Source organism: Orbicella franksi, chromosome 7 (genome assembly GCF_964199315.1).
Source record: "Orbicella franksi chromosome 7, jaOrbFran1.1, whole genome shotgun sequence".
NCBI classification, from domain to species: domain Eukaryota; kingdom Metazoa; phylum Cnidaria; class Anthozoa; order Scleractinia; family Merulinidae; genus Orbicella; species Orbicella franksi.
Genome location: NC_138151.1, coordinates 15,963,242 through 16,102,018, shown reverse-complemented (window position 1 = coordinate 16,102,018; position 138,777 = coordinate 15,963,242). Strand labels below are relative to the sequence as shown.

Below are 138,777 nucleotides of genomic sequence, written 5' to 3'. Positions count from 1 at the left end.
CTGAGAAACTTTGTGGTAGTCATTTATTGCAAATATGCACTAAATAAATGAAGACCTTAAATTATTCTCAACTGGAACTTAACTATTAGCAATAAGAAAATTTAAGGTATTCAAATGAGATACTTATTATATTTCATCAGAACAGTACAGAATTTACATAATAAAGCTATAAGGAGTAATCTTGGTATAAACAGTTAACTAAAATGCTACATACCATAACTGTGATTTTTTGTTAAAGAATCTTTGTCAATTTATTGTAAAGATAAATATTAATTTAAAACATTTCTTGAAATAAAACAGTTGAGCTAATAAAATATACTATTTTTTAGTCAACTAAAATAAACTATAAAGTCTTTGAAAATGATAAAAACTCAGTTGTAACCTTTAACTCATTGATGCTTTTATGTAAAGAGATGTGCGTAGTCTACAACCAAGTCATAAACTTCTGTTAAAGGTACTTTGTACTTTTAAATTTTTCTTCTTATTTCTAAGGACTGAATTTTTTTTGTTGTGAAATAGTGAATTTAATTTTTTTTTGTTTTGTAGAAATAATTAAAACAAATTTATTTAAATTAATACTAACTTAAAAGTCAGTTGCAAATTAGTTTAAAAAAAAAATAGTCTGATGAAATGTGTTTTTGAAGAAAGAAATGAAGGATTCTTTTTCCAGTATGTTATCACTGTGCCAAAGCAATGTGTAATTTTCTAATATACAGAATAGTAACAATCATCAGTTAATATTAGTGTTTAAATATTTATTGCTTCGTAATTATAGTTTATTTGTAGAACTTATTATTAATTGATTTATAAATAAAGATTATATATTCTTTCTTTCACAGAACCAGTTGTTTGGCAAAGGCAAGGACACAATATATGACGCAGGGGCACGTATTAAGGGAGCAGGGGTAAGAATAAAGAGGGCATTGTCACCTGGACGAAACATGGACCTTGCAGATGACGTGTCTCCATCTTGCTCCCCATCATCGTCGCCCAAAGTTCCTCGCCTATCTCTGGACCCAGAGATTAGCGATGATGAAGATGACGAGATTGATGACAATTATGTTAGTGGTCAAAAAGTTAATCTGGCAGTTTAATGAAGCAGAGACAACTCAGTTTGCCATTTGATGTTATAATGAAATCCAAATGATAAATAATATATTTTATTAATACCTGAAGACAAAGTTATCAGTCGTCTGCAAAATGAGAGGAAAAGGTTGTTTCATTGTTGGGTTATGATTGACAGCAGGTTGTTAATGTACATTATGATAATCAGATAGCGAGAAAGGTTAGCAAACAAGGGTGTGAAATAATTGGGACTGACAAAATAATGATTATTTATTACAGACAGAAAATTGGAGGGGAATTTTAGTTTAGGTAATACAATTTATTTTTTGCTTGTCAGACCTTCAAGCAGCTAATTTCAATTATATTTGAAACTAAAAAAAGACAAAAATATGTAAAATTTCCTTTGGTGAAATGTTAATTAACTTGTAGTACAAATTGTCTTTTAAATGTGCAGATGAAGCTCAGTATATGACAAACCAAAAAAGAGAAAGTGTGTATAACGTTAACATGACACAAACTGTATTTGACAGAAATAATTTTGACATATTTGTTATTACAAATTGTACACATTTGTACAAAAGATAGGTTGAAATTATTTATTTATAAGACTTGACAACATCATTGTAATTAAAAAGTACAACACTTAAAAAATTGAATCTACCATCATTTAAAAGTGTAGACACATTGATGCCAAAATTTGGCAGAAGAACCTGTAGCTTAAAATAATCACAATTTCTACGTTTTCCATTAACTTCTGAATCAATATTAAATCAACTGTCTTATTGTTTTTTTGCAATGGAATATTAAACTTATTAATTACAAATGTGGGAATTCATTTTCTTATTAAGTGTACTTTTGGGAAAAATATTGTAATATATCAGTGAAATGTATGCTTTGTTTTGTGGATATTGTAAGAAACTGATAAAAATTAATAGTAATATTGTTAAATCAATTAATTTTCTATTGTCGTTCCTGTGAAAAGGACTAGAAATAAAAGATTATTGATATTTTCTATTTATGATTTTATGTGAATTCTGCAAATGCTCCATGTTTGTAACCTCACTAAAAGTCACATAACCTGTCGTGAGAAATTTACAAGTGAACCTGCTGATCAGTTCAAGAAACCTGATAAGTTCCTCTGGCACGTTTACTACACTTTGGTTTCAATATAACTTTGTAATATCGGTAAGTATAATTTGTTAAGCATGCAACAGGGCTCAAAACAAACTTGAATTGGAGCTTGCCCTTTGGACAAGCAGCTCTTACATTTTATTTGCCATTGGCAAGTCTTAATTTACTGTTTTTTTATTATTGTTATTTAGTTTAAAGACAACTTGCTGGGGCCTGTGCCCATTGAACAGGCAAGAATGGAAAGTCAATTGCCCAGCAGGAAAATTTGCTTGTCCTGGACAATCAGACAGCACTTTCTTTGAGCCTTGATGCAATTTAGAGGGAGAATCAAAGTGAAGTGTGAAATGTCGATGGACCTGATAACACATGCAACAAATCTTAGTATTTAATATATCAGATACCTCTGCTAATGACCGCTAATGATCAACATAATGTTGGAAATGTTCTATCATGATTTAAAATTCAAATTTAATTTACTGCTTTCTAGAAAACAAATATGATAAATTATAATGACTTAATTTCCTACAGTATATGTTACTTTATATGTAAATTGATCCATAGCATAACATGACAAAATTATTTTATGTAATTAATTGCAATTGATTACAATGTTTTTAATGTAGCAAGATGAACTTTGGGGTTCATGTGATATTAGTTAAAAACATTTAACTATGATGAAACCTATGATCAAGAGTAATAAAACAAGCACAAACAAGGTGCCATAATGCATCAATGGTGTGATTGGAACAGCATGCACAATGTTTTTAGCCCTGTTCCACTTGTGTGGACCTTGTAACCTCCACTGAGCTGCACCACATGAGCTTACAATCAAATGCCAAGCTAAAGATGGGTGCTTCCACAGTTGTGGTTTCGCACCAAAATAAGATGCAATTTCATCGTTGTAATTCAAAGGATCTTGTTGAATGGTGTGTCTAGCTGACGCAAAGTAGGTGCTCTCATTTTTTTGCTGGTCTTGTTTAATTTCTTGCTGCATTTTTTCCACCAATGGGAGTTTGATCACACCTTTACAAAGCTCAGAGAACCATCTCGCCTGGATTTCAGAAACTGAAAGTAATCCACCCGATGTTGGCTGGACAAAACCTATAAATGCCAAAGAGGCTCCGATTTCTGGAACAAAGACATGTTTGAATAGCTTAATTTTGTTAGAATTTTCTTCTACAACCAGATCTTTTAAACTACTATCTAAAAATGGTAAATCAATTTTATACCCAGTACAACAGACTATTGCGTCTGTGGTAGTTTTAGTGCCATCGGTAAAGACAACTTTGTTCCCTTCCACTGCTGCAATGTTAGGTTTTACCATCACATTTCTTCTCTGAATATGATGCACTAATGTGGGGCTAACAGTGGGCTGGGTTTGACGAGCACGCATTTTGGGATTCAAATTCAACTGCCATGGGCTCCCTGACACACTCTTAATTACAAATTCAAAGATAAAATTTGACAAACCCCAGGGAAGCCATAAGAAAAGGCGGCAAGCATAATGATCAGCTGGGAAACCCAGGATATAATTGGGTATAATCCATGCACCAGACCTTGTAGCAATACTTACAGGCTTTTTACCACCTAATTCTACAACATTTACGGCTACATCGACAGCACTGTTACCGATTCCTACTACAACAACTTTCTTTCCCACAAGACCATTACTTGTGGCATTTTTGTATTCTACACTGTGAAAAATTCTCCCAGGAAATGTTTCCTGGCCATCAAAATGTGGCATGCTTGGCTTGGCATGATGCCCAGTTGCTATGGCAACAAACTTGACAAATGTTTCCTTGTAGTTGTGTTGATCTTTTCCTTCATTGTCAACTTTGACAGATGTTATTTTCCACCCCTCAGAGACTTTTTCAACTCTAACCACTTTGGTACTGAAACTAATATGATCCTTGATACCAAAGTGTTCAGCATAGCTGTTGATATACTCTGCCATGTGGGTGTGGTGTGGGTAATCAGGCACATCATCAGGAAATGGGAAGTCGGAGAAGCAGTAGTTATGCTTGGAGACATTGCTGTACAAGGAAGAAAACAAAGTGTTTGATAAATCTGTGTTCTCAAATTAAGCCATTCTTTCTGGGTAGATCAGAGACAGAAATCCCCAAGGGAATTGGGATCATGTGTATCTAATACATTCACGGTCAAGTGTTGATTGAAAGTATAAGCAAACGTAATAAAAAAACTTTATTATAAAAAAAAAGTGTTGATTGATACCCTAGATCGACCCGTTATCGACACTCAATCAACATCTCGAATGATACTTGGTTGATAATAGATTAACACTAGATCAACATCTTGATATACACCAGATTGACATCTTGATTGACACTTGATCGACTGTTGGTCGATAGTTGGCAGAGCGTTGACTGACTCATGTATCAATCGACACTTGATGACGTGTCTGTGAAAATTAGTCGACTGTCAACTGAGATGTTGATCGAGATGTTGATCGAGTGTTGATCGAGTGTCAATTGTCTATCAAGGGTATCAATGGACACTCAACAGCAGATGCCTTTAGTACACATGATCTGGGAATACTCTTCTTAAACCCATGGCTTTCCCTTCTAGTAAAATTCGTTCTTTTGTTTCAGACATTCATTGATGTCTTTTCTGACTACCCTCCCTCCCACCCTAAGTATTTGCCCCCATCTTGCAGTCCCTCTGCTGAGTCCCAATAGATAAGAGTCTCCCTGCATGTTAACTGTCATTGGACCTTCAGGGGCAGAGTAGGGGGTAATAGTAGGTTTTTAGTCTGGGTGAAAATGTGGAAAAACTTCAACAGAGAGGCCCTGAGGGTAATTAAGAAAAGTTACCATGGGGTACTTGATAAAGAAGGAGGGGCTTGCTAATTTGAAAGGGAAGGGGGCAGCTAAGAGAGGATTCGCAGTAGTTCTTGACCACCTCTGGCACAGGGGCATAGCCAAGATTTTTCAAAGGGGGGGTCACACTATGTCAAAGTGAGGGTGCTCACCAGATCGTCATGGTCGTCACTTGTTGAAGGTTGTTTGCTTAGAAAAGGCTTACAAAAGGGGGGTCACAGGAACCCCAGGACCCCTCCTCCCCCGCACCCTAGCAATGCCCTTGTTAGCGTTTTATCCATCAAGGAATCCTTGATTACACATACATGTGGGTAAAGCTCATGACTCCGTATCCATCGTCTGTAAACTGCCACAGGCCTCCAATGTGCCCAGTCTTCTCATAAACAATGATCTTGAATTTGTCATCCAGAAGACATTTTGCTGTTACAATTCCAGAAATCCCAGCGCCAATGACTGCAACATCATACTTTGTATCACTGCTCATCTTCCACTCATCAGTTACACTAGAAATCACAATGGCCAATTGATTTAAGTAAGAATACAATGTTCGGGCTCGTTTACTTAGTTTGCCTACAAGCCAGTGTTTTATACACCTGTCAATGGTTTCACCCAGGGGGAGGGAGTATAGGGCATACCCACGGGGTTTGACATTTCTCCTTCAAATTTTGGTCAATTTTTTCACCCTGGGGCAAACATTTCCATACAAAGTCCCCCACCCTAGGGAAATTCCGAAAAATATCAAAACAACTCAATTAAAAAAAATCATATCAGTATCGTCAAACGTCAGCTTGTTCAATGATGAAAGTAACTGTTGTCGAGTTTAAATGTCAGAGAACTAAACACAGAGAAGAAAGAAAACAGAAAATCAGATTGCATTGAGATGAGCTTACATAAGCTTCCACACCAAGCAAAATTGGCAAATTTTACACGGTTTAAATCACATCCAAATTACTTTACTTAACACCAGCAGGCAAAAAATCGATCTATCAGCTGATAGTGCAAAGAAGAATAGTTGTTAATCATAACATCAAAGATCAGAGAAATATGGTAAATATAAACTCATCACTCAGATCACCTTTTGAACGTCTACGATCATGTACGCGCCAAAATGTCAGGCTTGGAGATAGGTCTCAGGTCGTGTATGGTACTTCTACTGTCCTCATCAACCCAATGTTAACAATCTTCTTGGTCCTTGGGCAACACAGACTTGTCAAACTCCCAACCCAGGGGAGACAATTTCATTCAGTAGGAATGAACAAAAAAGCCCATAAGATGCGTGACACTGTTGATAAATTAGATATAAAAGTGCCAAATATTCGCTAGTAATCTAAACGTTTCGGGCTTAGTCCTTCTTCAATTTTATGTCTAGCCCCGTGGGTATGCCTGATCTCCCCCGCTGGGGGAAACCATTGACAGGTGTATTAGAGCTGATTGAAATATTTACCGGAAATCAATTACTTTAATTTTCTTTTAAATTAACTTACCTTTCACACCTTTTGGGAGGAGAAAGGTCCCACAAGTCCAGATCTAGCGAGATCTAGAGATCGCCAAATAAAAAAATGTAGCGTTACAACTCTTGACCCAAAATCCCTACCCTACCAACCTGGAACAGAATTTTTCCTATGGTCTCCATATATGGAATAAGACCATTCCATCTCTCTTTCGCGCCATTTTCAACAAGTCATTTCAAGATGGCGCCAACTTCCACGGGAGACGATGCGACAGCTACTAACCAAGATGGTATAATCTTGCCGCATACTGATATTTTTCTTGTTTGAAAACAAAACTGATTCAATTTTCGACTAATGTGTTCTCTTCATGTTGCAGATTCTCAATCATCCAGGCGATCAAAAAGATCAGTAAAACGCAATGCTGGAGCAACCTCTGCACTCGACAAAATAAGGTTCTTCGATTAAACTCCTTTTCGATGTGCTGATTTTTATTAATTTTTTAAAGATCGCACAATTTGCTAATACACTTTTTATGATTCCACTAGAAAATTCCGTCAGACTGGGGAGAGATCGAAGTTTGAAGTAAGACATTTATGTAGTCTGAAACAATTTACAAATAGCGCTGTTTTAGTTTTAAAAAATCTTGAATAATGTACAATTTAACTACTTTTGAATAAGGTTAATCAAAGTAATGTGATGTTGAGACAAATCTTCTGCAATATTTTGTAAACTAATTTGGTTAAAGTTTGGCGATTCGGCTTTACTCATCGGAAGAATTCAAACCGTACACTAAGATTGTAAAATCCTCAATAACGTGATGATCTTCTAGAATCAATTTCTCATTACTTTAGTTTTGCTTTGTTATGAGAATTTGTTGGTAAATCGAGACAGTTTATCCCTTCATTTCATCATTCTTATCACCACAGACTGTTGCAATGTATTGATGGTTGTAAGGTGAAAATGGACATGGATCAGTCTGGAAAAATTGCATTCCCCTGATAATGACTTAGATTCTCCTTACTAGGTTGGTCAATTGGAGGATGTTTATCAGGTGGTTAATGAAGATGAGTACTCCGACATTGTTAGAAAACGTCAGGAAGAAGATTGGGTTATTGACGACGGTATGGAAACTCCTCTATCAGCTTATAGCCTAGGAATCGGGTGATTTGTGGGCTTCTTGGTGCAGTCATGGTTAAAAGAGGGGAATGGTTATGAAGTCCAGCGAATATCGAAGGAGCAAAGAAAGGTGGCAAGATTTTGTGTGAGAAGGTCCACAACCGTGCACAATCTTTTATTTCTCGCTTATACATTAGCCATGATGGCACAACCAAAACATTTCTGTTGGTTAGTTCCTCAGTCAGAAGTAAACAGCTATTGTGTTTTGTGCATGGTCAAGGCCAAAAAAGTGAACAAAAGAATAGGACAAAGAACTCCGTGGCGTTTCATAACCATTCCCCTCTATTGACTATGGTGCAGTGTGAGGCAGGCAAAAAGAGAGCTGGGGCGGATAGAGGATTTTAGAGTAGGAGTTCAAGATATGGCCGCCAAAGACAGTCCCCTGTAGGGGGCTCCAGGCCTGGACTCAGGGGCACTCCCATATAAAAATGATGGGGTTGCTCATTGTACGTTTTAGGGGTTAAAACACAGTTTTGGTTCCTCTTAGGGTGTTAAGCCTCAGAAGGTCCACAGTGGCAGCTTTTGTGATACCTTTTAGGGTATTGAGCTGAAAAAATATGACAGGAGGTAATGTGTTGTGTAGGAATTGGTACCTCTTGGGGGATATAAAAAGTTTAAGCCCCGCCTACAAAACAGGATCTTGGTAGCTCTTAGGGGTTCTTTTCAAAATGTCCGACAGGCAGCCCCATCTTTTTTATATAGGAGTCCACCCCCCGGGGCTCCAGGGGCATCCTCCCTTGGAAAGCGTTTAAGACTGAGGTCCTTTGAAATGGGATTTCCAGCATTTTGAGGCCAAGTCAGGGTTTTATAATATCTCATTTGTTTTAATATAGGGGTTCAACAGAACCCCCCTAGATCTGCCCCAGGAGAGAGTCATAACTCTCCCACTGCACTTGACTTGGGTGGCCTCTCAATCATCCTTATACTCCACCAAAATTCCTGTTTACCACAAGAAGCACCCATTACTTTAGCTATCTTTCATTGTTTATCCATATGTCACCATTATAGAATTTCTAGGTTCAAATCTCTGGCATGTCTTAAGTGGGAGAAAATTTGAGCATGTGAAAACAGACATTCTGGGCTCAGTTGAACAAAGGATGGATACTGCTATCCACCAGATAATTCGCTATCCATTAGTGGATAAGTGTTGACAATAAACTGTCCACTTGATATTAATTTATCTGGTGGATACTGTTTTTGGATCATGAGTACTAAAGGCATCTGTCATCAATTGTCCATCAATGCCCTCAATCAACATCTCGATCGGTACTTGACTGACATTCTGATCGATAATTGGTCAACATTCAAACGACACTTTATCAACACTTAGTCAATAGTTGGCTAAGTATCAACTGACTCATACACATTGAATGAAAATTAATTGACTGTCGACCCAGATGTCGGTGGAATGTTGATTGAGTATCAGCTAAGGTGTTGATGAAGTGTCAATCGAGTATCAACTATTGAACAACTGAGGCCTGCTTAAAGGGTTTAAAATTTAAAATAGTCCTTACTTTTCAGACGGGACTGGATATGTGGACGATGGAAGAGAAATATTTGATGACGATCTTGAAGATGGACCATCAACCGGTCAGTTAATCAATTTCATTTAGTTATTTGGCAGGTGCATGATATAAATGGTTAGTGCGCTGAACTGTCATCTGGGTTCAAGCACAGGCTGGGGTCACAATGTTGTGTTTTTTGTTTCTCTTTAATCTCACAGTCTCTCTCCACCCAGGAGTATTAACTACAAGAGTTTTATTTTGCTTTCATTTGACTTACAGGGAAGAATGTTCCTAAATTCAAGCCTAAGAAACCGGTAAGTAGAAAATAGTGCTTGAAATATTCTAGGACATTATTTAGACATATATTTCTTTATTGTTATGGGTATTTATTTATTTCCTCTTTTGTAGAACGTTAAGAAGCCAACCGTCAAGCCAAAGTCAATAAATAAAATGTTGTTAGCTGCAAGTGCAAAAGCAAAGAAACCAAAGGTAGAGGTCTTAACCTGCAGTCACAATAACAGTAATTTATTGCATATAACAGTATGCCTTTGGTTGCAGGAGCTCTATACTCATAGAAGGTTGGTTTTCAGATGACTTGCCATAATAGCAATGTCTCATTGGCTTTTGGTTAGTGTTGATCAAAAAATTATAGCTCACTAAAATAGTCGTCCAGGAAATGAAAAGAAGAGGCCAACTTGCAAGTAACAAAAAGGATGTTGAAACCAGAATTCTAATTTGTTATCACTTTTGCAGAATGAGGTGACATCTCTTGGTGAAGACAACTTTTTAAATGATCTCCTAAAAGAAGTTGAGGTATGACAGTCTAAAATTGGACCCACAAATCTTTTGAACCATATGTGCTGATGGCATCCACGGTCGGGTGTCGATCGATACCCTCGATCAACACTCTATCAACACCTTGGGTGACACTCGATTGACACTCCATCAACATCTCGGTCGATGGTCGACTAATTTTTGATTGATGCACATGAGTCAGTCGACACTTGGCTGACTATCAACTGACTGTTGATCAAGTGTCGATCGAGTGTCGACCACATATCGATTGGGATGTCCATCAAGTACCAGTCAGATGTTGATTGAGGGCATTGATCGACACTCTACTGCCAATGCCTTTAGTACACATGATCCAATCTTTCTTCAAGCATCAGAAATCTCTCTGAGAGGACAAGGCTGTATTTTTTCAAGTGCCTGTAAAACTTTATGAGTACTTAGCAATAGAACAAAAACTATTCATTGGATTATGGAATTGTCTTTTATGAAGCTGACAAATTGTTTTGTGTTGTGCCAATATGTACTGGTACAAACTGTCTGACCAAATGTGATTGATCAGAAATTGAAACAGAGAATGGCAATGGTCACGAACTTATGGTAACTTGAGTGTGAATTGGTGAATATGATGAGCTATAGGGAAATAAGTAATAAAAAATCGAATTTATGGTATCTCTAACACTTCAGTTTGTTTGTTATTGATTAAATTTTTCTTTTCAATAACAAAGCACCCAAAGCCAGCTCCAGTGAAAATGTCAAAGGGCAAGGCTCCAGTTTTGAGGTAATTCTGATAAAACTGATCGATATGTGTTTTCTCATCACCACTTTAGTACAAAAGCAATGGAACTAATATTAAATATGTTTATATGGCTATATGATCAGTAAGGAGAAAGAATATTTTACGCCTGTAAATTGAAGTTTTGTTTACACTGATATATGATTGATATGCTGACCCTGTTTATTTTTGCTCCAGAACCCCAACAGCAGTCTCTTCAAGTCATGTCACACCAAGACGACTCCAGGTAATTTTTTATCTTTGTACATTCATTTCCCACTGCACTGCACTTTTTTTTGTACTTTGCTCTGCCTTTGTGGTTTGGCACATAAAAAGGGACTTAAACAAAGTTGGATTGTGTTTACCATTAGTAGGTAGTGTCAGTGACCGATATATTGACTGACACTATCAATATGTAGGCCAAGTGTCAGGCGACACTTGTCCAATACACGGCTGATATATTGACTGATAGTTGGTCAAGTGTCAGTTGAGAATCGGTCAAGTATTGGTCAAATGTTGATTGAGTATCAGTCAACAAGGTGGCCTTTGCTTGACCAACACTCGACTGACACTCGCATTGGCCGACGTATCAATGGATATTCAACTGATACTAAGCTGACACTCAACCAATACTCAACTGACTTTTGGCCAATATATTGGCCATGTATCAGTCAACACTCGGCCATAACAAGGCCAAGCCTCGGCCAACTTATCAACCAAGTGTCGGTTGATATATTGGTCAATAGTGTCGACCAACACTACCTACAGTAAACATGATCTGCGTAGTTCACAGTATTGAGATGTTACTCACTAGCCCCAACTCTTTTTTCAAATGTTCATCCCGTGAGAACATATTAGTGCAATAAATTTCTGCTATGTAACTTGTTTCTGACCTTGGATTTTCTTTTAAAATTGACAGGAATCATCCTACCGAAGACAGAATATTTTTAAAGTTGAACCTAAATCTCCACCTGAATATAGCCACACTACAAGCCTGCCTGGGAAGAGGAGGGCAGTTGTCAAAACTGAGCCATTTGAAGTAAGGGAGGGGAGGTACAGTGGCATGGTAGGAGACCCTGAGGGGGAAGGACAGGAGGAAGGATATGGAGCAGCAATGGACACAGATTCGGGAATGGATGGTAAAGTCAAAAAATCACAATAGAGAGACTGATCTTGTAAACTAAATCCTAAAATGTAATTTAAGACAAAAATTACATTACACTTATAATTGAGTTTCTTGTAAAACTTATGTCAGATGTTCCTGCTGTAAATGACATGGAAGAGGTTGATGCAGGGTGTGACGACTTTGGTGATGATGACGATCTTGGTGATGCGGAAGCAATTCAGGCCTTGACAAATGCCGAGAATAGTCATGATGAGAAACCCCACGTACAAATCAAGGTATCACAGAAGGAAGGGTGATCAATATCTCGTTTGCAGCAAACATTTCAGGCTGTAATCATAAGAGAATTAAAATGTTTATTACTTTGCCATCATAGGTTGAGGCAAGCGAGAGACAGAGTGAGAGAAAATGTGCTTTGCCAAGAAAGTATGTACAGTTATTTTAGATTGCTTTGATTAAAAATAAATATGTCAAAAAAAAATTGTATGGTTATATATGTTGCATTTTTTCTTTTACAAAATTTTTGAATTTGTTTTCAAAGTACTTTATTGAAAACAAACTTATCTGTGCACTGTTTCATGAAATTTTTGTATCTCTACCTTGATTTGTCACGATATAAAAATAATTATTGAATTGAGTGTGTATTTATCCAGAACAACAGAAATTCCTGGTGATTCTGCTTGGGAAACAATCTTGGGAAATGAGGAATCACATCAGCAAGAGGTAAAAAGATTGAAATGAGACTGCAGTCTGTGGAACCCACCTTATGGTCACCCTGTTAATACGGCCACCTCATTATTACAGCCACTTTATTCTGGCCCAAACAAAACCTCAGTCAGTCATTTTCTTATTTAACGAACCCCTTAAATATGGCCAGCCTGTTAATACTACCAGATTTTTGTGGCCAATTGGTGACCTGATCAATGGGGTTCTACTGTACCTGAAATATTTAACAATTATTCCAGGGGCATGCATTGGATATGAAATGGTAGATAGCCAACAAGGCACATAGTGCCTAGTTGGCTAAACTCACCTCATATCCACAAGTGCGAGTGGAGTAATTGTTTTATTGAAAATGTTCCCAAAATATAGAAACCTAAACTAAAATAAAAATAAAAATGCCAAAAAAAATCACAAGTATGCTTACCATATTCATAGAGCATGGTGTAATGGCTCATAACCCAATGAAAACTCTCAAATTGCATTATCCAAATCCAGTTTGTAATAGTTTTGTTATGATCTACATGTTTGTATGGCATATTACATTTTTTGTAGTTTGTTACATATAGCATGTTTTATTTTTTTGTAGTTTAGATTTGTTTGTTTGTTTTTTGATTTCGTATTGTTAATGTTTAATTGTCCCATCTTTTGATTTTAAGGTTCTGACGGATGTCAATGTAGATTCTTCTTCCCTGCCACTTCAGGAAATCGATGGTTAGTTTAGTTTCACAGTCCATTACAGCTGGTCTTGTTTCAGTTTGGATTGTCTGTGTTCATCTCTAAGAGGACTTTCTGGTAGTTCTTACGTGCAATGTTTTGTCGAAGACACACTGAACCAATTTTTTGTGTACAAGATCCAAGGTTCTAGGTTTGAACCTTGGCTAGCAGTATATCTTTATGGTCCATTCTTGAGAGAGACATGAACTCTCAGTGCCTCTGTCCACCTAAGAGAACATGGGTACAAGTGAATTGTTTTGTGCAGAATCCTGGGAGGGGGAAGTTAACCTGCAATGGACCAACATCTAATTCAGGGGGTTGGGGATGGGGATGGGGGCTTAAGTACTCTTAGTTGCTTTATACTATAAAAATCACAGTTAAACACTAGCAATATGAGCAATGTACATGTAGTCTATCATTTTTGCATCAAATTTTCAATGGATTTTTAATATGACCAGTTTGTAGGTGACTGTCTCCTTTTGTGTTATTCCAGAAAATATCCATACCCTATCCATGGAAGTTTTTTTGGTTTGAGCCCCCCTCCCCTCCAGAAACTCTAGTTTCACACCATGCTTTCTTTTCAAATTTTTGGCTTTTGAGACCTTCCCACGTCTCAGGATTTCCAATGACTTTTCATAGGGATGGGTGTGGATGTTTTCTGGAACTTCATAATGTGAAGCAATTCCTTTAGAGCATAGTGTTTAGAGGGAGTTTTAAGGATTGTAATTTTCTGTCTTGACATTTCAGGAGAAAAAGTCCTCAAGTTTTTCTGGTTTGATGCTTATGAGGATAGATTCAAACAACCAGGTATTTAGATGTTGTCGTGCAGGTCTTTAGGCAACAGTCTGATAGTTGAGGGGATCAGTGAAATGAAGGCAAGTGGACAACCAAGGAACAGCACCTTGATAATCAAATGCAACTATATTTCAATATGATGATCCGATCATACAGTACTTTCCATGTGACTTGCCTGCGCATACATTTATGACATGACCGCATGGCAGGCAAAGTTATAATAATAACAAAGTTCAAACGTTAAGTTCAGTCCATTCGACAGATGTGTTTATTACTCCATTTACTGCTAATGGCATGAAATCAACATATCTAGATATAATGTACTAAGTTCATTGTGTTGTTTTTTCAGGTACTGTCTACCTGTTTGGCAAAGTTTGGATTGAATCAGCTAAAGTATATGTCAGGTATAGCATCAATTTTATTTGCAAATTATATTAATAAAACAAAATCATGCTAATAATCAGGAAAAAAGAAGAATGTTGCAACTTGCAACTAATGCTTTTTAATCTTTACTTTCAGTTGTTCAGTGGCAGTCAAGAACATCGAGAGACAAATATTCATTCTTCCAAGAGAAAAGGTTTGATACTAGTGGCTGTTTTTTGACACTTATTCACAACTGGCCCTGAGTCCCTGATTCTCAAGGGCAGTTTCTTTAGGTTCTCCATAAAGTTTGCTATTCTCCAGAAACAACATATATTAGGGTTTGCAGATCATGTGTACTAAAGACGTCTGGTCGAGTGTAGATCAATAGCTTAGATCGATACCTTTGATCAACACTTGATTGATACTCCATTTACACCTTGTTGACACTCAGTAGGCACTCAATCAACATCTCGGTTGACAGGCAGTCAAGAGTAACAACTAATTTTCTATCAATGCATGTGAGTTGGTTGACACTCAGCCAACTATCGACCGACTGTTGATTGAGTGTCGATCGAGTGTCAATCGAGATGTTGCTCAATTGTCAATTGAGTATCAATCGGGACACCGATCATGTGTCAATTGAGCTGCCAATCAAAGGTATCAATCAACACTCACCTGCAGATGCCTGTAGTACACACATGATGTGGGTTTGCTTTTCTTACTGATTTAAATTAAAAGCTGTGTTCTTCCAGCCAGTGGGAACAAAATAAATGTCAGTGTTTTGCTGAAAGGTTATATTAGCATTGCTTTCAGCTTCCTAACTGTACTTGTTTACTTAACAAACAGAAGCGTGACGTTGATGGCTCTGAGACAAATGAACCCGTTGGATTTATTGATGTTTACCAGGTGAATAAATGTTTCTTTTGTAATGCCTTTACTTGCTTTCTTTTTTCTTTTAATACACTCTACTACATCTAAAACTGACAGGGAGTCATGCCTTAATTAGCACAATCTTTTGGTTTAAAATGACACTTACGTTAACTTATTTTCTCGTAGGAATTCAATGAGAAGATTGCGACAAAACATAAAATCATGAAGTTCATCTCCAGGGTAACATATAGCGTATTTAATTCTTAGGATTTTAACTTTCAGGATTTAGGATTTTAGATTTTTAAAGGATTAGGATTTTAATATTAGGATTTTAATATTAGGATTTTAAACTTAGGATTTTGATTTTAAAGTATTGTAAAGTGCCATGGACAATTAGTGGAAGATGGCACTACATAAATGTATATTTATTTATTTATTTATTTATTTATTTATTTATTACTTTTGACTAGAATTTGTGCAAAATTTTTTAAATGTATGCTTGTATTACTTCTTGAGCCTTGAGGAATTGTATCATGTGTACTAAAGGCATCCAAGGTCGAATGTCAATTGAAACGGGCGATCGAACCTCAATTGATACTCAATTGATACTCCTCAGTTGACACTTGATCAACACTTGATTGACAACTCGGTTGACAGTCGGTCAAGAGTCAACTAATTTCAATTGATGCATATGAGTTGGTCGACACTAAGTGTCAATCAGGATGTCGATCAAGATGTTGATCATGGGTCAATCGAGGGTATAAATCATCACTCAACTGCGGATGCCTTTAGTACACATGATTCGTGGAAATTGTTCTTGAGGGATACATGTTTAAATTGTATCAGTCAGTACTCGCAAGAACCTGGGGTGTCTGGAAAACCTGAATAGCGAATAGCGAATAGTCGCAAATAGCGAACAGCGCATAGTCCCGAATTGCGAATAGCGAATAGTACGAATAGAGCGAATAGTGGTGAACAGTCTCAAATAGTGATGAATAGTGGCAAATAGTAACAAATACGGTACCCAGTATCTCACAGTTAACCTCGTGGCAACTTAGGATGGGATTTTTCCACTAAAAAGCACAGATGCTTATCAGGACAAAAGGTGTTTCTAAAGGTAATTTCTTCTGTTTTAACCGCTGCAAAAGCGTAAATACGTCTTTATTAGGTTATCCTTGTGTTTTCTGTTTTCTTAATGTCAGTGATGGACAGCCTACTAGTCTGAGTCTGGAGAAGAAAAGATAATAAATTCACTGAAATTCTGTTGCTTATTTGGATGATTAATTAACGCTGGATATTAGATTTAAAGCAGTGACTATTGACGACTATTCGTCACTATTCGTCACTTTTCGCAACTGTTCGCCACTATTCGCACTATTCGAGACTATTCGCACTATTTGGGATTATTCGCTATTCGCTATGCGGGTTTTCCAGACACCCCAAGAACCTGTTGATTGATATGTTTGAGCTTTGTTTTTCCACATTTTTTTTCTGTGGTCCTGAAATGTGGTTCCACTATATTCATATTTTAAATATCTTTTTTTTTCATTCATTTGGTCTCTCACCTTTTATTTTAACACACATGTGCTTAATCTTTAAGTGGTTTTCTATATTATTTGTCATTTTAGAAAGTTCAAAAGGCTTATGCTTTTGAGATTCAAGATGTTCCTGTCATGTCTGAGTACCTGGAAGTCAGATATTCAGTAAGTCATAAACATTTTAATATTGATTGACTTTCCGCTATATATAACCACATAAATAAACAACAGAAGCCTGATGGCCTGCAATTACATTTGGACCCTGCTAATTTGAACTCGCCTATTCCAAATTCCCCAGTATTTCAAAGTCAAAACCATTTTCCTCGGATTTGCCCTTCAGTCATTTGCTATTGGTTATTGCGAACTCCCACTATTTTGAACTATATTTTGTTTCTTTCTAGAGTTGAAAATAGCAGGGTTCAACTGTTCATAATCAACTTACATTTACACTGTAAGGTCTGTAAGCATCAACCCTTTATAGATTGTCTCATTTTTCGTTATCATTCTCACTATCTCTTGGCAGGCGGATTCTCCCCAGTTACCATCTGACTTGTCTGGAGAGACTTTCAGCCATGTGTTTGGCACTAACACATCTAGGTAAGAATCTCAGCCTCTGATTTGAAAGAAAAGGCCTTCCAGCTTAAAAGGAAAATTTGAAATGTTCTTCTTTTTGGTTGTAGTCTTGAGCTCCTTCTCCTTAGTCGTAAGATGAAAGGTCCTTGTTGGCTCACTATCAAGTTTCCTCGTGAGTATGATGATTTTCTTTATTCTCGTAACCAGTCTACTTGAGAATGTACTGTCAATGTTAGGAGAAGTAAGATGTTGATCTTAGCAAATGAAATATTTACTCCAAGCATTAATTTCATTTTAATGTCTTTTTTTCTCTCAAGAACTTCCTCAACATCCAGTCAGTTGGTGTAAAGTAGAGGTTAGTGTTCTTCTTTTGTACAGTTTGGCAAACATATCTGTGCTAAATTTTTAAAGTGTCAAGCATTTTCCTGCAGGCTGTTGTCTCAAAACCTGATCACCTTGAAGTGGCAAGTGAACAAGATCCTCCACCACCCATGGTAAGTGTAGTAATCACTTCACATTCCTGCATCTTTTTTTTTTTTCAGATTTTGTATGTTGTGAATGCCAAGTCTGTTCTAGTTATAGAGGGCAGAGAAAATTGTCAAGTTATCACAAGCAGGCCATTTCTACTGTATGTTTTTCTTAGGAGTTTTTGTATTTCCCTTAGCCTGCCTGTGGAATGACAGGCTGCCTTGACAATTTGTAATTTATAGTCCTGGGTCGAGAGAAGCACTAACATTTTTGCGTTACTCAACACAGGTACAGTGGTTAGCATCTAAGGATGTCTTTTACATCCAGTGTAATAACCTTTTAAGGCAGGTTTTCGTTAGCAACAGATTTGTAGTTAGAGTCATAATCAAAAGTGTAGAGTGATACAAACTAGTGAAAATCAAACCAACGGAGTCAGGTGCCGAACGCCCATTCTGTTTACGTCTCAGTCGCTTATGATCCAGTGAAGACTAGATTGTTGGAGTCAGAAGCAGAAGCGGAAGAATATACCAGTCACAATGTTCAATTCCGGGCCTTGTGAATGGTTGGTTCTTCTGCTTCTGCTTCCGACTCTAAAAATCTAGTTTTCGCTGGATTATAAGCGACAGAGGCATAAACAAATTGCAAGAAATTAAGATTTTCTGATTCTTCTGACTCCAATTCTGGCGAGCTCATGACTCTGCTTACAACTCCAATTTTTAATTTTCACTTCGTTGTGACCTCTCTTATGACTCCAACTATGATTATGACTTCAACTTCGTCACTAGTGAACACCAGCTCATCCATCCTCTCTACAGTTATTGTTTGTTTTTTCTCTTTCTTTAGGTTGTCATGAGCCTCAGTTTTAGGACAATGTTGAACACAAAGACTCACACTCATGAGGTATGTATTTCTGCAACTTTTCCATGCTTGCCACCACAGGTAACCCAGTTGTGGATATCTGTTTACCCTGTAATACCACCAGTAACATGCAGTTAGTTGGTCAGTCCGTCCCTGCATGTGGTATGATCACAATATTACTTATGTCTGCATTTAAGACTAAATTAAGTAGCAATATATCAAATAAAATTTCTCCTCTCTTATTTCAGTAGTAATTCTCTCATGTGTACTGATTTTTTTTCATGGTTTAGATCTTGGCTGTGTCAGCTCTGGTACATCATGAAGTGTCACTAGACAAAGCAGCACCGAAACAGAAGTTCCAATATCATTTTTGTGGTAAGTTCAAGGTGTAGTCCCAGAAAATATCCATACCTCCCCAAAGAGGAGATTTTGTCTAAGATTCCCCCCTCCCCACCCTTTTGGAATTTCCAACAAAGCTTCATACATTTCTTTGAGTTCTTTGTTCTTAGAGAACCCCCACCCACTAGGAAAATTCCAATCCCTTCTGTTGGGAGGGTATGGATATTTTTGGAACTGCACAATAGGCAATTCCTTCTGTCAAAACATGCAGGGTTAAGGATTTTATTGTACTTTTATTATATGAAGCAAAGTGACAAGGATACACATTTTTTGATTTTTCTCTTGGCCCTTACAATTCAAAGCTAAATTTCAAATTCTCCATACTGATTGCAGTAATTTATCTTACCATCAGTTCTGAGAATTCAGTGTTTCATCAAGGCAATGCCCTCAAATTGTATTCTAGGCAGTGTCTTCATATAAAGGGGAAATTGGTTGTTGAAAAGGATTGAGATGCATGTATGGTTTACAAGTGCCTCACCCACACAATCAACCACAAATAAAGAAGTGGTAACAACTGTACTTTTCTTTTGCAGCTGTAAGCAAACCGAATGATCAGATGTACCCTTACGACTTCAAAGATGCTCTCAGGAAAAGGGTAATGAATTATAATACATATTGCATACATTATAATACATCATGAATAAATTATGCAAAAGCAGGTAGTAATACATAATGAACTGATTTGGTGGTAAGTTGAATTTTCAACAGTAATCTGTGGAATTCCCAATTCGTATTTCTTTAGCAAATTAAAATGGAGATCACGACATCAGAGAGAGCTCTTCTTGGATTATTTATGGCCAAAATTCACAGAATTGATCCAGACGTTATTGTGGTATGTTTATTCATGTTTTTGGTTATAATACTGTCTTGTTATGTATGGTAAACTCCTCTGTCAAAAGCTAATGAACTGGACTGGTGCAGGGCCGTCATTAAGGGCTGTAACCCGTAGAACCTGTTACGGCTGAGTATGCTTTATTTTCCATTGATGTTACAGGTGAAATTGCCTGTTGTTGATAGAATTTACCCATGAAGTAACAAATTTGCTACGGGTGTGGAGAATAAGGTTACAGGTGACTAAAAACTACGTGACAGCCCTGCAATGTAATAGTGGTGAGATCAAAGTGTTCCCCACCTATCTTTACTACCCACTCTATTTAAACTGAAGGGAATATTTGCCTTGTGATAATTTCATCTCTGGGATAACTGCAAGTGATGATATTGTGAAATTAAGGGATTTCCAGAAGTTTCATTAACATTTTTGGCAGGAGGGTAACTGATTTTCACAGGCGGACAAAACCTTTTTCATCGAACTTCTTTATGAAGGCTGCTGCACACTAGCTGATTTTCCGTTGTAGAACTGCAGATTTTTTGTTGGGGTCAAATCAGGTTAAAATTTGTCGGGCCATCAGCTTGCCACACACTAGCCGATTTTTTGTCACGACTAACCGCGTTGAGGCTTGGGGCCAAGTCATCCAAAATCAAGATGGCGCCTATTTCCTAATTGGTTGAGGCGCATGAGCACCAACAAACTGTCTTGGTCCACCGCACACTAGCCGACAAGGCCCAACAAGACGTTTTGAGATGTAACACTGTCAGATATTGCCGGACAGGCCCCGATCTTGTCGCAGACTTGTCTAAATTCACCGCCTACTAGGCGACAAGTGAAGATTTTTTGTCGGCGACAAAAAATCAGCTAGATGGTCAAACCAGGCGGGCAAAATCGTCCTCAAAGCCAGTCAATTTGCTCAGTGTTGGGCCCTTAATAAAAGCCCTGGATCTCTAGCGAAGTTGTTTTAATAGAGTGATTTGTTAAAAGAATTCTACTCGTTGGAATTTTGACTTGCAACCTTTTAGATACAGGCAAGGGGCTAATGTCTTGATGACAAACTTCTTGTGTTCTGATGGCTAAATAACCTCTTCACTGAATCTAACTTCATGTTTTTAGGGACATGATATCTACGGATTTGATCTTGATCTTTTGTTGCATAGGATAAATGCTTGCAAGGTTAGTACATGTATCTATTCTGTGAACACAGTTAGATGTTCCCCTACTGTGTCACACTGCTAAAATTACTTTGTTATAAGTATATTTTATTTCTCTAAGTGTGCTTGTGTGACCTTTTTTCACTTTTTCCCCCTTCCTTTGCTTGTACTACTTTTTATCCTAAATTATAATCATTTTGTGTATCGATGACAGCAGTTTTATTCTGTTGTTAATTCTTAAGTATCTGTAAGGTAGTTCTTTACATAAGCCTTATTGGCTTTCCTGGGCTTCCTTTCCTTATGTGACGATATGTTGTAAATATATTGTTAAATGGCAAAAATAAAACAAGAACAAGAACAATACTTTGCCGTAGGCGCAGTGATACAACAGAAGGAAATTTGTCGTTTTGTAAGTTTTGACTATCCAAGAATACATGAATACAGGAATACGTCTAATGTAAAATATCAAATACGAAAGACCGTGTTTGACCACATTTCCAAACATCGAGAAGACAGTTGAAAATACGACGTGTCGCGGAGTATTTTTGAAGAACTTCGAGGTGTTTGGAACTGCGTTCAAACACTGCCTTGAGTGTTTGATATATCTTCTCAATGGAATCTTAATCTGAGGAGAAAAAAATAGTAAAAATCTATGCTAATTAAGATCAGATATCCAAACATGGTCACGGTCATGATTTTCGTCGTTTAAACTTGATGAATTATTAATAAGTTTGAGAACTTGTCTTACAATATTAAGGGCCCATTAACCGATTTATGCGCGCGCTCGCGCACGTTGCTAAGGAGGTGAAATTTCACTTCCGGTTACTTACGTCAGCCTGAGCGCGGAAAATAAAAACAACTATATAACTTCCAAATTCGCTTACATTTTAGATGTTTTTCTTTGTGTTTCACAAAATGCAAAATAAAAAAAGTACAAGCAAAGACAAAATAAGAAAAAGACAGAAAAACAAGAGCAATGGAAAGAGAAAAATAAACTCCGTGTGGCTTTGTTTGATCTTACCGAAGTGAGCTGGAAGTGTAAATTGCGCACGCGCTGATAGGGTAACTAACTTCCAATATATATCGGGCCCACTTCCGGTTTCTTCAGTTAAATGCTAAAGGAAACGCGGTTTTTCATTAAATCCAGCCTTTTTCGACTGATTTCGATCAAAGGCAACCTTGGAAATATAGCTATGCATTCCTTTTTCAAACTCATACTTTTTTCAGAAAATTACGAATTTTTTAATATTTTGAAATTCTCTCAAAATCTGACCTTTTAGAAATGAAACAAAATCTATGTATAGCGTAGTGAGGATTTAAATTAAAATATTAAAATCAATGAAAAAAATCTCGATAAAGTAATTTGCCTGGGTGCCTTTGCGTTTTTTCAGTATTAGTCACATGAACATGGGCGTGGCTTGATGACGTCATCACTAGTGTTGCTAATCATGAAAAAGTTAAAACACATGAAATGACTCTGAACTAACTAAAAATGATGAAGTTATATGAGTATAAATTTTCCTTAGCAACGGCTCTAAAAGATCGGTTAATGGGCCCTTAACACATTGTTCGGAAAACAGATAATTAGAATAAAAGATATTGACAGGTACTTAAGGAGTATTGCCTTGATATACTACCAAATTCTCGGAACTAGCATTCAAAGAAATTTATGGGAAGCCATGAAGAGATTTTGTATTTTGAGATTTAAGTTTATTTTCTTTTTAGATTCCTCACTGGTCTCGTCTTGGACGGCTTAAAAGAACCGTCATGCCAAAGTTGTCTGTAAGTACTTCATTTGTTGAAGCATTTTGCTGCTTGATTTTTTTTTTCAGAAACCTAGGCGTATCAAGTTCGTCGTTTGTAATCCGTATTAATCTATTCCATCCTTAATCATCCTTGTTCCTTTGTGGTTTATTATTATCTTTTTAGTGTTTTTTTTTTTTTTCATCCTAGTAAACTAGTATTTTCAGGTTTCCTTCAATTGAAAGGTAATTCTGTATACGGCTAAAATAACTCAAAATACCGTGACTGAGCTCCTTTAAGTGTTAGCAAGGTTTTTGAGTGATCAAAACTTTATACACAGCTTGAAATTACTGCAGTCAACAATCATTACAGCAGCAGCAACTGGCTAAAACTGTTGGTTTTGAACTCCGACTCAAGTCTAGTATAATTAAAGGAGCGCAGTAACGGTTTTTTGAGTTATTTTGGCCACCTAAAAAATCACCTTTAAATTGAAGGAAACCTGAGAATAGTAGTTGTGTAAAATAGAAAAAACACTAAAGAAATAATAATAAACCATAAAGGAACAAGGATGGTTAAGGATGGAGAAGATTAATACGGATTACAAACGACAAACTTGAAACATTTCGGCTAAACTTTTCAACATGTAGCTCCTTTTACAGGCCTATTTTGATTGGTAATGGTTTGTGCCAATTGTTGTTGTGTTTCATGTTTCTCACAGAGCGGTGGACCTGGTAAAGGTGGTAGTCTTCTCGATCGCTCCATCACTTGTGGTCGGATGGTGTGTGATGTGAAGATATCTTCAAAGGAGCTTATAAGATGCAAGAGCTACGATTTGACAGGTTTGTCTTCACGAAACTTACCTTAAGGGCTCATTAACCGATTTATACGCGCGCTCGCGCGCGTTGCTAAGGAGGTGAAATTTTACTTCCGGTTTCTTACGTCAGTCTGAGCGCGGAAAACAAAAACAACTCAGTAGCTTTCAAATTCGCTTACATTCTAGATGTTTTTCCTTGTGTTTCACAAAATGCAAAGCAAAAAAAGTACAAGCAAAGACAAAATAAGAGAAAGACAGAAAAACAAGAGCAATAGAAAGAGAAAAACTAACTCCGTGTGGCTTTGTTTCATCTTGCCGAAGTGCGCTGGCAGTGTAAATTGCGCACGCGCTAATAGGGTAACTTCCAATATATATCGGGCGCACTTCCGGTTTCTATAAATGCTAAAGGAAACGCGGTTTTTCATTAAATCCAGCCTTTTTCGACGGATTTCGATTAAAGCCAACGTTGGAAACATAGCTATGCATTCCTTTTTCGAAATCATGCTTTTTGCGAAAAATTAAGAATTTTTTAATATTTTGAAATTCTCTCAAAATCTGACCTTTTAAAAATGAAACAAAATCTTTGCATAGCGTAGTGAGGATTTAAATTAAAATATTAAATCAATGAAAAAAATCCCGATAAAGTAATTTGCCCGGGAGCCTTTGCGTTTTTTCAGTATTAGTCACATGACCATGGGCGTGGCCTGATGACGTCATCACTAGTGTTGCTGATCATGAAAAAGTTAAAGCACATGAAATAACTCTGAACTAACTAAAAATGATGAGGCTATATGAAAATAAATTTCCTTAGCAACGGCTCAAAAAAATCGGTTAATGGGCCCTTAAGTAAACGTTAACAGTCATTTCAGTTCACGACTTACCGACACGTTACCGACTAGTTACCGACAGATTGTCAACAGTTCGCCGACTGTTGGCCGACCGTTGGCCGACCGTTGGCCAAACTTAAGTCCGAAAAATAACGAAAACTGTCGGCCGTTATTCTACCAACAGTCGGCCGACAAACGGCCGAAAGTCGACTGACAGGTGGCCGACAGACGACCGACAATATCTTTTGGGAACTGTTTTTCACCTTTACCAACCTGCCACAACTGACCAACGACTGTTGGCGAACTATTGAGTCCGCGAGTCTTACAGCCAATTCCATTGCGGCTAAACTAAGAATCAGTTACAAGGGACCAGACTTTTTCATTTTTCCCTGACTTTGAAGATGACCTCCGCTCAAGTGGTCGAAACATCAGTCACCAACAACAGTTCTTTTCAGGGCTACACTCGCCCAGATTATCACACTGCACGAACTAGTTAGTTAAATCTGACAACAATATTAATTTCAAAACCTTCATTCTTCGAAGAAATTTTATTCCTTGATCCATTTTTCAGCGTTATCATGGGCCGTTCTTCAGTCCAGAAGGGAAGAGATTGACCAAGATGAAATACCCAACAAGTTTAAGTAAGTAATAAATGATCGTAGCGTGTTCTGAATGCTGTTCGTTGATTGTCAAACCAGCGTGCACCCATTTTGCTCGTCAAAAACCGGTAAATACTATTCTCTGGGACGCTGAAGTTTTTCATATTCGATTTGACCTCTTGCGTTGTAGATTTTCGATTATAAATTCATGAGTATTCGTTGACCGTAATATTTTTTCTTGCCTGCTCTTTCAGTTCGTCGCGTGAACTCCTTCACATGTTTGAGCTCACCTCGGTAGGTAAAGTTTTTGTTTGCAGCTCAAGTTAACTCCACTTCAGTCACGGACTTACGTTGGGCGCGAATTATTCTTTTCAACTTCACCTATCCTCTTCATTCAAAGCGGCCCATGAAATCCCTACACCCTGCTGCCAACTAGCTCTGTTGGCGGCTACCATTTACCCCTCGCTCCAGACCCTGCATCCAGCTCCTACTTTCTCCTCTGCTGTCTGAATTCTTTGCGAACGGAGATCATTTCTTTACTCTTGTCTAATTTTGCCGAAATATGCTTGTTTCTTTCTGCAGATGGATGCTCTACTGACCTTGCGGATCATGTATGATCTCAACGTACGTTATTCTTTACAAATCTATTTGATCAAACAGTACTGAGAGAAAAACGGATTGCTATATTTAACAGTTCTCATGGTAACGTTTCTCTCCACCTCCAAACCAGTTTGTTTCTCTCGGTACTAGGGCCGGGCTGATCGAAAGACGGTTAACGCTAAACCACGGTTAAAATTTAACCGAAGTATAAATTTTTCTTCTATAAAACTGTTTTTCACTGATTATTTTTTGTGTAGTTTGAAATCATTGAAACTCAAAACTGAAGGGCAAACAATATAAAGAGAAAACCGCTCCGAAAAGTTGCAAAACTCAATCAAAATTCTCGCAAATCCTGGGTAACCCAGGATTTGGTTAGGGTTAGCTTAATTGGGCTTTGAAGAACCCGGTCCCTGTTTCAAGTTCTTTTTATTTGCTTTTTCTCTAGGTTCTGCCACTGGCTTTACAGATAACAACAATCGCTGGAAACGTTATGGTGAGTTGATTTAGGAAATTTCGCTCCGTTTGCAATTTTTTGTTTCTGTAAATGTAATGATGAATCTATGATTGAAACAGAAATTTCACCGGTTAATAAGGCGTTAATCAAGATGTATAACGCACGTGCAGAGGCAATGTACGGTCCACTCCGTTCTTACGTTTATCGACTTCTTCGTTGTCGTTGTCCGAAAGAGCCTGTGCGCTGGCAATATTGTGCGCTCCCGGCGCGCGCGCTACTTGAAATCGAGGTTTGTATCCATAGAGACGTTATTGTGATGTCACTGTACTTTATTCAAGTTTTTTCTGTTTCAACGGATCCGTGCACAAAATTCTGAATCAAATTAATTGAATTCAACACGCTTGCGAGGTTGCCTTACTACTATTGGTCTTTAGAGCCGTTTATGTAGGCGCTAGCACTCTGCTATTTCTCCATTTTAAACGACAATTTTTGCTTTTTTTATTCTGTTTTCAGGCTAGAACACTACTTGGCGGTCGATCAGAAAGGAACGAATTTCTTTTGCTTCACGCTTTCAACGAAAAGTAAGAGATTTCTCCATAGCTTCCTTGTTTAACTTTTTAAACTCTGCTACATGTTTTCCGAAAGTTTTTTCTTTCTTACTCAAACGCGATCTTTTAAGCGTGGTAAGTTTATCTTGCACCTACCAGGAAAAATTTCCTAGGGCTTGTTTTTGACCAGTTGTTAGTGAAAAAACTTTGTCTTCCTGTATCTCTTGATTTCTGGTGGGTTGCTTATTTTGGAACCTCAGCGTGTAATGTTTATCCTTTACAACGGCATTTTTTGCTTGCTTCATAGGAATTTCATTTGCCCTGACAAAAGCTACGGCAAGAAGCAAGTGGTAAGAATTGAGTTAAGTAGCCCATCCCTGTACTTAATGACCGCTGCCTTTACTTTTTTTGGAGAAACTCTCTCTCAGAGGATGGACTTGGCGTTCGATTTCCTTCAAAGAGTAAAAGGTAAAATGTCCTTATGTTTTAAACTTGTAACGAGTTTTACTCAACGTTTTTCTTAGGCCGAGGTTGAGAATGATGACGAAGAACAACCCAAGAGTTCAAAGAAAGGAAGAAGAAAGCCAGCTTATGCTGGAGGACTGGTGCTGGAACCTAAGAAAGGTATGTTTTGTTTAGGGATTGTCTATTATTTTTTTGACGGGGGGTGGGGTGGGTAATTTTCTGGGACACGAAATGTTTCTTCTTGCACTATTTTGTTTTCAACAGTTTTTGCTGTGTAGGAATTTTTTTCCGCAATTGCCCAGCCTTCCCCCCACCCCTCCACAAAAATAATGGTTCGTTCCTTAGGATTAGCTTGTGAATCTCTCGTTAGACGACGACGGATGGAATAAATTATCAAAAATCCTTCCGTACGTGACTTTTTTCCCCTTGATGTCGTTTGGTTCAGGTTTCAAGGCTAACTATCTTTACTATCGTTGAAAAATGATGGGCTAGACCTTGTTTTCTCTTTGGATTGTTTTTGATTTTCCCTTCATAAGGTCTTCTTTTTCTACATATTCTTGAATTGTGCAAAAGACCTGTGTATTGGAGATTCGTTGTTTACAATATTTGCCTCATTAGCAAAAGCGATACAGTTTCTGATGGAGCTACAAAAACATTAGTTCTGGATGCTAAAATGGCACAGGACGATTAATTATCCTAAAGAATTTGAGACCTATGTATTGAATACTTTTTGTGCGACTCAAAATTTTACAAAGAATGTATGAACTCATTAGCGCTTTTGCCAGCCAGACATTTTGCAGTTTTTGAAAGCCAATTTCCCTCATATATTACACCCAACGAGCCAAACGTTTCACCAAATACTAAATTTAACAATCTCTTCAAATGTTTGTAGTTAATTCGTGTGTAGCGTGATGCCTTCGAAGCACAAAGTCGTATGTTAATGAGAAAAAATATAGACAATGACGTCAGCAAAGATTCTGCTTTTTAGTAAGCGCCGTTTTTTTTTTCTTTTCCAGGTTTTTACGACAAACACATTTTGCTGCTGGATTTCAACAGTTTGTACCCGTCAATTATCCAGGAATACAACATTTGTTTCACCACAATCAGCAGGGCAAGCTTCCCAGCCAACGGAGTGAGTGTCACTGCTTGTTTGATCAGCATCCTGTTTCTCCTTACAGTTTCAATACGCTGTCAAGTAGACAGATGATGAGAATAAAGCAACTCATCAACAAATGAGGGATGTTTTGATGTAACACTAAATTCTCAGCGCTAATATGCAAAGAAATGTACGGCAGTCAGTAACGAGAATTAAAATTTCGATCATGGTACATTTTCAATTAATTGTGGACACCCATACGACCAAAGTGGAAACGCTCTATACTTCGAAATCAGTCCTACGATAATAACCAAACGACAGTTTGCCGGAAGAAGCAGCGCGCCTTTGAGAAGTTTTCAATAAACGTGGCATTGAAATTCTCGATTGCTCTTTTCTTTATAAGCCCGCTGACGAGGAGGAAGTGGTGGAATTACCCGATCCTGACTTAGAGCCCGGCATCCTGCCGACCGAGATCAGAAAACTTGTCGAACGACGAAAGCAGGTTTGTTCTTGTGATATTTACCCACTTAATACAACCTGAGAGATTCTGTTAATGGGATCAGTCCTCTGGGCTGATCTGCACGACTCGTGCAAATAGTGAAACATCTGGTGAAGTGCATCTGATTAAAAACACTTAGTACAATATCTTCAGAGACAGAAGAAGCCTAGTTTGAAATTACGACGCAACCGAGAAAATGCCCTTCCTCTCCTCGAGTTTTTCCGTAGCTCAGCGTTGGTTGGTATTTAGCATGTCATGGGTTCAGATCCCGTGGGGACTCAAATTTTGAGTAGTGACTTGTTGGTTTATCGAGCCTTCCGTGCGACCCGAACAGTTAGAGGGACACAGACTTGCAGATCGTACAGATAGTGAAGGGCATTTCAGTCATTGATTAGACAACACATTCTCACGCCCACTCTTTCCCAATGATTAGTAGTTTAGCAAGCTGGGCCGAGTTTTTCAAAGCCCGCTTCTCTGTGAGGTTTTCCTGTTTACATTATTTGTCCTTCTGTTTTGAAATTGAGTAAGTTTAAACTACACAAAACATAAGTAGCGGAAAACATTTCTATACCAGAAATAGTAATACTTTAGTTAACTTTTAATCCTGGGTTAGCGTGAACCGGCTTTCGAACAACCCGGCCCTGTTTGGTAAATCACTGTTTCAAGGGCCGTCAGCTGAATTGAAAGAGTATTTGAGTTTTGTCCGTCATGTTTGTAACTTATCAGTAGTTTTTTACTTGACAAAGCCGGAGTGTTACTAGACTTCACACACATAAATGGACTTTTTTTCCTTTTATTTCTTTAATCTTGAATTTCTTATCTTATAACTTTGCTTTAATAGGTGAAAGCTTTGATGAAGAACCATGGTCGTGAGTCAGATCAATATCTGCAGGTGAGTGAGTATAAAGTCTCCTTATTATATGGCTCTGTCTCACAAGGACTGGGAACTACCAAATTCACGAATTTGATTGGCTGAAATCGATATTGTAAGCGGTCTAGATTGTCCCATCTAGACCGGCGTCTAGACCGGTAATGTTTTGCAATGAAAAAGTTGCAAACTGAAATAAAAAAATCATTGACTATTTTCATTTAACAATATTTATTTATGGAAGTGCCAAAAAGTCTGATGATAAAAAAGTATAGAGGACGAGCAAACTTTGGCAGAATTAAATTCAGCTCAAATAGCGGTGATAAACATATTAAACTTACGCATTTTAATAACTTGACGTTTCGTATGCTACGCAACATACATTTTCAAAAGTGGAATAAAGACCGTTACAATTTTTGAAAACTATATATGAAATGTAAATAAGGGGTCTGGAAACGAGATTAAGAAACATCTGTTTCTTAACAGTAAAACAATAAAAGCCTAAGCTTATTAATAAAGTATCAGCTTCTCACTGCTGACGTTTACATTAAGAGCCGGCTTAAGTTCTTGGATGAGCAAAGTTTCTTTAATTTTACAATGATAATCTGTTTTACCAGAAGCTAGAATATCAAAATGATCCCACTTGATGTTGTGACCTGTGGCTTTTATATGGTCGGCAATGGCTGATGTGGGGTCATTCTTAGTGAGAGCCTTGAAATGTTCCGTTTTCCTATCATGAAGCCGTCGTTTTGTTTTGCCTATGTAAAAGTCACTGCAGTCCCAGCAAGCAGCTTTATAAATGACCTTAGATTTCTGTGAACGATTTAGACGGTCCTTGTATTGAAAGGAAGATTTGATTCGGCGAGTGCTTTGAAAAATTATCTTAAGATTGACAAATGAACAGAAATTGTATACACATGATTTCAGACGCTTAGAGACTTGGTCACTTTGTACACCTAAGGAAAGACGAAAAGAGCGAAGTTGTTGCTTCGATAGTTTAAGATTAGAATCAGCGTGGTTCTTGTCCTTTGGAGAACGTTTCTCTAATCGTGTTTGTTTTTGTTTCAGTATGACATCAGACAGAAGGCCTTGAAGTTGACAGCTAACAGGTATGCATTTTTTTCCTTACTCCATTATCATTGAGGAAAGTAGATAAGGAAAATGTTTTGTCGTCAGTTCTCTTCTGTTCCTTCACTTCTTGGCGCTTTTTTGCCAACTGCTAGTCTTTTCAAGTTACTAAGGCCAGGACATACTGTTAACTGGCAAGTATCCGCCGTTTAGTTTCCAGGAAGTAAAACCGTCTTCATAAGTTGGATGTGAATCACGTGGTTTTGCGCGCGTCACGCGCTACTCACGCGTCGCGTCATTTCCGTGCGTGACTCGGGTTTCGTAGGTTACTTATCACGCTTCATACGTTGGATGTAAATGACGTAGTTTCGCGAAAATCACGCTCTAATCACGCGGTGTGTCATTTCCGCACGTGGCTCTTGTTTCGCAGGTTACTCATTCAAGTTTTTTTTGAATTCCAGTATGTACGGCTGCCTGGGATTCTCGCATTCACGGTTCTATGCCAAGCCACTCGCTGCTCTGGTCACAAGCAAAGGACGCGAGGTAAGCTGGGGACCAACCTCGTTCCCAGGGTCCTCTCTCTTCTCGAGGAAGAGAGGGGACCCTGGGAGCGAGGTTGAACCTGGACAGAATCGATAGCTTGACGTAGAAAGTCACGTGTCAGAATGGTAAAATTTCCATTTCTTTTTTGTGTAAGACGTCAGAGAAAATGTCATGGAAAATGTCTTTGGAAATGTTTTGTTTCTTGGCGTAGTGATAAAAAGTTAGAAGCTGAGTCTCCGAGCACTCAGGAGGTGTGCGAACGTTGCTGACGTCACCATGACGTCATCTTATTGTTCAGCAAGTTCATCAAAAAAAAAACCGCGGGCTCAGAAATCAAGCGAACTTCTTTTCCAGGCATCAGGTGCTTCATGTTTAGCATCACTGAAACAGACATTCGATTGCATTTCGGACACAATCGGAAACTTTGAACTATCGGCTTTCATCGTCAGACAAGTAAAGGTTGAAGTAATGATTGTTTGATGATAGCTTGGCACTCAACGTCACACAAAATCTCGCTGTGTTTGCGATAGTTACAAACTTGCAGTCCGGGTGCTCCTGTTGTGTATCTCGGTGGGTGTAAAACAACTTCTATTATTCCTCAGGAAATAATATTATTTGAATCACAGGAAATCTTAAAAGGGTTCTAAAAAAGTGAAGCCGAAAAGGCAACTTATAATTCAATGCTATTTTTTAAAAGAAGAACAGACATCTTAGATTGTTTTGGTGTTTTTAAGAGCCCCGTGACCGCAAATTTTAGGTCAAATGTTCGTTGTTTGTCAAACACATTGTTTATCATAATTTATTAATCAGTTTCGTATGGCATTTCTGTGAATTTCACAACAGGTGGTTTAAGTTCATTAACAAGGTGTTCTAGTGAAATATTGAGCTGCAACAGAAGATATAGGCCTACCAGCAATGGACAAGTCTCCATAGACAACTGTAGAACACTGTTTGTCATATTAACCCACTCTTAGCACCAATTTTGACGGACTTGGCATAATAGAAAATTGCTATACTTTGTGAAATTTGTCGAGGAAAACCACCTTTTTAAGCTTTCAAAACATCACCAGGCGATATTTTTAGTGCGCCTTCTAAGGTTTGAGTGATATATTTCGGATGTTACTAAAAGAACTTCAATTTCTGTCGAATTTAAATAACATTACTTGTTATACATTTGGCTTGTTTTTTTATTATAGACATAATCCATAAGTCTATTTACCAATATTGCTCTCTAGTATGTAGTTATTAATGATTAATCTATCTTTGTAATCTTTCCATTATCTTACGGAATCGTTCGAGCTGTTTTTCGGCTTAATGCAACTATAAAGAACTTCACAGAGTTTCGAAGAATAAATAAACTTTTCTGTGTTAATACCCATCATTAATAAAGGCTTCCCGTTTTTGCCTATACCTGTTATTCGTTTAATAAACATTTCTAGAACCTTGCTCGTTACGGACGAAATGCTAAATAAAATCTGACTCGCTAAAAATTTGAATAAACTCGTCAAAATCAACTCTTTCGTCTCCCTTCGTGTCAGCCATTTTGATCATTAAATCGATGTCGGACTCGGTATGTTCGATGTTTAGTCTGCGAAGAACTCTTTTTATTCCTTGTGCTTCGATATAACCCTTTTTCTCCACGTCGAATTCTTGAAAGACCCTTTTCAACCGACGCTCTCGTTTCGTTTCACGAAGGATTTGTTTTGAAAGCCGTTGGAAGCTCTCAAAAGGTACCATTGTGTTGGGGCGATGATTCAAACCTAAAACAAGAAAAGAGAATTGAAAACGCTGAATAAATAACAAACTGTTTTAAGATTCTTATTTTGGAGGAATGCCGTTCGTTCGCCGAAGGGTTTTAAACAAGAGCTGTAATCTATAATTCTAATATAAGTATTCTTTGTTCAGAATTAGATCGATATCATCAATTAGGTTACTGTATTTCCACTATCTGCTTCAAAATAAAACGTTTTGAAGGCTAAACTTTACGTGAAAATAATTTGCAAACAACTGCTTTACAAATTTATCAGAAAGAATATTTCAAAGTTGTGTTTTCTATTTACACGTCACTTTTGAGTTATGCAAAACCAATAGGACGCATCTACCATGTTTTTCGTACTACACTGAAGAATTGTTATCGAGATAATACGAGCTTGAAGTGTAAAGATGTTCAAAGGTTTCGAAGTTGCAGCAATTTTCACATAAATTTTTCATACCTGTGTTTCGAAGATGCTCTCTCAGTTCTTCTTCGCTGATTTCTTCGCCAAGTTCTTTGAAGACATTAATGAGGTCTTTTACACTTATAAATCCATCTGTATCTTTGTCATATTTGCGAAAAATTGCCCTGGTGTTGACTTGCCTTTGGTTGGAAGATCCTGCCATTTTTGCAAATCCCCACGTTGAATAAAACAGCCGAGTTATTTTGTTAGCGCCGTGTTATGTTGTCGCTCACATATCAAAGTCCCATCTTTTCGATTCTTTCAAGTTCAAGGCTGGTTTAGCAAGCAAGACGATGTTTTATGCTTTTAACGATGTGAACATTGTCTTGAAGACAGATCCCATTGTCGCAGTGACAAAGAGCGAACCAGTTGAACTTATTTACATGCTAACTTATTAAAAGCAGTTAATTACCCCAAGCTCAAAGGAGAGCTAAGCACAACGATTTCGTCTTTGATCATTAAGTCTCCTTTGTCTAGGAACTCATAAAAATTAAATCATTGCTTAGAAACTGAAAAGCTGATGACAAAATAAGGATAATAAAGTGACAAGACGTCACGTAGCCAATATCTTGGGAAAAGGTTCAGGATTTTAGCGACATAGAAACCAGAAAATATCGAGGTCAAAATTTTTATTCTGTGACACGAGATTTGAGTGTTCGTCAGTTTTAAGTATCTGAGATGATCACGTAAGATTTCGGTCGTTTTTCATCAATTTCCCGAGATTTAAGCGGCACTTACTGAAATCCCTCACAAGTGATTTGATTTTACTTTGTATACATTCCAGTCTTATATAGCTAGTGTGTATAAAACGAAAAGTCAAATCACTACCGTCGGCTAGATACTAGGGGATTTAAGAAAACCACGACGGCAACGGCAACGGCAACGTCGCTAAACAAAAGGTTTAATGAGCAGAACAATGGCTGTGCACGTGCGTTTTAAATCTTGGTGCATTTCTTTGCCGTCCTCTGCAAAACAACAACGCGAAATGACCAAATTCTGCGTTGTGTGGAGAACGTGAACAACGACGGCCAATTTTTTTTACATTTCCATTTCAAATTTATCGCTGGGTTTCAGATTTAGTTCAGTTCGTGCTAGTTCTGACAGTGAGAAACAAAACAAATGACTTAAGATTATCTCAAGATTCGTAGATAAAATATAAATTCATTTTTTAATCGACGTTGTCCTCGGCATCGCCGTCGTGGTTTCTTAAACTACTTTGAAACTGAGACATGCTGGTGGGGCGTAAAGCGAGAAGCGTTTCATTTTGGCGGGAAAACCTCGGAATGCCACACGTGATAGTATACCGCTTAAAGTTCAAATGATTTCGAGCATTTCCATTGGCTGTGACCTCATTTGCATTGAAAGACGTCATTAAATTTTTCAGTAAAAGTCCAACCTTGATCCTAGGCTCTCTCTGTCTCTCCTTTGCGTCCTCAACGACAAGGGAGGCTAGGGAGAGAGCGTGGCATCGAGGTTGGCTTTCAAATGTGGAAGGAGTTTTCTGTTAGAGTGGGCTGGGTAGGCCCTTCCACAAATACCCGGATATTTTTGGGATAATTTATTTTCCGAGATATTTAGAAAATGTAAAGATATTTAGAAAATTTAGGAATATTTATAGCATTTTTGCCTGTGTTTTCCAGTTCTATGCCAGAAACAAACCATTTCAGCGATTCTCCCCTTGAAAAAATGTATTCAATATCACTAACAGCGCTAAAGCCGCAATTTTCCAAAATGGCGGATGCTGGTAACATCGAATCGCCTGACGCTTCCTCCTACTACTGCAAGAAATTTTGGCCTCAGTGATTCAAAATCGATTTATTTTTAAAACAAAATAAGAGCTATTTCGATGGTTTTTCGAGACATTTAGGAACATTTTTGAGAATTTTCGGAAACATTTAGGCGATTTTACTTGATATTTTTTCGAAGGACGTTGTTACGAATACTTCACGGCGATCTTGTGGTGCTAGTCAGACAGAACTAATATGACAGTGTTTGTATGGGATATTTAATCTAAGACATATTCAAGATCTTGTTTTGCTAAGGAGGCTATTTTTCAAACTAAGATTGAGTCATAAAAATTCCCATGTTTTGAAAATTGAGCCTAGCCTGCGACTGATTTCTTGCAGTACTGTTTGCTGATGAAAACAAGGAATTCTAGTGCCTGCTTCGCTCGACTATCATACATTTCTTACCATTCTAGTTTTGAGAATCTCAAACTACATCAAAACGTCTCAGTCTGATAAACTTCAACTTTCTCATCACGTTTTTGCTTGACGCTATATCGAACTTGTAAGGAGAAATTAACGGTGAACCCAATCTATTCAAACGTTCATCATCTTCATAAAATCGTCGTAGCCCACGAGTCCATCACCATCGGCGTCAGCGGCTTTTATCATAGCCTCGATCTCGTAATCTTTAAATTCTTGGCCGAGCAGCTTGAAGACTCGGTCGAGTTCGGAGACTCCTATAAAACCACTGCCATCTCTGTCGAAAACTTTGAACGATTCCTGTAAAATTTCTTCAGGATCACAATCTTCCAAGTTTTTTGTCATCAGTGCAAGGAATTCGGGAAAATCGATGGCACCATTACCGTCAGAATCTAAAAATGTAAAGAAAACTAATGTTCATTTTGTTACAAGCTTATCAGTAAACGAAGGTTACTCACCTATCAGCAACACCGATTTGCTTTTATGAAACTTTGTACAGAAAAAATCCTTTTCTGTGAAATAGAAAACTATTTTTCTGTAATGTTCTGCGGATACTTAGTTGAATTTCTATTCAGTTAGCTTGCAAATCTTTCGCGTTCCTGCCTGGAATGGATGTTTGTAAGGTTGAGAAAGAGTTATTGGAGAAACAATTTATTGAACTACACTCTTTGTTTTATAAGGATATTGTTTTTCCGGCCGAGGCTCAATATTCTTATTTTTCTGCCCATTTTAGGCTGAAAATATTGTTGTGAATTTTCTTAGATTATACCGTACGACATTTCTGTTTTCGAACGCACTCGTTGTCTGGATGGTGTTAAAGTAATTTTGGAGCCAGTCTGCAGTCATTAGAGCCTGATATGACGCACATAACGTCTTCGAGAAATGTTATTAGCATCGGCTAGTGCTGTTTTGTTGCTTTTTGGCTAGTTTTACCGTTTAGAGAAAAGAAGAAATTTATACGGTTTGGTTAAAAACATAAAACTGTCTTGTATTTACAAATTTTTAACACACAAAATTGTATTTTTTTTTTTTCAAAATCTCAGCTTCGTGTTTATTTTCGCAAATTTCAGCCTCGATGTTCTTATAATATAATCTTATAAAAAAAATTGAAACCTGTTCCGTGTGGAAAAATTGTCTTAGTATTGTAAAAAACATTCGAACAGGATGTCCCCATTACGGAACTGAGGCCAAATAACATCACATCCATCTTAAGGGAGGTGCCTCGTTTGCTTGTCGCCATAGCAACATGCAACTTTGCTTAGCAAACTCCGCTGAAAAGACCGTGGGCTCAATAATACTCACCAATCTGATTCATCATGTCCATAAGTTCAGCCTCTGTTATGTTGTATCCCAGTGACGTGACCAATTTTTTCAGCTCTGTGGCTGTAATACAACCGTCGCCATTGTTGTCAAACACGTGAAAAGCTTCCTTGATTTCACGAATTTGATCCGGTGTCAGTTTTGAGTTTTTCAGCATTTCCTCTTCTTGTTTAGACGTGGCCTGAATATTATTATTGTTGTTGTTTTGTTTATTTGCGGAACGCCTGTCTTTGTCGACAGTCTTGCTGTCTTCCTCGTCCGCCGAGATATCATCGTCATCTGATATCGAAAACCGATCGCTTCCCGATTCGTCTTCGGTCAAAGCCGAAGTCGACAGTCGGGCGTTCTTGGGTGATAAGAGTCGGCTTGATGACTCACTATTGTCTGTTTTACTACTTCTCTCGTCCGTCGTCCCTTTAGAAGTTGAAGGTGGAGCTTTCCCTGGAAAAATAATGAAACTAGATTAAGGAAAAGAAGAGAAGAGTTAAGCATTTTGTTTGTCTCTTCTTAGCAGTTTAGAAATTACTTCTTAAACTTTCCTGCGGATACGTGAAATAATTCCTTTACAACTGATTGTGTAGTTTGCGAAAAGTCCACCATTCCCTCTACTTCACTTTAAAGCTTCCAAATTCTAATTTATGAACAGTCACTGATCCAGAAAAAAAAAAACATACAAAAGAACTGACGACTTGTCGATAATGATATTGAGTGGAATTTTTTCGTGTACTTACGACCCGCGATGTGTAATTACTGACTGCAAATAACTGCTTCGTGGTTTAATTGCCTGAAAATCTTTTAGTACCCGGCGGATGAAACGAACGTTGAAACACAATCCAAAACACCAGGTTTCAAGCAGTTATTGGCAAGACGACTTGTTTTAGGGCAATGTTTCGCAATGTCCGCTCGTGAACTTTAAGATGTCAAGGTTGCACTGGAAATTGTTTGAAAATGGCCCGTTATAAGGAATACATTTTCGTCTTCAGCTGTTATATTGACGTAATATTCCTCGAATTTATCAAACGAAGAAAATCTGGAATAGAGATCGCGAAATACGATCGCGATAGCACGACAGCGAGTAAATTATTAAACAAACTTGATCAACCGAAGTCACATTTCTATTTCTCCATTATTCAAAGCAAATAAAAAGCCCTCGTGCTTCGTAGCATTGTGGTCCTTTTCGTTCAATATTCCTGTTGTTCTGTAAAGTTTGGCTTCTGTACGTTCCTGAGAGGTGAAAATTCAACTCTACCAAGCTGAGTGTTTGTGGAGATCATAAAACTTTCCGGAGCGCTCGCCATCGCTTTGCCAAAGCGAGAGTTGACAACGGCTAAAGAAGTAATGCTCGAGTTATCATATCAGATCGCTAGTGAATGGAGCAATTAATCTCCCACTGTGATAAGAAGCAAAAAGCTTTACACAAGTAAGAAACATTCCAGCGTTATCTAACAAGCTTTCATAAGTAGCAGGATGAGATTTTGGGAAAGTGAAAATCATCTCTTCTTGCTTGAATACCGTATGTTCTGCTTGGCGGCTTAACCGGCAACCATAATTACGAATTGAGTTAGTGTTTGTTTACTTGTTTTGCTCGTCGTGACAAAATTTGTCTTACCACTGATCTTGCCTCCTGCTGTTCGGGTTTCACTCTCGGATTCTTCAGCTATGGACGTACAACTTCGCTGTAGCATAGTAACTTCACAGTATGTCGCCGTCGAGACGAGATTCCCGTTCTGTTTTGAAAACTTAGAAGTCGACTTATACCTTCCTTTAGTCAAATATTTTGTTTGCACAAATGCCTTCTTCAACACTTCGCTTTCAAAACTCAATGACTTCTCAACATTGCCCTTGGTAACGATTTGGGAAATTAATCATTCCGTCTTTAGTTTAATCATTAATCCCGGTTTTATTAACTCGTAAATCTCGACCAATGTTCGTCCTCCGACTTAATTAAAGTTTAATTACAGTTCAAAGAACTTTGCTAAATTCCATTATTGTCACGTTAAGTAAGGCACCGCTGTAAAGAATTCTATAATTGTTTTGAATTGACTACACAAAAAGGTACAAATCTCCCCTTTTTTTCAGTTTCTCAAATGTGTTAATTGCTGCAACGGATCGCTCATTTTTTGGTAATTAATGCCTGTGACACACTTGGAACTCGCCGTTGTATTTCTTCGTTCTAGCATGTCCTGTTTACATGTAAATGAAGACATGGGAGACCTGGCTAATTGTAAACAACGGCGCAAAACCTTTGTTTGGTAAAACCACAATTTTTTTTTATAATTTGACTCTACTTAAGACGTCTGTGGCTCAATGCCTGCTAGGGTAGGGAGCACAGTTTTGGCGCGAAAAAGGTGGTGTTGTCGGTTTACCGATGACTATCCGACGAAGATAGCCGAGCGCTCTGCGCGTCAGCGACAGTTTCTTTTAAGGCCAGGGGCGAGGAAGCATCTTGTTACGTAGCGAATGTGCTGACCTTTAAACGAAAGCTTCCATGCGTAATTTCCATTTCTGTTCTTTTTCTTCCAGATTTTGCTGAAAACAAAGGAACTGGTTCAAAACGTAAGACATCCAACCTTTGTTTGAGGCATTCTTTCTCGTGTGTCTGTGTTATGCAGGTATCCTTGCTATTGATTTGTCTGTATTATCGTGAGTGTCCCTGCTGCAGAGGTGTCCATTGTTTAGAGTTTTCATCAAAGAACTGTCTATGGTGAAAAGCTTCCGGATTACAAAAACTCTGCCATACCATGAAGCGTTCCTATTTGTTGTGGCGTCCAGATGAATTTTACTGTCCGTGATATCGAGGAGTCCGTTGAAGCTTATACGGTATCTTGAACTGTCCTTTGTTTCCTCTCTTTTTCTAGTTGGGCCTTGATGTGATTTATGGAGACACAGATTCCATCATGATTAACACAAACACCACTGACCTGACAGAAGTCCGCAAGATCGGAAACAAGGTTTGTCAAGTCAGGATCTTGTAGCAAACTTTTAACGGATTCAAAGTTATAGATGCCGCATTTTGAGAAATTTTGTCTAAATGTTTGAAACCTGTTGTTAATCCCGTGCCAATCTTCTCCAATGAAGATACACTGAGGGAAATGTAGTTGTAGTTTAGAAAGAATTTTTTGATGCTGTAGAGATGAGTCAATAGTCAGTGCTGGGACAGGGTTGGGGGGGGGGGGCGTTTACAGCTGGGATGTGATCAGATTCTCCTGAGGAATTCTTAAGAAATTATACAGAAAAGTGAGGAGAATTTGACTTCTGAAATAAGCACTCACAGGAACAAAGTATTAAAGCTCTTTTTCTAGCAGTAACTTGCTATGAAAACTTTACGAAACTGACTTTTGATCGCTCTTCTTTAAGGTGAAAAACGAGGTTAACAAACTTTACCGATTGCTGGAGATCGATATCGATGGCATTTTCAAGTCCATGCTTTTGCTGAAGAAGAAAAAGTGAGTTTCTCTATATCACATCATCTTTTGATAAATCGACCTTTAAAGTCTATTACTGATCGTCTAACTCAGTTAACGTGACCATATATTTGTATTTTCTTTTAAGGTACGCTGCTATCAGTATTTCCGAGAATGAAGACGGTAAGAAATGGCAGTGATGGTCGATTTTCGTGTCTCCAATAAAATATTTCTGAGCATATGAAACAGACATTCGTTTGGGTCAAAGTCCTTTGTGTGAAAACGTTGCGGGATTGCCTTGTGTCATAGTGGTTTTGTAATGACTCTTAATTTCTGGTAACACAGACAAACCAACAAAATATCCGTTCACTTTGCAGGAACACTCAATGAAGTGAAGGAAATGAAGGGCTTGGACATTGTGAGAAGGGACTGGTGCGACCTCGCAAAGGATTCTGGGAAGTACGTATTCGACCCATTGCGTGAACGGATAAACGTGCGAACTTATCAACAAACGATCGAAAAATAGTGAGCTGTAACATGATCTTTTTCAATTTTCCTTTGTAGTTACGTTCTGGCTCAAATCTTGTCTTCACAAGCCCGCGAAACGATTGTGGAGAATATTCATGACTACCTTATATCAGGTACTGTATGACAGTACAATAGTTGCAAAAACTTTCGGACGACTTTGATTTGGGACAAAAACATTGTCCGAAAATTAAACCGCTCGAAATTTTTATGCGTCCGAAATATTTGCAGTGCAATATAAAATTTAAAGTACCTCCAAAGCTCTTAGTTTCCCTTTAAGGAGCAAACTCTAATTGAGACACTGCTTGAGATAAGTAACGGCTTGATAGAATTTGCGTTTTCTCGTCAGTGTATCTCTATAACCTTGAGGGTGCAGTAAATATATCATTTTCACAGATGTTGTTTCAGTCTAATTCGTGTTCTGTAGGTGTAAATTTAATTTAGCCATGTTTCATCGCAGTGTCCGAAATTGTTGTCCGAATTTTATCAGAAATGAGATAAAAAAATGTCCGAAATTTTTCGCAAGTAATGTAAGGCTAGAGACCTTCAGTATCTCTACAACCACTGTCGTAACTCTTACAGCTGCTATAATAGTTCTGAAAGTCTTTTTTTTTCTTTTTTCAGTTGGAGAAAACGTTGCGGAGGGAAAGGTTGACATTCAGAAGTTCGTTATCAATAAGGTATGAGGTTCCTCTGTCATCTGGGAGAATGGTTAGTGCGCTCATCTCCGGATCGAGCGGTCCGGGCTCGAGTCTTGGCTGGGGACATTGTGTTGTGTTCTCGGGTAAGACACTTTACTCTCACAGCGCCTCTCTCCACCCAGGTGTATAAATGGGTACTGGAAAATGTAATGCTGGGGGCAACCCTGCAATGGACTAGCATCCCATCCAGGGGGGAGTAGAAATACTCCTAGTCGCTTCATGCTACAGAAACCAGGGTTTAGCGCTGAGAGCTTTGAGCTAGTTGTGCTTAACCCTTAAAGTCCGTTGTTCAAAATGTTATTTTGTTTTTACTGATAGCCATACAGCTCTTTTAATGTCAATTCTGAGAATTTCGTGGTACATCACAGACGATATCAGTAACTTGATGATTTTCTTTATTCTCCTCACCTGTTTGCTCGATAATGTATTGGTATTGAAATGAGAAATTACATTTTAACTACTCCTGGGAATTTTAAAAAGGGCTAAAAGGCTTTACTTTTGTTTCCTCTGCTTAACAGTGGTTCCTGAGACTGCTTTGTCTGACCTTGAAACATATATATTATTTTGGTGTCACTTATTTTCTTGTAGCAATTGACCAAATCACCCCATGACTACCCCGACAAGAAGTCTTTAGCTCACGTCAACGTGGCTCTGCGCATGCTCAGTAAAGGAAGGAAAGTCAACGCCGGAGATACTATACCATACGTCATTTGTGACGTAAGTACAAAGACTAGCTGTTTTCCACTTGGTGTAATTTTACGTGCGTCGACAAGCGCGAGTGTAATTGGCTCATCTGTAAACGATGTCCATGAGCTGTGTGTATGAGGACGACACTTCACTCTCACAGTGCCTTTTCCCAGCCAGGTCTATAAATGGGTATTGTCAAATTTAATGCTGGGGGTAACGCTGCGATGAACTAGCATCTTATCAAGCGGGGCGGGGGGGGGGGGGAAGGGGGGTTAATAATACTCCTAGAGATAATGAGCGAACTGTTTGGCCATTTGCTGAAGAACGTGAGCTTAAAAGCTTTGGACGGAAGGGATAAAAGTTAGCTGGAAAGAGCGACCTACTCATAACACTTGCACTCTATTAGAAGTCGAAAGCATTTTTTCTTTGCTTTACCTTTTACCTTTAGGATGGTTCTACACTGGCGGCCACTCAACGCGCCTATCATCCGGATGAGTTTTGCAAATCTGACACACTGAAGATCGGTATCCTTTGAAATGACGAGAACTCAAACAAAACAACGTAATTCTCCTCTAAATTCAACTAATTATAAGCCCAGTAGAATTTAGTACGAGTTTTCCTAACTCGCGCACCACGTAAACCGAGAGGCCGAGAAAGATGACTGTTGATAACCGTAAATTTTTGCGAACTTCTAATGGTATCATGCATGGCACGTGTTGCAACGTCTACCATGATATAGTATTGCAATTTCATTTTCAAGTTTGGCTGATTAGATCTCCTGTGAGATCCAAAGTTCATTTAAGCAGGATCTTCGTTCGCGGCTTTGCAGTTTATTTAATTCATACTACAATCACTTTGAATCCATATTTTGCCTATAGACTTTCTCCTTAATGCGGTAAACATCACAGATGTGAAATATTACCTGGCCAATCAGGTTCATCCGGTTGTTTCTCGTTTGTGTGATCCTATTGACGGAACGGACGCGGCGCACATAGCACAGTGCCTGGGTGAGTAAGTGATCTTTTGTGATTTGTACACGGAGCTCGGTTATAACGTTTCTTCGTCTGCGCAGGTCTGGACCCGTCTGGTTACCGTGGTAACTCCGCTGTGCATGATGACGAAAATGACGCACTGCTTGGTGGCCAGGCCCAGATGACCGACGAAGAGAGATTTAAGGTGCGCTTAAAATGAAAATAGAATTGTGAAGTTATAATCTTAATTATTTCACCCAAGGACAGCAAGACATTACCGGATATTTTTGCTTTTTTCAGTTAATAGGACGGGTCAAACATCATTTATGTAAACCTTAAGTGCAGTTCTGGATTTTAGCAACTGGCAAAGGCCTCTTTTTTTCTCTGTCCACTAACGTAACTGAGCTATAGAAAAACTGTTCAGAGATGTCTGGTTCCAAGCTGATGTTCAGCTTGTTTAGCTTTAAAATCTCGTTACATAGTTAATTAAGGGAAACGGTTATGAAACCTGGCAAAGTTCTTTGTTATATGTTTTTGTTGGCATTTTAGGGGGTTGACCCTGCACAAAACCTGGCAAAATACAAAAGGTGGTTATGTGTGCTCATACAACTAACCAATAGAAGCCTTGCGATTATGTAATTCGTGCATGGTCAATGAACATAAAACAAAAGATGCGCAGGGTCAGGGATCTTCCAACATAAATCTTAACCTGTTTGTTTCCTTCTTTGATGTTCACAACTATCCTGGAAAGAAAGAAATGTTGCAAGAAGGATGATTTGACACGAGGCGACTTGCTGAGAAAAGTTTCACAAATCATAACCTAAAGTAACAGTACAATGAAATACCGAAACTCGCTCAAGTAGTGCGTTTTTTTGTTGTTGTTTTTTTAATTTTTTTTTTTTTTTTTTGTCTCCTTCCTTCAGGACTGTGAGCGATTTGTAGTCAAATGCAAACGTCCAAGTTGTGGCCAAGAAACGACTGTTGAAGTCCTGTTTAGAAACACTGTAAGTACACGACATCATTTGAGCTTGATTTTTAAATTTTAAAACCATTATTCCACGAGCGTGGATATGAGACGGTAGATAGCCAACAACGCACGTAGTGTCAAGTTGGCTATAATCATCTCATATCTAACAAGTGCCAGTGGAGCAATTGTTTTATTAAAAACGCCCCCAAAATATTGAAAACTAAAATAAAATAGAAATAAAAATGCCCCCAAAAACATCAGGCGTACGCTTACCATATTTGTAGGGCATGGTATAAATAAACAATAGTCTCCATTTGGCCCGAAAATATGCTCGGACATTTGTCCGCGGGCATTATCTGTTCCGAGAAGCGAACAGTTTTCCGAGAGCTTATTTCGAGGAAAACTGACATCACGCTACATACATCACGCTAAATGGAGGCTATTGTGTTTATTATCCTTCAAATCTTTCCGCAACTCGCGCAGTTTCGAAAATTGGGGAATATCACTCGGATATTCCCCAGTTTTAGCTGGGGTGTATTCAGTCACGTGACGCGTTTAAACCAATCACGCAAGAGGGAAAATTTCGATGGATTATAATGGCTTATATAACATGATGGCTAAGCCAATGAAAACACTTCAATTGCATTATCCAATGATTCAGTTTTTAATAAACGTTTTTATACTGTTAGCCATTCCATGTGCGTAGTGTCTTACAAACTAATTCTCTTTGTACCATGATATGTGTTCTCTATTTTTTAGCATTCACAGCCGTCTTATTTTGCATTGTTTTGCAGTCGCATCAATTTGGCCTTAATGACACATGTCCCGGATGTAAAAACCAGTACAGCGCTGGCGCTGTTTCAAACCAGCTGACTGTTGTCATGCGCAAACACATTAAACGATATTACATGGTAAGAAAAACATGGTAGAAAGCTACTCTAAGAGTACAATAAAAACACGCGTGTAAGAACTTACATTTTTTGAAGTGTCGCAAAATTGGAAAATGAATGGAATGAGCGAATAAATAAACAAACAGCTGTCTTAGTGTTCAAAGAGCTAGTGGAGGCCTGTAACCCACGTACATATTATAACCTGCTTGATCTAACTTGCCTAAACAGGTTCTTATAATTTTGGGTATTTAAATGGCAAATTTCTGCCAGCAGGTTCTAAAATTACTAGGTTCTTACACGCGGCTTTTACTGTACTCGAGATTTCATTGTGTGCTAGCTTCAGCGTTTACACAATTAAAACGATTGCCGACCTTGTGACACTTTTTATCTTCATTTCCACAGGGTTGGCAGAAATGCGATGACCCATCCTGTGGTTACACCACTCGTCAGGTGCCCTTGACACACCAGCGGGGCGCCCCCAGGTGCACAACATGCTTTAGGGCCCACCTGCATCCTGTGGTAAGACCAACAATAAAAACATTATGTTACACCATTTGACGTTCTTGTTCTAGTATTTTTAGCGAGGTTTCCATCACGGGACAGCCAATGATACTACGTTGATTTTTTTAAGACAATACTTAGAAAATGACAGGCAGCCATCAGAAAGAAAGGCTGTCTAACTGAACGATTGTGAGGATGGAATTGCATTACGGAAAGGAGAAGCTTAAAGACACGAGACTCACGTTTTGAAGTTTTTTCGAATTCCTCGGTGAAATTTCGCAGCAACCCTGTGTTAACGCGTGTTTTACTAAAGAACATAGTGCTCTCTCGTTAAGATGAAGTTTAAAAAGAAAAGAATAGTTGTGCTAAAAGACCTGTTGTCTCCATAGACCTTATCAAGGTTTCAGACGCCACTTTGCTTGGGGACAAACACAGCAAATACATGAGAAAATTTAAAACCCCGATGTCCACTAAGTTGAGAGTGATTGGCGTTCTGAGTATTTTATGGTCAAGTTTGAGAACATAGATTCGCTGTGAGGCAAGGAATTGCACTTTTAATTTTTCATGCAAATGTCTCTAACTTTTCTCGCGAATTGCGACTCGGTTTTGATGTTTGCCGTGTTTGCACCCTAAGCAAGATGGCGTCAGAAACCGTGAAAAGGTCTATTCACGCGCTGACTTCCTCTATATCCTTGTTGTAGTATTCAGACACAGCATTGTACACTCAGCTGCTGTACTACTCTCGTCTGTTTGACTATGATTACGCTCTCAAGAACTCTAAGGAAGACGCCAGGAAACGTGAGTTTTTGTTAGCCTTTCACTCATTTTTTTTAGTTTACTATTAGCCTGCGAATAAAACCAGTTGCAAGAGCCGTAACTGGCGCGTATCCATAGTTACGAGGTTATCTCTAACGGCTCTGACGTCGAACAAACAAGCGCTCTCCACAGACGTTTGCGTTGCGTTATTTGTTACACAAGTGACAAGTCACGCAAGGTTCCTAGTTCTTTGATTGTTCTTGCAAGTAAATGTAAATAAACTATATTCAAAGTGTGTTGGTATCAATAACTCTGAAATTTCGTATAGTAACATTTTGACCGACAAAAAAAAAACCAGAAAATTACAATACCGACCGTATGTTTATCTCTTTTTACTTTTCAGTTCCGTACGACTTGCGCAAGACTCCGCCATTTTACACTGCTGTGCACTCGACCGTTTCCAAAGTTCTGAATTCCAACGGCTATTCTGAAGTGAATCTTTCAAAATTGTTCAGTGCTTTCTTTGTTTAATGTTTAGAAAATCGATGCCAGTGGCTTTTCACTAAACAAGGTGAAGCGTCGAAGATTGCACGGTTTCTCATATGATTGTCGAAAGTAATTCAGCTGCGGTCTGTGATTGGTTGAAATAGAACAACACGTGTAGCTCCTTTAACCAATCATTGCGATGTCTTGTTTCAGCCAATCAGACGCAAAATTCTAACCAATCTAGATTTTGGTTTGCGAGAATGTTCCCGCACTATGATTCCATTTTTTCCCGCGCTTACGTTTAACATAAAACGCTTTTGAGGCGAAGACTTGCCAAGTAAAGATTTCACCCCTGCCTTAAATCAACGAAAAAGAAATCTCGAAAGTGTAGTTAACAATAAAGTCGTAAAGGCTTGCATTACTTTTGTATATAAATATTTTTTTGCTCAAAATCAAAGTCTTCGTGTTCCTGTGTTGGTAAATTCTTCCATGCATGACTAACATTGTGTAATAAATGTCCATATTTTTTTACTTGTATTATTGTACATGGGACGTGTTGAGAAAATCAGAGTTTTTCGTCTACTTTGCAACCTTGTAGTGAGAGATTGAATAAAATATATATTCACGTTTCTGCGTATTTGAGATTTTGCAGTCTGGAAAGAAGCACACACTTTTCCGACGGAAAAACAAAACAAATATGAATAAGAATTTCTTAATTACCAAACTCAAAAAGTGTGTTACACAAGCTAATAACCGAAAGATTCTTACGCATAGTTTAGGTACGGTAAAAGATAAGTTTTCCACAAACCGTGGATGAAAACAAACCTTGTTAACATGTTCACAATTTGGCAAATAAGTGAGGGATTAAAGGGGGATCCGGATGCCCCCGATCCCTCCCGTGAGGCCCGGGGGAACAAAAATGGTACGGCTCCCTTCCTTGTGTTAAACAGGTAAGACCCATTTCTCCTCCCCCATCACTCCTTCCCCTAGGAGAATTTGGTGGTCGCTAGCTAAGAAGGAATATTTAGGTTTCGTGCTTTTTTTTTTTTCAAAGCGAAGGGCTCCACCCTTGCATTTTACTTCTAAGGTTAATTTAATGCAACAATTTCGTTCTTTGTTTTTCTTAGCGGTACTAAACAAATATGGATATTCTTACCTGGGCTCACGAGTGAAGGTTGCAAGTGGTGACAGATCCGCTATTAAGAAAACTTAGTTACACCTAGACTTTGTAAAAGTTCTTTCCAATAATGCATCCATGGCCTGTTTGCCCTCTCGCTTCACTCGAAGGAGATGAATTAGACTTGTAGTAAGTCTAAGATACACCTTGAATTACCTACACTTAAGTCAACAGATCTTTTCTCTCCGCTCGGACATCAGCGAAGAAAATGTGACGTTTAAATGGCTAGCTTGCACGTCACAAGAAAGCGTTAAGATTCGAACGCGCGAGTGAGAGGGAAAGAACACGCGCGAGAACAATATAAAGCACGCGAGAGGGAAACAACACATGAGAGTTCTACATACAGCTCTTATAGTGCTAGCTAGGAAAATTTGATGATGTGCTAACTCTTGTAGTTCTAATATCAACATACAAATTGTCCTTCCATGAATTTCTACACCATGCGCATCTTGCAACAGAATGGCCAAAGGTACGTGGCATATTGCTCGCACACGCGTGTTTGGCCTAGCGCGCGCATACGAGTCCTATTACCCATATTACGAATGTACATCGCGGGCACCATATCTTATTTGCGCCCAAATTGGCCCTGCTGGTAACCAAACAGGCTCTAGAATTTTGATATACATTTCATCAAGGAAGTAATCAGGCACAGCTTCAGACTTATTCTTATTTCTGATTCTCGCTCATTTTCCCGTTCGTTACCTTTTGCTCTGCTAATTTACTGGAACATCAAGAAAATATCTCTTAATTGACGAACGTCAATTCGTGAATTAAGCCCTATTTCTTGATTCGCTTTTTTTTCCTATTTCTTTTTTTGTTGTTATTGACAAGTGTTCCTCTACGAGGTAAAACACGAAGACAACAAAAACAACTCTTTCTTTTATCCCCTCTATTTATTTTTATTTGCGTAAATGACAAGAAACTCTTCACGTTTACATGTAGGTCTCTTAAAGTCTACAATATTGCCATACAATCAATGAATTTAAACAGAAGTCTGTAAATAACTGGACTCTGGTCAAAACAATTTCTTTTTCTCTTTTTCTTGTGTTGTTTTGTTTTTCTTTGCTTTTGGTTTATTTTTATAACTTTTTTTGTCTTTTTTTTTTTTTTTTTTTCAGTTTTCTAAATCTGAAATAGACCCTTTCTTGTCCTCCTACAAATAAGCAAGGGCAGTGAATTTTCACTTTTCTTTTTTTCTATTCCCTGATCAAGCTACGTACAGCAAAATCCCGAAAACTAAGCGTCCTATTAATTAAAGCCCTTAATTGTTTAAGAAATCCAGCGACGATAAACCGATATCCAAAAATCTGCCAGGAGCTTGGAGTTGGATTTTCAGACGTAGAGACCGTACACATCACAGTAGGCTCTGCGTCCATTTTCTCCCTCGCTCTGATTCAACAAATCTTCAGCGTACCACAAGCGTAACCGTTGGCCCGAGTGCACGCTGGTACGTTGAAAGAAAGACGACAAGATAAGCTCTGGAGACAGCGAATTGTACCCGGGAATTTTGGGCCACTTGTAAAATGCTGTGGTAAACTGACTTGGGGGCAAAATGATGTGATTGGCTGAGGTTGTTATTTTAACATTGACCATATCTTTGATCCCAGCATATGGATTGTCGCCGCATCCCCAATAAGACCAATACGAAGTTTGTCGAGTGTCACAGGATACATAACCGTACAGGTAGACCAATTTTACGGCAGCCATGTTTCCACCATGTGGGACGTTAAATGTGCCAAACTGGTCATTCCTCGTGCCAAAACACACTGGAGAGTGATTCAGTTTGACCCAGCGATCTGGAAGTGGAAAAAAAATTATTAAAACGGAAATAAATGATAATTTTATTTTATCACTTCAATTTTTCAGGGCAGAGAACTTTCGCATTCGCGAATTTTTCATTGAAGGTCTGAAATTCTGCTCGTCCAGGGGGAGGAATTAATCAAGCACAGCTTCAGACTTATTCTTCTTTGGGGGGTTAACCCAGAATTCTGAGAAAAAATTCGAAGTTTTGTTTTTATCGGAATTTGAGTCTTAAGGTATTGAAGTTTCATTTTGAGAATTTCTGTTACTGTAAGTTCAAAGTTCGTTTTCTCAAAACAAGTTATTTTTACCTTTGAGAAAAGATATTTTGAGAAGGATTTGTTGAATTGAGCTGAAATTTTCAGGATTTGTTGTTCTGAGTAAGTTTTGTGTTTCAAGCAGAGAACGTTTCCATCCAGTGCATTTTGTCGACGTTTTGCATTGAAACGTTAGCTGGATTTTCTGTATCAGATTTAACTGTTCACCTTTTCATTTGTTTTTAACTTTTCAAAAATCTCTCCGCTTAAAACAGTAAGCTATTTGTCTTTTTTTAAAACATCTAAAAATTATTCATTTTGATTAGTTCTTGTAGGAGTTATCTTTTTTCAAGTAAGCCCTGACATTCTCCAGTAGGTGGCAGATTTAATCACCCGGTGTCAGATTACAATACAGTTATGGGGTACAAAAATATTTTTTTCACAATCTTTGGCCTTTAAGCTTTCTAAAAATGCATACTTTGCCATGGTTTGGAATTAAATCTTACCACGGGAAAAGTTTGAAAAAATGAACCCCCACCTTAAAGGATGTTCGCGCTAATTGTTTCTGCGCATCCTTACTGCGCACGCAAATTCACACGCCACGTCATGCATCGATCCCATCGAGCGCCCGCTAAGAAACAAAATGAACAATGATAGGGCGATGGTCGTTCCTATAGCTTTGCCTGGATTTAACGATCTTGGACGTTCGGTGACCCCTATTATTCTTTTAATGGATCATTTTCTCTACCGATTTTCCGCGTTTAGCGAAAAAATTAAGAAAATCTATCGATTAGAAGTTTGAATTTTTTTGCAAAATGCAGCATCGAATTCCGTTCTTGTTAACACTTCGTTTTTCTATGCGGCGGTTTGAAATACCTCTTGAAGGATTAAATTCTGTGAAAACGTTGGCAATATATGGAATTATTAACGCAACGGATTCACTTATACAAAATATTACTAGGATAGTTTGTCCCTGTTGATTCATCTTTGATATTTTAAGCTAAAAACCCTGGAGACCATGCTGATTTTCGCGCGCCAATTTTTTTTCAAAAATCAGACTAGTTTTCCACAAGACTCACACGCTTTATGTCTGAAACGAAGTCCGTGACCCCCATTTTTTTGTTAATTTTCAATTTCTGAAACAAGCAATTCATTATCTGTCCGCAGTAGAAGTTTGAAGGAAATTTATCAAGTAGAACATTTTCGCGTGAACATCCTTATCTCAGACCTAGACCTTGGCGTATTGATCGAAAGAAATACTGCACTGGCATCGCAGAGGTCATGGGTTCGAATCCAGCTTGATTGTTTTTTTAGGCTTTAATTTCGCACCCGCTTAATAAAAATAATAATAATAATAATAATAATAATAAAATTTATATAGCGCTAATTATATAAAATATTCATAAGCGCTTTACATTTTAAAATATAAAATATACATATTTATAAAAATTTAAATATGAAAAGTAGCATTACAAATAAAAAAATCGATAAAAGTAATAAAATTTATCACTGAATGTTATAGGCTTCTCTAAACAAATATGCTTTTAGCTGTTTTTTAAAAGAGTAAATGTCTGACGCCATCTGAATGGGCTTTGGAAGCTTGTTCCACATTGATGGCCCAGCATAGGCAAATGCCCGATCAACCAATGTCTTGCATTTCGTTCGAGGCATAACTAACAACGTGAGATCGTTAGATCGCAGAGCGCTTCGAGATGACTTTTTCCTAATAAGATCTGAGATATAACGAGGAACCATACCGTTTAACGCCTTGAACACAAATATTAAAACCTTAAACTTTATCCGCAACTCAACAGGTAGCCAATGAAGGTCAATTAAGTAGGGAGTGATATGACCAAATTTAGGCACTAGGCATACAAGTCTTGCTGCAGCATTAAGAATTTTTTGTAGGCGGTTCAGTTGATATTGTGGCACTCCAGAGAGCAGTGAGTTACAGAAATCTAGGTGCGACGTCACAAAGGCGTGAACTAAAATCAACTGCGATGAGCAATCATGTCTTCGTATCTTTCTCCGCAGTTCAAATATATGATCTTTCATATATTCACTTAAAAAGAAATGCTGTTGAATATGAACTTAGGCCGGTAATCTTTGTCTTGGAAGCTGACAGAATATTCTTTTCACGGTTCTGAAGGTTTGGATACCAATCTGCAACGCAACACTGAACGTGCTTTCAGCATTTTGGGAAATGGCTATAAATTTGCCGTTTTTCAAAAAAACCGTAAGCATCATTTTGCGAAGCAGAACAGCAAGTGATAATACGAGGCAAAAATCGCTTTGTTTTGAATTTTTAGCAGTAGAAACTGAAGTAGCAAACCTGAGGTATGTTCAGTTGCAATTTCTCTCTTCCTGATCAGACAAGCCTCGTGCTGTGAGGACGAAGGATCAACGCTTTGTTTCTTAAAGCGATTCTTCGTTCACGTCGGGCATCCCGCCTTCGTCCACATTCTTTGGAATTTTGACAGCCAGCAGCGAACCATGTTTGAAAACGGAGAGGCAAACCAAGATGGAATTCATCATGAACAACAAGACTTATGGTCTGTGGTCCGACAGGGGTGGTTGGTTTCTACTAAGTCTGTAGTAATTGTGCTAACTTAGTAAGTGTGATGTCATACTGACTTCTTCTCTGATTACTCAATAGTAAATATTTATGCACGAACTGATTATCGTCAACAACCAGTATTTACAAGAACACTCAGTCAACTCTTGGTGTCAAAAAACTAATTTATCCAAAGTTATAATTCGGGTGATTAGAACACGGGATTAAGCAAACTGGATAAAAGCGGAGGCTTGCCTTGGAGAGAGAATAATTACAGGAATGGACTTTTAAGCCTCTCAAGGACTTTTATAAAATAACTAAGCTATTAAGCGCGTTGTTATTGGTCAGTAGGTGTGTTTAGACGAGAGCTTGTAAACAGGGTTGTGACGTTTTAGGTTTGCGCGTATTTTTGAGAATTATTTTATAAAAGCAAAAGAGCAATTTTTCCTTGTTTACAAAGCCTCATCTAAGCACTCGAAGGGTTCGGAGACTTCTCTAAAGTTATGCAAACTTATGCAAACCCTCGACTACGTTTCAGGTTTGCATAACACAGCTTAAAATAAGTGATGGAAAGATAATATCCGGTATAAAGTAAATAAATAAAGAAATTTAGGAGTACTACAAATCATTTCCAACTTCTAAAGTTCCACCAGAGGTTCACCAAAGCTCAAATGAATCGCTCAGTTCTTTTATTGAGGACTTGGAAACTGACCCAAAATTAACTTAGTATGAACAGCAAAAACTAAAAAATGATCTCACAAAAGAAGAACTGCTAAAGAAAATTAAACTCAAGGAGAAGATTGTTTCACTGAAGAGTTCTTCGATTGTATAGGTGACCATCTCCTGGACTCCGATAATGAAGCCTTTGACAAAGGAAAAATGTCAATCTCTCAGAGACGAGTTATTATCTCACTAATACCAAAAGGCGAAAGCTACCTAGTCGAATTAACAAACTGGCATCCAACTACACTTCCAAATGTTGACTATAAAATACTGGCAAGAGCAATTGCGAAACAAATTGAACTCAAATTACTCAAATTAATACACTCAGATCAAACCGGACTCGTAAAAGGAAGGTTTATCGGTCAAAACGTGAGACTGCTCAATGACGTTATAGAATATACTAAACTAAACAAAATTCCAGGAATTATGGTACTTATAGATTCCGAGAAAGCATTTGATACGTTAGAATGGCAATTCCTTCATAATAAGTTAAAATATCTAAATTTCGGTCCACACCTTAGGAACTGGGTCTCTGCGACGAACTCGGATGTAGAAAGCGGAATACTAAATGACGGTTACGTCACAAATTACTTTAAGGTATCCTGATCGAGGAGTCCCAGGCAAGAATTTTCCTTAAGCCCTATTCTCTTTATACTATCCGCAGAACTACTGGCGCAAACGATATGTCACAGTAGCTAGAGTAAGGGGATAAAGCTCACAAATAATGCAGAAGTCAATTTAAACCAATTTGCTGAAGATACGACCTTTATCTGTAAGGATATTGAATCACTATAAAAAATAATGCTTATAAACAAATTTGGTCAAATCTCAGGTCTTAAATGGAACAAAAAGAAGACCAAGGCTATCTGCACTGGATCGTAGAGAAAGAACAAAGCTAAACCCTTAGCAATACTCATAACTTATGAACCTATACCAAGACACTGGGAATCTATATTTCGTATAATCATAATAAGAATAACGACCAAAACGTCTTAATGAAAATTCAAAAAATGGAAACAAACTAAATGTTTGGTTATCTCGGGACCTCACCCTTACGGGACGAACTTTATTGGTAAAAGCATTAGGGATTTCTAAAATAGTGTACTTAGCCTCAATGCTATGTGTTCCAGAGGAAGTTATTAAACGAGTGCAGGAAAAGCTCTTCAGCTTTCTTTGGCGAAACAAAAAGGACAGAATAAAAAGAAACGTACTATGTCAAAGACCGTGTGGAGGAGGTCTAAAATTTCCAAATGTTAGAGAAACTGTTAAGGCACTTCGATCAAGTTGGATAGGCAGGTTACTATGTGAATCCAGTGATGTTTGGAAAGTAATTCCCAATGCTTACTTCAATAGATACGGAGGATTACCGTTTCTCTTGAAATGCAACTATTACACAAAAAAAATTAGCCAACCGTCAATATTTCCCCCTTTTACTTAGAACTTTTTGATTACTTAAGTGAATTCCGAGACCAATATAGGGATGACTGCTTCAAAGGCGACTTCATTATATGGAACAACAAAGATATCACCATCGAAGGAAAATCTTTGTATTAGAAAACCTGGAGCGAGCGAAGGGTATATTTTGTACAAGAACTTCTTAAGAATACTGGCAAATATCTATCTTATGAAGAATTCAAGACCAAATACAACATTGAAGTCAGTTCCATTTATTATTGCCAAATTCTCTGTGCAATTCCCAAAAGTCTTAAATTAAAAGCTATGACTATTACAAAACCTCTAGAAGCAATCAGAGAAGAAACTGATGTATACCAGCTTGCCGAATGAAAAACTATCCGTTTGACCACAATACGGTACAAGGGTTATTACTCTCTCTTCCAAGCGAAATGGGAAAAAGAACCAACATCAGTTCAATCATGGCCAAACATTATACTCCCTTCGCCAAGAAATAAAATAACTTATTTAAGAACAGCTCAAAGATGGCGGCAGACAATAAATTAAGACAATTGTCTTTTCAGCTACTTCATAGGATATTAGTAACCAAAAAGGAACTTAAAAGATACAAAATTATACTCGATGATGAAGGTTTTTTTTTCTTGCAAAGGTCCAGCCGATTCCCTCGAACACACATTCCTGGCTTGCCGTGCACTGTCGCCGAGGACTTTTACCACGAAATGAAGATATGGTTCAACAACGAACAAAAATTCCAATTTAATATAACTACACGTAGGATTACAACGTCTACTGAGGTGGAAATTTTCATAATACTAATGAAGAAGTATATCTACGACTGTAAAATGATGGCAAAATTCCCACTTGTTAGTCAATTCAAACAAAAACTAAAAATTCAATGGAAAATCGAAAATAGTGGAAGTTCAATAGCTATATAACCAGCAACCAGCACTGCGTAACCCTATAAACAAATGTAATTATAATCAACCAGCGGAAAACAGCTTATGTAAATATTGCATGTCAATGTAAGCCAAAGCCGTAAATTTATAAACGAAAAATGACATTTGTAAAAATGTACAAAAGTCAACGTTTTGTATGATGTAAAATAAACATCCCGTATAGAAGATATTAATAACTAAGGTTTTATCAAGAGGCGACATCGTTGTTTGTCTATTTTTTGTTGTTGTTGTTCCTGACCTTGCGCAAAAACATCCTGCTTGGCCTATAGCTAGGGAGAGATGAATTAATTTTTCAGAAATATTCACGCTCTTATTCTTCGTTAAATATGTTAATAAGTCAAATTTTCCCATTTTTCTTTAACTCACAAATGTTTGAAACTTGCTATAAGGATCTAGCCCAGTACACCGTTAATTGCTCTGAAAAAATTTCCTCGCTCATTTGATAGGTACTTGATGCAGATCAACGCAGCGTCTAGTTTCAGTAGAAGTCGTAGAATTGCCAGCCTCCGTTAAATACCAGAAGCATTAACGTCAACTATATTTTTATTGGCTGATCACCGGCTTATACCATTGTCTCTTTTCAATTCGCACGTTCAGATTAAATAAATTTGTCATTAATATAATGAAGTTTGTTTCACTTGGGGCCTTGTTCATCGAAAGAAAGTAAAGGGATAAGGAAAGTGGCGTGGTGACGAGTCCTGCATCCGGGTTATCGAAAAATCTGTCCGCCATATTTGAAAAAAATTGAAATACTCATTACCTCACGAAACAGTAAAAACACCTTTTTCAGTAGTTTTTGAACATGTCGGAGATATTTGGTGTTGGTTCTGAGGATTTAGACTGGACGAGTGATTTAGGGGTGAGTCTTCTTAGCTTTTTTTGTACTTACAAACCCTCCAGTGAAGATACTTACGGCTTGAACATTGACGGCAAAAATTTTAGACGTGTGTAAACCGATTTCCCCAGTTCTCAATTTGGAATGATAAGGCCTTCTTCAATTCTAAAGGAATATGAAGGTGAAAGAAATGAACTTGGAGAGAGACATGGCACGGGGAGAGCTGTCCTTCCGAATGGCGACATTTATGAAGGGAAATATGCCCACGGGCAGAGACACGGAAAGGTAAGCTTTAATAATTAAGAACGAATCCACCAAGTTTGACTAATAACCGGACAAAAACTTTGAAACAAGATTAACTTATCTGCATCATAGTGCAAACTTCTGTGCGACTGTCTTAATATCTTCTCAAAAGAAATCATGTCTAACAACACCAAATGTCGAAAACAAATTTTGAAGTTCATATGAAATGAAATGACACTGATGATGAAATTTTATCTGTTTGCACAATTTCTCTGAACTTTGAAATTCATTTTCTCGAGCTCCTATCGGAAATTGTTTCTGGTGTTACTTAAGGCAATTATTTATAGCTTTAGCTTTTAGAAAATGTAAGGCCCAGTTCAGACGTCGTGCTTTTGCCGTGCCGAACTAAATTCAGGAATTAAGTTCGACAAAAGCACGGCAGAAGCACGGCGTCTGAGTCAAACTTTTGAATTAAGTTCGGCAAGCTATTAAGTTCGACAAGCTCTGCCGTGCTACACGACTCCGGCACGGCAGTGATTCAAACGTCGTGCTTCTGCCGCGCTTAACAAAATTCATAAATTATATGAATGTATTTTGGAGAGATTGCGTTCCCACGGAGAGTTAGGAGGAGAATTGTTACGAGGCACCAGTATATCGACTCTGGCACGACGTCTGAATCAGAGTTGTTTTCCTGCCGTGCTACAGTCGAACCTAATTGCAATTTAGTTCGGCACGGCAGAAGCACGACGTCTGAACTGGGCCTAAAAAGGACTATTATATACTTAACTTCATTCTGGCACAGGGGTTTTGTCCACCAAAAACGGAAATTGCTCGAAATCCTATCGGATGTCGTCTTACTTGTAAATTTCAACGATATGTATTTTGAGGAAAGTGCCGTTTGTGGTTCAAATTTTTCACTTGATTACTTTTTTTTGCTTGATTTTAAAATGAGATCTTCTCACGGGTTTTCGGGATTCCGGGTCATTTTAAGGTAAGCTTAAATGTTAACGCGATACAGAATATTTTGGGAAAAATTAATGGATTGTGGGATATTTAAAACAAATGTCCCGGATATCGGGTAGGAATGTTGCTAATTTTTGAAACTGGAATTAATGGAATACAGAATATTTAGGCCAAAGATGTACGTGAGATGGATTTAACACTAATTATTTCTCAGAACTTGCATTAAAAGAAATGTCTGCATGGCAGTAAAGGAAAGTAACACAAATCTGAGCTTAGAACTGTAAGCTTATTCACCAAAAACGAACATAACCTACGATTTATTTCTTTTCCCAGGGTGTGTACATGTTCCGAAATGGAGCCAAATATGAGGGATTTTATGATCGAGGCAAAAAAAGTGGTTCTGGTGTATTTGAGTATCCTGATGGTTCTAGATATGAAGGTATGGTTTTCTACAAAATTAGAATAAAATAGCCATAACTATTAATACAAGCACTGAAATGTTTCGATAATTTTTAGCTGAGTGAGTACAATTAAAATTGTTGTTGTTGTTTATATGCAGTGCAACATTCAGGTAAGGAATAATGCCTGGGCTGGATGTGTAAAGCAAATTTCAGCTAATTCATAGTGAGAGGGAATTTTAATTTCAGTTTTTTAACTTTTCAGCTAAGTGTTTTGCTTACATTTTCTATCCTTCAGTTTTGAAAATGACTAATTTGGAACTCCACAAAAAAAATTGGTCACGAGAGAGCAAAACCTTGATTGTGTCCTTATACTAGACAGAAACATATTATTATAACCCCCTTAATGCCTCTGTACTGGATCAGTTGGGTTAATCATCTTTTTAACTATGCAGCCCTGTTTCTTGGTTTGTTTAATGCAACAAGCCAGGAGTACAAGGGGAGCAAGGGGTGGTAGAGGTAGAAACAACAACGACATCAACAACAATCCTTTATTTTACCCTTCTTCTTACAAATTGATTACAATTAGTTAAAAGTTATAATTGAATAGGGGTATTGCCAACCAGAAATAACCAGTGGGTTAAAAATGCCAAATTGCCAGTTTACAAGCTGACTATGCATAGTAGTTTGATTTATGCCAAATAGTGATAATGAAGGCATTCTACCACGGTTTTTCATAAATACCTCTTACTAACCGACTTCAAGGCCCGTACTGTAAGTTATGGAACAATTAGTTTTTTCCCCTTTGATTTATGGCCCAAGCACGAAGCGCGTGGGGCATAAATCGAGGGGGGAAAATGAGGATCCCTAACTTACATTACAGACCGAGAAGAGGAGGTTAGTAAGATATTTATTATATCTCCACTGTGTGCCTGACAGGTTCGGGAACCATTTCTATTCATGCAGAATGGCTTCAAATTTCTGACCCACCTCGAAAGCAAAACAAGTCAATTTGAAATCGTTTTTAAGTTGTATGTTGCACGCTTTAATACACAATTTAATGTAAAAGGAAGTTTTAAATTTTTACCCGCCATAAAAGTTAAAAACACTTGGCGATAAATCACGAAACAGTTTGGCAACAAAAACAACTTTAAATTTAAGCAGGCCACACAGGAGAATACAGCCTGCTAAACTGATCAATATAACAGCATGGTTTTACTAACTGAGAGATATAATAATTATGCATGCTTATGTGCCAGTTAGTGATATAAATCTAATAAACTTAATCCTTGTAGAGTTGCAGCAAATAAAATAACTTGTCTTTTAAAATTTATACTTGAATGACCGTTACATGTTGGTTTCACACACACACCCGCGCATACATTATGCCCTGCTGATATAACTCTGAACCAATTCCTAATATGTGATTGGTCACGACACTACATTCCTGTTGAAATCAGGTCATTTAAACAAATGCATCTAATCTTCTGTTTCTTGGTCCATAAGCATTAATGTTATTCGTACAATTTTAATTATATTTTTTAGTGATTTTAAATGCACATTATTTCTAAAGGTTGGTGGGAAAATGATGATCGCAGTGGCAAGGGCACTTATCAATATGCCAATGGTGATGTGTACGAAGGAGACTGGAAAGATAACAAAAGACATGGAAAAGGAATCTACCAATGCTCTGCAACGAAACTCAAAGTTTGTTATCCACTAATTAAAAAACAAATTGACCATGACTATGCTTTTGAGGTGATCAGAAATTAAGCTATTGAGCAGTTCTTTCATGTCTTACATTCTGTTTGTTTTTCGTTCAACATACAATGTATCTTTAAAATAAAGTTTTTACTGGTCATTCCTTTTAAACTTGGACAGCTTTTAAATACCATAATGACAGCTTTCCTTACCCTTTTCTGTACTTCAGTTTGTGAAATCTTTACCTTTTAACATACCTCCAGCCTGAAAAAGCTATCTCTTATGGACAGAGCCTTCCTGTAAAGCCCACCATAGGGAACAACATCCCTACCCCCCCCCCCCCCTCCAAGGTGCCTGAATTACTTTGTTGTTATCCATACCGATACAAATTCTTTTCTTTTCGTTTAAAAGTATGATGGAAACTGGATAAATGGAAAACTTAATGGACCAGGAAATATGGTTCTACCAAGTCATGTTTACCTGGGATCCTTTTACGAAAATGTGGTGAGTAGTTTGTTTTTCCATCTTTTTCTAAAGAAACAGGCAAATAACCCAGACACATAGCTAGCTAAAATCATGAATTGGATGGTGATTTTCACTGGCAGCTGGCTATTGTTGACATTACTCTGCATTCAAGTCATACTTGTTGTTGACCTGTGGCTGTTGTTCAGGGGACAGGAACGGGAACAAATGAAGTATTTCTTTTAGCCAAAATAGAAGATGGGTCTCCAGCGACCCATTTTTCAAAGGGAAAGCCAGAGCAAAATCTGAAACCTTATTATTACGGAGCTGTTCTTTTCACATATTCTTAGTATAAACAGAGGTTCCACTCCATACAAGAAGTTTCAGGCGTGTACACCTCTCTGTCTTTAAATACTGATTAATTAAAAATGGCTTTTTGGGCCCGAAAACTTTGCGGGGCTTTCGAGAAACAGGCCCCAGGTGTCCTGTGGACAGTCGCTTTCTAAAGAAAATTGTTTTATTTTCATATGTTGCCTTGTAAATTGCTCATTTGAACAGACCCTATTGGACAGCCACTTTTCTTTCCCCTTAAAAGCCTGACTGAAAGCCGTCTTGTTTTGTGCAACTCTGAGAGTAGACTGGTAAAGATGATGGGAAAAATGACTAATTCTTTCTGCAGGATATTTTATAACTTCCAATAAAAATGTCGAGTTGTAATTTTTTCTTGGTAGCCCTATGGCCCTGGACGATATGTCTTTGACTTTGGTGTTGAGCAACATGGGGAGTACACCATCAAAGAGAAGGTATTTTTGGATGTAATTTAATCAAAATCAAACAGGATGTAGACAATTAGCCTGCATAGCTGGCAGTTTGGGTGGGAGAAATTTATTTTTTACAGACTTTACAGTCAAGACAAGAAAGCATCCCTACCTATAACAAAGTAATGAATTTATTAATGGGAATTTGATTTCATTCTTTGCTTCAATATTCCATTGTAGAAATGAATGATTCAACATTCAAACTGCATTTCAATTCATAAGTCATGTGTTGAGTTGAATAGTGTCTGGCCTCACCTGACAGGAGCAATGATAATAATAATTTTATATATTGCTTGTTTGTAGAGAACTGTTACAAGAGATGAGGTGCAAATTATAGAGGTTCCAGTGTGGACATGCCAACCAGATTTACAGCCCCTTGGTTCGTAGGGGTGAACTAAAACATAGTAGTTGAACAGAAACACTCCATGACAACACAATGTTAGTTTTGTGTCATATTTGTTTAATCATTCCAGTGCAAGGGAGTTTAAATGACTTGTAAATGACTTCCATTACTCCAGACCAGTCCTAGGAAGGCTTAGTCCTGGTAAATAATTGTGAAATATAAAGGATTTTTATTAAAGACGTACACCTACTGTGGGGCAATCAATTTTTTGTGCACTTTACTGATTTTAGTCTACTATTTTTTGACTACACTGGAGTGCTGTAATGTTTTATGGCCTTTGTAAACAAATTGGGCCCAAAGTGCACAATAAATTTATTACATACACTCAAGTGTAGTCAAATTTAAAACATCAGTTACAGTAGCTATCAGTCCATGGCATGCCTTTCATAAATCATGGTTCTGAGCCAGTTAGCTTGTTAAAACTGATGGTGGAAGGATGTGAAATAACCAGAAAATGCCTGCGGGATGCCTTTTATAAACCATGGTTCTGAGCCAATTAGCAACAAAACTTTAATGTGCAGAAAATGCCTAGAGTGACAGTGCTAAAATTTGATAAATGATAAATAAATCATGGACAAAAATTCCACTTAGCAACACATTTAGAAGTTTCAAGTCCATAAATTCTTAGTTAATTCATAGACCAATTAGTGACCAAACTGTAACATCACTGCTATTTTTATCTAGCACAGGTGATGAGTGACTATTTGAAAACTAGGACTTAGGCTTCATTGAAGTTATATATAAAATATAGCCTCCATTTGGTGCAACATCTGCTCACATATTTGTCCACAGACATCATCTGTTCTGAGCAGAAGTGAGCAGTTTTCTGAAAGCATAACTCGAGGAAACTGTGAGCTCTGAGGAACAGATAACTTCTAAGGACAAATATCCAAGCACATTTTTGGAGTCAAATGGAGGGCTATTGTGTTTATTATCCTTCAACTATGTTATAAAACACGTGCAGTTTTGAAAATTATTGAATATCACTCAGATATTCCCCAGTTTTAGCTGGGGCATATTCAGTCATGATGCATTTAAACCAATAATATTGTACATGAGCAAAAGCATTTGATGGATTGTAATTAATGTTATTAATAAAAATTTGTTAAAAAAATTACTATAAATTATTATTTGTGAGAAATCCTATATCTTATTCTGCAATTTGCTGCAAATGAAACCACTGCCTTAGTACAGAAAAAGAGAGCTGCATATTCAAATGGCAAACTGTAAACAACCACAATAATAAATTACATATAAAACTGTGGTGAATCTTCTCAGAGTGCTAAAAAAATTCCTGTGTAGTTCCAGAAAATATTCATATCCCCCACCAGAAGAGTTATTGAAATTCTAAGTGGTAGGGGGGTTTTTAAACCAAAATTTCAATGGAAAGTATGAACTGAAACTGGAATTTTCAGAGACAGACCTGGGGGGAGGGGTCAAACCAAAATACCCTCCATGGCAGGGCTATGAATATTTCCTGGAACAACACTTTTAATATTTGATGCGAACCTTGATAACAAAATTTTGAACAACTTCAAGCTATTTCTCTTACTAGGAGCTTGCATATTCTCTCTATAACAAAACAATTTGTAATAATTATAATACAACTGAGCAGTACTTACTAAAATAATGATATTATTTATAATCCCACCCTGAATGTAAGTAATAGTAGCATATATAGAACTATTTATACATTCATTTAATATATTACAAACGTGTTTCAATATGTAGCACACTGTAGTTTCACAGTCTAATCAGTTATAATCATAATAAATTAAATGATTCTCCTGTAAAATTTATTCTTGTTTAGAACTAGCCATTGCATGACAAGTGAGCATGTAAAGAGCATTCATTTGCTTACATGGAGGATGTTGTGGTTCAGTACTACCCTAAGTACAATTTGTTATTTTCCTTTACTTCATACACATTATTATTTATATTTCCATGCTCCAGGACAAAGCAAAAAACAAATTGTACCAAGGGTAATATTGATCGACTAGAGGGGTGTTCTGTTTTTGCAAAGTTTTACTGACCATAGCATAATTAATCTGTTTGTGGCTAATGGACACACGTGGGGAATGAACAGCCAGGCCAGAAGAAGTTTATATTGGAACTTCTTGTTTAGCATGCCACTACTTGAACTGGGCCACTTGGAAAAAAGTTAGGTCAAATGAATTGGCGCTAAGGAAACTTGCTTACACAGTTCTGTTTGTCATAAATGGAAGGCATAAAGCTGAGCTCCGAAATGCGACAGAGTTTCTGTTGCCTTTATTTTTAGCAAAAACTTCAAGCTTCATGCATGACTGGTCACACCACTCAATTTTGAGCCAAAAAATATATGCATCAGGTTTGGCACATGAGAAGAACGCCGTTGTTTACCGCTCCAAACCTAACCTGCCAAACCAAACTGATTTAAACGCAGCTCTTCTGCCGTACTTAAATTACCAGTTAAGTTTGGCGCATGAGTAAAGCAGCATTTGAAACAGAGGTTAACCAATCAGAACGTTACTTGAGAACAAATGATAGCAATCTTTTTCTCAAATAAACCAATAACATTGAAGAATACGAATAATAGATCTTAAGTTAACAAAATTGAAAACCCAACAAAGTGCAAAGTATTGAAAGCCTTTTTGTTGATTGGTTAATTGCGATCCTAAAATTTTGCACGCTTCTCAATGGTTTGAGCTTAGTTGTTGCTAGATGAGTTTTGAAGCTAAATTTTTCAAGCGAGATTTATAATAATGACACTTCACCATCAAGGACTGAATCTTCAAGAGTGTATATCATGCAGAGGAGTTGATAGTGTTTATGTTTTCATGTCAAACAGACCGTTACTTGATGTCAGGAGAAGCTACCATACATTATTCTCAGTTCGCGATTTGATTGGTTAGTTTTCTTCTTGGTGGCCTACTTCAAGTAGTTACACTGTAAAATATTAGAGATACCATCGTAAAAAAGGTCACTACCATTAAGCAAGTGACTGGAGTAGGTCCCTATCAATAGGACCCCTGAAGCAGAAAGTATTTCGTACTGGCTCCAAGGGAGTCTTATTTTCAAGAAAGTCTCGGTAATGCATACACAACCTATGTTACTTTACTTTTCCTAAAGAACCTTTTCCTTGCAAATCGTAGAATATAAAATACCCAGACCCAACTAATCAGATACAAACCAGCTCCACCCAACTTGACAAAAAGTTTTGGCTTAGGAGATGACAGTGCTCGATAACAAAGTAATGATCCTGGTCCAAGACGCCACCCAATGAACATTGACATGAAAATGGCATCATTCAGTTTTGCCGCAAGTGTTTGATACTGTCCAGTTTCTCGCATGAACCATCGGATTTGTAAGAATGGATTAGAGATCTCAGTCCCCAGTATCACTGCAACAAGGTCAGGACCTGAATTGCCGTCAAAGAGAATAAAAACTAAAGAACAGACGGAGACCATGTGGTGTAACAGCATATCGATCCCTTCTGTGCCCATGTAGAAGCACCACAGAAAGTCAAACATGAAGTATCCGAGAGTGAAAGTGGCTATGAAAGTGTGGAAAGGACTGTTCACATCGCCCATCGCAACCAGTGGCCAGGGGCCAGTGATAAACGCAGACCAATAACACAGCAATGATGTTAACGATCCATGAAATATTGTCAATAATCGGCAGTTCCATTCATAACTTCGATGGGGATTGATGGTACATAATAGAAAATAGAAGCTTGTCCAGATGAAGAACATTGACACACAAGGTATTGCCAGGGCAGTGAAGCTCATTATGTTTCTTAACCCAAAGAGCTTGCTAGGATCAAAATCAAACAATTTACATGTTTGTAACCACACTCTTTTCCATTAACTAAAGACACATATAGAATATTATTTGGCTTTGGTATTATGAGCGGCATTAACAGATATTTGTGGCAGCCTATCACACAGATCAGTACATGTTGTTGGCAGCCTTGAGTATGGTGGCACTTAACTGACTCCCCACAGCCACTGTTTTCCGATAATGATGTCGGAAACAGAACTCGCTGTATTCTTCGACGCCAGTCATTGTGCTAATTGGTTCCTATTGTAACACAACACCGCTCGATCGAGCAATACCCTCCACCTAGAGTCACCCGTTGAAGAATCATCTTTATAGCAAGGAACGTTTGAACAGAAATGAACAAAACTGAATTTACCGCGTGGTTTATCGCCGAATTTTGTTTGGCATGCATACATGATAGGTCTCTAACTATACAGTTTAGATTTAACCAATAAATCGAATTTTTCGAACTACATACATGTGCTTGATTGGTACCTAAGTGTGCATAAGATGCGAACGTTTCCACTTTCGTTTGATTAATACAACATCGTACACGGTGAAGAACGCTCAAACGCTTCTCAAAGTCGGTCTGAATTTGGCACTTCACCTGCACAATTTGATAAACAACACAACATCTTCGAGTTTCGCATCAGGTTGAGCGAGTGATCTACCACAGAGAGATAAAAACAATGTACCTTGTAACGCATCAGACTTGGCCATCTGTTATCCCTTCTGTAAATGTATTCAGTTATTTTTTCCTTCCTTTAAAAATTCTGCCCGCCTCACGATCGAGCCCAGATTTGATCACGTGAAAGACCGGAAGTGATTTTACAGAAAAGGATGGCGCGAAAATGGGCAAGGAAGATTATTATGCAGCGCAGAGAAAAGATTCTGACACTGATAAAACAGAGACCAAAAGGTATGTCCCTTGCACAGTTTATTCTACCGATGCCCGTCTTCAATAAGCTTACTTATATTACATTCAGGTCTCCAAAATGTAGCCCTTCTTTCAGTTGCAAGGAACAAAGATCTGTTCTGGGACATTTTAAGTATGTTAGTGCGATGCAATGCAACACATACTCATTGTTTATGAGGACGTCTGATGATTGAGCAGACTTGGCAATGAAAGAAAACTTGAAGCTTGTAGCTTTCGAGAAGGGAGTTTAACTTTTCTCATATACACTGGCCAAATGTTACTTTCATCAATGTATATGACCATATATTGATGGTTACAAGTGTCTTGGGCTTAGATTTTGGATCAGACTGTTCCGTTACTGTTTGATTCAGCTGTTGTCTGGGTGCCTCTAGCTGGCCTCGGTTTTTGTACTGTCTCTCCCCTCTTCTGATAATCCCTTCCCGCCTCCCTCTGGGGGAGTTTCTCCCTTTCCCTCTCCTGACTGATCGTCTGACGCGTCCTTAGCTTTCTCTTCCATCGTTACAGCATCAGAATCAGTTTGTACTTCTTCCACCTTCTGATCATCAGAGGTGGCGGCGGATTCCATCACAGCCACCACCTCTTGCTCATTGCTGTCCTCCTTGGCAGCTGCACTTTCGCTCTCCGTCACCTCGTCCCGAGTGACATTCTCGTCTTGAGGTACCTCTTGCGTTGTGCCATCTTCCAGAGAGTCACCTTCCTGTGTCGCATTGCTGCCACCTCCTCCAGTCTCCACTTCCTGTTTACTGCTTCCTTCAAATTCCTCTCTCTCAGTGTTACTCACCTGAGCTGCAACTTCTCCTTTGGAAGCACCATCTTCCTGAGTGCGCTCTCGACCTACCAGAGCCGCAGCACCTCCCTCATTGTCCTCCTTATGTTCACTACTCTCTTCTGCTCCATCTTTCTGATCAACACCATCTACCTCAGTAACTTCTTCAGCACCCCTATCTGCCTCAGCTTCCTTCTCCTGAGCACCACTATCTGCGTCAGACACCTCCTGTGCATCACTGTCTGCCTCAGCCACCTTTTCCTGTGCACCACTTTCTGCCTCAGCTACCTTCTCCGACCTACTACCGTTTGTCTCAGCTATTTCTTGTTTAGCATAACTATCTGCCTCAGCTACCCCCTGTTCACCACTGTCTGCGTCAGCCACCTCTTCCTGTGCACCACAGTCTGCATCAGCCACCTCTTCCTGTGCGCCACTATCTGCCTCAGTTACCTTCTCCTGTGCAACATTGTCTGCCTCAGCTACCTCTTCCTGTGCACCACTATCTGCCTCAGCTACTTTCTCCTGTGCAACATTGTCTGCCTCAGCTACCTTCTCGTGTGCACCACTGTCTGCCTCAGCCACCTCTTCCTGTGCACCACTGTCTGCATCAGCCACCTTTTCCTGTGCGCCACTATCTGCCTCAGCTACCTTCTCCTGTGCAACATTGTCTGCCTCAGCTACCTCTTCCTGTGCACCACTATCTGCCTCAGCTACTTTCTCCTGTGCAACATTGTCTGCCTCAGCCACCTCTTCCTGTGAACCACTATCTGCCTCAGCTGCCTTCTCCTGTGCAACATTGTCTGCCTCAGCCACCTCTTCTTGTGCACCGCTATCTGCCTCAGCTACCTTGTCCTGTACAACATTGTCTGCCTCAGCTCCCTCTTCCTGTGCACCACTATCTGACTCAGCTACCTTCTCCTGTACAACATTGTCTGCCTCAGCTCCCTCTTCCTGTGCACCACTATCTGCCTCAGCTACATTCTCCTGTGCAAAATTGTCTGCGTCAGGTACTTCTTCCCGTGCACCACTATCTGCCTCAGCTACATTCTCCTGTGCAACATTGTCTGCCTCAGCTAACTGTTCCAGTGCACTACTATCTGCCTCAGCTACTTTCTCCTTTGCAACATTGTCTGCCTCCGCCACCTCTTCCCGTGCACCACTATCTGCCTCCGCTTCATTCTCCTGTGCAACATTGTCTGCCTCAGCTACCTCTTCCTGTACACCACTATCTTCCTCAGCTACCTTCTCCTGTGCAATATTGTCTGCCTCAGCCACATCTTCCTGTGCACCACTATCTGCCTCCGCTACATTCTCCGAACCACCACCATCTGCCTCAGCCACCTCCTCCTTAGCACTACTATTTGCCTCAGCCTCCTCCTCCTGAGTACCACTAATTGCCCCAGCTACCTCCTCTTTAGCACTAATGTCAGCACCAGCTTCCTCCATCTGAGAAACACCATCTGCCTCTACCACTTCATCCTTAGCACCACTATCTGACTCCACAACCCCCTTCTCCTTAGCACCAACATCTGCTTCAGCTCCCTCCTCCTGTGTAGTACCATCTGTTTCAGCTACGCCTTCCTGTACGCCACCATCTGCTTCAGCTCCCTCCTCTTGTGTACTACCATCTGTCCCAGCTACGCCCTCCTGCACACCAACATCTGCCTCAGCTCCCTGCTCCTGTGTAGTATCATCTGTCTCAGCTACACTCTTCTGCACACCACCGTCTACTTCAGCTACCTCCTCCTTAGCAGTAATGCCTCCATCAGATGACTCCTCTTCTGTTCCACCCATTTCCTTAACTTCCTTCTCTTGGGTGCCACTATCTGTCTGAGCAAGCTCTACTGAGGCTGCTCCCTCCTCTTGAGCCACTTGTTCTTTGGTAGCACTGTCCTCCCGGGAGACTCCATCGTTGGCAGAACCCTCATCCTGACCTTGCTCTCCTTGGTCAGCATCCTCTTGAGAGACAATCTCTTCCTGAGCCTCTTTTTCTTGAGTGATACCTTCCTTCTGTTCAACAATTTCTTGGGCTACACTATCTTTCTGACTTACCGCTTCTTTTGCTGCTCCATCTTCTTTTGTGATCTCTTGTAGGAAAGCAATCTCTTGCAGGGCTATTTCTTCTTGGGTGGAGCTTATTTCCTGAATTACTGCATCTTGGGCAATACTCTCATCCTGAACAACCTCGTGGCCATCACTTACAACTGAGATAACTTCCTGTTCTACGGCTGCCTCTTTTCGCATAGCGACATCTTCGAGAGATGCTTTCCTTTCAGTGGTGTTCTTCCCCTCCCTAGACGAATCTTCTGGAACACTTACTTCACTCTCACCCTGGTGTCGTTCTTGATCCTCTTCCTTGTTCTGGACGCCAGATTTAGCTTGGTCTTCCTCCTTGCTACACTCCTCATCAGTTTCAGCCATGTATACCTCGTCTCTAACAATCAGTGGAGGAATCGATTCATTCTCACCTGGGACTGCGGCTTTGGCCCCATCAACTAGGACTTCTGAAATGTAGGACCATTGTTAGCTAGAGAAATCAATTTACCTAAGTGTGTTGCAGTACACTGAAATTTGTAGTGTTACTGTGCAGCTATCCAGCAATGATAACCAGAATCATTTACACCACAAGTTCAGTTCAAATACAAAGCATCCTAGCTTGGATTATTGGGGGAGTGCACTAAGTGTACACTCCATCCACAGTTGAAATAGAGTTTGTGGCAGCTTGTATAGCCCTGCCATTCCAGCCCTTCCCACTAATTCATGACTTCAAAATTTAATTTGGTAACATGTGCAACACATAGTAAGCTGTAGATCTTGTTCACACTTTTTGCTCAGCAAGAAGAGGGAGGAGGCTTAGAGAATCCTTTCATGTTCTTTTTTTTTCTGCAAAGCATGGTTCTTATCAACACTGACAGTGACTTTTATAGAGCTCTTGATTTTCAGTGTCAGTAATTTCATAGTCAAATAATAAAATTGGATTAGAAGTGTTCTCTGTATATAAGCAATGATTTTATTTGCACAATCAAAATTCGTATTATTCCCAAAACTTTGACAACAAAGAGTAATTCCAGCAATCACTTGAAATTTATTAATCAAATAATAAATTATTACTAAAAGGATTAAATCTCCCAAGTTCAAAGTAATGTCATTTAAAATGCGTGTTGCATCATTAAAACACAAGCCTGGAACACATTTGCAATTTTCAAAAACTTTCCACGATACTTTATTTAATTGCAAAATGTCCATCATATTTTTAATGTAAAACCATCATTTTTTAAACTCCTTTGTACAGACATAACACACTGTAGTCTATTACAACATTCTTCTGAACTAGAGAATAACTACTAAAACTCATAAAGAACATTCCAACAGTACAGTTAGCATTATGCTTATGTGATATTACTGACACAAGTACTATCGTGTGGTTTTGGATAATAAATAATGTACATTAACTTTATTTATTAGAAACAACCTTAAACTCCACTCTTAAACTATCATTATAGCGGTATAACAATTTCTCACCAATCCTAAATAATTATTGTCATGTTTACACCTTTCTGAAAAAAAAGTTGCCCATAGTAGTAAGGGTGTTAAATTATGGAAATTAATTTCTTTTGGGGTTCAAAGCAATAAAATCAGAGCAATCTCGTTATGAGGGTTTCCACTCTTTCTCCTTTAAGAACAGAAGAGGGTACATTCTTGTCTGGAACTGTGGTTAAAATTATCTGAGTTAATTAATGCTTGTTTCAAAATGTTTTCATGCACACAACAGGGATGTAGCTACAAAAACCCTAAGCAGGCCTGTTAACAAGTTCAGAAAGATTTTCTGGCCTGTGTACCTACAACCTTGCACCAAGTCTGTTTCCTAAACACGAGATTTCATTTTTTCCTGCCCATAAACTACGCATCTATAATCCTGGTTACAATCATTTTTGAGATCAATCTTTTCACAATTTTGAGTTCTACCTTCTCCTAAAAGTAATACAATGGTACAGACTATTAGGCTGTGTGATCCCCAAGCACACACAAAAAGAAATTGAGATTTAAAATATGTCCAACCTTTTTAATATTGATGATGCACAGTCCATCAAAACAACAGCTTTTCTAATTAGCTGTGTATAATGTCTTCAACTTAATGAGAAACTAACAATAATTTGCACCTATAAAAAAATTACCATTATTAAATAATGAAAATATTCTTTTTGTGGGTGTAGATTATTTAGGAGTCATAAGATGGCCATCCAAATCTCAATTACGCTGTAGGATGCCTCTCTGATGGTGTTGGTCTTGTATGAAAGCCAGTTACTTTAAATTATTAAACACAACCCACTAAAATTAAAATTCTACATGACAAAAACATCTCTTACACTTGGTACAGTGAAAGTTGTAAAATGTGAAGCTCTAATCAACACATGCTACATTATTATTGCGTACAATCACATTATTCATGAGACATAAAATAAATTTCCTTAGAGCAGTTTTAAGTTGAGTGTCGAAAGTAATATAATCAGGTAACCTTGGCTTTGGTTTAACTACGGTTTGAGATTGGCTGAGTAATCTAATTGGTGAGTAATTGGTTTTGTTTTGGTTTTAAAACATTCAATTGAAAATAGCTCTATTCAACAATAAATTATAGCACCTCCCTAATTTAGTGCTTCATGTACATTTACGACTATGATCAAAGTGACTATGTTACAAGATGAACACGCCACAAGAATGTGATTTGTAGTTACCTTTGAGTGTGCACTGGAGTTATGTATAAATACAGAAATGGTCTGCTAAAGAATCTGGTTAAAAAATACGGACTTAAAGCTAATTGGCAATAACTTATTCTTAAATGCCTAGGCACAAACAGTTTCTATGAAAAATTAAGTTAATATCCAGTGGACAGACCAAAACCGGAAATATTATTCTATATACATTATACCCTGGACTTTTATATCTTCAAATTAATATGTTTGCCACAAAACTCTACAACAACTTTTACTTTGAGTCTGGAAGTAACTTTTACATAAAATTCATGCTACAGAAATAGCAACATTGTGGTACAACTCGAATATTACAAATCACACAATCACTTGCAATGTTAAGTTAAAGCTGCAATAAAGCATAATAAAGCATTAACAATTATAGATACAATGCACCTCCACTGTAGTTTATTAATAACATAATGATTAAAGTTAATCTTCTGATGGTTTAGAATCATCAGCATCTTCTGTTACTGATGGCTCGACATCATCGTTACCCGTATCTCCATCCCCCTTGGATACTTCCTGTTTCTCGTCACCCTCAATTTCTCCCTGTTTCTCTTCACCCTCAATCTCTCCCTGTTTCTCTTCACCCTCAATTTCTCCCTGTTTTTCAGTTTCCTCAGTTTCTTCCTGTCTTTTGTCATCAGGTTTTTCCTCTGATGGTACCTGTTCATCATCACCCTGAGGTAAAGACTCTGAGCTTTTCAAGGCCTTTACCTCTTCCCTTGTTTTGTGACCCCGGAAACTAGCCTGAATCTTAACTACAGCACTCTGCAAATCTGGATCATTCATATCTAGATCTATTTGCTCTTCCTCACCTCCTACCTCCCCCCCAACTGCCTCATCGGCTTCCTTGCCTGGTTCATCTTTACCCTCATCTTTTTCAGTGGCTTCTGTTGTCTCTCCAGGAGCCTCTTCAGCTTGAACATCTTCAGTTTTTCCCTTATCGACTGCATCTGTTACCTCTGCACTTCCAGTGGTGATGGCATCATCAGGTAGCCCATCTTGCTCCACAAGCTCCCCCTTTTCAGTTTCTGATTCTTGAGTGACAGCTTCTGCTTCTACTGCTGCGGCTGGTTTGTCAGGTGGTACTTCTGCAGCTTGGCCCTCACTGGCAATCTCTGGCTTCTCAGGTTCCTCAGCTACTTCAGCATCTGGAGTTTCCTCAGCATGTTGAGGTTCTTCAGCTGCATCAACACTTTCCGATACCTGTTCCTTGCTTTGTGAAACCTTTATCTCCTTAACTTGTTCTCTAGCCTTGTGACCACGGAAACTAGCCTGAATTTTGACAGCTGCAGTTTCTTCATCTTTGTGTTTCTTGACGTCCTCCCTGGCCTTGTGCCCACGGAAGCTTGCTTGGATTTTGGTTGCAGCTTTTTGTACTTCAGGATCATTTGGATCAATGTCAACTTCTTCTCCTTTCTGCAGTCTTTCCATTTGGTCACCCTTTCTTGCATCATCTTTGCCGGTTTCTGCAAATTTGCAAATTAAGTAGTTACAGAGGACATCAACATGTTTTACAAAAGAGAAATTCTCATTTGAGGGCTGGGGATTAATAAATGCCCACAAATTAAATTGTGTCATATTTTCTAAAAAAAAGGATTTGCAGAACAGCTGACTGTTTTTGTCCAATTCATATTGAATTTAAACCATTTTTCACAAAGCATAAAATTATATTTGTCCCAAAATTTTGAATATAAGAATTGAAAGCTTTTGTGGTAGATAAACTTGATAATAATCAATCAACTAAATAACCTTCACACGCTAAATATTACCCGTTTCCTTTGACCTTATAGAAAAGTAAACTTCAATTTCATAATGTCCACGCAATAAGTAGACAGCTGTGTGTGTATTCGAAATATTGTCAGATTTTTTTTTCACATTAAGCTTAAAAGCTTAGATGACAGTGAGCTTGAATTTTCACAATAAACTAGATTTAAGCTTACTGACTCCCGTAAAATAAGGACATCACCTAAGCAATGGAATTGTACCGAAAACACGAAGCGTCTATACTCGTTTGACAAGAACAGTTTTAAAAGGGAATTTACAACTTTCAAGTTAAGATTAAACCTCATAAGCTTATATCTTATATTGTAAGTTTATCGAAGTAAGCAATGTGCAATTAGAACCGACCGAAAAACGCACTTTAATTCTGCTGAAAACTTTCCTTGTTAGCAATCTTTCTTTCTGTTTAACAGACTATTTACATAGACATGTAAACACCGTCGTTCGTTGTTACTAAAAGCAAAAAGCATACCCTCTCGGATTAGAAGTTGGTTTCTGAAATACTGTGCAGCAAAATTGATGATGTCCTCAGGCTGCTCTCGCAATACCTCCCGCGCCAACCCTTCCAATAAATTCTGAAAACCGGGCGGAACTCGTAGTTTCATGGGAGCGTATTGCACCGCCATGTTGAGGTTTCAAGCCTTCGCTGGAACGGACCAAAACGAGCCAAGATAGGATCTAAAACAGGAGAATCTAATTCTCCTTGTCACTCGTCTCTATGACGACAGCAATAATTAACTGCTAATTACAGAAATTGCCGAGTCAGAACTGGGACCTAGTGTGTAATTTAGTTCCCAGGAATGTTTGTTTTCGGCTCGGCTATTCTAAATTTTCCATAAAATATGCAAATTTTTAGCATTTTAACGACGGTCTTGAAGACGCAAAATAGTTTAAACGATAAAAGAACGACAACTTTCTAAATCTCTTTCTCCCCCCTCCATCCCACCTTATGTTTGAAAAGAAAGAAAAGAACTTTTAAATATGATCCAATCAGGACCAGGTTGTTTGAAAGTCAGTTTACGCTAACCCAGGATTACACATTAAAAGAAGTATTAATTTTTCTTGAATGAAAATGTTTTTCGCTGCTTGTGTTTTGTGAAGTTTAAGATTATTCAAACTCAAAACAGAAGAACAAACAAATATAAACTGAAAAACTTACCGAAAAGTTACAAAACTGAAATCAAAATTATCGCTAATCCTGGGTTAACTTAATTGGGCTTTGAACAACCCAGTCCAGTACAAGTGAGTTTATTAAACAATATTTAAATAGAAAAATATTTAATATCTGAACATCAAGGTATGAATATCTGAATATTCGGATAGATTATTTGTTTTATGTGTTGACTATTTTTTTCCCAAAAAACTTTCAGCGTTCAGGCCATTTGTATCTCAGGAATATGTTTGATAGAGTAGATAGGGAAATGTTGAGGAGAAGTTGGGATGGATTTCACATAGTCTGTAACCATTAGATTTATTTGTTGACTACAGCCAAAACTTGGTTTATAGAAAATTTACTGCCATCAGAAGAGAATAGTATTATTGCAAAAAATTTAATGTCTAAATATATTTCTCATATGATTCTCATTTTTATGATTTGTTGAGTGTTCAAACCACAGTGTGGCTGGAAAGGAAAAATTACTTCAGGAGAGATTTCAACAAGTTTATAAGCCTTACAAAGAATAGGGGATTCAAGGCACAAATTCAATGCCACTTTCCTTAATATAAAATCTTAGATGTTTTTTGCTTAGCTGGTACGTCCTACAGACTGAATAAATCTGATTCATTCCATTTTGACCCTTATTCTTGTCAAATTCAAACCGATAATTCACAAGTCTCTGCCAAGCCTGACACAAGTGTTCGCGATTCATACTCTTGTCACTGGATCCAAAGATTGCCTGTTTAGTTGCAATCACTACTACACGATACTGTTGTGTATAATTTCTTATAGCATCCACAATTTTTTGCTGTTTGTGTTCTTGATGACTTTGACTCCCTCCACCACATCTATCAAGCCAGTAAAATGCACTCAGACTGTCAATCATAAAGACACCCACTTCAGGTTTAGCAGCTAACAGCTTTTCTAGTGATAAGACAGTCGCCAGCAATTGAATGCTGCTGTTACAATGTACAATGAACAGGCGACCAAGGCAAGACTTGATAAAGTCTTCATAATCACTATACTTCTCAGGATAATGAGCAGAATCACTCCCAGGAATGTTCGCCACAGTGTTGCTTCTATTATTTTCTAGAAATGCTCCAGTTTGAGTGTCTTTAATTGAATTTAGAATCCTATGTTCTATTATTGTCACCAGTCGCAGTAGCTGAAAATGGTAATCTGTGTCCACATACACAACTCCAACAGACCTGCCATTCAACTTTAGATCCTTCCACGATTTTGGAAGAATGCAGTTAGCGATCAGATGAAGAAGCATCTCAGTCTTGCCGCTTCCTTCTTGGCCAGAGAACTCCACTACATTTCCTGGCTGGATTCCCTCTGGTATATCCCCAAAGAGATTTGTATCCAGTCCATCTAAAGCATGTTTGCCACCTAGCCGCACAAACAGCTAAAAGGGTGAATGTAAAATAATTAACAAATATTGGACATGGTTGAGCAAAATATTATGATTTTTTAGTGCTGAATAGATCCATTATTTGCCAAAGCTGAAGGCTGAGTTAAGTACACTGACAAATCATGATATTTTGCAACAATCAAGTTTAATAATTGTTTTATCATTTGATCACCCAGTTTGTTTTTACATATAATTAAATCCCTCACTGACAGCTCAGGGAAGAGATCTGCCATTTTTCACCCGAAAACATGGTTTCAATTGCACACGAGCAGAGATATTTTGCGACAATTGGGAGGGTGTTTCTATCTCACGGGCGTAGATTGAGGGTGACTTCCTCTCGGGTTCCTAAACGAAGAAACACTATGTCAACTAAGTATGACTTAAAATTTTAAGTCTTGTAACTATTTTATGAGGAAAAAGAACTACATAAGTTTGCACTCACTGGTAGTTGAACCCGGGCCACCGTGCCCTTTCTTACCACTGTACCACCGTGCTGCTAGCTACCGAAATCTTCAAAATTTAAACTACATATAATGAACAGTAATATAAATTAATATAGAGCTACCCTAACATACAAATGAAAGCTAACCGCAAGCAAAATGGAGTGACGCTAACCGCAAGCAAAATGGAGTGAGGCTAACCACAAGCAAAATGGAGTGACGCTAACCACAAGCAAAATGGAGTGACACTAACCTCAAGCAAACCTAACCGTGCTAACCGCAAGCAAGCAAGGTAAACATGTACAGCGGTTTATTACCACGTCTACCTTGTATAAGCAACATCCACGCGTCCAAACCCCATACTCTGCCCGGGCGTTATATTTTTCCCAATTGGGACAAAACACATTTAGATGGTACCAGGCATGAATGATTGTTCTGTATCATTCACTCATTGTTAATTTTGAGGATTGACAAAAATCAGTTGATTTTTGACAGAGAAGCATAAAATAACAGAGCTCCTTTTAAATACAATTTGAACAGACATACTATTATAAATTTCAAATGAGGTTAAATAACAAAGATCTTGTATAGATATGAAGCAAAACAGAGGTCCACTAGGACAGATAAAAGCTCTATTCATCTTCGATTATGTAAAAACCTGATAAATATCCTAAAATAATTGAGGAATATGTTTCTGTCTGTTACACATGCCCTTTTAACAAATATATTGGTTAGAAAATAAACGTTACCTGTGCAGCAGACTCAGCCGCCATGTTGGCCGGGCGAAATGATATAAGTCTGGACTTTACCGGAAACAGCAAAGAAACCGGAAATGATCTCAGAGAAATGTATGATCCAAAGGCCTTCTGGGAATATGTACATCAAAGATGGCGACCAAACCGGCAGTTCAGATATTCTCCTTATTTCTTGCACTTTTGTATGCTGGTAAGATATGTTTTAACGCATAAATATTCATATATCGTATGAGACTCACGTTATTAATCTCATATGATTTCTATATCATTATTAATTGCAGCAGGATTGTCAAATAGCTGGGTAAATTGGGCATACTTTTTCACTAATGAAACGGAGCAAAATTTGTGTTTTAGCTTAGGATTTTCGAATTTTTTGGTATATCTGCTATAATGCTTTACACTTAATGATAAAAGTATGGTGTTTTCCATAATTTGAAGTCTCTTTTTTGTTTTGATCTGTTTTATATGCACAAGGTTAAAGTTTGCGTTATAACTGCATATAGTTTCTGCTGACATGACTCAATAAATGTGGATGTTAAGTTAATTTTTGCATTGTGTTTTGCAGCAACCGGAGATAAGGTCGCCCAGAAAATTTATGAGGACTTAAGAGAGATACGTCCGTGTGTGATACTGACTAATGCAACACATCAGATTGGATGTACTTGTAAGTGACTTTGAGTCCGTCTATATCTCAGCCTACTGAGCGAATCAATCATGTTATTGAACAATAAATAGGTCTGTCAAAGAAGTTTGTTTGAGCTTAGTTTCTAAACACGAGTAGATCGAAGGCTCACACCGTTATCAGGGCCAAGGGGTGTCTGGACTTCTCACCCTATACTTTTTCTATTCTATTCTATTTTAGAAAATAGCCCAAAGAAAATATGTCCACTGATTGGTTTAAAATGGTGTTTCTTTAACTCGATAGAAACTCAAAACTAGCATGAACTGTTGACATAACGATGGTGCAAGCAAAGAGAATTGGCATTTTGATGATCACAGCATTTCTGGTTCTCCCAAACTTCTACCCCCTGTTTCTATTAAGCAATTATTAGGCTATGAGCTCGAGATTTCTATCACGTGATAGTTGATGAGGGCATAGCCCGAGGTAACTATCATGCATAGAAATTGAGAGTGAATAATCCTAACCCTAACCCTAACCCTAATAAATTGTTTCAGTATAAATCTACTAGTCGTTCAAAACTTTATCTAAATACTCTTCACAGACACCTCGAAAACGCAAAGAAGTGGCCGTCATTCTGTTAATGACTGCACACTGCTATGCTACTCACTATCTATCACAGAATAGATAGTGAGTAGCGTAGCCAATTAGAGAATGGCATTCGTGATAGAACACTAATACATTTATACTAAAAAAACAATTAGATTATGAGCTCGATATTTCTATTGCATGATAGTTGATGGATGCATAGAAATTGAGAGCGAATAATCTAGAAATTTTTTTAGTATAAATCTACCAGTCGTTCAAAACTTTGTCTAAATCCTCTTCACAGACACTTCGAAAACACCAAGGAGCAGTTGTCATTTTGTTAACAAGCGCACACTGCTATGCTACTCACTATCTATCACAGAATAGATAGTGAGTGGCATAGCCAATCAGAGAATGGCATTCATGATAGAATGCTAGTAGATTTATACTAAAACTCGATAAAGACACAGTGCATGCTTTCTTAAATATTAATTTGTAATTTTCTTTGAAATTTCATCTGGTTTCTGTCACTTTTGGAATTTATCCCACTTCCTACATTCACATCCCTCACTCTCTATAGACCCCTTCTGCACCTGCCCCTCCCTCTCCCCTCCCATGGCCCTTGCATTCTTGTCTCTCAAGCAGGGGAAGAACTGGGTTGTGAAGAGAGATTTCTGTTAATTCCCACAAGTAGACCTGTCCTTATAATTGTGTCTGTTTTTATTTCCACAGCTAGTATGAATGGCCATGTTGGAGTACTTCACTTCATTGAAAATATAAGTGATGTGGAATGGATAATTCAGGAAGGGAAACATCACCCTTACATTGCTTTGTTCAGATCAGACCAGTTTGATCTGTAAGTATTAGTTAATTAGGGTTTTTCCAGACTTGTGTCCACATCTTATTTTGGCAGGCTAGTGTTTTACGTACAAAACAAAGTTACAACACTGGTGTTTATCAGTTCTATAGCAAAGTTCTCAAAATTAATTGGTTATTAGCAGGTTCAATTTGCTAATTGGAAAGTTTATACAATTGAACCTCTCTACAACCGCCACTGTGTGGACAGAGGAAAGTGGCCGTTGTAAAGAGGTGGCCATTGTGGGTAGATAGGGGTGTAATATAATACTTGTTTGTTTTGGGGGATGCAACATTTCTAATTTTTTAAAAAATGCTTATTGTAGCATATAAGTATGTAACACAATCAGAGTATATCAATGAAACTGAAACTAAACAGAAAGAGCAGACCAATGATGCATGGTACAGAATGATCAAGTTTTGTAACCTTTCACCATACAAAATATTGGTTTTGGTATACATCGTTTGTCAGACGTTGATTAAGTGGCTGTTGTCATGAGGTTATTATGGCAGTTGGGACGCACTGCAGTGGCTGTTGCCATTGTGGAGAGGTGGCCATATATAGAGAGGTTAAAATAAGAGTGAATTATGGACTGTCCACCGGAACAAAAAAAGTGGCTGTTGTAGAGAGGTGGCCGTTGGTGGGGGTTCGACTGTATGTAGTCGTTATGTGTACAGGTGGTCTGTTTATACCTTTCATTTGAGTAATTACACAATACAAATCATTTAAATGTGTTCACACATCCTGTACTCATGTGCATGCACAGTTATGCTATTCTGATGCATTTTCTTGTGCATGTCAACTGACCATGCCTTGATGTTCATCTTTTTTTAGTAAGATGCTTAATCCGCTGATAGAAAATAAAAAGATTAGTGGAGCTCTGGTCATAGCTGTTCCATCAGGAAAACACCGATACACTCCTGAAGGTATTTAATGCTAAATAGGCCTTTGTGTTGGCCTGCCCTGGTCAGTGTTCTTGTCTTGTGTTCTAGTACCAGACACTTGACTGTCACAGAGCCTCTCTCCATTTCATTTATATTTTATAAATTTTGCAACTAATAAGAGAATTTCTGGTGGGGAAGAATGCATGGACAATATTTGAAATTTGTGCTATCAAAGTGCAGTTGCCTTGCTCTGGAGTTGTATGACAAATGCAGTTGTTTAAAAGCCCAATTCTGATATTGATTAGTATTCTTATCTTGCACTTGTCCTGAGAGTGGTGTCACTTGTAGGATATAAGATTATTAATATTAGTACTTTAATCTGTTATTCTTGCAGTGTATTCTCCTGACTATGCATGCCCTAATGATAATTTTGGTAAGTTATATTAATATCAACTGCATGAAGATTCTTAGCAAGTTATAAGAGGGAAAAGAATTATGAAAAATGTGTCTGAGTGTGGACCAGTTGATGAGATTGGTCACTGAGGGACAATGCAATAGTGATTGCAAGAGGAGCTTCAAAATCATTGTTCAATCTTTATTCTCATCCACCTGTCTTCTTGAAAATTAGATTTCTTCTTTCATGGAATTTGATGGTCTCACTATATGTTGTTATCGTATTTCAGGGGTTTACAGTAACAATGAAGTATATAAAGACTGTAAAGAGCTAAAATGGAATGAGGGTGTAAGTCAAGAACATTCTTAATACCTTTTATTAGGTTTTCTTAGTGATTCTTTATTCATGTGCTCACTGCCGCAGGGGTTTCATTAACATTTTCAGCAGAAGGGCAACTGGTTTTCACAGGCAGGCAAAACTAAATCAACCAAACCTCTAATAAATAAAAACTTTCCTCCAGATGGTCAAACCAGGTTGGCAAAATTGTCCTCACAACTTGTCAATTTGCCTGGTGCCCAGCCCTTAATGAAACCTCTACACTGATGTGATTTTTGTTTGCTTTCATTCACTTCTGCCAATATTGTACTTGGCTTTGGTTCTAAATATGTTGAAGATTGCTCAAGTGTTATATAAATCAAGAGCATGATGCCGTGGTAAAGTGCAAGTTAGAAACTCGCAAATTACCAGTATATGATAAAAGAGTTTTGACATTTTTTTCCAGAATGTTTTTATTGATTTTGTAAATTTGCTTACTACAGTTAATGGTATTGAGAATTTTCCAGTATTTGTTGGTCTTATTGGTCCCTTTTGACAAAAAGTGACCTTCCCTTCTGACAAAAATTGAACTTGTTAAATAAAAAAAAAGATTTATTTAAGCAGAAGTGAAAATTGAATCATAACATATCCAACAGTTTTGATTTCTTCTTTGCAGGGAAGTGGGATGTCATTCAAGTATTATGATATTCCCATTTTTGCTCTAGAGGATGAGAATGAGGTGGAATATCTTCTTAACCAAGTAAGTCATAGATTCAAAAACTCTAGTTAGAAATAGATTCCATGTTGCCTTGAGTCTGTTCAGGAACAGATCACAGATGACCTCAAAATGTGGTAGGAACAAAAAAGTGGCACACAAGGCAATAGCCAAGTGTGTCACTGATGTTGATGTGATATGTTGTAGTCTAAAATGTATTTTATGTCAGAATGATTGCAACCAAGGTTAATTTGTTTCAATCTAGGTTAAATGTTTCAAACCAGTTTATTTTTCCCCCACTTTTTAGGGGGTTCTTAAAAAGAATAACATTCACACAACCCACCCCCCTCAGCCACTAACCGTACTCTATCATTCCAGGATCCCATATCAGTCCCCCCCCCCCCCCCCCCTTCGATCTTTTTTTTTATTATTAACATGCACCACCTTTGATTTTAGTGTTACAGTAAATACAACAAACAAGGAAATTCTGACTATCCACTGTGCGCTGCACAGCTGAAGGACTTTATGTATGCTGCTAAAGACACTCCGACCTGTATCAGAAAGACAAATATGCCCAACCCTATTGGCAGTAAGTTTTGCTTTAAAGGAGCTCAGTCATGCTATTTTCATTTATTTTGGCCACATACAAAATTACTGAAATAAACCACAAAGGAGCAAGGATGTTTAAGGATGGAGAAAATTAACACAGATTGCAAATGATGAATTTGAAAAATTTAGTCTTAACTTTCTACGACACACAAACCATGATATAGCTCCTTTGAAGAGATCCTGTGGTACTATTCGATGATTCGAAACACTAGCTCTTGTTCATTACAAGTTTTATTTACTGATACAATAATAACTACATGTGCTTCAAGACTGTGTGTTTACAAATTCTCCCATTTTGTGAGTGACCCATTAAAGGATACATAGAGGCCATATGGTTGGTGTATATCTTAACCCCTCTAGGTGGTGTGCTAGTCCACTGTTAAGTTACCCCCTGCACTTTGCTAGGTTGCCTTCCCTATCAGGTTGTCGGTACCTTGTACCTGGGAGGAGAGACTACACCTGTAAGTTATTGTCAGAGTAAAGTCGCTTGCCCTGGAACACAACGCAGTGAGTCCAGCCAGTGGTCAAACTTGATCTTATGATCTGAGATCCAGTGTGATAACCATCAAGCCACTACTCTTTGCAGTAAGAGGTTTGATCAAATGATAATGTTATTTTGTACTGCAGATGAGTTCTGTCAGCCACTTGGAGACATGAATGTGTGGGGAACATTGTATCCAATTAAGAAGAACAAAGAGGTTGTGATGCTAGCTACTAAGGTAATACAACAAACAATACAAAGTCCTAAATAATTAACACCCCCACCCCTCTGGAAATTCCAATTAAACTTCATACATATCTTTGATTGTGACGGTCACTCCAAAAAATGTTTTATGTGAACGCTAATCAAAACCTCACACTAAGTTTGGCCACTCACCAAAGTTTCAGCCTCTAAAGTGAAGGTTTTCTTTATGAAATTCGTCTCCAAAGAAGCCCAAAATTTGACATTTTGAACAGTACTCAGCAGCCAGGCTGCGTTTTCGTGGTGTCATTCCGTCCACAAGATTTTGTCCAAATGGCTTCTGACAAGCCTTTTAACTACCACTGGTACAATATTTTTTGCTGGTTATATCCTCAGGACTGTTAGCTGCTAATTTTGGTTTTTCTCCTCCTCTGTTTGCAGCTGGATTCCAGTTCATTTTTTCATGATTTAGCTCCAGGAGTAGAGAATGATGGCACAGGGATAATAGTAGCACTAGCAGCAGCCAAAGCACTTGGTGCTGCGAAAAGAAATGTAGGTTACTTCAGATTTGCAGATCTGCTAGTAGGAAACTGCAAATGTTTCATTTTCTAAATCCAAAATTGTGAACCTTCCAGGAAAATGTCAATGGCAAAAATTGACAAGGCAGTCAGAGTGTGTTGAAGTGGATGCTTTTCAAATGCTTTCTTGATAGCCCCAAAATATATATTTAAATGGCTGCTGGCAGGTTTTTGATGCTGCCTGGAAAAATTCTAATGGCCAGGGTTACTCAAGGGCTTCATTAAAGAAATAGTAAATGGAGTGGCTGTGAGAATAATATTGCCCCACTGTTCCAAACTTCTTCATTTAGTTTTTTTTTTCTTAAGAGGTTCAGTTCAAAAAGATTTGAATGCTTGTGACAACTAATTGCCAACCTGCCGAAAACCTTATTGAAACCTTTGGTTAGTTGCAGTAGACTAGCATCTTTGTCTAGGAAGAAATACCATTACTTCTAGATGCCTCATTCTTCAGGAGCTAGAGTTAAAGGCATACAGTGCGAGTTGCTTATGCTTAACAAAAGCTTTTGTTCTTTTCTTTCAGGGCTCAGTATCAGCACCCAAGGATCCCATCATGTTTACATTTTTTCAAGGGGTGAGCACATGTTAACTGAAAAACCTGGCGTTACTGATATGGAGAGGTGGCTGTTGTAGAGAAGTTAAAATAAGATTGAATGTATGGACCATCTGCTGGGGCAAAAAAAGGTGCCGTTGTAGAGAGGTGACCATTAATGGAGGCTTGTCTGCAGTACTGTACCTTGATTTTTATTTTTCATATTACTATGCTCAGGAAAGCTGGGATTACATTGGTTCATCACGAATGGTTTACGACATGGACAGTGGCACATTTCCCAGTGATCCATGGAAGGTAAAAAATAAATCAAATTACAGTGGACGCCTATTGATACGGTCACCAAAGGGCCATGAAAATCTGGCTATATTAACGGGGTAGGGACAAACCTGATGGCGGGTCTAAATTTAGTGATGTCTTAAAAGATACATCACAATTGCGCTTCTAAACAACTGTTGTTTAATAGACATCCGAAATGCAGATACAGTTTTAAATAAACGGCACGCAATGTATCCAGAAGCGATGACGTTTAAAAATTGTTCTTAGAAGATTGGAACATGAGCAGACAAACTGATTCTTAAACTTCTGGGTTAGAAAGTTTAGGGGTTTACATTTAGGGTAGTCCATTGGTGGTTCATTCAAGTAGTTCATGTACCAGGTCCATCTTGTTAGTCCATGTGCTAGGGGTCAGCGAAATGTACCAAACCAAATAAAAAGCACTCCGCTGAAAAGTTCCTCTCTGTGAAATCAACACCTTATTATCTTTAAAGATATTTGGCAAAGCTAATTACCTCACCAGAAATTAATTTGTTGTTTTAACCATATACTTGTCCAAGAGAAAATCATTTTCTCTTGACTTGTCATATCGCGTGTGCGACCCGCTTGTCTATCTAAAATTGTATGTATCGAGGATATGTTATTATGAGTTTGCCCGTGAGCGCAAATTTATCCGACACTGTATAAACCAAAATCCACCCCCAAATCTTCGTTTAAAAGCTGAATTTAAAAGCACTCCGCTGATCCTACAAACAGCAAAGCAAAACCGCAAAGGAAACCCGCAAGGAAATGTTACTCTCTCTGAAATCGACACCTTATTATCTTCAAAAATATTTGGCAACACTAATTACCTCACCGGAAATTAATTTGTTGTTTTAACTGTATACTTGTCATATCGATTAAAAGCAGTCTGCTGATCCTACAAACAGTAAAGGAAGGCCGCAAAGCCTTCACCTATCGCCTGTACGACTTACTTGTCTATCTAAAGTTGTATATATGGAGGATGTTCTTATTATGAGTTTGCCCGTGAACGCAAATTTATCCGATACTGTTTAAACCAAAATCCACCCCCAAATCTTCTTTTAAAAGCTCCAATTAAGAGCACTCCGCTGAACCTACAAACAGCAAAGGAAAGCAGCAAAGGAACTCCCAGAGTGCATTTCGCTTCCACAGGGGGATTAAAAGTGCGCGACATAAGCGCACGGACATAAGCGCGACAAACTATGCAAAATCACTATCCAAAGGAATGCATGGATGCCAGCATAAAGCGATGACGTCACACAATACGTCATCGCTTAAAAAATTTAAACTTGAATCAGTGTGCATATTAACAATGGAAAGATGAAATGTAGCTGGTTTGAATGGCCATATAAACAGGGTAAAATTGTGAAGGATTAAACAGGTTGGGATTTCAGAATGTGGCAGTAGTTATAAGGTGACCGTGTTAACGCGAGGTTGCTGATGTACACCAATTTGACTGGTGTGGATTCATTGAAAGAAAGTCGCATTTTGCCTTCAACTAGCGATTGGCAGCATAAGCACAAACACAAGTATCCATGCAAACAGTGTAAGATGCTACTACAAACACAAGGTTAATTCTGGTTATGTATGAATGTTTGTGTCGTATGTGATACCAAACTTAAAAATATGCCAAGTGGTTTGTTTTGTTTTTAAAGGTTGACGGGAAAGAGGTTCATTTGAATACGAGCAATATCAAATATTTCCTGGAACTTAATCAAGTGGGCCTTGTAGAGGATGCGCTTCAATTGTGGGCACATTCTGATCCAGTCTCCAGGAAGAACACTCCACTCACTGATACTAAGGTACCTTATAAACAGTAAAAAAATATTATTTTCTAACTGCTGCGAATACCGTCCAAATAACAGTACAAATATACAGCGATATTGTAGTTATTTGTACAGTAGAAACCTGTTTGCCATACAGGTCGGCGCGCCCACACAAAACTGTCACACCCTTGCTCTTTCACTGATAAATTTATTGACTACAGCTGTTGGATAATAAATTTCTTATTAGATGTTTTGGTGTGTAGTATCGCTATTTATTATACAAAAGTCAGTGGTATACCGAGTGGTAACAAATTGATAAAAACGATATGTTATCCTCACATGTAAAGATATCATGTTTGACAACATTTCTGTTTTGTATCTTTAACTACACTTGAATTTGTTGGTGTATGATTGAAACATCCTCGGATCTTCGGTCGTCTTCGGCAATCTTCGGAAAATGTTCTCAAATGTTCGGAAAATGCTCGGAAACGTTCGTCTGGCCTTCGGAACAATTTTTGAAAACCTTCGGAAATCTTCGGAAAATCGTCAAAAATGGCGCATCAGCATGTCTATATAATAAAAAGAACATTACGCGTTAGCTCGAAGATATAAATTTTATGTTCTCGTGGCAAAAACAATATGTCACTCGTGAGATCTAGTTCTTGCCACTCGAACATAAAATTCATATCTTCTCGCCACCGTGTAATATCCTCTATATATTTTTAATCGTTGTTTGTATTTTGACTTGCCCTACGGGCTCGTCAAAATACGGCACAACTTGTAAAAATATACAGCGATACTACACACCAAAACATCTAATATGATATATATACTTAACTGCTTAGAGGCAGCAGATCATTATTTTTGTATTTCCACTCTTGCGGCAAGTATGATCAATGGAAGTCTTCCATGTAGACATGTCAAATACTTGTGAAATGTTCGTGGCTAGTCTAACGTGGGAGAGGGAGGCGCGGTGGCCCCATGGTTAGTGCGCTCGTCTCCGGATCGAGCGGTCCAGGTTCGAGCCCTGGCCGGGGACATTGTGTTGTGTTCTTGGGCAAGACACTTTACTCTCACAGTGCCTCTCTCCACCCAGGTGTATAAATGGGTACCGGCGATCTTAATGCTGGGGGTAACCCTGCGATGGACTAGCATCCCATCCAGGGGGGAGTAGAAATACTCCTAGTCGCTTCATGCTACAGAAACCGGGATAAGCTCCGGCCTGATGGGCCACTTGGTTCGCATGCAGACTTTTTTTTCAGTCTGACGCGGCGTTTCGTCTCGGCCGAGAGACTCTTCAGAGACCTTTAGAATTCATAGGCAAACTCGTCCTTCTTCAATGGAATCTAACACTTTAATTAATTAATGATTTTCTGACAGTAACTTGTGTCCGTGAGCTTGCAGGACAATAGCTTTCTCTAATATCTGGAGTGACTGACATATTTATTTATTTTATGTTTTTCAGGTTAAAGAAATGCTAGCTATTCTTAAAGAAGCAGGAAATAAATACAACGTGGGTATCAAGGAACCTGAGCTGCGACTGCCATTGCCCCCTGCTTCTTTCCAGAGATTCTTGAAGTCAAACGACAAAATCCCTGGAATTGTTTTAACAGACCATGAAAATAAGTATAACAACAAGTAAGAAACATAACATCGTCTGATTTCTTGAACCCTTGTTTTTTTCTAACCTTCTAATAACTTGAACCAAAAGCCATTTCCTCCCCTCAGTTGAACACTGTAATTTTACCCCCGATTTCTCAAACTACCTGATTTGTCAACAAACCAATTTTCATTTCCTTTGGAGGTTCAAAAAACTCGGGATTCCATTCTAACTCTGTCTGGCCAGATCCAGGTCCCCTATATCCAGACACAATAATATGTAAAACCCAGCAGGTGAAACTATTTGTAGTGCCTCAGTTACTGCACATATCAAAAACAATTTTCATTGGTTCCAAAACAATTTGTAACATCATGGCAAGAGGCCATTTCTGTCGCTACCTCCGTCATTTGGGAGCCTTAGCAAACCACAATGGCAACGGCGACGACAACGAGAACGTCATCAAACAAAAGGTTTAATGAGGTGAACAATGGCTCTGCGCAAGCGTTTTAAATTTAGGTACATTTCTTACCCATCCTCTGCAAGACAACAACGTGAAATGACCAAGGTCTATGTATTTTGGAGAACGTGAGTTCACTGCAATGGCTAATTTTTCATATCTTCCTTTGGAATTGAACACCGTCACTGTATATTTAGACTGAGCAAGGTTTTAGATTGATAGGCACTGGACAGATCTACATACTTGCGACATTCAAAGGTAAAATTTAAATCCATTTTTTACAAGTCACCGTCATCATTGCTAAAGCTCCCTATTATCGGTGAGAAAAAGCTACAACACGTCTGAAACTGGTACTGTAGAAAGTACTTTTTATTACTGATTGTATAAAGAGTAACATTTTAATAGTCTGGTGGCCTGATATATTCATAAGCCTCCTCTATTTATGAGACAATTCCAAGGCAACTGGCATTCAGATTAATTTTGTCATATTAAACGAAGGCACTAGAGAAGTTAACATATTGATTTTTTCCGTTCAGATTTTACAATAGTCGTTTTGATGATCTTTACCAAGTGGGAGGAAATTACTCTAAGGAGAAAGACACAGTTTACCTTATCACAGAATTTACAAAGGTATTCCTTCTGTTCTCGTAAAACACATTTATTTGTTGCTTAAACACAGAACTAGAAACCATAACAATTTGCCCTCAGCCAGATCTAATTTCATTTGGCAGAAGAGTTGAAATCTCATTCTTACTGTCTAACAGAAATAATAAGAGCTCTATGAAAGTTGTGCCATCAGCTTGTCTCAGTCCGAGATATGTCATGTGATGTAGGGACATCCGTAGTCAAAAGTGTGTTGTTTACCACTGAATTTGTTAGGTGTAGGAGATGTGATTGCTAGATGATTACAGTGTTGGACCCTGGATTGAGAGTTTGGAACAAAGGCCCCCTGCTGGGATCCCTGTGTTGTGTTCTTTTGCAAGACACATAGCTCTCACAGAACTTCTTTCTACCCAGAAGTATAATAGGTGTCTGAAATTAGTATTAAAGGCTTATAGACAGAAAATAACCTGGCGAGGGGAATTGACTTCTGGTAAATGAGCACCCCATCTACTGTAGGAGGAATAACCACACTTCAAGACACTTCATCTCACAGAATCTCTACCTCTTCTGTCGATAGGTTGGTAGTAGAATTAACCTGCCTATTGATCAAAGTTATTTGTCTCTTACAGAAACTCACCAAAATCTCCTCAACAGTAGCTACAGCTCTATACACGCTCGCCAATGATGGAGACCCTCCTAAGGATGATATCAAGGCAGATGACGCACTGGTGAGTGTCACGCAACTGAGAAACAACCATTCATTGCGTGACAAGCCATTGTAACAAGCAGCACTCTTAGAACTTCGCAGCCCTTATTTAGGCTCACATGGGGAGAAGCGTTGCGTGACAATTTAAGTAACGGCTATGAAGAAGACTGTGTATTTATTTATTTGTTTTTTTTCTTTTCCAATAGGTTGGTCACCTTGTTTACTGCCTGTTCAACCGCTCCAATTGCCCTCTATATCATGAAGTTTCTGATAGCAATAAGACATGGGGTAAATTTAACACAAGTAAGTACTGATGATAACCAGAAAGCCCACATATGTCTAATCAGCACAATCAGATCGGTTCCGTATGATAAATGTTAGACAGGTATACCACTTCCCCTAGTAAAAGAGTGCGCTCTCGTGTCAAAGAGTTACTTTCTGGTGGGAAAATATGCCGTCGCCGCAATGGTTTCACTGCAAATTTTCACAAACATGTATTGTCATGTTTACTCGATTAAGGGCCGCCTGTGTCAGCGATTAAGCACCGCCTGGGTGTGATTGAGCGCCGCCTAAGAGAGCAAAGAGTATTAAAGAGCGTCTCCCTCGAATAAGCGCCGCATGTGCTCCGAGGCATTATCAGACTGAACTGTTGAAGGAGTCCAATTTAAAATCAAGTATGGGACAACTCAGTATATACCTGAAATTTATTCTCCTGGACAACAATGCTTTTCAGTTCCAAGTGGCTTTATTTGGTTGTTAGTATTCGCTTGTTATTATATGGCTAGCTCCGTGAGCGGGCAAGATGAATCAAATCCTGCGCTGTTATTGGCTACCCAAGCGGGCAAGATGGAGCTATCTTGCCCGCTCGGGACTACCCGCCGTGTCCCACAAGAAAAATTTCCCCGAAAGCCATATAATAAATCCTTTATTGACCAAGCTTGTTCGGTCAAGATGGCTAGATATTGGCCTCGTTCTTTTTTTGCGAGTTTATGGACCGAGACGGAGTCGAGGTCCATAAACACGCAAAAAAAGAACTTGGTCAATATCCAGCCATCTTGACCTCACACTTGGTCAATAACCCATACTTATTGTTTATAAAGGTTTTGATTTTTCATAGAGCGTAGCCCTCAAATAAGCGACGTCACGGGCACCCTCCCTCCCCCCCTCCCCTCCCGAAAATGCGCCACAACCAAAACACTAAAAATACAAAGAGCTTTGGTACGTAATTGAGTTAATATGGTAGTGGCGCTATCGAAAACACACGTTCACAAAAAAAAAAAAGATGGAAAGTTTTGATAAACGTGTAGTTTAACAATGAATTTTTCTATTCCAGCGTCCAACAGTTTAAAACCGTTTTCACGTTACGTAAGCGTCAACGGTACAAGCAACGCTTTGACACAAACCATTTATCGCGTTCTATTGTATTTCACTGGTTATCACTTTCCCAAGAGCGAAGATTGTTCCGGTTCTGCGGGTGTTGCTAGTGCTACAATACTAGGAAAGGATCTGCAAGGCATTTGTGTGAAAGGTTCTGTTTTCCTGTCACCCGCTGTGTCTCCAGCATTTCTCTTGGAACAGTACGATTCAACTGAATATTCGACATGGGCTGAAAGCACGTAAGTACTGCTTATTGTGCTGAACAAGGTGACAGGGACGGCAGAGCCGGGGGGGGGCTGGGGGGGCATTCAAAATACGTTCCGCCGTCCCTGTATCATCATCATCATCTTTATTTAAAAACACGGTAAATACATCAGGCATTAACAATTTAATATAAGAGCTACAACTTATTACGAAAGACTGTGTATACAGATTAATCTTCTATAATCTAAAAATATGGCTAACTATTAAAGAAAAGTAAACTAAATTAAAGCCTGTTTTACGTGAATGCCGTGTCGGAATTGGTTAACAATCGTCGGAAATTAGTCAGAGATGTTGCTTGCCTAGCAGCTGAGGGTAAAGTGTTCCAGAGGACTGCACCACTATAGCCAAAGCTATTTTTGTAATGGTTAGTACGTGGTAAGGGAATAGCAAGCTTATTATCAGAATCGCGCAAATTGTAAAAAGTAATCACATCACTTCGCTGAATGAATTTCGAGGACAAATAATTGGGTGCGAGGCCATTTAAGGACTTATAGACCATCTCAGCCGTTAGTTTTTGCACATACCTTTGAAGTCTGAGTATGAAGCCCTAGTGTGTGACCATTCAAATGAAAGCTATTGAGCAGTACTTTCATGTGGTACTGTTTATTATGCTGTATAACGTGGTTCTAACTTTTAAGTCTGTGTATGAAACCCTAGTGCGTGACCATTCAAATGAACGCTATTGAGCAGTACTTTCATGTGGTACTGTTTATTATGCTGTATAACGTGGTTCTAACTTTTAAGTCTGTGTATGAAACCCTAGTGCGTGACCATTCAAATGAACGCTATTGAGCAGTACTTTCATGTGGTACTGTTTATTATGCTGTATAACGTGGTTCTAACTTTTAAGTCTGTGTATGAAACCCTAGTGCGTGACCATTCAAATGAACGCTATTGAGCAGTACTTTCATGTGGTACTGTTTATTATGCTGTATAACGTGGTTCTAACTTTTAAGTCTGTGTATGAAACCCTAGTGCGTGACCATTCAAATGAACGCTATTGAGCAGTACTTTCATGTGGTACTGTTTATTATGCTGTATAACGTGGTTCTAACTTTTAAGTCTGTGTATGAAACCCTAGTGCGTGACCATTCAAATGAACGCTATTGAGCAGTACTTTCATGTGGTACTGTTTATTACGTTATACAAGTCCGAGTCTGAAACCCTAGTGTTTGTTGGACCATTGAAGTGAAAACTGTTGAGTAGTAGTTTCGTGTCGTGATAATTAGTATGTTCTAGAAGGTTGTTGTAACTTACACGTTTGTGCATGGAACAAATTAAAGGTACTTAGAAACACTTTCATGTCTTATTGTTTATTATGCTGTACGGTTTTATCTGTGTGTGAAACTCTGTTGGACACATATTAGCTCATATTCTGATCAAGGTCTAACAACCTTAACAAAAGTTAGTTTTGGACTAATTTTCCAAGCATTCTGATATTAGTTTTGTTCCATTTAAAATATAGATGGGGCGATCTTGCAGTTCGAGTCTTCCTTGTTGCAAGTCCTGAACTGCAGGTAGGTTAAATTTTTTTGTATTTGTATTTTTAAAAAACTTATTATTTCACTGAAATGTCTCATTTGTTCAAAAAGTCGAGCAGAGACGAGCGCTCCTTTACATGTAAGCCTGAGTGGTCTACACAGGCAATTTTTATGTGTCAAATTTTATGTGAGAATTCTTATTTGCTCGTGTCGACGAGGAAAACTGGGCAATTTTTATGTGGTAAATATATTCACTGAAAACCTAGCGTGTTAGCTTTTATTTCACAAATACTTGTTATGCAATGCTTTCGAGTGGTATATCATGAAATATCCCACGAGTCACTGGTATTTACCCGGTACACACACAAGCTTTTACTGTGTATACCAGAAAATACAAGTGACAAGTTGGATGTTTAAGTAATAGACCACAAGTTTTTATGGTTTATAGCCTGATAAACCACGCGGAATGTTGGAAGAACACGAGAAGAATTCGTAAATCACTCGCCTGCGGCTTGTGATTTACGAATTCTTGGAGTGTTCTTCCAACATCCCAAGTGGTTTATCATGCCTCTAAACCATAGAAACTTGTAGTCTATTGCTTTTATGTAATAATTCAGAGGACACGCGAAATTTCCATGAGTTTACTGGCACAATAAAGCATAGCCGATCGATCAATCAGAGTGCGCGCATTCATTAAATTATTGTATAATCCATGGTATACCACGAGAAAGCGTTGAATAACTATTTTATACCATGCCATAGAAAATACAGTGGCCAACACAATCAATGTGACATACACGCGGAGCATGATGGGAAGGTTGGGTGTAGCATTTTCGAATATACAACGGCTTTCCTGCATTCTGATTGGATGTATTTTCTATGGCTTGGTATAAAAGTTGATACATACGAAAAATTGCTCGTATGAACGGCTCGTCACATAAAATATGGCAAATGTGTTCGTAAGCGCCATATCTTTTTATTTGAGGGCGACCAAGCAGCCCTGCCATGTTTCTGCGTATCTCTGCTGTCCCAAGTCATCACTGGCGCACTAAACTTTGAACGGTTGACAAATGGTTGCTGTACCATCTACACGATCAATTGTATTTGTCTCATAAAAATCGCTCGTGTAGACCAGGCTCTAAAAGTTATCATCGTACCTTACATTTTGCTTGCTGTTTTCAGGGTGTAACACTAGGTGCAGGACTGATAATCACCTTCGTATCATTTGTACTTGTGTACTTCATAAACAAGAAGGCCGACCTGATCTTCACACCCACCGATCCTCTCAGTTCTGACCTTCACGGTTAAACCTTCCACTCCATCCTGGCTCGACGATGACCAGTTTGAAAATCCTCCTCACGGTTAAACACTTTGCCAAAATTGAGTAAGCATGTTATAAGAATCGAGCTGATCAATTAGATTCTTCTAAGGAGACATAAGGAAATGTATGGGAAATAGTAATGAGAGGTTGAAGCTAATCTCGTATTGACAAGTATCAGAGGTCGAGGCTATGACGCACATGGTGCAGGCAGATGTGAAAGGTTTCGTTACAAGAACTAAATGGAGAAAGAAAACGTGTCGAGAACACTTGGGAATGTTGGAGAGAATCGTTAACAAAGCTATTGCGCTGCATCAGCTGGCAAGTGAAAATATGGAATTTATTGCCTGATAAGTCCGGACGAAAAATTACCTTATCATTAGACAATCTTGTGTCTGAGTTGGACCTGAGCCCGCAGTTAGTTGTAAAAGGGGTTGCTAAGCAACGTGATGTTAGATGAAAGGCTGACGTCAGAGTTCTCAAGATGGTCAAGCTTTTTTCCTTGTTGTTACCGTTAAATTCATAAAGTTGCCTCTTTTTAACAATAAAATGTTCTGCTCCTCGCTTTCGATTTCTCTTTTGCTTTCTCCCAGAAATAGTAGAAGTTAGTTGTGAAGTGAGAATCAAAGTTAACTGATATTTTGGAGAAAGCAAAAGAGATCAGACCTTGGGAATGAACTGGAGAAAAAAAAAATCAAACTTTATTCGAATCCGGTGGCTTATAGGAGGTAATTATCTATTTTTCTATTTAAGAAGGTTAGTTTTTTAGACCTAACATCCCTCATCTTTGTTCTTCGGATTCCAGAAGTGATGCTTGAAGTGGGGCTCCAAAAAAGCATAAAAATATTACCAGAACAAAGAAACCTTAGGCTTGGGCTAGTAAAAAATATTTTAAGCCAACGTACCCGTCACTGCTTATTTACAAAGTATGCGATGGTTAACAAATGATAAGACTTCTAAGCTAGACGTGGAGATTCACTGGAATAGAAACTATCACAATTATCATTATCATCATCGTCCTCGTCAATTCCTTTGGGACCCCCTGTGGGGAAAAGGGCGGGAAAATCTTTCTTCCAATACGTGACTGTCCTGTCAGCTGCCAACCAGCCCTAATGCTGATACCCAATTGAATTCTCCTTACAACTTCAATACAATGTCCAGCAGAAGGATGATTAGAATTTAGAGTCATCAGTTAGGGTATATTGTCTTGATGTAGCCAAATTTTCAGAAATTAAAGTACCACAAAATTATAGAAAGCGCAAGGAGAATTTTACGAAACAATAAAGCTTTCAAGGTCTTTGCCCTTGCAATGAATAATTGTTCAATTAAATGATTATTTGTGATAGAGCGGTTTTCAATTGAGTGTCGAAAGTAATAGACAATTACTTTGGTTTTGGTTTTACTACGGTTTGAAATTCGTCTAATTATGTCTAATTGGTAAGTAATTGGTAAGGTCCTAGTCCTAGTTCTACGAGACTCAATTAAAAACCGCACTAGATTGCTATTTAAAGAGAAGTTTATACTTCTTAATCGGTTGTAAATAACTAGCTTCTTTGTTATTTTGTATCGACGTATATTTTCGATTTTTGCGTTTATTAGTTTTTTATCGTTAAAACTTAAATGCCAGCTACTATTGTAGATATTTCACTTCAGCTGCTAAAAGCCACTTGTAAGTGCGACCAAAACCGCAGGTCAACCATTGTGTGAAATTTGCTTACAATAGGAGTGGAACTTTGATATAACGAAATCTCCCGGTTTCATTTTTTTTTTCATTCCATTCGATATTCAATATATTAAACAGTTAGAATGCTGAACATTTTCTGTGTTTACATATATATAAAAAACGAAACATATTCATTATATCAAAGTTTTACGCTTTAAAATAATTGCTTTACATTGCTAAATGTTGTTCAAGGCATGTCACTCTGTAAGGAACATTAAACGTTTTCTTTCATAAACGGGAAGAAAGTTTTTTTTCTGATACAGTTAAACCTCCACTAACGGCCACCTCACTACAACAGCCCCTCATTTACGTCCCGGTGGACGGTCCATACATGCACTCTTATTTTAATCTTTCTACAACGGCCACCTCTCCACAACGGCAACGGCCACTTAAGTGCGCCCCAAAACACCAAAATAACCTCTCCAAAACGGGCAGTTTATCAACGACTGACAAATAGTGTTTGCCAAACCCTGTGTTATATTGTAAATGGTCATGAAACTTGATCTGTTCCGCGCGTTGTTGGTCTCTGTTTCCGTTTGATCGATGTATTTTGATTGTGTATTTCTATACTACAGTCAGCATTTTTCTTGAATAAAATGATTTACTTCCCCCCCCCCCCCCCCTTCCAATTAAAAAAACAGGTGTCATATCACACCCGTACCTCCCCATAACGGCCACCTCTCTGTAACGGCCACTTTCATTTGTCCCCAAGGTGGCCGTTGTAGAGAGGTTTGACTGTATTATGATCTCCTTGACTTGAAACCCCCACCCCCTTGCTTCTTTAAAAGTCAATTTGTTTTCGAAATCCAAGATGGGTTGGGTTTAGCCTGCGTAGAAAGCGTCCCGCAAATATAACACTGGGGCAGGCCAAAGTTCGTTCAAGACATTTTAAGAACCCTACATGACGCATCTTCGAAATCCAATATGGCGGCAAAATTTAACTTGGCGACTCTGTCGTAAACAGAAGAACGTTTGGAGTTTTGATTAATATAGAATATGACTTTGGTGGCGGGAATGGGACTTGGTGTGTTACTGGTGTTGATATTTTGGACTTTAGGCATTATAGGATGCGTAGCCTTGTCAAGAACCTCAGGACCTTTGAAGTAAGTACCTTGATAGACTGCAGTTCGATAATTATTTCGTTCCACTTGTAAGCTTATGTTTGTTCAAGACACCATAAAGACAGCGTGTTCGATTGCGTAGGAGATATGTATGAAATTCGTGTTTTCTGGTTTTGAACCCCATAATTGTTGTCAAAATTTGTAGCTCATTTTATCAGTTCATAAAAACTGTGTTTATTTTCTTATTTATTTTTGTAGAAACGCAGTGGTAGGAATATTTTTTCTGCTTGTTCTCCTCACATTAATTTTGATCTTCTGGCCAAGAAAAACAGTGGAGGAGGAATTAGCAGGATCCACAGCTAAAAAGGTGAGCAAACCTCTAAATCGTAATTTTCACCCATGCCTTTAAATCCAGGGCGTAGTCAATCAATAAACCGATAATAAACAATTATTGGATGAGGTTTTTGTGATATCCAGAATAATCAAGGTCGAGGTAGAGGTTATCAGCTGAAGCCGAAGGCTGAGGCTGATAACCCTTACTGAGACCCTGATTATTCTGGATATCACAAAAACCGAATCTAATAATAATTTGTTTTTTATTATACATTGAATGAAAAAAAAATGAAGTCATGTTTTTGCTTCTTCACTGACAGCAAGCAACACAAAGCGTGCAAACTTGACATGATTACCCATGACCTTGAGTGTCCTTGACATGATTATTGTATAATCTGCAGAGATGACATCACAGGCGCTGATTTCAAAAATTCTTCGTACACTTTCGACCAATCAGAAAAGAGATAGTGAGTTCAATGTATAATAACCAATATTAATCGATAACAATCAATATCAATTGAAGATTGATATTGATTGCTGATAGCAATCAATGAAAATCAATAAAGAAAAAAAGTTGCGAATTATCGATTGTTATCGATTGCCAATAGTAATCGATAACGATTGATTCATCAATTGGTATTGATTATTATCGATTGTTATCAGAAATTATATTTGTCCTTTTACAAGTTACACTGATAAAGTGTTTGACAAAATTTGTCTATAATGGTTTTATTGAGCCAATTTAACATAGCCTGTGTATCTTTTACAATCATTGGCAAAATAACAAGAACAGAAATAACTGGCAGAAACAATTTGGGCTTTGCGTCTTTCTTTGCTAGTTTATGACACTGGAAGAAGCTAGAGTAGCAGCATAAAACCCTCGAGCTCCAGTCTCATTGTAGCATCAGCATGGATTATGATGAAACAAAATAAACAACAGTCAGTGTTCTAGTGATGTCAATTATTTGCATTTGGAAACAAACGTAAGAATAGACCTCAGGAGTAGGCCAAAAGGAAAATATAATCTAGCTAGCATGCCGAAGATGAGCTTCTCATGTTGTTCCAGGTATTATTTTACACAATAACAAAGCCAATTTTGAATACAGTCGAACCTCCTGGAAGCGACCACCCAGAATGTCAAGTCTAGGTGGTTGCTTACGGGAAGTGGTCGCTTACAAGAGCTTAGACCATATTGGGTCAAAATTTTGTCTCATTAGCATATGGTAACTGCAGAGACTTAGTCATGTTTTAAATGTTTTGTTCATGTGAAAAATCCAATTCAAATCCGGTACTTCCCATTGAGAAATTTCTGTCTCTTCTACTACCTGGAATGAGCTAATGTTGATACATTTTATTATCCAATTTCCTCTGTCAAGTGGTCGCTTACAGGAGGTAAAAAGCAAAGAACATTCCAAACTTTTAGCTCTAAAAGTGGTGGCGGTCACTTACAAGAGGTGTTCGCTTACAAGAGGTTCCAAATACAGTGATTTGACTTAGAAGCTTTTGGTATTTTGGAAAACTGGCTGCTGAGGAGAGATGGTGGCTTACAAGAGGTGGTCACAACCGCAGGTTCAACTGTAGTCCGGATGTTTATTGTCGATTTTTTTAAAATCGATAACAATCAATATTCCTGAAGACAGGAATTATCGATTGTTATTGATTTTTGCCAATCGATAGCAATCAATAAAGAAATTTTTCTGTGAGTTATCGATTGTTATCGATTGGCAATATCAATTGAAGGGGTGAGTGCAAAACCATGCTAAGTGACGATTTGGGTGAAAAAAAAATTTTCGCGAAAGGGCTTGAATTCTTGCATGTGGTCTTCAATGTAATAGAAAAACGTGGTCCTGTATTTTTGTCACTGGTTTTTGCTTCGTTTATAAAGACGCCGCTAGGAAAACCGAGTGGTTTTTCTGCATACGCAATATCTCAAAAACGAAGCGAAGCTTAGTGGAAAAAATGCGGGACATTGTTAAACATACCTAAACAAAACTGCATGCGAAATTTGGAGCGTTTTCGACAAAGTTCACTTTTGAGTAAAATACCTAGCGCCCTTTTCCCGCCGAGGGCCTTTGTTATGATAAACAGAGCTGATCCTTTGTTATAATAGTCAAGCCAAGCCTTTGTTATAAGTTGAAGTCTCGCCTCGGTTTATCATAACAAAGGATCAGCAAGCCGCGTCCGCAAGGACTTTGATTTCACTTAGAAAGCAGTAAAATGTGAATTTCACGCAACGTATAAGCTCAAAAATGTTGATTTTAGGTCAAAAAAGGTTTAAATGTTGATTTCACGTTAACGCGTGACAGCAAGGAGGTTGATTTCTCTTAGAAACAAGCAAAATGTCAATTTCACACAACGCATAAGCTCAATGATGTTGATTTCAGGTCTAAATAGGTTAAAATATTGATTTGACGTTAACGCGTGACGGCAAGGAGGTTGATTTCACTTAGAAACCAACAAAATGTCAATTTCACGCAGCGCATAAGCTCAATGATGTTGATTTCAGGTCTAAATAGGTTAAAATGTTGATTTCACGTTAACGTGTGACGGCAAGGATGTTGGTTTCACTTAGAAACCAGCAAAATGTCAATGTCACGCAGCGCATAAGCTCAATGATGTTAATTTCAGGTCTAAATAGGTTAAAATGTTGATTTCACGGTAACGCTTGACAGCAAGGATGCTAGTTTCACTTAGAAAACAGCAAAATGGTAATTTCACGCAACTTATAAGCTCAATGATGTTGATTTCACGTGAAAACGCGCTATAAATAGGGCTGACAGATAAACAGATTAACCCTTCTCCGCAACGTACGGGTCTCCATACATCTGCATGTCCGCTGATCCCAGAAGCTCAAAACACTACAAATCATGCCGATTTGAAATAAAATCAACGCAACCTGGATCACAGATCTATGTTACAATCGATCGCTACTTGTTGGCCATTCTTATGTTTAAACAATCTAGTTACCAGTTCAAGAAACGTCCACAGAACGTGATCGCAATGCATGCCGGGAAGGGTCTTTACACCTCGTGCGCAGGAGAACATGGCGGTCAATACAAGACAAATTTTATAAGTCTAAAACCAGTTCTCGCTTTCCAAACTTTGACGCTAGCAACGCTTGGCAAATGGGCCACGACTCACCAGAGGGTATTTTTTTTGGGCAAGAACTGCTCTTGGACTTTGCTGCCTGGCTCGATCTGACTTCGAACGCCGATAACACGATTACAGTATATCAGCTGCCTTCGAAGTTTCAGAACACATTTTGATTCTTTCAAACGTGCTGATGACTTACGGGTTTATCGAGACTTTATGATGTCTCTCAACCACCAGGCAGGAACACAAGGTACTTTAAAACAATGCTTAAGATATTAGTTGACAGAGCTCTAATGCGGCACATCTCTTTTTTGTTCGATGAATTTCGTTTGACTCTCGATCGATTGACGTGTTGTGCTCATGTCACAATACCCGACGTAAACAATCTGTTCCCAGATTTCCGCTCTATATATGCTGTGAGATTTGATTTTGACTCCATACACTATAAACAGTCTGCCTGTTTGCTGTTCAACAAATAAACTCCTAAAGACATGGCTAGGAAAAGCCAAGTATTTTTGCATATGTTATAACTCGAAAACGAAGCAAAAACCAGTGACAAAAATACGGGGCTGCGTTTTTCTATTACATTGAAGACCACATGCAAAAATTCAAGCCCTTTCGCGAAAATTTTTTTTTTCACCCAAATCGTCACTTAGCATGGTTTTGCACTCACCCCTTCAATAAAGCTCTCTGCACGCATTGCAGGCCTATGATGAGGGACCATAAGGCTCTCTGCACACACTGCAGACCTATGATGAGGGAGCATATATTATAAAGCTCTCTGCACGCATTGCAGGCCTATGATGAGGGACCATAAGGCTCTCTGCACGCACTGCAGACCTATGACGAGGGAGCATAATTAATAGCAACTGGCAATTGATATCGATTGAATCGATTGATTTCCGATATTGATTTTTATTGATTGACTACATCTGGTTTAAATGCATTTGGTTTTGTTTCATCTTACTAAAGAAATTTATTTTGTTCATTTTCCTATAGATCGAAGTTGATGGACTGATCATTCCCAAGACAGTTTTGTTTGTGTTTATCTGCATATTTGCTGCTGTTGCCTTTGTTTTCCTTGTGCAACACTGGATGGAACCTGTTTATTCACCTGCTCTAACTTCCAGGAAAACCTATGCTTTCTAGTCAGTGCATCATAGAATCATAGGTTTGCAACCCATGAACATCCAATATCATGAGTTGTTGGTCCATGGATAAATTGGGCCCACTCATTCCAGGGTGCCAATCCAGCGTGCCATAAAAGTAAAAAAGGCTCTCTAAGTATTTCAAGCTGTGTCAAGAAGTGGACATAACTAAAAGTTGATTTTAGCAGCTGAGAACAATCTAGTTCTCCTGAGCAAGAACTAGTGATGGTGGACAAATTCACCTTTTGCATCTCAAGACCTCTTTGGAGTAGGCATCAGCACAAGTAAAGTTTTCTTTTCTCCGGTGATTTTCAAGAACTGCTTGGAAAGTAAGACACAAAGGGATGTGTCGAAAATCAGACTTTGAAAACTCCGACCACAGACTCAAAAAACTCAGACCCTCTGGGTGTCTCAAAAATTTGATGTATCATTTGTGTAGAAACGTTAGATTCTTAGTCTTGATTTAAGGTGGCCCAAAACAGTAATGGTTCTGTGAGACACCTGGGCTGTAGTGCACACTTCAGCGCGAGGCATCACACGATCACCCAAAAGGTCGCAAGATAGCACGCAAGATTTAAAGTTTACAAAAATGAAAACAAACACGGCGGTGTGAAGTCTACTTCGTAAAACTTTCTTTCTGCCAAGTTTAGTAAGCTTTATGTGTTGTCAGTAACTGATAACACAAAAATAGCTGTTATTTTTATCTTCAAAAACATCCATCCTTCAGGCAATTTCAAAGGAAAATCATTCTTTTTAACCACTGTACTAGAACATGAATGAAAATTGAGATGTTGATGTTGCGATCAATCACACCGGCTATCAATCTTGTTCTTTCTACTTGGCCAGTCTCACCTTTGAGTGTTTATGGTACTCCTCTTCCACTGCTTATGCTATTAGTGACAACAGCAAAACAGAAAACACTATTCTTGTGGAATTGTGGGCTTTACTGATCAGCGGACCATATTCATACATGCACAAGGGGCAATCTTGCAAGTCGAGATTTTAATTTGCACGTAGTACATGCGAGAAAAATTCCTTATCCACAAAGCTAATATCTCAAAAACTGATCTGGTGACACTACTTTTTTAATGTAACAAAATTATTCAACACCAAAAGAAGAATGCATGTTTGAAATTGTAAAAAAAAAAAGTCTGGAGTTGAATTCCTCCAACTTAGACATTTCCAGTTTTTCTAATTTAAGATGGCCCCCTATAGTTTTACGATTGCACGCGCGCTGAGGACAAAAGCTCAAGTAATCTGCGTGTGCTCGAAGTAAAACATCAGTGTTTTTCGATATTTTATTACATCAACATGAGCGCAACAAGCAAAACTGACAGTGAATTTTCTCGCGTTTCCTTCAGTGAAATTCTGTAAAACTTGGCAGATTTGTAGTAAATATTTTACTTTAGTCAGAGCTCGTTTTTGAGGGAAATCTATAAGACCAGTTTTTTTGCAGTGGTAAAAGATGTAAATTTACAAAAATCGAAAAACCTGGCTTTACAAACCCTACTTTTTTCGTGTTTAAAATTCGTGTCCCGCAGGAAGCAATATGCTGTGAAAATTTTGGAAGATTTCACCAAAGGAAATTCAAGAAAATCGCAAGTAAAGCCATAAAAAAGTAAAAAACATAATGTTTTGGGCATTTCTAATCGAAGACTAAAACCAATAATTTTAACAGAGATGATAGTAAAACACTATTTAATCATTGCTTATTACATGTAGTTAGTTTGAGGGGACTGGGTGTAAATACGAATGCAAAAACGACATTCAAAACATAACACTTGCGCACGCAACGCCATAAATGATTACCCTATGGAGCCACCTTAAGCAAAATCTATGCCACATAGATTTTTGAAATTTTCCATGTTTCTTCTTCTGTGGGTAATAAAAAGATTTTTGGAAAAAAATATGAGGTTACCAACTTAGTTTTTAAGATAGATGCAATTGATGGTAAAAAGTGGGTCAAGTTTGTTGCTATGCAACAGAACAGTGCAACCTTAATTCATTACTTAATCACAATGAAAAGTACAGTGGAGAGTTACCCGCAATAAATAGCACAGCCATTCAAAACAGTACAGTTCCAAGCCTGAAAAATCACACCTAGTTCTATGAGTCTCACAAAAAAAAAAAACAAAAAAAACCCAGAAAACTGTTTTGAGCCACCTTAAGTAGAGTTTAGTAGAATACATTTAGGACTGCTAAGAAAATAAGATCTCATACAATGGAACAGTGTTAACCTCTCCAGGATTGCATTTTTCACTTGATCCCATTAACCTGTAATTCCTTTTGTAGGATCAGAAGGTGTAATCAGTGGTGGAAATAAACATTACTATAAATTGACAACATTTTTAAGAGTAGTTATTTACCTCATGTTGATAAGATAACATCAGCAGCACTGTGTAGTTCCAGAAAATATCCATACCTCCCCTGCAGAAGGGAGTTTTTCCAAGATTCCCCCTGCAAATTCCAGTAAAGTGTCATACATTTCTTTAAATATTTTGGCCTTTGGCCTGGATTTCCGGTGCTCTCTCAAGTCTGGTCTACATTCCTTTCCTCACACAGTGACTGGTACTTGAGCCTAACAGATCCCCCACCTCTAAGAAATTCTAATCCCTTCCATTGGCAGAGGGGAGTGTAGGTATTTTCTGGAACTGCACATTTCACAGCTGTTGATCCCAATATGGATAAATAATTTGGCGAACAGATGGTGAACAAATCCTGAACGTTACTGTGAATCAAATAAACAACACTCGCATTCACTCCAGAAAACAACTCGGGTCTTGTTAAGCTTTAACAATGGTATGATTCAATCACAACAAATCCAAGCTGTATATGCCTCAAAAAGCAGAATGTTAGGCAAATTACTTACCAAACTAATCGCCCAACGAGGTTCTGCACCCTGGAGAGCTGAACAAATATTGGAAACCTCGTGACGTCGCAAAGAAAATAGTGTTCTGATTGGTTCATGCGATATACCGACAACATTCGGCTACATCCTAATATGGTCAAAAAAATATCACTGACGGAACCGGATTACAGGAAAATCAAGCTGAAAGATCTGAGACTTTTTCTGCATAGCCATCAAACTACGCACGACTCAATATCCTGCCGCCTTGACAGGCTCACGTTTTCGCTTACCGGTCTCCTTGGCAATAGGCCCTTTGCAGCTGGGGTCACGTGACCAAATTTTTCCTAAAAATTTTTTGTATTATGGGCTATAACTTAAAGAATGCCAGAAATGGAAAGAGCAAATCAAAAATACCAAAATGGCCAAGTTTGAGACCCCAGGAATTAACAAGTAAGTTTATACCACAGTTTGAATTTTCGGAAAATTTAGAGGATTTGTATGGAAAATGTTTCTGGAGAGCAAGATCTTGCTCTCCAACAACTTTTTCCATACAAACCTTCCTATTCTTTCAAAAATTCAGACCGTCATAAAATCTCATTCTCTGATGATTGGGGCCTCAAACTTGGCCATTTTGATATTTTCGACATGCTTTTTCCATTTCTGGCATTCGTTAAGTTATAGCCCATAATTTTATGAAAATTAGGTCACGTGATGGCTTAGCTGCAAAGGGCCTGTAAATGCGGAACTATGGATAAGCTGGTAGGAGATGTCGAAAATGCAATTTGGAGCAAATCTGGAGGACAATCGGAGCCAACTGGGTCTTTTTGCGACGAAAAAGACGCAACACGTGCATCACCTGAAGCTCAGAGGTCGAGCACAGCTGTCCTTGGGCACACAGTTTGCTACATAGTAAGTGCCGTTGTTCTTAAAGAAGGTCGTGTTTTGATGATGAGAGAAGCCAAGAAATCCTGCAGAGGAACATGGTATTTGCCAGCGGGTAGAGTCGAGAAAAACGAGTCCCTCGAAGAGGGTGTTGTGAGAGAAGTGTTAGAGGAAACGGGGCTTGCTTTCCAACCCATCTCCATTATTTGTGTGGATTCCCAAGGGACATCTTGGTTTCGTTTCACTTTCGTTGGATTAATTACAGGCGGAAAGCTTAAGAGTCTGAAAGAACAAGATAAGGAGTCCATGGAAGCAGGATGGTTTACAACTCAAGAAGTATTTATCTCTCTCCTACTTCGAGCGAGAGATATTTGTCCATTGATCAATGCTGGGCTGAAATGGTATGAAACAAAGGAAGACAACCCTACCTGCAGATTAATGCCTGCAAAGAAGTCCCATAGTTGTATTTCTGTCAGGCTGTTGGTTGTTAAAAGAGTGGAGAGAGATAATAAAAGATCACTGTTCTGCCTTTTACTTCACAAGACTGCCACTGACAATAATTCATATCCCTGTTTTCCGCACAAGGTTGCGAATTTTTGCATGTATGGCTCCAATGTCAGTGGTGTCATTGAAGGATTAGTCAGAGATTTTGACAGTCATATACAGTACAGAACACATGGCTATATTAATATCGAACACACTGGAAAGCCTCATGGGGTGGCAGATGGATTGTGCCTGACGTTTCTAGTAGAGGTTTTTGAGGCAGTAGAGGAAGGAATTTTACAGGGAAAATACAGCTGGTTTGAATTGGAAGAAAAGCCCATGGCAGACAAGATTTGGGATCTCATAGATGTCAAAGGTTGCGTTGAGCTTGTAGAATATTAATTAAAAGTTTAAAAATCCAGCTCACAATCCCTTGAGACCCTGTTAGGGGAGTCATCCATGTCCTCCATTCAGATTTTAAACTTTTTCATATCACAGTTTTGGAAGTTTCCTCATCAGTGCTTAAATTTCAACAATAGTCATGTCATTCATTGCAATTTTATTGGCCTCCTTTTCATTGTTTTGACTGCAAATCCCATTTGATAAGGTCGGGGATGTTCGTCACCATCTTGTGTCCCATAATAACCTTGTATCTCTTTTCTCGCTTAGGGGTATAAATCAAGGATATTAGTCTCATTTAGGGTGTTAATGATGAAACGCCACAGTTTTCAGCTGTCAAAGTATCTCTTTATACTTCCGTTTTTAGGTTTGATTTTTGTCAGTCTCTCGAGACCAGTCTACTAGCACAGGCAATTCCATTTTAAATGTGGTACTATTTTTTAGGGGTCAAATAAAGCTCGAGTCATGATCAGATTAGTCTCCTTTAGGAGTTTATTTCAAATTTTCTGACAAGCATCCTCCACCCTTTCATATTGCTAAGTAAACCAATATCTTATAAAGTCACTTTGGAGTTTCAATTTCTATTATAGAACCCTTGATAAAGAACCCTGTTCTAGGCTAAATTATTTATACACTGGCCACTTTTCCAGTAAATTATACTCTTAACTAGACTAAAACTGTCTAATTTCTTCTATTTCCTATTCCAGCCTAAACTGTGTGTAAACCGTACCCTTCATACCCTTCATAGCAGCACATACCCATATAACTTGTATGGGAGTAAACCCCCCCCCCCCCTCCACCAATGGTATTATCAAGTGCTTTCATTTCTATGACCACAAATTGCTGTGAAAGGGTAAAAATACTCTTTATCTTTCCACACCCAAATAACCTAATAAGCTAAATATAACTCAACCATTCCAAAGAAAATGTTAAACAATAAATTCATGTTTACACCAACCTTTCCTCCTCCTCCCTCCCCCCTCCCCGCTCAGTCCCCCGCCACAAAAATATTTTTTGGAGATACGAGATTCAACAATGAGTACTCAGAACAATAGATTATTTTGGAGTCAATATTTTGACAACAAGTCATCTTCATATATAAGATCTTTCATATATTCACTTGTAAGATATCTTCAGTTGGTGTGATGTTAAGCCCAGAAATGCTAATGGAAATAATATTTATTACACTTATTATTAGATATTGTTAAAATCATATTCATTAAATGAAACCACAATGAGAGCATTATAAAACACAGCTGCAGTTTGTCCGAACTTGAAATTTAGAATTTGTTGAGTATTTGGATATTTTAGCTTGTCCTCTGAGTACAGCTTGTACTAAGACAACCAGAGTCTTCATTCTGCTTGACCAGCAGTCTGGAAACAAGCAACCCTGGAAAGATCCAATTTGAAGTGCAAAAATATGGGACTTCCACTTAAGGACGCTGCCTACTTTGTTAGTGCGCACATGTTCTGCGCATCACGCAAGGCATGGTTTAAGCGCCACAGACGCGCTGGGTTGACATGACGTTATCAACTACGCTACCAAGTACACGACTACATTGTAAATTGAAAGCAAAATTTTCCTACTGTGAACTAATCAAGTTTAATGAACCTGTACTTAAACCAGGAACACCAGAACAGCAGCATACCGCTAACCACCAACTGTTAATGTCTTTCAGCTGAAAAACTAGCTGTTATCTGTCGAAAATTATACTGAAATCCAACTGTAAACATGTACCTGCAGATGGCGTAGTGCGCGTGCAAAACAAGTGCGAGATACGCAAATGTTTTACTTACTGTGGAGGTGACAGGAAAAATGTAACAGGCACCGTAAAAAGTTTAAAAAAGGACCAATAACTTTAAAAAACGCGTGGTTACCCCTATATTTTATGTTATGAAATGGAAGTGGCAAGACTATTCAGCAGATGATTAGTTTCTGGTTGTGAGCAAAAGATATTTAGACTGTATTTTAGCTGAAACAGAAGAAGGCTGTCAGAGACGCTAAAAGTGCTGTTGCAGCAATTTTGTTATTGAAACATACCAAAAATGGTTTTTATGTTACCATTTACCATGTAGTTTTCAGATCTTTATAAATGTATTTGCTTTTCTCTATGTAAAGGCGAATTCTAAAGAAAGCTGTGAAGAAATATCCTCCTATTTTCAGAAAAATGCTGATGTCAGCATTTTTGTTGAGATTCAAGGCTAATTATCTTGAAAAAATGCGTGGCTACCGTCTTTTTTTCTTTGTGGATTCCGATAGCCATTGCAAAGATCTACTTTTTCCGCAAGATCCTAACCTGGCACAAAAACCTTTGTATTTAGTAGGCACCGTCCTTAAGTTTTGCATGCCTAGCAGGAGGTGGAGGTGCAGTGGCCTCATGGTTAGTGCGCTCGACTCCGGAGCGAGTGGTCCGGGTTCGTGCCCTGGCCAGGGACACTGTGTTATGTTCTTGGGCAAGACACTTAACTCTCACAGTGCCTCTCTCCACCTAGGAGTATAAATGGGTACCGTCAAATTGTTGGGGAAACCTAACAAATTGCAGTGGAGTGACCTGTGATGGACTATCATCCTGTCCAGGGGGAGTAGAAATATTCCTAGCTGGTTCATGCTACAGAAACTGGGATAAGCTCTGGCGACTATGACTATGAGCCAGTTGGCTCCAAGGCTTCACTTTAGCAGGACTAGCTGACAAACACATGGCTCAGTTGAGATGCTGGTGTTTTGCTTCCCCCTCATTTCCATCTTTTTAAAACCAATCAAAATCAAGCCTGTAGCGGAACTCTTGAAAGTTGCTTTTTCGTCAAGCTTGCACAGTAAGGAACAAAGAGTTGAGGAAGATTGGTACTTAGATAATTCTTGTTGAGTTCATCATCAGGCAACTTTTTGAAGTATCAGCAACAAAGTTATAATAACAAGATCTTGTTCTTTTGTATTTGTTTGCATTTTCCCGTAATGTGTGTTTTGTAATTTTGAGAAGGCCACTGGCACTGACATATTACAGAACAATGTGTGGTTCCAAAAAATATTTATAGCCTCCCACAGAAGGGATTAGAATTTCCTGGGGGTGGGGGTTCTGTAAAAAAAAAAAATAAAAGTATGAAGCTTAATTGGTATTTCTAGAGGGGTGAGTTGGTCTTAGAAAAAAACCCTTCCCTGCAGGACGTGAATATTTCCTGGATTACACAATTTGTGTCATAAGTTAACACTACACATGAATATATAAAAGATCACGTACTTGAACTGCAGAGAATTCAAAACAAGTAAATTAAGATATTATGATCATTGCAGTTGTGTACTCAGCTTAAGCAGCTGTAAAATTATAGCCAGAAAGAATCCTGGCAGTGGAGTGAAATAAGGAGAGAGAGCTTTCGCTCTGCACACCAACTAACTGAATGCTTAAAACAGACTAGAAATTATTGTGAGTTAATTTAGTTTCCCACTGGCGGCTTCTTCACACATTTTTTTTCATAAGTTGTCATTAAAATGGCCTTTCTAAGTTTGCAAAATGTGTGCTTTTAAGGATTTGGGGGATTAAGTTTATAAGTTTTAATACAAATAAGTGTTTTAAATCTTGTAGCCATCTACTGGGTCTCCTTTTATTAAGTAGTTGAAACTTGAACAAAGTATCCCAACTGAGAAGAGGAAAATAGCCGTCTATGGTTAGCCAAATGTTGCAAAATTCAACAACTTGGACCTTCATATTCAACAACTTATATTTATGTTCAACAACATATATTTATATTCAACATTTTATATTTATATTCAACGATACGCATTTTCTTTCAACTTCAACCCAAATTATTTTCATTCAACAAAAATATTTGTTCAACTTCAACCAAAAATAATATCATTCAACAAAAATATTTGTTCAACTTCAACCAAAAATAATTTCATTCAACAAAAATATTTGTTCAACTTCAACCGAAAATAATTTCATTCAACAACAATATTTGTTCAACTTCAACCCAGATTATTTTCATTCAACAAAAATATTTGTTCAACTTCAACCAAAAATAATTTCATTCAACAACAATATTTGTTCAACTTCAACCACAATTATTTTTATTCAACAATAAAGTTCCCGGACATTCAAAATAGTCATTCAACAAAATTCCCCGTCCCACCCCCTGAACTACCCCGAACGCTGTCACAAATCCCTAGTGTTTTGGGTACCCAAAACACTGAAAGCGTAAAACTGATGCAAGTGAAATCATCCACAATTCTGCTCAAAACCCATTTATCTTCTTACGAAGCTTTGTCTCAATAAATTAAAGCGTTCTTTAGCTTGATATAAACACAATACGTCTCTGAAAATAGTCGCAATTCATAACAGACTGTCTGATCCGAGTCCGCAGTTATAACGACATTTATTATATAGCTAGCTCCGCGAGCGGGCAAGATGAATCAAATCCTGCGTTGTGATTGGCTACCCGAGCGGGCAAGATGGAGCTATCTTGCCCGCTCGGGACTACCCGCCGTGTCCCGCGAGAAAAATTTCCCCGAAAGCCATATAATAAATCCTTTATTGACCAAGCTTGTTCGGCCAAGATGGCTGGATATTGGCCTCGTTCTTTTTTTGCGAGTTTATGGACCTCGACTCCGTCTCGGTCCATAAACACGCAAAAAAAGAACTTGGCCAATATCCAGCCATCTTGACCTCACACTTGGTCAATAACCCATATATAAAACCGAATTCACGCGCCAAAGATCCTTGTATGAACATGCGCTTGGTGCCTATCGATAACCCTTGAAATGCACGTTATTTAAAACGAGAAAGGCGCTTTCTAAACCTCCGATAGTGCGGCGATTAAAATCAATGTGCGAACGAACGGCCGTCACGCAATATGCAGGTCTCAAGCTGTGACCGACCTCTGTATGTGTTGCCTGTCGGAAATAAACTCTGGCTTAGACTTGTTTGTCGCTCTTTCCTTGACCATCCCTCCTAGTGTACGTAGATTTTGCCGGGGAACAGTTCTCTATGCCATGAAATAAGTTTTTTGCTTCGGAGACAAAACCAAAATAAATATAAATAAAGTATATACAAGGCTAATCCTTGGATACAGGGAAAGTCTTAGACTTGTTTATTTCTCGCTCTTTCCTTAACCATCCCTGCTATTAGATTTTGCCATCAAAGCAGTTTTTTTCTTCGGAGACAATTCTATAAAAAATGCAAATAAAGTAGACAAGACTACGTCCTTTGAACACTGGGAAAGTGGGATACTTAAATCCCTGGTGATATATGGGTATCCCTTTCCAATATGCTTGTTTGTTATCGTTTCTTTAATTCAGGCTAGCCAAATCGACCGAGAATTAAAAGGCAAAGCAAACCTTTTATATCTTCATCTTATATATTCCGGCAAAATCTACATATACTAGGAGGGATGGTCAAGGAAAGAACGACAAACAAGTCTAAGCCAGAGTTTATTTCCGACAGGCAACACATACAGAGGTCGGTCACAGCTTGAGACCTGCATATTGCGTGACGGCCGTTCGTTCGCACATTGATTTTAATCGCCGCACTATCGGAGGTTTAGAAAGCGCCTTTCTCGTTTTAAATAACGTGCATTTCAAGGGTTATCGATAGGCACCAAGCGCATGTTCATACAAGGATCTTTGGCGCGTGAATTCGGTTTTATATGTCGTTATAACTGCGGACTCGGATCAGACAGTCTGTTATGAATTGCGACTATTTTCAGAGACGTATTGTGTTTATATCAAGCTAAAGAACGCTTTAATTTATTGAGACAAAGCTTCGTAAGAAGATAAATGGGTTTTGAGCAGAATTGTGGATGATTTCACTTGCATCAGTTTTACGCTTTCAGTGTTTTGGGTACCCAAAACACTAGGGATTTGTGACAGCGTTCGGGGTAGTTCAGGGGGTGGGACGGGGAATTTTGTTGAATGACTATTTTGAATGTCCGGGAACTTTATTGTTGAATAAAAATAATTGTGGTTGAAGTTGAACAAATATTGTTGTTGAATGAAATTATTTTTGGTTGAAGTTGAACAAATATTTTTGTTGAATGAAAATAATCTGGGTTGAAGTTGAACAAATATTGTTGTTGAATGAAATTATTTTCGGTTGAAGTTGAACAAATATTTTTGTTGAATGAAATTATTTTTGGTTGAAGTTGAACAAATATTTTTGTTGAATGATATTATTTTTGGTTGAAGTTGAACAAATATTTTTGTTGAATGAAAATAATTTGGGTTGAAGTTGAAAGAAAATGCGTATCGTTGAATATAAATATAAAATGTTGAATATAAATATATGTTGTTGAACATAAATATAAGTTGTTGAATATGAAGGTCCAAGTTGTTGAATTTTGCAACATTTGGCTAACCATAGCCGTCAAGCGTTTTTTTTTTTTTTTACGCTAAATATTTTTAGTCCTACATCTTAACGTGAAATTTGGACCGGAAACGATAATAAACCGGAAGTCTGCTATTGTTGACTATCACGTGATCTCACGCCAGCTGTTAATATGCCCCGTCCTCCCGCAGGACTCGAATCTCATTCATTTTTTAAAAAAATTTTCTTGGATAAAGTTTCAAACCTCTTAGTTCTCTGCTAGGTCGATCGAGAACAGATTAACTGGTTAGCATATGCTATAAATATTGATATTTTCTAGTGCAGTCTCGGAATAGCCAAGAGAGGACCGTTCGAATGGCCGGTAAGTCAGACCTTGGAAAACATTTAAAATGTGTTCCTTCTTGCAAAAGAATCTGAAAAGTGCTCTTTGGCCTTCACTGTAAGAATCGCTTTACTTCTTTCAACCTCGGGCCAATATTTACCGAATAGTTCGGGAGTTTAAATGCTGGTTGGAAAGTTGCGTTAATGAGATTACAAATTTACCCATCTACGGTGAACTTAGATCTCCAACTCTGTAAGGTTGCTTTTACAAGCAAAAGGGCTGTGTTGTTTTACTTCTAAGGAATTGTTTTTATTCCAGATTTCCGTTGTGTATTTAAGCGCATCCATGGGTTAACTAGTCTGCTTTGCATACAAAGTAATCTCCTTACGGAAGACAAAATAATTGACCCTAAAAATATAAGATCGACCGAGGGAGCGTTTCTCAATCCAACTCGGATCATGTTATATTCGCGTGAGAGGAAATGTTCGTAGTGTTTGTAGTTTTCAGGTCCATGAACAATAAAAACCGGGACAGTTTGAAAAACAAAACATTCTACATTTATGTTCGGGAACAAGCATCCTGGGTCATTTGTTTAATTTTAAAAAACTCCAACTCAGCTGTATCGCCATATCTTTTGTATCTTCTTGTGGTAGACTTTTATAATCGGCGAATTTTTAAGCTGACGTTTTGTTTCTTCTGGATTTCGTGGGCTAGTGCAGTGAGATTTTTTACCCGTGTATTAAAATACGTGTGTGCCACAATATGTAAATCTATTTAAGAGATATGTATGTTTATGGTTGGAAAATTGCTGGTGCATTATTGAAAGCGAATTTCTTATAAAGGGTTAAAGCTGACTTTCGAGGAGCGGTAAATTACGATCAGATCAAGTTACTCCTCTTCGCGAAAGGATATTTTTGACCGATCATGATTAATTTGTATAGACCATCCCTTTCCTATAAGCAAGCTGGTGTTTTGAAGTAATTAAGTGTCTTTTATTATCCTTTTGTAATCAATTCCACCTGCATCTCTATGGAAACAGACAACAAAAAAGCTGGCTTTTTTTGGAAACAAATGTTGTTTTTAAATTACTTATTTTGTATCTATATATTTTTGTTCACAGAGTTATGCATTCACCCCTTCCCCAAATGTAAAAAAAAAAAAAATTAGAAAAAATTTCCAATAAGCATCCTCAGGGTTGATATGGATGTTTTCTGGAACCACACAATACGAAAAGATCCCCTGGGGATGGTACTCAGGTATCTTAAGGCTGGTTTCCACAAACACATAAGCATAAGTCGACACACACAGATGCTGTAAGCAGTGTTCCAGATAAGTGAGGGGTCTTGGGTCAAAAACCTGACAAGGTCAGCTACATGACCCAACAAGTTAAATAGAAATTTAGAAATTATTTGATGGGAGCAGTGGGAATTGACCCATTGAAATTCCTTATTGACACCCTGCATTGAAAAATTATCTGGAACCCTGTGTAAGATGTTGATAAGTACCACTTTTTGTTGAAAATTTCCCAAACAAAAGGTGCTAATTATCAACATCTTACTGCCTATGCATATATCGGCTTGTGCTTATGCTTATGCTTAACACTTCAAACACTAGAAGCAATGGGAAAACAGCAAAACTACCAAAGGTCAGACTTTTTTACGTGCCTCGATTTTTAATCTATTGCCTTTAAGTTTAAGAAACATTAATTCTAGAGTTTTATTTAGGAAAGCCTTGGGCAATTATTACCTGTAATTTCTATTGTATTTTTAGCGGTTTTTAACTTAGTGTATTTTTTGCCTTAATATGTATCTCATTTTATATATCTTAATACAAGCACTACGTGCATGACCACTATAAATAAGATTTGCATTTTTTTACATAACTTTTTACAATAATTCTCATTTATTAGTTTTTAATCCGTAGTCAGCAGGACCCTGTTGATAACAATACTTTGTACTGAAGGGTTATCCTGGGTAAATATTCGATAATTATTATTATTATTATTATTATTATTATTTTTAATTATAGTTTATTTTATTGATGCAAACATATTACAAGATTGCAACAAATTACAAAAGTAGTGCAAAAAAAGAGGGGTGTTACAACTGATAATATTCTTAATGAAAAATAGCAGATAATGTTTACGATAATAAATATTACAAACAATATGTCTCTTTAGCTTTGTACAAATGTATATAACTGGGGGAAAGGGCAACATAGTCACATCAAGTCATTTGTCTATTTCAAGCTGGATAATAAATTTGGATATGAATTCAGAAGTATCTTGTTTCTTTTGCATCGTTTTGCAAGCATAGTGGCATTGCTTTGCATATAACAGAAGAAGACGCAAATCCTTTGTTTGGTTATCAGAAAGATTAGTGTTTGGTGTTGGTAAATTGAGAAACCATTGTAGGGAGGTTAGGCTGACATTGATTTGGTGTAAACTATTGAACCATTGAAGAGACTCATCACATAATTTCAAGAGAGATTGACAGTCAAAGAATTCATGTTCAATAGAGTCATTTTTACTGCACAGAACACATTTGACACAGTCAGTTATTCCAAATCGATTAAGTTCTTTATCACTGACTAGTAATCTGTTGAACAACCTGAAATAGAATTATCCCGAGTGATTTTATTGTTATTATTATTTTATTATTATTATTATTGTTATTATTATTATTATTATTATTATTATTATTATTAGTGGAAACCAGCCTTTAGTGTTTGAGAGGCGCAAAGAGCTGTTCATAAATTATCATAAATGTTTTTTTTTCCTCATTGCAGATCCACAGCAACTATTGTGTAAAAATTAATCTTCAGATTATTATTTCAATATGAGTAATCCTGCGACAATACCAACACCTGTCAAAGATGTTCAGGGCGACAAGAGATGGATGAGCATGGTGAGACATGAGGACTGGTGACTAGTACCCAAGAACTCCCCTAATGTTGTATGAAAATAGAAGAAGGCCTTTGTTTGCGAGAGAAAAAGGCACCGTGAGAGTAGTGTCTTGTCCAAGAGTGCAACACAATGACTCCAGCCAGTGCTTGAACCCAGACCACTCAAACTAGAGTCCAGTTAATAATTAACCATATGAGGCTACCACACCTCCACAAGAATATAGAGTTTGTTATTAACTGTTGACAATTCACAGGACTCAATGGGGCAATGTTCAAGCAGGTGGTTTTCTAAGCCTTGACCTGTTTGTGTACCCCAGTCCCAGGCACTTCATCTCCAGTTACCTAGACAAAAATCTGGGTGTGGTCTTTGTTATTGATTTGGAAACATTCAAATCATTCAACAGTCAAGATTAGGAGTACATTCCTTTGGAATGATCTGGATTAGGATCAGTGATCCAAGATCATTCAGATCACAGTGCATCAAAGGAGCCAATGAATCCACTTTGGGCAAGGATGCATCAGTTTCAGCTTTTATATACTATTATCCAACTGATCTTGGATCATTGATCCTGACCCAGATCATCCCAAAGGAATGCACCCTAACAATGTGAACTGTATTTATCTTAATGCATGTTTTGTATATTTTCAGCATGAGAGATTTTTACATGATGGCAAGGTTTCTCCATGTGATGTTTTATTCATTGGGGACTCACTCATACGGAATATGAAGGAAACTGAGGTACATGTATGTATATGTGGTAATTCTACGGGTACAGGATTAAATTTTTCTGTCAGCATTCCTGAGTGCCTGATTAATTTTGGGGCATTTCCATGCACATCACAGAGTCTGAGGTGTTATTCCTTTCCTATCCTACATTGAAAGGTCTGGCTCAATTTGCACCCTGGCTGGGGTGTGTAAAGATCTTGAGGCTTCAAAGAACACAAGAACAGCTTTGTGAAGGCTCTGTAATTCCATAGTTCTGAAAAGTCTCTTGAGGGCCACTGGTTTATCAGTTTTTACTGTCATATTTGTGCTACCCTCGTAAAATAAAGTTGTTGTAACTTACTTACCTAAGTCTTACATACAACAATGTACTGTGTTTGCTATCTCACATCAGCACTAGGTATTTATGGCCGCTGTCTCACAATATCATTACAGGGTTGACCTTATGAAGCTAAGATGATTTAACCTTCACAGTGGCTCTCTCCACATTTGACCGTGAATAGGTTTCTTGGAATTTTTTGGGCTATGAAGAAACCACAAATTCCAGGGGGTGGGCAGTGTACCTTCAATAAACTAGCATCTTGTCCAGTGAAAGTTCTTCTAGTTGCTTTATGCTACAGAAATATGCAGAGTTGTTCAACAACAAATCATTGTGTCATTTCAGGCCTGGGATGCTTATTTTGCACCTCTGAGTTCTCTTAATTTTGGAATTGGCGGTGATTGTACAGAACATGTGTTGTGGAGAATAGAAAATGGTGAACTGGATGCAATAAATCCTAAGGTGAGAGAATTTAACATTATGCCAAAATACAGCTGGTGTAAGATTAATTTTAGTTCATTGTTTTGGTAATTTAAAATGGTGTTTGTTAACAAGGGGTTTCTAGTTGAATTGATCAGCTGCATTTTGTCATTTCAGGTTGTAGTATTGTTAGTTGGAACAAACAATCATCACAGTTCTGCTGAACAGGTTGTAGAAGGAATTGAATCAATTGTTTGGAGTATAAGCAGCAAACTGCCATCTGCTAAAATCATTGTACTGGTAAGATTGACTGCTCTTGGTCTCAGATAAATTTCTGATCAGTGAATCTCAATTTTAATATGGTTCCATAAGTTGTCTGTTTAGAAAACATTTTTCATGTTCATGGAATACCCATTTATTAGCAACTAATCGCTTACACACTCTATAATATATAGATTTAGCCAAGCCTAAAAGCAGAGCTCCTGATTACAATAAATTAACCTGGCTTGAGCTTGCGATCCAATCAAAAACCAGGACCTTGTCAGTGATCAACTTAAAAAAAACGTGACACTGGTCAATGAATATCTTGTTTTGACAGGTGTCAATTGACAATAGCATTCCATATCATGGATGTTCAATATCAAAGAAGTCTAATGCCTCAGTCAACCTATTAGCTGGAGTATTGCCACCATGTTGCATGACATTGTTTTCTTCATAGGGCACATGCGCCCGTGATCCATGCTGCTGGCCATGTTGACCATGAAAAGAGTTACATGGTTTTCTATTTCTGAGCATGCATGTGGTTCTGTTCCTGTAGTTATAGTGCTCCACTTGGCAGCCATTTGGGCCATAAAGCTATTAAGCTTGACTTCACCGTGCACACCCCATACTAGACTGATTGTCAATATTATTCTTTGTCTTCAGAGTCTGCTTCCCAGAGGAAAACTACCCAACCCCCTTCGTGAGAAACACTTCCAAGTAAACCACACACTGAAGGAAGCCATTGAGACCATCCCCAACTCAATTTACCTGGACTCTGATCCAGGCTTTGTAAGGAGTGATGGCATCATAAGCCACGAGGACATGTTTGATTACCTTCATTTGACGAGAAAAGGATACAAAAAATTCTGTCAACACATTAATAATGTGATTGTTAAGTTTTTGAAGTACTGAGTGCTCAGAGGTGCTCACAAAGGCAAGGGGAACAGATGAAGTGAATTGTAAATCAACATGCTCTTCCTCAAAAAGAGGGTAACAAGGAGGGTCTTTTTTGCTGCAATAAGGGGGACTGGGGCAGGCTGCCATCTCACCAGTAGCGAGGTACAAATTTCCCCTCTGCTCTGGTGATAGTAGTGTTTTTGTACAGTGGAATTCAAACACTGGGCCTTTCCCCAAATGTCCAGATATTTTTGAGATATTTAGAAGTTTCTGAGATATTTAGAAAATGTTAGGATATTTAGAAAATTTAGGGAATTTTTTCACAAATATTCATAGTTTATTTTGGCTTAGCCCTGTGTTTTCATTGCTATTTTCTTGATACGATATTCTGTTCTATGCCAGAAACAATCCACTTCAGTGATTTGTCACTCGAAAAATGTATTCCAAATCACTAAAAGCACTCAAGCAGCGGAGTTCCCACTAATTTTGATAGTTACTGGTAAGGGTCCTTGGGACTCCCAGTTCCAAAGAGTTGCTTTTTTTTTTCTGCTTTTCAGTTGTCCTTTACCTATGACTAAAATTTTCAGAACTTTTTTCCTGCATCCCAAGGACAGGCACACTTTGCCAAAAAACTGTGCATCCTTTTCATTTTTTTTTGTGCATATAAGACGCACACCCGTGCATTGATAGACACTCTGATCAGTGTACCAGTATTTTTACGACAAAATAGAAGACATTTTTAGAAGGTTTTTTGAGATATTCAGAAGCATTTTTGTGACATTTAGAAGATTTTTTTTAGAATTTCCAGAAAGATATTTCAATAGGTGATTTTACATGATATTTGTGGAAAGGTCTACCAAACACTGATGGTCACCAACATGTTAATATATTACAGGGAAGGCATAAATTATCAAGTCTACCTTTTTGTTTGAGCCTAACAAAACTGGCTGTGGTCTTGTAAACAAGTTATTGGTATAAGGGTGGGGTTCTACTGCACTAGATAGGGAAATTTTATTAAATTCTGGTATATGTTTTGTCAATTCTGAATTCCTGGAATTATTTAAATATAATTATTATATAGATCTGCAACAGTTGTGTTATAAGGTCCCAAAATTCTGAAATTTGTGCAGACAATTCATTTTGACAACAGTTTTCTGTTGGCGTATTGATATCAACTTCCTTTTCCTCTCTGATAAATGTTATTTTCTGTGAATTCCTTGATATTTAATAGCAAGATACACTGTAAATTAGCTAGGCTTCTATTAGTCATTTTAGTAAAACATCATTGATATACAGTTACAAGAAATCCAGACAATCACTATGTCAATGTTTATAGTGAAAAGGTTATGGTTATAAAACAATGCAGCATGAATGATGATGGTTTTAAAATTGACACTTACAAAACAGTATGTATTACTGGGTTTCTGGGAACCTCACTAAGTGGGTCTTAAAGGAGCTATGTCATGCTTTGCACATCTTGGAAAAGTTTAGGCTAAATCTTTCAAGTTTGTCATTTGTAATCCTTGTTAATCTTCTTCATCCTTAGTCATCCTTGTTCCTTTATGGCTTATTTCTATTACCTCTGGTGTTTTTTTAATCTAAAGAAACTACTATTTTCAGGTTTCCTTCAATTTCAAAGTGATTTTGTAAGTGGCCAAAATAACTCAAAATATCATGACTGAGCTCCTTTAAGAAAAAAGCAGCAAATGTTTAAAGTTATGAAAAACTTCAGGAAGAAGTGGTTGACAGACCAACTGTCAATAAGTTTCCTTACTCAAAATCGAGTGTGCAACTTACACTTAAGAAAATTACTAATGCTACAATCAGGGCAAAAGTAGTTGAGGCACTGCCCAAAACCAAACTTTCTCCCTTCAAGAGTAATTTGTCCTACCTACACTCTTCATATTTCCTCCCCCTCTCCCTTTCCAATGTTGTGACCACGTAACAGCATTGCCAAAGCCTGTTTCAAAATTGATTGGGGCTATGGGAGTGGCTATTGACACAAAAGGTGTCTCTTTTATCAAGGGAAGTACCGATCTCCGTTCAAAAATGTCTCATTTGCAAAAATATTTCAACACTTTAATTTGTCCCTGATTGTAGCAACAAGTGGCCTTTGCCACATGTTTATTCATAAAAATATAGCTTCATCTTTAGAGCTCTATTTTTTTTCAAAAAAAAAAATATTATTATGACTACATCACAAGACCACCTGGAAAAATTCCAACAATACATTATAGCATGAATAAGTAACTGGAATGGCGATTTCAGTTCATTGCTAACCTGCTTTCTGACAACAAAACCAACAACAAAATATACCACACCTTGAGTGAGGATACAAAAAGAGAAATTTGATCACACTGTCTATTGATATGTGATTCAGTGTATACTTGTAACAACTAACTTTTAAACAAAACATGAAATACTTTTGCCGGTCATGATGATTTATAGCACAATGTTCTTAAAAAATCCTTTCTATTTGATTAGTTTCACATTTACTAAATACTGTAAAGTTTGATAACTGCAGCTACTGTAGCCGTCATTTGGGTGACTCTTGGATCATCAGCTTCGTTTCATTCCACACTGCTTATTTTCAGGTGTTTTGGTTAATTTCATAACAGGGAGAGATAATTGTGTCAATCGCTATGCTTGTGTCAACGACTACTTCAGTGGAAGGGCTTTTGCCCATTATTTTCCGCTGATGTGATCGCAAATTTGACAACTGATTAAAACTCTTATCGCAATGGTCACATTTGTAGGGCTTCTCACCGGTGTGTATCCTGAAGTGTGTTTGCAGATTTGATGCACGGTTGAAACACTTGTTACAATGACTACATTTGAAAGGCTTCTCTCCACTGTGGATTTTGCAGTGCCTTCGCATAGTTGACCCATGCTTGAATTTCCTGTCACAATGATCACATTTGAACACTCTCTCACCACTGTGCATTGCAACATGCATTTCCAAACTTGCTGAGTGTTTAAAAGTCTTATTACACTGTCTGCATTGGAAGGGCTTTTCACCAGTGTGTATCTTCAGATGTCTTCGCAAACTTGATGATTGGTTAAATTGCTTATCACAATATTGACATTTGTAGGGTTTTGCACCACTGTGTATCCTGAGGTGGGATTGCAATGTCAAGGAATGGTTAAAACGCTTGTCACAATGACAACACTTGAAACGCCTTACTCCGCTGTGTATCATTAAATGCCTGGTCAAACTCGATAAGCGGTTAAACGACTTATCGCATTGAGTACATCTGTATGGTTTGTCACCGCTGTGTATTGCAACGTGTCTATGAAAACTTGACAACTGTTTAAAATCTTTGTTACAACTGTTGCATTTGTAGGGTGTGTCACCACTGTGTATCCTCAGGTGTGTTTTCAGAGTTGTACTATGTCTAAAACTCCTTTTACAATGACAACACTTGTAGATCTTTAATCCACTGTGTACCCTCTGATGCCTTGATAAGCTTGAAGAGCTGTTAAATGACTTATCACATTGAGTACAGTTGTATTTCTCACCATTGGGCATCTTGGAAATGTCAAGGATGACCTACGGAAGAAATTATCACCCAAACTGCTTTCAGCACTTTTCAAGACTGCAACTAAGCCAATCCTCCCAGATTATCAGGGAGTCTCTGGATACAGACTGAATCCCCCGGTCTCCTATACGGGTTACCAAATCTCCCAGTTACATTAAGGATGGTGTTTAAAATACCTATTTTCACAGTCACTTATTTGGCAGAATTTGAGACATTTTGCAGGATATTTGAGTTTGTGGTCAAATTGGTGGACCTCATTTTCATGTGCCACATTTTGAGAGTTGAGATCTCCCAGCTTTCAATCTTTTTGGGTTGCAATCTCTGTGAGTGCCATGCATAGAGGAGTATTAGAAGTGGGATGAAAAAAAAAATAACGTTTTGCACTTACAGGTCATTGAATCATAACCTTTTGAGTAATGCTCCTGAAAGGGAACTGACTAGCAGGTAATGAAAAGGCAGCTTTTTGCTGCTGCAATGTGCTAGAAATCTGGTTGGTAGGTGAATGTCTAAGGGAGAGGGAAGCTGGAACACTTATTTTGTAAACACTTTCAGTTGTCATTTGAACAGTTCTACATCAGATTGACAATTTAGTAATACTTGTCAAAGTATACATTTGAGATGGTTGAGAAACTTCGCTTTCAGCTTTCCCATATACAACTTCTGCTATGTTTAATTTGTTTGTCCCTTTTTATGAGAAAATACTGTTATTTAATTTTCTTTTTATATTTAATAGTGTTATCGTCTTTTGGTATTGTCATTCTAATAACAATCATAAGACCCCAAAGGTAGCACCATAGCATAGGTTGGTGGTACATGTACACATGCAGTCCCGCACTATCTGCTGGATAGTGATTTAACCAGTGGATAGCATTATCTACCTTTCAAATATCCCAGACCAGATGTACATGTGGTGCACATCGGATATACATCCATAAAGCTGCAGTCTTACTGATAGGTCAAAACAAAGACAGCTGACCAATGCACCCATACCTCGTAGCTCTTGAGTGTCCTTAGTTGTGTATTGATGGCAAAATCAGAATATGTGTATGTTTACATTGGCTGATGAAAACCCTCAAGAAAGATTGGGAGAATTTTAAAGAACTCAACCTTCAAATTCTCCCAGAACTCCCAAACTCAGCAGGGGTAATTTGCAGAATGCTGAACGCCAAATGCACTGTTTGCTTGCGGTTAGTTTTGCTTACATTTGTTTGCAGTTAGCTTTTATTTGTGGGACAGGGCAATATGCAATATAATGCTGTCCTTAACAAACAAAAGCTAACTGGAAGCAAACATGAGTGAAACTACTAAACCTCACGCAAACAGTGCATTTGGCATTCAGCAAAACACCCCTGCCATCCAACAGCTCTCGTAAGGTCTCACATGAATGGCTTGCTACCCTTTGAGAGAACAATAGAACAAACAACAGAAACAATGACCCTAGCCCTAAAACAATAACAGCTGCTAACAATGATGAGAATTACAACCCGGGGTATGCAACCAATGGAAATCGATGATCAAAAAACCAATTGATCAATTGATATCAATTGATCAAATTAGTTAATTGGTATCGATTAGTATCAGTCAATCGATAACCACACAAAAACTGTTCATCGATTGCTATCGATTGGCACAGCAACCTCAAACATGTCCAATCATCTGCCATTTTTAGGAGGCCCAGGGGACAAAATTGGTAAAATAATTCCGACCCAGTCTTCTCAATGCAAAGAATATACCCCATTGCACGTGTACTCAAATTACCCACTTGCCGTCATTGCCTTTCCATGTCATTATGTATGTCTACGCAAGAAGTCTGGGAAGAGGCTTTACTGAATATAAGGTGCATCGCCAAAGGCTATCATCTTTGCCGTTTTGAGGTGAATGTCCATGAAGTGTTTCTGACAAGAAGAGGGGAGAACGGGGAAACGCGTTTCAAGTTGTTAACCAGGCAAGGACGGGAACAAACTTCTGAGTTGTCAAAAAAAAGATGAATACCTGTGGACGGGGCGTTGAAGAGAAAGAAGAGAGTCTTGTTCTCCTGTTAACGTTCAAAGGATTAAAATGAAATGTGTTTACAATCACAGCAGACAAAGATGGGATATTTATGTGCCGATTCCTTCTATCTGCAACCAATCGATTCCAATCGATATCAATTTATCGACCGATTGTTATTGAAAATCGATACCAATCGATAACCACACGAATCTTCGCCATCGATTGGTCATCGATTATCAATATCAATCGATTAATTGATATCGATTGGTATTGATTGATATTGATTGTCATCGATGATCGATCTGATCGATTGGATACCCCGGGATTACAAGCTTGCGAGAGCTGATGCACTTCTGGCCGCCCCTAACTCCCTGTAAACATGAGTGTCACCTTCAATTCTTTAAATGTAACTTTAATTTGTAAGTCGATGAAGAATAGTTATTGCAAATAAGCTAAACATGACGGTAGTTTCGCTAGAAGACGAAACATTGACGAAACTTCATCTGGGACAAAGAACTTTGAGGTCGGGGGAATCAAATTCAACTATGCGGTACTCTGAACTCTGAACTCGAATTTATCACAGCTGATAACAAAACAGACGGGAATTAAACGCGAAGCTAAAAGGCTTTGCAAATTTACTTACATTAAAGACCTCGGATATTAAAATTTTGATCACTCACCTCACCAGAAATACAACAACAACACAACAACAACGTCAACTGAGGGAAACGGACACAAACCGTGTTGTTCGATCACGTGACCCAAAACACAAACGTAGGTCCGCTTGGCGTACATTTCAGCCACGGAGAGTAGAGTCAGCAGAGATATCGGTATAAAGTTTGACACAGTGCCCTCCATACGAAAACCAAGAAAAATAAAAATTGAGCGTGCAGCACCTTTGGAATTTCATCATCTCCGTTTAAAATTCTAATAAGACGCTGGTGTTAGCCAACATTTGAAAAACATGTAAAAAACTGACGATGAGTTCTTTGGCGTGAGTGTTCTCTCTAAGGCCCGGTTCATACGTCGCATTTCTGCCGTGTCGAATTCAATTCAACGAATTAAATTCGACAGAAATTCGACGTCTGAATCGGCTGCCGCATTTCTGCCGCACGTTCGACTGGTCTTGTCGCATTATCCGAGAGAAGTGCGACACCGATTCAGACGTCGAATTTCTGCCGTGTCGAATCTAATGTATAGATCATGTTAATTTACTGAGCATGCGTAAATGTTTTCCCGCCAAAGTTGGCCATTCTCGACCCAATGCAACCTGAACATATTGCAACACGCACTCCTTCGTTCTCAACCTTCTCCTTCTCGTTCCATTGGCGGACAATTTTTCGCAAAATTGAAGTCCTTCGTCGCTCAGTATTTTCGTCCGCCATATTGAATACTCTACGTTTCCGCTGGCCGACATACCCGACAGTATAAATTCTGAATTAAGTGCGGCACAAGTGCGACGTATGAATCCACAGTCGCATTTCTGCCGCACTTAATAGAATTGAATTCGACATGGCAGAAATGCGACGAATGAACTGGGCCTAAATTAAAACGTATATAAATACCAAACAGTTCTGGGAGGAACAGACGGATGAGAATATTTTGAAAAACTAAATAAAGCGTAAAAAAATTTTAGAAATCAAACTGTAACACATCGTTAATTTCCTACTTGCACCGTGTTTTGCGTTGTTTTCAAAATGATGGAAAATAAAACCCGAACTGGTCCTACGAATTATTACATATAACCAAACTGAATGTAAAGAAAAGATCACAGTTTTGAATTTTACAGTTTAATGGATCGAAGCGATTTTTAAATTTATCGCATGCCAGTGTACTTAGAATGTAGTGATACCTGATATAATTACAATATACGGTCGAACCTCCCTTAACCGACCACCCAAAATGTCAAGCTTAGGTAGTCGCTTACGGGAGGTGGTCGCTTACGAGAGCTTAAACCATATTGGGTCAAAATTATGCCTCATTAGCATATGGTAATTTTAAGACATTTTAAGTTCGTTTCTTTTAAGACTGCTAGCGGGCTAGCGTACAGTGTATGCGTATATTTGCTTTCAATTTTTAAATGTTTCATTCATGTCAAAAGTCATTTTCGAGAAAATATCCTGTACTTCCCATTGAGAAATTTCCGTCTCTTTTACTGCCCAGGAATGTGGTAATGTTACAACACCTTACTATTCAATTTTTGCTCTATTATCTGTCAAGTGGTCGTTTACGGGAGGTTAAAAACAAAAGAAAATTTCAAAATTTTAGCTCTAAAAGTGATTTGACTTGGAAACTTTTGGTATTTTGGAAAACTGGTCGCTGAGGAGAGGTGGTCGCAACCGGAGGTTCCACTGTAGTTCATAGCTTATCTCGGCAGGTTAACAATAAGCAGAGGTAATAAGACAGAGATTAGGCATCACTGTCGTTTTTTTCTTTTTCGCGAACGGGGGTCTAATGTTTTTCGGTTTTGAGTTAGAGTTAGAAAATTAGCATTTGTTGTAATAATAATAAAGAGATTAGGGATCACTAGTTTTTCCCGCGAACTTTCTCGGTCAGTTGTCAGTGGGAGTGACAGCGTTTGCTGTGGACCAATTAATTTTACTTTTATCATACTCCTATTGGGTTTTTATCAATGATTCGTAGAAAAGTAAAAGGAGTTAACAGCCGTTTGCTGTTTTCCCCACTGCCGTTTTTGCAGCGTTTTGCTCGTCCACGCTAAAAGACTCCCTTTTCAGATGTCTCCACGCTGGACAGCGTTTTCAAATGCCAGTGTATACGTTTTCAGGGAAAACGATGAGCAGTTTTGAGCGTTTTAGTACTACGACGGAGGAACTTGAAAACGTAGCTTTAGGCTACGGTTAGGCCGGCCGCCTATGTCGTCCACACTAATCCGTCACGAAAAACGGCAGCTTTTCAAAAACGCTCTTCAAACCGGAAGAATTTCAAAACGCCGCCTTTTCGTTTCGTGTGGACGGAAAACATTTTGATAACGAAGCTTTTCAAAAACGATGGCATCACTGAGATAATCATGTGACTTCCCTGACTGAGGTTTCCTCAAACACAAATCCAAATTGACCGGTGATTGTTGCGTTTTGAAATTCCTCCGATGTAGTATGGACGGAAAACAGTTGATGCGTTTTCAGAGTAAAACGTTCGTATTCAAATTCCTCCGGCGTAATGCGGACGGGTCGTAAGGGTCTGATTACATAGCGAATTTCAGCCCGGCTTCTGAAACAAATTCTCATGAAATCAAATTGGCGATTACATGAAGAAGGATTCAGCCCGGGCCGCAATTCAGCCCGGGCAAACGGACTGAAAAGTCTGAAAAACTCCCACGTAATCGAAACGGAATTTCAGCCCGGGCTGAAAAGCAGGAAATAAGATGGCTGCCGCTACGAAGTAGAAGCGATCTCAGTGGAATAAAGGCGATAAAATGGAGAATCTCTCTAATTTCAAAGCTTAGATGGAATATAAGAACATCGAGACAAAGTTAAACAGCACGAGGCTGTCAGGAAAGCCATGAACTCGGCAAGCTTGAGGACATATTTTCTTTCTATAAAAGTACGTCTTCCTGGCTGAGAGACAGGTTTCGTTTCAGTTCCATCATCATTGCAGGATGTTACTATTCCAAAAAGTTTAAAATTGAGCGCCAACAAAAGGTCAAACTACGAGAGAAGCAGTGCGCCTCTTTTCACGATTCGTGTTCTCGGCGCCATTTTGATTCTCTGGAGACTTTTCGCACACAATTTCATATTTGGCGCCGAGGCTAATATTTCAGCCCGGGCTGAAATTCGTTATGTAATCGCAACAAAATTTCAGCCCCCCTAGCCAGGCTGAAATTCGCCATGTAATCAGGCCCTAAGATCCTTTTTCAAATGTCTCCACTCTGGAAAGCGTTTTCAAATGTAGGCGTTTTGGAGGAAAACGATGAGCATTTTTGATCGTGTTAGTGTAAACGATAGACGGAAACGCATCAGATATTATACGTTTTCATCATGTTATAAGTATGTCCGGCGGACAATGCTAAATGGGAAAATAGATCAGCGAGAACTACCGAAAACATTTTGAAACAACGAAAAGCCAATCATTGTAAATAGAGTTTACTTTGAAAGATTTCTTGAACAGATTAAGTTGTTCAATGCCAATCTGAAGCTCGATCTGATCTGAACCTTAGGGATTTTTGTAACCTGTAGCACATTTGATCAGAATCGATGCGTATATCGCCGCTTACGTACTGGCATGCCGTTATTTCTCAAATAATATTAATACAATGATTTATTTTTAACTAGCTTTAAAAATAAAATAATAGCAAGCATTGTCATACGGTGTTTTTCTTTCCCTTTCCTTAGCTTTTTCTTCAATGTAAATATATATTTCTGTCTAATCTTTATTAAAATGCTAACTGTAAAAGATACATGCAGGTTACTTTTGGTTATTGCACAATTACCAGTCTGAGCCTAACATCTCTTGTACTCTTTCTCCTGTCGCTGACACACTGTGTGTAAAATTTCAGGCAGTGTATCTGGAAAAGAACATCTCTTTGTTTCTACCGAGCCCTGATGATGAATGGAGGAAACTGAAGGCATTGCTTTTTCTGCTGCAATGGCTGGGAACTCTTCAAACTTTGGACGTATACAACGCTTCCCTGTCGTTCGCTTTACGGACAAGATTGAAGCAAGCTGTTTCAGATTTCCTTGATTTGACGCCAATCGCATCTCAAACTTCGGAATGGAAAAATCTTTGACAGAAATTCTTTTCGGGAAATATTCAAAGTCGTTGTGGCAAGCTTCATCAGTATTTTCCATTTGAAGGCTTTGAAACGAAATCTTTGGCACGACTTTTTCCTGTACTGGAAAATCATTTGTTTCGACTTTATATTGGGAGGCATCGTTAAATTGGTCCCAAAAGCACGCACAAGTTTCTTCACTCATTTTTTCTCGACGGTTTCACTGTAAAATCTGAATTGTTCTTCACAAAATGTATCTTCGTAACTTTCTTTGCCCAAAGGTTTTTAACCTACTCAACAATATTTTTTGAAGTATTAACGATGTAGTTGGGGTTTTGGTAAATTTATAGCAAAATGTTGCGCAACCTTTAATATGGTGTTACTTTCTCATTATGGAAGCTAATCGTATTGGTGCAATAATTAACACTAAAGAACACATCAGTTGCGCAATCCATTCTCTAGCCATACTATGGTGTCATTTGTACATTGTGGAAGCCAACAAAATATAAGTTGCCCAATCCATTGCCTAGTATGCCTAAATATGGTGTTATTTGCTCATTGTGGAAGCCAACAAAATATAAGTTGCGCAATCCATTGCCTGGTGTGCCTAAACATGGCCTGCGTATCTTGGCGGTTTTGAGGAGGGGGGTGAATAGGTTTTCGGATCGACGGATTTGGCTTTAAAAAGCGCACGGATTGTGGATTTTTGCGGTAAATCGAGCGGATTCGCGGATTCTGGAAAACACAGTGGATTGTGGATCAGCTGTGAATTTTGGCGCGGATTCCGGATTGTGCCTGTCTTGATGTTCGGATCTTGGGTCCTAAACCAAATTTGGATCATAGATCTTTCTTCAGCCTTGGTCGGTATGTTGATGAGTTTATCCAAATTATTTCGTTTTTCGAACAAACCTCATTTAAACTCAGGTATGAGCCTGTTATTGGAATTGTACTGTGTTATAGTCATCAAGCGTGTTGCCTTCTTTACTATTTGTGCGGAATTAATAATGGAATTAACATTTACCAGTTTACCTTTGAACTTTAACACTTTGTTTCTGGATGTGGTTGCGGTGTCGGATTTGAGCAAAAATATTGGCGGATCAACGGATTTGACGAAAATATAGCACGGACCGGCGGATTTGCATACCCCTATTCACCGCCCCCCCCCCCCCCCACCTCCCCCTTTTAAGCAATTTGAGCGCGTAAGGAAAGCGGCGAAGCCACGATATCGAGCGCCAAAGTGGCGTTGAGGAGCGGCGGTTTCGTCGCTCGTTTTCGCGGCTTTGCCGCTTTTTGCGCTCGCGCTCAAATTGCTTAAAAGGTTGCTTAAACCGTCAAGCTACGCAGACTAGCCTAAATATGGTTTTATTTGCTCATTGTGAAAGCCATCAAACTATAAGTTACACAGTCCATTGCCTAGTGTGCCTAAATGTGGTGTTATTTGCTCATTATGTAAGCCAACAAAATATAAGTTGCACAATCCACTGCCTAGTGTGCCTAAATATGGTGTTATTTGCTCATTGTGGAAGCCAACAAAATATACGTTGTGCAATCCATTGCCTAGTGTGCCTAAACATGGTGTTACTCACGATGAATTCGATAGCGTTGATCCTAGCAGTATGCAGGACACCTATCATACATGAACTCAGTTAAATGACCATGCTCTCCATGAGTTCTCGTAGCTCAATGGATAGAGCGCCCGCCTGGTGTTCGGGAGGTCATGGGTTCGATTCCTGTCGGGGACTCAGAATTTTTCTTTGTCCCACGCTCATGTCACGTTGATTAATTCACCTTCTCATATTTGTTCATTGTAGAGGCCGATATAATCAAACATGAATGTGAGGCCATTTTGGACACTGAATTGTCTTAATATGCAAATAGCAACACTAAACCATAGACCTAACAAAAAAAAAAATAATACAAGGATAGATTAGCAAGCAGCGAAGTGCAGGCAGGAGAAGAAGGTAAAAGTAAGAGATCAGTTTTTCTTATCTTGCCCTATTCCCTCCTCATCTCTCTCCTTTATTTGCATATTAGGAGGATTTCAGGGGAAAAAAATATGTTGCTTCTAGTCTACGAGGTTTTGCCATCTTTTTGTAACGTCATACCCCCAGATTTACCCCCCAGAACCACCCCAAGAACACACACACATTTCAGACAAAACTGTAATCAAGCATCAAATTCACTTTACAGGCTCTTTCAAGGACCTCAGTATTGTTCAAGAGTTATGACAGAAGGGATTAGTACCCAAAACTCTCGCAGACTTAGGAGCAAAAGAAACCAAACTAAGGGTTTCTCTTATTCCTTTAATCAAATATTTTCTCTCCACAACATTATATTGTAACACAGATAAACTAGCTACTGATAGAAGAACAGAAATCACAACAAAACTGAAGAGAATTCAATCCCTTTCTAGTGTTTGACTCTTATTAATCCACAGAATAATGTAGCATTATACCATTATTTACAAAAGTAATACAGCTTTTCTAGTTACATACAGTTGTTAATCAAACACAAACTATGAACTTAGCCACAATTTCCTAAAGATGGCAAGTACAAAGGAGAGCATCTCAATAAGCTTACTTCTTAGATTAGCAGTCAAGGCTGAGAAAAATATTCAGAAATGTTGGTACCTAATTTTCAGACCATATTAAAAAATAAGCAAGTTCACATGCACCTCTGCACAAACATCTTATGATCCTACTCTGTAAGAAACATGGCCTCTTTTTCAGATCAATCTGTCATTCTTAATATGAAAAAAAAAAGGGTCAAGGTATTGTATTCACAGGAAGTACGCCAGAGCTGCAGCAGCACCCATAGAACCAAAGAACACAAGCCAGCCAGTCTTGTACAGAACACCCATGTCAAAACCATATCCGAGATCCCATGCCTGTTAACCAATAAGAACAAAGTGTCAAATCAACCAGTGAATTACCATTCCATTTTCTACAGGGAGACAGAAAGAATGCATCTTAAAGGAGCTATGTCACAATTTGCACACCTTGAAAAGTTTAGCCTGAATTTTTCAAGTTTGTCATTTCTAATCTGTGTTAATATTCTCCATCCTTGTTCCTTTATGGTTTACCATTATTTCTTAAGTGTGTTTCTTTCTTAGTGAACTACTACTAACAGTATTTTCAGGTTTCTTTCAATTTAAGGTAATTTTGAAGGGTGGCCAAAATAACTCAAAACACCATGACTGAGCTCCTTTAACCAACATTATCTCGGGGTCTTTAGAAACATTTCTTAACTAATACAAAAACAAACAGCAAAAGTATAGATAAAGTAAAAAACTACGTACCAAATGTCTGATCCCATTAAATGCATGGTAGCAGAGCGGCCAAGCCAAAACAGTTTTGCCACTGAAAATGATCATGGCTGGGATTTCCAAAGCTTTTATCAAATTCAAATAATGCTCAAAGTTCTCAGGCAGTGCCAGGGCAGCAAGTGCAAAGGTGGTTGTAACTGAAAAGACAACAACAAACATGGCATTGGTTAAACTTTTATCCTGCCATACAGCCTATTAAACACATTCTCAGCTATGTCCACAGGTACACAACAAAATCAGGTGTGCATGAAGCATGAGCCAGTGAGAAATGTGAACCAACATGCAAGCCATTCTGGTAAGCCTAAATAACAATCTGGGTAGCCTAAACAACACCCTCATCCCCACCCCTAAAAAAAGTTTAAAAAAGTTGTTAGCTAGCAGGTAGCCAGATTGCCAATAAGGATTGCTGACTTGCATGGCTCATTTACTGGTTAGCCTAAATAAATCTTCTATTAGCTTATCTGGCACTCTGTTAAGCACTTGGTTTTGTGTACCAGTACAGTGAAAAGGACCCTTTTCTCCACCTCCTTTCCTTTTGCCTTCTGCTAGCCCACTCAACTGGGTAGTCCAATACATATTTAATAAGTCCATACAAAAAACACAGTCAACATTTAGAGAACAAGAACCATTTTCTAAACATTAGCACCTGCTGTCATAGCTACTCCTGTTCCACGATGAGTTATTGAGAGCATGGCAGTCAACTGTGGCCTGAAGAAGACAAATAAACAATTTGTAAGCATATTATAAGCTTCTATTTTGTGGCCTCACAGCTTGTTTCAAAAAATAATCATACAAAAATAACTACATTTTAGGCTTTTTACCCCCTCCCTTAACTCCAAAACAACATATCCTTCAAGACTGGAAATTGCATAATCCTTGTATTAAATGTTACCAATTACCATAGTAAGTCAAAATTTTCAATTTAAGCTTACCTATAAATTGTCAAATGAGGAGACATTGGTCTATTAAGACGGGTATTTTTAGTCCAAAAATCTTCCTGCTTGCGAGCCAACGACGTAGTAGTAATCGGAATACTGAAAATTCAAAGAAAGACAAGTTTGCTAAACAGATTCCCTGAAAAACAAAAGCTGTAGTTTGCAGAACGAAGACGTGCAAGGTGGCACAGATCAGAAATTACCTTCGCGTTAACAAGCACGATGGCCGAAAACATCCTTTAGCTAACACTGATGAAATCCTTGCAGAGTTCCTGTGTAATTTAGAAAAGGCTTTTAGCATAATTAGTCACAGAAAATCGATGTAACCTTTGCTCGCAGTCGTCATGTACCTTAGAAGAGCCGCCATCTTGCAGAACTACCTCAAGGTATTGTGGGATTGAGGGTATTTCTCTGGAAAATTGGAAAACGTTTACCGGAAAATCAAAAGTTATGTAGCAAAGAAAAATGATAGAAACATTTAAGGTCTGGAATATGTTTTATACTTTTTTTATCTTCTGTAAATAATGATTAAAAAAGCGAAAAAATTTCAAGTCCGTATTACCCATAAGTCTTTTGGTGCTTTGATGCGTGCAAAGCCGCACGCGTTACGTGAAGGAAGGCTGGGACTGCAGAGAATCAAGATGGCGGCTATTTTGTACTCTCGTCTTTGCGTTAGAAACAGTGGCCGACTAGGTAGGAACACTTCTTTCTTTTACCGGAAAACATGAATTCGAACTTGTATTTTACTATTGTAATTGCTTATTTACAGTGTGTTCGCTTGGAAGGCCTGTTCTCGCGTCATCGACCGTTTCTTGCACTCCAAGGGTTCAAAGTGGTAAGCTTATATTAAAGTTTTCTTTAGACCAACAAGATCATGGAATTAAACCCTTTGAGGAGACTTATGTAATAAATTGTTAATAACATTTCTTCCTTTTAGTGGTTCTGAAAAAGACTGTCCATTCTTCAGCAAATCACAAGGCTGAGCTTGGTAAGAGACAGAACAGAATTATTGTAAGATTATGTAGCCATAGTATTCGACGGGACTCTCCATCTTTTCTTTATCAGTCAGAAAATATGGCACCATCGTTTGTAAGGTGAGACCAAAATGTGTTTTCCAGCTTGCTGGACCTGGGATGGGCTAACCTGTAACTATTTACAGGGCCATAGCCAGAAAAAAATTACACGACTGTCCATGGGTAAATTCTTTTCCGACGTATTTAGCATTTTTTACACATCCCCCTCCAAAAATAAAACAACAAAAACCAAAAAATGACTGAGGCAAGTGCCTCGGCTTGCCTTATACTGGCTCGGCCCTACTCCTCATCTCTGGGAGCAGGAATGACACAGTGGTGAGAGCGCTCACCTCCCACCAGTGTGGCTCAGGTTGAACTCCTGGACCCAGCATCATAATTGGGTTCAGTTTGTAATTGGTTCTCGCCTTGTTCCAACGGTTTTTTTCCTGAGTTCTCCAGTTTTCCTCCCTCCATTAGAACCAACACTTCTAAATTCCAATTTGATCTGGAAGCAGTGGACGAAGGATCTCTCCATGTGATGTGCCATTGCAAATTCCTATTTATTTATTTTATTTATTTGTCAGTAACATTGAGGAGATTATGTGTTTTACTTTGTAGAACTGTCCCCTTCTCAGCCATCCACTCATTGGAAAGGAGAACGTTATGTTAGTGTTGCCCTTCTGACTTTGATTCCTGCAGGAATCATTTACCCATCAGCTGCAGTAGACTGGGCTCTTGCTGTTGTTATTCCTTTGCACAACCACTGGTAAGTTATCTCCAACAGTATTATGTTTGTTGGTAAAACAGCTTCCAGGAGAACAGCTTCCAGGAGATACTGTTAGTTGCCTGTTGGCCTGTAGTCAGCTGAATGTTGACTGACTGTGGGCTGTCTTTTTTGGCTGTCTGTTGGCTGACTGTCAGCCAACAGTTTTCCTGGTGTTTTTGACCAGTGTATAGCAAGACGAACATGCCTATACAGACTACAACTTCTTTTTCCATTTCACTTCTCAGGGGTGTTGGTCAGGTGCTAACAGACTACATACATGGCTCAACAATGCCGAAAGTTTCCAAGGGTATCTGGTTGGCTGTGTCGATATTACAATTCATTGGCCTCTGCTATTTTAATTATGCTGATGTTGGTATCTGCAAGGCTGTCAGTATGATCTGGCACATGTAGAAATACCAAGAGTGATAGTACATGACCTTCTGTTCTTGCAGTTCTTGTTTGTGTTAAAACAGGTAGTTAAAGAATTAGGATGAGGAGACAAGAAGTGGTTCTCCAGTTTCTTAATTATTGGTCTGTGTGAGATTGTAAGGGGTGATGGATGGTAAAATCTGACATGACAAAATTTAAACTGGTTGGTTTGAGATGAGAAGATTTCTGCAAAATCTGTGCCTGTGCCTGTGCCTGTGCCTGTGCCTGTGCCTGTGCCTGTGCCTGTGCCTGTGAAACCTTTACACCATTTAGAAAGAGGATATGTAGTTGTAATAACACAACATTGATGTACATTTAAAATTTCATCCATAATTGTAACAGTATCAGTGCTTGATCTAGGAGGGGGTTCTAGGGATGCTGCTCCCCTTCTCTGCATATTAACTATTTATTAGCTAAGAGTGAGGTCTTGATGGGAAAATTTCAAACCTTGGCCTTGCCATATTGACCTCGGGTACGGCAAGGCAGAGGTTTGAAATTTTTCTGTTAAGACTGAATGTATGAGGTTAATGAGTTATCTATTATATGGCTTTTTGCTTTCCTTTTGCATGCCCATTATTGGCCCATGGCCATTACGGTTGAATAGTGCCCTAGAATTAGCCAATCAGTGTGCACGTTATATCAACTACAAACACAAGTCATATAGTAAACCTGAATTACACAAGGCTTGAAGTTCTGAAAGGTTCCCTTTTTTGAGCACTCTAGGATTCATCTCCAAATATGTAACTAACTCCTACTCTGATTACCAATAATTGGTTAGTACCATCTAGTTCTAAACAGAAATAGTTTGTCATTATTTTTCTTGACATGGAAAGTTGATCAAATAGTTTTAATTAAAATTACTGTAGTAATAAAATTGTTATTCTGTTGTTACACCAGACTTTCCTTGAGCAGTTACTAACAAATAAATGTTTTAATATATGACTGTTATATGTGGTTGGCAGTCAATTTGTTGATACAATTCAAGTATACTAAACAGAAATTCAAAGATGGTATATCAATTCCCCTTCCAGGGAAGTTCATCAGAATTCCCAAATGGGAAGTGGAGTTTCACAAGCCAAATTTTTTTATTGACACCTGTGTCTGCCGTAACCGGTTGTGACAAGTGTTGGTCTTTGTTCCACTTCTGACATCACCACCTTTCACCAAAATTGGCATCACTTACACTCAAGTTCTGTAGGAGGAAAAGATCTCTCCAGTGATACCCAGATCAGAGTGATTGGGTCAAATGAGATTGTTATATTTTCAAAAACGCTAAGAAATTTGACTGAAGATCTCGAAGCAAAATTTCCCTCAACTACACTGGGCCACTCCACGGTAAGAATTGCCCATCTGGGTGATGCTTTCTGTGTAATTCTTGAACTGGAAGTAAGCCTAGAAGAAGGTCAATCACTGCAGCAAAAAGATAAGAAAAGGAGAAAAAGGAATGTCGAAAAAAAACAGAACGAAAAAAACTAAAGGCCTTGGGTCACTCTCAAAATTTTTATTTCTGCGTATGCCCAAGCAAAAATGTCATAAAACCCCTTGGGGAGGGGTTACTCCCATTAAAATTGGGTGGGGGTGTGCGGCCCTCTTCCCCAAACCCCTTTACCCTATTTTTGACCAAAATCAACGATTTTCCTCACCCTATTTATGACCTGACTAAAAATTTGAATTTCCTATTTATGACCGTTACGGCTAGCGCAGTCGCCCTAACATAGTTTATGAAGGGCTTATGTTGATGATCTTATTGATGATGAAAAAGTAGCTTCTAAAAAAAACATACCCAATTTAAGACTAGAAAACAAAAATCATACCCTATTTATGACCAAAATGGCCAAAATCAGCTAAAATCGATACCCTATTTATGACCAAAACGGATGGAAAACCATACTTTTTTAGGCCAGACATACCTATATACCGGTAGCTCATATAAGGGAGTACCCCCAGGAAAGAAAGGCATGCTATAATGTTGCAAATGCCTTTCTGAGTAGATTGGAGCTAATTTGGCTTGTATCGATGCTGAAAATCTCCAAAAAATGTACTTTTGCAAAGAAGCTCTAGGTGTCAATGGGTTAAGTAGTATCTCAAACACTAATGAGAGAGATTCATGCATCAGATTTTTACGTAAAAGGAATCGTAAAAGACAGAAACCATTAACAGACCGTAACAAATGAAGAACATGAAACCTTTTGTGACATTTTGGTAGGACAATAATGTTTTGACTGCTGCTCGTACTGGGTGGAGGAGGGGGGGGGAGTGGCTACTATGCAATGAACGTGGCTGAATGATTACAACATGGCCCTGAAATGTGATCTAGATGGTCCTAGATACCTTCCTCCCTCTTCCTCTACATACAAAAACCTGGCGAGGTTTGCGGAAAATAGGGTAATATGATAGGGCAAATATGAAATCAACACCTTGGCAAAGTTTGTGGAAAATAGGGCAACCTTGCTCAAAGGATCGCTTGGTTTCCAAGCCTTAATTCAAACGGCCCGGTTACGCAGCGTTACACCTGTTCGCGCCGGGCTCGTCATCTATTAATTTGACTTCCTGTAAAACAAAAGATCAAGCGAGCAAATGATGGAAATGGTTTCCATCATGGATCTCAAGAAAGAAAGAGAATCTTCATGATAATGTGGTTAAATTGTACTTAGCTCTAAAGTGGTGAAAAGCGTCAATTGGCGCGAAGTTGCCGCCAAGCGCAAACCGTCCGGAAAATTATTCTACGGTTAATTCGCATGCATTTCGTGAAATGACCGACGAAAATCAGTTCTGTAGTAACTTCAAAAGGAAAACAAAGGACGCAGACAGATAGGAAAACTTCTCTAGAGCAGAGAAATGGAATTCGACCACGTCTTACGGATAATTGGTGAATTTGGACCTCATCAAAGGAGATTGTATGCTTTGCTAAACTTGTCGCTTATTCCCGCTGCATTTCAGCTTCTTTTACAAGTTTTCGTTGGCGCGGAGCCAAGTTGGGTGTGTGTAAATTCTTCCTCGAACGAAACATGCCCGAAGAATAAATCACACTGTTTGGACATGCAGTATACTTCGAAATTTACTTCAATCGTTACAGAGGTGAGTCAGCCTGTTTTCTTTAAAATTTATAAATCGAGAATATTTAATAGCGCAGCCCTTGTTGAAAATCAAATTTATGCATGGCAAATAATAGTTGCCATATATGATTCACTAATTTTAAATCGATTCCTTTTACTTAAAAGAAAGTTACAGCCTTGTCATTTCCCTTTAACTTCAGCATTCATGATATTATACATACTTTTCATTTCCATTCGTTTAAGGTTATTATCGCTATTTCTTGTTGCTAAGTTATGTTTTTGCCCCGCTAAAATTCTCCCTCTGATAAGTTTACATGTACATTGTGCGTTTGTCAGCTTTTATTTGTTAACCAATGTTATAACGACGTCTACAATAATTTATTCTATACAATTTAATCTCAAATGCGACCTGCAAGTTGTTTTCAATTTTGCATGTTTTTTAGGTTTTATTCTGTTTTTTATAAATTTGGTGGAAGGGATTAAAAGCAATATGATTTTAATTTACAATATTTTATTCATAGCATAAGATCAGAACAGTAGTTCACTTTTTTAATACAGTCATTTAATCTGATATTTGATTGCTCAGCTTTGAGCCCCTGTCTACTCCGTAAAAACTAGAATCTAAATTTAAGATTTTTCGTCTTAACCTCAGCACCAGAACAATAGCTGACAACTTACGTCAGCTTTTATTCTGGTGCTGAGGTAAGATGGACAATCTTAAATTAAGATTTAAGTTTTTACGGATTAGCCAATAGAGGTCATTATTAAGTATGCAAGTAAGATTTTTAGGTTTGAAATTGTTGATTTCCTTTT

The 138,777-nt window shown here is 38.3% G+C and overlaps 17 protein-coding genes across 21 annotated transcripts in view; 9 read left to right on the top strand and 8 right to left on the bottom strand.

The window, feature by feature from the left end:
* The window catches only part of LOC145493241 (choline-phosphate cytidylyltransferase B-like), a 9,965-nt gene extending 7,886 nt beyond the window's left edge, over positions 1 to 2,079 (top strand). The window contains exon 7 of the mRNA XM_081472662.1: positions 840 to 2,079. Coding sequence (XP_081328788.1) covers positions 840 to 1,094 — 255 coding nt within the window. The 3' untranslated portion in view covers positions 1,095 to 2,079. The remainder of the gene's footprint in view (positions 1 to 839) is intronic.
* Positions 2,080 to 2,567: 488 nt separating this feature from the next.
* LOC145493240 (flavin-containing monooxygenase 5-like) lies at positions 2,568 to 6,318 on the bottom strand. Of its 2 annotated transcripts, XM_081472659.1 has the most exons (3): positions 6,109 to 6,318; positions 5,339 to 5,536; positions 2,568 to 4,229 (listed from the first exon to the last, which is right to left on the bottom strand). In XM_081472659.1, exons 2-3 carry the CDS (start codon positions 5,515 to 5,517, stop codon positions 2,852 to 2,854), a joined length of 1,557 nt encoding a protein of 518 aa, XP_081328785.1. In that variant the 5' UTR covers positions 5,518 to 5,536; positions 6,109 to 6,318; the 3' UTR covers positions 2,568 to 2,851. The 2 variants fall into 2 exon arrangements, with proteins under 2 accessions (XP_081328785.1, XP_081328786.1); XM_081472660.1 differs by lacking the exons at positions 5,339 to 5,536; positions 6,109 to 6,318 and adding an exon at positions 5,186 to 5,332.
* A 319-nt stretch (positions 6,319 to 6,637) lies between these two features.
* Positions 6,638 to 47,528, top strand: LOC145493237 (DNA polymerase alpha catalytic subunit-like). The gene is made up of 60 exons (XM_081472656.1): positions 6,638 to 6,773; positions 6,861 to 6,936; positions 7,030 to 7,066; positions 7,509 to 7,605; positions 9,182 to 9,250; positions 9,445 to 9,479; positions 9,574 to 9,654; positions 9,919 to 9,978; positions 10,683 to 10,735; positions 10,928 to 10,976; positions 11,649 to 11,868; positions 11,985 to 12,130; positions 12,229 to 12,278; positions 12,506 to 12,575; positions 13,232 to 13,286; positions 14,037 to 14,096; positions 14,434 to 14,488; positions 14,604 to 14,661; positions 15,294 to 15,353; positions 15,504 to 15,557; positions 16,946 to 17,020; positions 17,379 to 17,452; positions 17,536 to 17,600; positions 17,746 to 17,783; positions 17,860 to 17,922; positions 18,740 to 18,796; positions 19,045 to 19,129; positions 19,687 to 19,748; positions 19,896 to 19,985; positions 21,099 to 21,158; positions 22,862 to 22,918; positions 23,598 to 23,718; positions 25,092 to 25,161; positions 25,374 to 25,413; positions 25,702 to 25,743; positions 26,165 to 26,212; positions 26,687 to 26,754; positions 27,029 to 27,071; positions 27,246 to 27,345; positions 28,203 to 28,318; positions 28,686 to 28,784; positions 29,623 to 29,673; positions 30,718 to 30,758; positions 31,179 to 31,260; positions 39,527 to 39,559; positions 39,862 to 39,954; positions 40,361 to 40,449; positions 40,556 to 40,590; positions 40,785 to 40,866; positions 40,972 to 41,048; positions 41,557 to 41,612; positions 42,222 to 42,350; positions 42,769 to 42,844; positions 43,229 to 43,327; positions 43,393 to 43,496; positions 44,215 to 44,295; positions 45,053 to 45,169; positions 45,551 to 45,667; positions 46,351 to 46,447; positions 46,809 to 47,528. Exons 1-60 carry the CDS (start codon positions 6,656 to 6,658, stop codon positions 46,934 to 46,936), a joined length of 4,563 nt encoding a protein of 1,520 aa, XP_081328782.1. The 5' UTR covers positions 6,638 to 6,655; the 3' UTR covers positions 46,937 to 47,528.
* LOC145493243 (neo-calmodulin-like) lies at positions 31,363 to 33,639 on the bottom strand. Its single transcript, XM_081472664.1, has 2 exons — positions 33,474 to 33,639; positions 31,363 to 33,020 (listed from the first exon to the last, which is right to left on the bottom strand). Exons 1-2 carry the CDS (start codon positions 33,637 to 33,639, stop codon positions 32,725 to 32,727), a joined length of 462 nt encoding a protein of 153 aa, XP_081328790.1. The 3' UTR covers positions 31,363 to 32,724.
* Positions 35,782 to 39,128, bottom strand: LOC145493242 (uncharacterized). The gene is made up of 3 exons (XM_081472663.1): positions 38,613 to 39,128; positions 36,986 to 37,444; positions 35,782 to 36,075 (listed from the first exon to the last, which is right to left on the bottom strand). Exons 1-3 carry the CDS (start codon positions 38,686 to 38,688, stop codon positions 35,798 to 35,800), a joined length of 813 nt encoding a protein of 270 aa, XP_081328789.1. The 5' UTR covers positions 38,689 to 39,128; the 3' UTR covers positions 35,782 to 35,797.
* A 9,045-nt stretch (positions 47,529 to 56,573) lies between the features above and the next one.
* LOC145491853 (radial spoke head 1 homolog) lies at positions 56,574 to 61,593 on the top strand. The gene is made up of 6 exons (XM_081471135.1): positions 56,574 to 56,630; positions 56,778 to 56,891; positions 58,146 to 58,251; positions 59,784 to 59,917; positions 60,323 to 60,415; positions 61,105 to 61,593. The coding sequence occupies exons 1-6, from the start codon at positions 56,574 to 56,576 to the stop codon at positions 61,195 to 61,197; spliced, it is 597 nt and encodes a 198-aa protein (XP_081327261.1). The 3' UTR covers positions 61,198 to 61,593.
* A 2,636-nt stretch (positions 61,594 to 64,229) lies between these two features.
* Positions 64,230 to 66,160, bottom strand: LOC145491849 (TLC domain-containing protein 5-like). The gene is made up of 2 exons (XM_081471131.1): positions 66,088 to 66,160; positions 64,230 to 65,386 (listed from the first exon to the last, which is right to left on the bottom strand). The coding sequence occupies exon 2, from the start codon at positions 65,359 to 65,361 to the stop codon at positions 64,678 to 64,680; it is 684 nt and encodes a 227-aa protein (XP_081327257.1). The 5' UTR covers positions 65,362 to 65,386; positions 66,088 to 66,160; the 3' UTR covers positions 64,230 to 64,677.
* Positions 66,154 to 74,561, bottom strand: LOC145491823 (uncharacterized). The gene is made up of 3 exons (XM_081471095.1): positions 74,104 to 74,561; positions 72,665 to 73,318; positions 66,154 to 69,599 (listed from the first exon to the last, which is right to left on the bottom strand). The coding sequence occupies exons 1-3, from the start codon at positions 74,255 to 74,257 to the stop codon at positions 66,697 to 66,699; spliced, it is 3,711 nt and encodes a 1,236-aa protein (XP_081327221.1). The 5' UTR covers positions 74,258 to 74,561; the 3' UTR covers positions 66,154 to 66,696.
* A 118-nt stretch (positions 74,562 to 74,679) lies between these two features.
* On the bottom strand, positions 74,680 to 77,414 carry LOC145491842 (DNA repair protein XRCC2-like). Of its 3 annotated transcripts, none has more exons than XM_081471121.1 (2): positions 77,391 to 77,414; positions 74,680 to 76,195 (listed from the first exon to the last, which is right to left on the bottom strand). In XM_081471121.1, the coding sequence occupies exons 1-2, from the start codon at positions 77,412 to 77,414 to the stop codon at positions 75,320 to 75,322; spliced, it is 900 nt and encodes a 299-aa protein (XP_081327247.1). In that variant the 3' UTR covers positions 74,680 to 75,319. The 3 variants fall into 3 exon arrangements, 2 of the variants coding, with proteins under 2 accessions (XP_081327247.1, XP_081327248.1); XM_081471122.1 differs by having other exon boundaries at positions 74,680 to 76,725; positions 77,391 to 77,413; XR_014049894.1 differs by lacking the exon at positions 77,391 to 77,414 and adding an exon at positions 76,644 to 77,344 and having other exon boundaries at positions 76,131 to 76,195.
* Positions 77,415 to 77,430: 16 nt separating this feature from the next.
* Positions 77,431 to 96,011, top strand: LOC145491828 (nicastrin-like). Its single transcript, XM_081471104.1, has 20 exons — positions 77,431 to 77,586; positions 77,962 to 78,060; positions 79,336 to 79,459; positions 80,294 to 80,385; positions 80,738 to 80,776; positions 81,027 to 81,085; positions 81,729 to 81,812; positions 82,224 to 82,356; positions 83,004 to 83,095; positions 83,500 to 83,610; positions 84,157 to 84,207; positions 84,403 to 84,480; positions 86,136 to 86,282; positions 87,712 to 87,884; positions 88,840 to 88,933; positions 89,536 to 89,634; positions 89,819 to 89,915; positions 90,946 to 91,228; positions 92,719 to 92,770; positions 93,917 to 96,011. The coding sequence occupies exons 1-20, from the start codon at positions 77,529 to 77,531 to the stop codon at positions 94,040 to 94,042; spliced, it is 2,091 nt and encodes a 696-aa protein (XP_081327230.1). The 5' UTR covers positions 77,431 to 77,528; the 3' UTR covers positions 94,043 to 96,011.
* A 382-nt stretch (positions 96,012 to 96,393) lies between these two features.
* LOC145491857 (transmembrane protein 218-like) lies at positions 96,394 to 104,718 on the top strand. The gene is made up of 3 exons (XM_081471140.1): positions 96,394 to 96,878; positions 97,095 to 97,203; positions 101,262 to 104,718. The coding sequence occupies exons 1-3, from the start codon at positions 96,772 to 96,774 to the stop codon at positions 101,409 to 101,411; spliced, it is 366 nt and encodes a 121-aa protein (XP_081327266.1). The 5' UTR covers positions 96,394 to 96,771; the 3' UTR covers positions 101,412 to 104,718.
* Positions 104,719 to 104,865: 147 nt separating this feature from the next.
* Positions 104,866 to 109,679, top strand: LOC145491839 (8-oxo-dGDP phosphatase NUDT18-like). The gene has a single exon (XM_081471118.1). The coding sequence runs from the start codon at positions 105,006 to 105,008 to the stop codon at positions 106,023 to 106,025; it is 1,020 nt and encodes a 339-aa protein (XP_081327244.1). The 5' UTR covers positions 104,866 to 105,005; the 3' UTR covers positions 106,026 to 109,679.
* Positions 105,937 to 118,803, top strand: LOC145491850 (platelet-activating factor acetylhydrolase IB subunit alpha1-like). 2 transcript variants are annotated; one of them, XM_081471133.1, is made up of 6 exons: positions 105,937 to 105,999; positions 115,446 to 115,564; positions 116,212 to 116,301; positions 116,951 to 117,067; positions 117,203 to 117,325; positions 117,950 to 118,803. In XM_081471133.1, the coding sequence occupies exons 2-6, from the start codon at positions 115,496 to 115,498 to the stop codon at positions 118,196 to 118,198; spliced, it is 648 nt and encodes a 215-aa protein (XP_081327259.1). In that variant the 5' UTR covers positions 105,937 to 105,999; positions 115,446 to 115,495; the 3' UTR covers positions 118,199 to 118,803. The 2 variants fall into 2 exon arrangements, with proteins under 2 accessions (XP_081327259.1, XP_081327258.1); XM_081471132.1 differs by lacking the exon at positions 105,937 to 105,999 and adding an exon at positions 112,389 to 112,697.
* A 555-nt stretch (positions 118,804 to 119,358) lies between these two features.
* On the bottom strand, positions 119,359 to 124,513 carry LOC145491840 (uncharacterized). The gene is made up of 2 exons (XM_081471119.1): positions 124,395 to 124,513; positions 119,359 to 123,617 (listed from the first exon to the last, which is right to left on the bottom strand). Exon 2 carries the CDS (start codon positions 121,710 to 121,712, stop codon positions 120,774 to 120,776), a length of 939 nt encoding a protein of 312 aa, XP_081327245.1. The 5' UTR covers positions 121,713 to 123,617; positions 124,395 to 124,513; the 3' UTR covers positions 119,359 to 120,773.
* Positions 124,514 to 128,875: 4,362 nt separating this feature from the next.
* LOC145493084 (succinate dehydrogenase cytochrome b560 subunit, mitochondrial-like) lies at positions 128,876 to 133,217 on the bottom strand. The gene is made up of 6 exons (XM_081472492.1): positions 133,051 to 133,217; positions 132,904 to 132,972; positions 132,698 to 132,799; positions 132,412 to 132,473; positions 131,739 to 131,902; positions 128,876 to 131,327 (listed from the first exon to the last, which is right to left on the bottom strand). Exons 1-6 carry the CDS (start codon positions 133,065 to 133,067, stop codon positions 131,220 to 131,222), a joined length of 522 nt encoding a protein of 173 aa, XP_081328618.1. The 5' UTR covers positions 133,068 to 133,217; the 3' UTR covers positions 128,876 to 131,219.
* Positions 133,218 to 133,292: 75 nt separating this feature from the next.
* On the top strand, positions 133,293 to 135,856 carry LOC145491854 (succinate dehydrogenase [ubiquinone] cytochrome b small subunit B, mitochondrial-like). Its single transcript, XM_081471136.1, has 5 exons — positions 133,293 to 133,393; positions 133,470 to 133,535; positions 133,638 to 133,688; positions 134,332 to 134,479; positions 134,725 to 135,856. Exons 1-5 carry the CDS (start codon positions 133,342 to 133,344, stop codon positions 134,888 to 134,890), a joined length of 483 nt encoding a protein of 160 aa, XP_081327262.1. The 5' UTR covers positions 133,293 to 133,341; the 3' UTR covers positions 134,891 to 135,856.
* A 1,304-nt stretch (positions 135,857 to 137,160) lies between these two features.
* The window catches only part of LOC145491834 (solute carrier family 22 member 15-like), an 8,002-nt gene continuing 6,385 nt past the window's right edge, over positions 137,161 to 138,777 (top strand). The window contains exon 1 of the mRNA XM_081471111.1: positions 137,161 to 137,986. Coding sequence (XP_081327237.1) covers positions 137,747 to 137,986 — 240 coding nt within the window. The 5' untranslated portion in view covers positions 137,161 to 137,746. The remainder of the gene's footprint in view (positions 137,987 to 138,777) is intronic.

What these genes read in the sequence shown, in the direction of transcription:
- LOC145493240 (XM_081472659.1), bottom strand. Translation starts at nt 5,517, where the DNA reads ATGAGCAGTGATACAAAGTATGATGTTGCAGTCATTGGCGCTGGGATT. An exon ending in GTCATGAGCTTTACCCACAT is followed by an intron (nt 4,230 to 5,338) that starts GTATGTGTAATC and finishes TTCCTTGTACAG; the next exon opens with CAATGTCTCCAAGCATAACT.
- LOC145493237 (XM_081472656.1), top strand. Translation starts at nt 6,656, where the DNA reads ATGGTCTCCATATATGGAATAAGACCATTCCATCTCTCTTTCGCGCCA. An exon ending in GGATAGATTCAAACAACCAG is followed by an intron (nt 14,097 to 14,433) that starts GTATTTAGATGT and finishes TTGTTTTTTCAG; the next exon opens with GTACTGTCTACCTGTTTGGC. An exon ending in GCTACGGCAAGAAGCAAGTG is followed by an intron (nt 27,072 to 27,245) that starts GTAAGAATTGAG and finishes CGTTTTTCTTAG; the next exon opens with GCCGAGGTTGAGAATGATGA.
- LOC145493243 (XM_081472664.1), bottom strand. Translation starts at nt 33,639, where the DNA reads ATGGCAGGATCTTCCAACCAAAGGCAAGTCAACACCAGGGCAATTTTT. An exon ending in AGAGCATCTTCGAAACACAG is followed by an intron (nt 33,021 to 33,473) that starts GTATGAAAAATT and finishes TTCTTGTTTTAG; the next exon opens with GTTTGAATCATCGCCCCAAC.
- LOC145493242 (XM_081472663.1), bottom strand. Translation starts at nt 38,688, where the DNA reads ATGCTACAGCGAAGTTGTACGTCCATAGCTGAAGAATCCGAGAGTGAA. An exon ending in AGCAGGAGGCAAGATCAGTG is followed by an intron (nt 37,445 to 38,612) that starts GTAAGACAAATT and finishes TTATTTTTCCAG; the next exon opens with GGAAAGCTCCACCTTCAACT. An exon ending in GGACATGATGAATCAGATTG is followed by an intron (nt 36,076 to 36,985) that starts GTGAGTATTATT and finishes TTACATTTTTAG; the next exon opens with ATTCTGACGGTAATGGTGCC.
- LOC145491853 (XM_081471135.1), top strand. Translation starts at nt 56,574, where the DNA reads ATGTCGGAGATATTTGGTGTTGGTTCTGAGGATTTAGACTGGACGAGT. An exon ending in ACGGGCAGAGACACGGAAAG is followed by an intron (nt 56,892 to 58,145) that starts GTAAGCTTTAAT and finishes TTCTTTTCCCAG; the next exon opens with GGTGTGTACATGTTCCGAAA. An exon ending in TGATGGTTCTAGATATGAAG is followed by an intron (nt 58,252 to 59,783) that starts GTATGGTTTTCT and finishes TTATTTCTAAAG; the next exon opens with GTTGGTGGGAAAATGATGAT.
- LOC145491849 (XM_081471131.1), bottom strand. Translation starts at nt 65,361, where the DNA reads ATGAGCTTCACTGCCCTGGCAATACCTTGTGTGTCAATGTTCTTCATC.
- LOC145491823 (XM_081471095.1), bottom strand. Translation starts at nt 74,257, where the DNA reads ATGGCGGTGCAATACGCTCCCATGAAACTACGAGTTCCGCCCGGTTTT. An exon ending in CCAACTTCTAATCCGAGAGG is followed by an intron (nt 73,319 to 74,103) that starts GTATGCTTTTTG and finishes GCAAATTTGCAG; the next exon opens with AAACCGGCAAAGATGATGCA. An exon ending in AGTTGGGGGGGAGGTAGGAG is followed by an intron (nt 69,600 to 72,664) that starts GTGAGGAAGAGC and finishes CCTACATTTCAG; the next exon opens with AAGTCCTAGTTGATGGGGCC.
- LOC145491842 (XM_081471121.1), bottom strand. Translation starts at nt 77,414, where the DNA reads ATGGCGGCTGAGTCTGCTGCACAG. An exon ending in CGGCTGAGTCTGCTGCACAG is followed by an intron (nt 76,196 to 77,390) that starts GTAACGTTTATT and finishes TCACCCTTTTAG; the next exon opens with CTGTTTGTGCGGCTAGGTGG.
- LOC145491828 (XM_081471104.1), top strand. Translation starts at nt 77,529, where the DNA reads ATGGCGACCAAACCGGCAGTTCAGATATTCTCCTTATTTCTTGCACTT. An exon ending in TGTTTACATTTTTTCAAGGG is followed by an intron (nt 84,208 to 84,402) that starts GTGAGCACATGT and finishes TACTATGCTCAG; the next exon opens with GAAAGCTGGGATTACATTGG. An exon ending in GAAAATAAGTATAACAACAA is followed by an intron (nt 87,885 to 88,839) that starts GTAAGAAACATA and finishes TTTTCCGTTCAG; the next exon opens with ATTTTACAATAGTCGTTTTG.
- LOC145491857 (XM_081471140.1), top strand. Translation starts at nt 96,772, where the DNA reads ATGACTTTGGTGGCGGGAATGGGACTTGGTGTGTTACTGGTGTTGATA. An exon ending in AGAACCTCAGGACCTTTGAA is followed by an intron (nt 96,879 to 97,094) that starts GTAAGTACCTTG and finishes TTATTTTTGTAG; the next exon opens with AAACGCAGTGGTAGGAATAT. An exon ending in CAGGATCCACAGCTAAAAAG is followed by an intron (nt 97,204 to 101,261) that starts GTGAGCAAACCT and finishes ATTTTCCTATAG; the next exon opens with ATCGAAGTTGATGGACTGAT.
- LOC145491839 (XM_081471118.1), top strand. Translation starts at nt 105,006, where the DNA reads ATGGATAAGCTGGTAGGAGATGTCGAAAATGCAATTTGGAGCAAATCT.
- LOC145491850 (XM_081471133.1), top strand. Translation starts at nt 115,496, where the DNA reads ATGAGTAATCCTGCGACAATACCAACACCTGTCAAAGATGTTCAGGGC. An exon ending in GGAATATGAAGGAAACTGAG is followed by an intron (nt 116,302 to 116,950) that starts GTACATGTATGT and finishes GTGTCATTTCAG; the next exon opens with GCCTGGGATGCTTATTTTGC. An exon ending in CTGCTAAAATCATTGTACTG is followed by an intron (nt 117,326 to 117,949) that starts GTAAGATTGACT and finishes CTTTGTCTTCAG; the next exon opens with AGTCTGCTTCCCAGAGGAAA.
- LOC145491840 (XM_081471119.1), bottom strand. Translation starts at nt 121,712, where the DNA reads ATGCCCAATGGTGAGAAATACAACTGTACTCAATGTGATAAGTCATTT.
- LOC145493084 (XM_081472492.1), bottom strand. An exon ending in TCGTGCTTGTTAACGCGAAG is followed by an intron (nt 132,800 to 132,903) that starts GTAATTTCTGAT and finishes TTGAATTTTCAG; the next exon opens with TATTCCGATTACTACTACGT. An exon ending in CCTCATTTGACAATTTATAG is followed by an intron (nt 132,474 to 132,697) that starts GTAAGCTTAAAT and finishes TGTCTTCTTCAG; the next exon opens with GCCACAGTTGACTGCCATGC.
- LOC145491854 (XM_081471136.1), top strand. Translation starts at nt 133,342, where the DNA reads ATGGCGGCTATTTTGTACTCTCGTCTTTGCGTTAGAAACAGTGGCCGA. An exon ending in TAGAAACAGTGGCCGACTAG is followed by an intron (nt 133,394 to 133,469) that starts GTAGGAACACTT and finishes GCTTATTTACAG; the next exon opens with TGTGTTCGCTTGGAAGGCCT. An exon ending in AAATCACAAGGCTGAGCTTG is followed by an intron (nt 133,689 to 134,331) that starts GTAAGAGACAGA and finishes TTTACTTTGTAG; the next exon opens with AACTGTCCCCTTCTCAGCCA.